This window comes from Anoplopoma fimbria, chromosome 17 (genome assembly GCF_027596085.1).
Source record: "Anoplopoma fimbria isolate UVic2021 breed Golden Eagle Sablefish chromosome 17, Afim_UVic_2022, whole genome shotgun sequence".
Taxonomy (NCBI): domain Eukaryota; kingdom Metazoa; phylum Chordata; class Actinopteri; order Perciformes; family Anoplopomatidae; genus Anoplopoma; species Anoplopoma fimbria.
The window spans coordinates 10,334,020-10,478,198 of NC_072465.1; the positions used below are offsets into that span (position 1 = coordinate 10,334,020).

At 41.0% G+C, this 144,179-nt stretch overlaps 1 protein-coding gene across 3 annotated transcripts; it reads left to right on the forward strand.

The window, feature by feature from the left end:
* The first annotated feature begins 25,271 nt into the window (after positions 1 to 25,271).
* fbln2 (fibulin 2) lies at positions 25,272 to 91,501 on the forward strand. 3 transcript variants are annotated; one of them, XM_054616752.1, is made up of 17 exons: positions 25,272 to 25,355; positions 27,890 to 29,825; positions 55,478 to 55,601; positions 56,396 to 56,525; positions 57,492 to 57,681; positions 62,001 to 62,210; positions 64,158 to 64,271; positions 67,790 to 67,891; positions 74,164 to 74,298; positions 76,933 to 77,070; positions 79,320 to 79,463; positions 81,895 to 82,023; positions 84,140 to 84,265; positions 85,527 to 85,643; positions 88,113 to 88,241; positions 88,818 to 88,941; positions 90,328 to 91,501. In XM_054616752.1, exons 2-17 carry the CDS (start codon positions 27,998 to 28,000, stop codon positions 90,686 to 90,688), a joined length of 4,101 nt encoding a protein of 1,366 aa, XP_054472727.1. In that variant the 5' UTR covers positions 25,272 to 25,355; positions 27,890 to 27,997; the 3' UTR covers positions 90,689 to 91,501. The 3 variants fall into 3 exon arrangements, with proteins under 3 accessions (XP_054472727.1, XP_054472728.1, XP_054472729.1); XM_054616753.1 differs by lacking the exon at positions 85,527 to 85,643; XM_054616754.1 differs by lacking the exon at positions 81,895 to 82,023.
* Positions 91,502 to 144,179: the final 52,678 nt, after the last annotated feature.

Below are 144,179 nucleotides of genomic sequence, written 5' to 3' on the forward strand. Positions count from 1 at the left end.
AGTTTGCCAAACGTTACTGGGACTTTCAATGGGACCGAGTTATATGATCAGATGAGACCAAAATAGAGCTTTTTGGCAACAAACATCAAAGTTGGGTTTGGCGTAGACAGAAAGATAGCCATACAGAAAAGCACCTCATACCCACTGTGAAGTATGGTGGCGGATTTTTGATGTTGTGGGGCTGTTTTTCTTCCAAAGGCCCTGGACATCTTGTTAGGATACATGGTATCATGGACTCCATCAAATACCAGCAGATATTAAATGAAAACCTAACAGCCTCTGCCAGGAAGGTTAAAATGGGCCGTGGTTGGACCTTCATGCAGGACAATGATCCGAAGCACACCTCAAAATCTACACAAAAATGGTTCACTGACCACAGAATAAAGGTTTTGCCATGGCCATCACAGTCCCCTGACCTAAACCCCATAGAGAATCTGTGGGATGAGCTGAAGAGGAGAGTCCACAAGCGTCGACCTTGGAATCTGAAGGATCTGGAGAGATTCTGCATGGAGGAATGGTCTCAGATCCAGTGCCATGTGTTTACCAACCTCATCACGCATTATAGGAGAAGACTCAGAACTGTTATCTTGGCAAAGGGAGGCTGCGCAAAATATTAAATGAAGGGGTGCCAATAATTGTGGCACATATATTTTTGAGAAAAATATTTGTTTCATGATTAGAATTTAATGTTTCTTTCAATTATGTTTCTTCAGTTAAAGGTTACATTTTTGTGAATATTTTGAATGGAAGATCATGAGGATAAACAATAAAGATTTTTTTTCGCATCTCATTTTTCTCATTTTTACTAAAGGGTGCCAATAATTCTGGAGGGCACTGTATGCCAACGGCAAAGGGCAGGAAGTTTGATCATCTTAAATAACTACAACTTGTGATTACAAAAGGATTTGTTACATTTTAGAGTCCTGCCATGGTTTGAGATTATTCAAGCTGTGTGGTTACAGCGATATATTTTTCCTACAGTAAAGCTACTCTTGTGAGCCTCCTCTATCCTCGAGAAGCATTTTAGGGCATATAGACGTCCATAAAGATGGAGCACTAAGCGAGGAGATGAGGAACCACAAAAAAAAAAATCGTGAAATGAAAAGAGCCCAAGTAAACACTAGGAAAACCTGTAAGGCTCTGGCCGTGACCTTAACCGCAAGTGTTAGCTGTTTATATGTCTGTCTTTCTGTGGACAAATTTTGCTCCAACAGCTTACGACAGTAGCCCCCACCCTTCACTTCCCTGGTCGTATTTGGTGTGTGGCCAGTGTGATCACATCGCCATAGGCCATTTAGTTTAGGCTGTTGTTGATACATTTTTATATTGTGAAGTATATATTTTTTCACATTATCTTTTTTCTTAAGCGGCACAATTCCCCACTGGGATTAAGAATGTTATATATCTATTTATCCTTTTACATAAAACTGAACTTTATAAGTAAAATCAATATTTGTGAATGGCGGGAAACCTTTTTAAATGTTTTCATTCATCACAGGATACAACCTCGGATCAGCTCTGGCTATGAATAAGCCATTTATATACAAACCTAACTGTCCTAGGGGAAAATCAATGGACAAAAAGGCGTAAGGATCCAATGGAACCTTCCAGCTCAAAGATCCCAGCGCATCATTAAAAGACCATTACCAAGAAACATGTGACACAGTCAGCTCCTGGCTGCGCTGTCAGAGTAAATGGTCCAAACCTGCCAAATGGGGAAGCGATCTTATCTGGATGGAAATTTGATCAGACAGTTGTGTTAGAATTTGCATCAGGTGTTTAAAGGAACTCATCAATTACTGGTGCACTTAGCATAATGTGAGGTCTGGATTTGTTTCCGACCGAAGGCTGTATGGATAATGTATTCACTGGCAAACTGTTTCAAAGCGCCGCCGTTTATGCCAATGCTTCATCAGGAAATTCACAATACTCCTTATTGTTTTCCAAAATCTGCATGTGCTGACCTCGCCGGTCTCAAGGAAATCTGATCTGTAAAGAAAACACACAGCTGATGGTATTGACTCGCCGTCTGATTTGTGAAGTGCCAGTTAAGCCTCAGGCATATAACAAAGTCCTCCTCTACAAAGATGGCTTCAACTGTTTCAAGCTGGAAATCAAAGGGCTTTTAGAACTAATTCTACATGGGAAGTGCCTCTTTTTAATTTTTATTTTTAGGGTTATCGGCCAGACGTTGACTAAACATCTGTAGACCGTAGAGCTTTCGTTCTTTGGTCAAGCTGGATGTGAGAGAGACGTTGGAGGAGATTCAAAGTGACTCATGCTCACTTAGTCACTTAAAGCAGGAATTAAACCAGCCTCTCTCTCAACACGGCCCTCCCGCCTCTGGTAAGTGGCAAGTGTGGTGTGTGGGGAATAACTAAACTGTAAGCAGAGCTGTTTTTGTGCTGTTTTGACAGTTGGAGCCAGTGTCTTAGGAGACGGAGGCTACAGCACACAGTCTGACTTACAACTAATGCAAAGAGGAATTTTGGACCCTGACAGTTTTGCCAAAGGGGTGGGGTGGGTGTGAAGCACTAACAACTGATTTGCATTCTCAAATAAATATCAGCACTACTCTGCTTCTTGTTTAGATGAACTCTTTTAAGTGTAGTACCAAATGGATAATCTTTCAACTGTAATATAATATCTTTCCAACGATAATGTAAAAAACAAAATGACTGCAGCAAAAGGTTTACTTCTAGCTGCCAAGACTGCATCTCAGTATACAAACTTGATTTAGACCACTAACGGATGGATTTGGGTATTGAGTGAAAATTATTTGTTGTCAGTGTGACATTGCTGTGAGAGGCAGCTGTGACAGGCTAGTTTCATGTTTTCACATCGCTGAAATAACACATCTGACAGCAAAATCTAGACAAATCTAGTTTTTCATAACACCCCCTGCCCTCCATGCTAATTAGCGTTGTGTGATTCTGATGACTTTGAGATTTGAGCCCGGTGACAGTGAGATATTCCTATGCATGCAGACAGACCTCCTGGGGTGACCAATGGGGATTTATGTCTTCATTGTTTTCCTCCAGTTCAGCGAATGCCTCACAGTGGAATTGTTTACAACCTAATGTATGATAGATTATGCAATTTCTCCCCTGCAATGCAGCTGGAATATTAAGTTGTTTCACTCACCTTGTTAGATTCATGTTGCAAGAAGGCTGCCTACACACTGCTGGATATCGTTTTATTTGTTCCTCCCAGTGGGTTTCAATACAATCAGAGGGACTTAGCAGCATCCTTCGAAGACATTGGGTGGATCATTTCTTTCTATTAAAGAGCTGGGAGTCTATCGGACTATCAGCGGGTAGTTTAGTATGCTTCATGTAACCAAACTCAGCTCCAGGTGAATCCTACTGCAGCTGCAGATGGATGGATAGATGGATGGATGTATAGATAGATGACGGATGGATGGATGGATGGATGGATGATAAATATATAGATGGATAGATATATAGATAGATAGATAGATAGATAGATAGATAGATAGATAGATAGATAGATAGATAGATAGATAGATAGATAGATAGATAGATAGATAGATAGATAGATAGATGAGACGATCTATTATTAACCTTAACACTCTCAGTTCTGTTTGTTAAAATGAGTGATACCACTTGATAACTTTAGGGTTGACATCCAAGCAAACTATAATGGGTCTAATTTTTTTTATTAATGTCAGCTTTCAACATAGACACCAGACTGTAGTAGGGGTGCACTTACCTAACTATAATGGCTGACATAGTAGCGATACACTCACCACTCTCATACTCCTAGTTTCTTCTTTTCATAGAAATGCTGTTTTCATTCACTGTTTTACTGTATTTTAACTTCAGTTTATGTTGTGAAGATGCTGTCAGAGAAACCTGATTCTTCTTTTTTCACAAAAAAATAAGTTCAGTTAAGTTATTAAATGTTTTAATTATAGATTTATTCATTTTAGCTTGAAAGGGATTCTAAAATGTCAAAATAGAAACGATCAATCAATGGAAACAGCATTTCTGTCAAAGAAGAGACACTCTCATCAGCAGAGTTGTGAGTATGACATGACTCTGTTATTAGTGTTGTGGAAATGTACACTTTAATGAATTCATCAAGACAAGGGACAAATTGGTCATATGGGTTAAAAATTAGTAGTTTGTAAAATAGAAGGAACCTTTATCATTCTCTTCAATAAATTATGAGAATTTACACTACAAACAAACACGTGTATTACACATACAGTGGGGCAAAAAGGTATTTAGTCAGCCACCATTTGTGCAAGTTCTCCCACTTAAAAAGATGAGAGAGGCCTGTAATTTTCATCATAGGTATACCTAAACTATGAGAGACAAAATGAGAAAAAAAATCCTGAAAATCACATTGTCTGATTTTTAAAGAATATATTTGCAAATTATGGTGGAAAATAAGTATTTGGTCAATAACAAAAGTTCATCTCAATACTTTGTTATATACCCTTTGTTGGCAATGACAGAGGTCAAACGTTTTCTGTAAGTCTTCACAAGCTTTTCACACACTGTTGCTGGTATTTTGGCCCATTCCTCCATGCAGATCTCCTCTAGAGCAGTGATGTTTTGGGGCTGTCGCTGGGCAACACAGACTTTCAACTCCCTCCACAGATTTTCTATGGGGTTGAGATCTGGAGACTGGCTAGGCCACTCCAGGACCTTGAAATGCTTCTTACGAAGCCACTCCTTCGTTGCCCGGGCGGTGTGTTTGGGATCATTGTCATGCTGAAAGACCCAGCCACGTTTCATCTTCAATGCCCTTGCTGATGGAAGGAGGCTTTCACTCAAAATCTCACGATACATGGCCCCATTCATTCTTTCCTTTACACGGATCAGTCGTCCTGGTCCCCTTGCAGAAAAACAGCCCCAAAGCATGATGTTTCCACCCCCATGCTTCACAGTAGGTATGGTGTTCTTTGGATGCAACTTGGCATTCTTTCTCCTCCAAACACGACGAGTTGAGTTTTTACCAAAAAGTTCTATTTTGGTTTCATCTGACCATATGACATTCTCCCAATCCTCTTCTGGATCATCCAAATGCTCTCTAGCAAACTTCAGACGGGCCTGGACATGTACTGGCTTAAGCAGGGGACACGTCTGGCACTGCAGGATTTGAGTCCCTGGCGGCGTAGTGTGTTACTGATGGTAGCCTTTGTTACTTTGGTCCCAGCTCTCTGCAGGTCATTCACTAGGTCCCCCGTGTGGTTCTGGGATTTTTGTTCACCGTTCTTGTGATCATTTTGGCCCCACGGGGTGAGATCTTGCGTGGAGCTCCAGATCGAGGGAGATTATCAGTGGTCTTGTATGTCTTCCATTTTCTAATAATTGCTCCCACAGTTGATTTCTTCACACCAAGCTGCTTACCTATTGCAGATTCAGTCTTCCCAGCCTGGTGCAGGTCTACAATTTTGTTTCTGGTGTCCTTTGACAGCTCTTTGGTCTTGGCCATAGTGGAGTTTGGAGTGTGACTGTTTGAGGTTGTGGACAGGTGTCTTTTATACTGATAACAAGTTCAAACAGGTGCCATTAATACAGGTAACGAGTGGAGGACAGAGGAGCCTCTTAAAGAAGAAGTTACAGGTCTGTGAGAGCCAGAAATCTTGCTTGTTTGTAGGTGACCAAATACTTATTTTACCGAGGAATTTACCAATTAATTCATTAAAAATCCTACAATGTGATTTCCTGGATTCTTTCCCCCCATTCTGTCTCTCATAGTTGAAGTGTACCTATGATGAAAATTACAGGCATCTCTCATCTTTTTAAGTGGGAGAACTTGCACAATTGGTGGCTGACTAAATACTTTTTTGCCCCACTGTACTTTTAGACTTAACATGTTTAAAGTGGCTAGCTAAAAGAAGTGGGAGCTTTATAATGTTTAATCTCAAAAATAAGCCCTGTCTCCTTCAAACCAGTGAGAAGTACAGGAATCTCTCGTGTGAAATTCCCCAAACTGTTCAAACTCTGTCAGGAAATAAAGTGTTTGGACAGCATCCTCAAAGCCTTTAACTCACTGTGTATCACTTCATGTTGACTTAATGCTTTCTCTGAACAGATTGCAAAAAGAAGTCTGATTTTATGGAAGTCTATGAGAAAATGAATCTACTTATCACTTAATTTATTCCCTCAGTAAACATGAGTTTATGGTCTCAAGCTCTAGTTTCAAATCTTCTTCAATAAAGCATGATGTTCATTTAGTAATTATGGTCCCGTTTAGAGTTATATAGACCTTGTCTTGTTCTGACGTTTCCACCCTACAGATGTCCGTTAATTATTCATTTCTAAAAGGTTGTAATTCTGCACCCTTACCAGCAGGTGGCCCAATCAAGCGGGTAAGTACTGCATATACAATGACTATAAAAAGTATTCACCCCCTTGGATGTTTCACCCTTTTGTTGCTTTTATACATGAAATCATGGTCAATATAATTTGGCTTTTTTGACAAGAATTTGCAAAAAAAAAAAAATCTTTAATATCAAAGTGAAAACAGATTTTTACAAAAAAATGTCAATTAATTAAAAATATATAAGGTAAACTAAATGATTGCATAAATATTCACCCCCCTTCAGGTCAGTATTTAGTAGATGCACCTTTGGTCTGTGTGGATATGTCTCAATCGGGCTGGCACATCTGGACACTGCAATTTTTCTCCAAAACAGCTCAAGCTCTGTCAGGTTGCTCGGGGATCAGGCGTTAACAGCTCTTTTCAAGTCCAGCCACAAATTCTCGATGGATTGAGATCTGGGCTTTGACTTGGCCACTCCAGAACATTCACCTTGTTGTCTTTGAACCATTTCTGTGTAGCTTTTGCTGTATGCTTGGGGTCGTTGTCTTGCTGGAAAATAAATCTTCTCCCAAGTCATAGTTCTCTTGCAGACTGAGTCAGATTATCCTCCAGGATTTGGTGACATTTATCTGCATTCATGTTCCCCTCTACCTTTACAAGCCTTCCAGGGCCTGCTGCTGAGAAGCATCCCCAGAGCATGATGCTGCCACCACCATGCTTCACGGTGGAGATGGTGTGTTTGTGGTGATGTGCAGTGTTTGGTGTTCACCAAACATAGCGTCTAGTCTGATGGCCAAAAAGCTACATTTTTGTCTCATCAGACCAAAGAACCTTCTTCCAATTGACCTTGGAGTCTCCCACATGCCTTTGAGCAAATTCCAGGCGAGATTTCATATGAGCTTTTTTGAACAGTGGCGTTCTCTTTGCCACTCTCCCATACAGCTTCGACTGGTGAAGAATTGTTGTATGTACAGTCTCTCCCATCTGAGCCACTGAAGCTTTTAACTCCTTCAGAGTGGTCGTAGGTGTCTTGGTGGCCTCCCTCACCAGTCTTCTTCTTGCCCGGTCACTCAGTTTGTGAGGACGGCCAGCAGATTTAAACAAGTGACATCCTCCTTCCATTTCTTAATGATGGATTTAATTAACTCTTTGGGATGTCCAGTGGGTTGGAAATCTTTTTGTAGCCATCTCCTGACTTAGACTTTTCAATGATCTTGTCTCTGAGTTGCTTGGAGTGTTCTTTTGTCTTCATGCTGCAATTGTAGCAGGAATACTGATGAACCAGAGACTGGACCTCCCAGACACAGGTGTTTTTATACTACAATCACTTGACACACATCAACTGCACTCAGGTGATCTCCATTTCACTAATTGTGACACTGCTGGCATCAACTAGCTGGACCTCTATTGAATTAGGTTAGTCACTTTAAAGGGGGTGAATATTTATGCAAACACTTATTTTACACTATATATTTTTAATTAATTGACATTAGTTTGCAAAAATCTGTTTTCATTTTGAAATGAAAGCTTTTTTTGCAAATTCTTGTCAAAAAAGCCAAATTATATTGACCATGATTTCATGTATAAAAGCAACAAAATGGGAAAACATCCAAGGGGGGTGAATACTTTTTATAGGCATTGTATAGCTGCTCAGAACAGGCATCTCAATATGTTAAAAATATTTGGGAGAACAGCCATGAAAATGAGACTTCCTTACTTTTTAGATATGTAGTGTTCTGACCAACAGAAGGCAACACTAACACAGGCAGGACGTATGAATAATGGATTACCTTCCCACAACACAAACACTACATAGCAATTAAGCCTCTTCACTTCTGCTAACTGGTGAAACCCTCATTTGTTAACAGTGATCATTAAACACACTTTCTCTAAAAAGTTCCCTTTATGTCTGCGGCAGAAGCGTGAAATTTCTTTTTCCAAACTAAACTGGGAATCACATCTTCCCTGCACCATGATGTCATGTCAGTCAAAGAAAAGGACAATGTATGAAAACAGCAGAGTTAACTTATGTACTCTCTGGGACAACAAAGTTGCCACTCATGACAATAGAACACTTGTTGTTGTTTATTTACAGTATTACTTTGTCAAGCTTGTTTTGTAACGTTAGACACAAACTGGTAACCTGTCACTCATATATTTTAAACATCATCCGTCGTATAGTAACCTGTACTAGTACTAGCAGTGGCGGCCGGTCAATAGGGGCGCTAGGCGCCGCCCCATCAAAATTTCAGGAAAAAAAGTATAGACACAGTAAACATAAATTACATAATAAAAAGTAATTACCACGTCTGTTCAGTGTTCACTCATACAATGGGTTTTACTTTTAAATTTTTATGCCTTTCCATTCAATATTGGGTTTATTCTGGGTTGTTTCATGCATTTCAATAGCGAGGGGCGCCGGCCAAATGAGTGTGTATGTGGCCTCTTAAACTTTTGGCTTCCATGTGACTTCATGCTGGTCTCTAATTGGTCACTTCAAGATTCTCCTCCGGGCGCAGCTCTCTGCGCCCCTGGCCAATCAGCGTGCTTGGGCTCATTTTTCATCCAGTCTGATTGATTCATGATACCTGTCAGTCAAAGTCACTCCCCTGGCAACGGAGCCGTGCCTGTCACTCAAAGAGCGACAGACACGCCCACGCGCACACGGAGCAGACAGAAAAAAACAACAACGAGAAGACAGGAGGAGACATATTCGGTTGTTTCGTTACGCAGTAATCCTTTCTCGAGGCGTTCGGTGGAGGAAAAATGGAAGCAAACTGAAGACAGAGCTCAGTCTCATCTACAGCAAAGTAGAGTTCAGAGCCTGTTGTGGTGCAGTGGACCTGTTCCAGCTGTTCATGGAAAACAATCTTGAAGATGTCTTTTCAGAAACTGTCACTCTCTTAAAGATCCTCATCACCACACCCATGACCACAGCTGAAGCAGAGAGGTGCTTCTCAACCTTGAAAAGAGTGAAAACCTTCCTCAGAAACACCATGACCCAGGAGAGGCTGAATGCACTGGCCATGCTCTCCATGGAAAAGAGACTTGTTTGTGAAATGACAGATTTCAATCAGAAAGTCATTGAAAAATTTGCTGGCCTGAAGGAGAGGAGAGCAAAATTTATGTTCAAGTAGTTTATTGTTGTGTTGTAATCCCCGCCCGCCAGTGCGCCCCCAGATTTTTTTAGCACCAGCCGCCACTGAGTACTAGTCATTCATTTCACACATCGTCTTTCATACAGTAACCAGTATTAATACTAGTTACTCATTTCATACATCCTACTTCATACAGTAACCTATACTAGTACCAGTTATTCATTTAAACATCATCGTTCTTAAATAACCTGTACTAGTACTAGTCATTCATTTCATACACATTCGCGATTGTGACCTTGATGCCGTTATATAATGGGAATTCTATGAGAACAATGGTACTGTTGTCTTTGCAGCCATGAGCCTTTGGCTATGGTTAGCAGATGGCTAAACTATTAACAATAATTTCTCTCCATCTCTGGAACGATTCGCTAGTGAGGACTATCTTCTTGATAATCCTGACTATCCTTTTTGGGTTTCTTTGCACTGTGGGCAGTTGTTGCCAATGCTGGATTGGCAACTGTTTTTCAACATTGAATTAGGCTTTCAGTACCTAAAGGGACAAGCATGCGTATCAACATTTGTAGAACCAGCGTTGGGAATACCCTTACTCTGAAATGACCTTTGATTGACAAAAGTCTCCTGTCACATTTATGATTTTCTAATACCTGAGAACGGAGCCAAGAGGAGATGCAAAGTTACAATATGCTGAAAGGTCATTATAGAGTTTTTACACAATGACTCCAAAAAACCCTGCCTACCAGCTTTAAGGGATCATGGAAGATGAATTACAATTCATCAGGGGGGCATAAGTGGCAATACCAGATTCCACTACAATCCTTACAATAGTTGCTTGACTGATCAACATTGCCATTTGCAGAAACACGACAACATTTCAGGTTTTGAAAAATATATAGTTGTTAATAAGGCTATACTTATAACAATGTCCTTGGTTTGGCAACAGCATGATCCAAATAGACTACTGAAAGAGAGAGAAAACGAGACAGCTGCTCATGGGATGATGTTTTTTCTCAAGTCCAGTTCACAGCCTGAGTATAAATTTTCCTCAGGGCTTAGATGATTGTAATGTAAAAATCCAAAGTTATATCCAAACATTCCTTGATCCTCTTCTGTGATTATTGGCGCTGGTGCACAGTAAGTGGCCTGCTTTCCAAGGCTACAAATTAAGGAGAGACAATGTACTGCAAAAAGATTCCTCTAAGTGTCTGGAATTCAACCCATTTCTAAAATATCCTTGTGCAGGGTTACTGTTTCGTATTCCCACCCTTTATGACGTGAAAATAAAGACTTAGACTTCAGGAAGATGTACAGTATATAGGTGTGTTCAAGGAGGAGGCTGCCAAAGCGGGGGCCTCCGGAGGTTTAGGACCACACAGGGCTCCAGACTGAGATTTCATAATTCAATCCACCAACAGCCGCAGAGACGTGGCCCTCTGCCTGGATGCAAACCGAACGATATTCAATCAAGCTGTTGACTTAACGTGCCAAGACACACTGCAGTCTTTGGGTGTCTAGAGAAAGTAATTATTCTGTGTTGGCTGTACCAATGTTATCAGTGAATCTGTTATGTATTTGAGACTTTAAAGGTGTATGCCTCAAAACAGCGGTGAGAAGTGTTCTGAACATCAGTACCCTGAAGTCATGCAATGTGATGATTTTATACAAAAGCATTAAAAGCCATGAGGCCCTGTTGAGTCCAGTTTTCTTTGGCTGGAGCACAAACTTCGGCCAACACTTTGGGAAATTGTTGACATGCTGTTTTCCCGAAAAAGTCGAAGAGAAGCTCAATAATGTCAACTCCATGTATGAGGGTTAAATGAGATAGCTCCGTGATTTGTTTAGCCTATTAGTTTATCCTCAGTACAATGACTAGAAGCAGGGGGAAACAGCAAGCTTGCGTCAGGTCAAAACTAAAAAACAGGATTTCATAAACTGATACTTTATGTTCTATCTCCTTAGCAAGCTAATTAGTTACAATACATCCTTGTGTCACTTGGGTACCAGACTCCTGAAGTGCTAGCAATTGTTAGTCTGCTAGCTGTGGCTGTAAGCTAACAGCTGCTAAAACTGTCTTTCCTACATGCTAGATACATATGACAAGCCACCTGTGTCAGTGGTCTTGTGCATAAACATGAAGGCGGGTTACCAAACACAAAGTATTGTTGTTTGGATGGTGTGGCATGAGACTAATGTCCTAACATTAGGGTGTTTACATCTTCAAATCGAAAGAGCGAGACCAGCTGTTCCCAAATTATTTAGGATACGCAACCCCTCCTACATCAGGTTGACGCACCCTCATACCCTCAAACCTAAAGGCAGTTTAATCCTGCACAAATAATCAGAACACATGTGTTAACCATTCCTGCTTCAGCTTCCATACTGTAGTCGGGAAGCCTAACAGGAGGAACTTTGTTTTGCCTCCAGGGCAAAAGTTGATGCTCAGTTCAGGTCTAACCCCCTTCACTTTAGCCAGAGTTTGAGAAACAAGAGACAGGAAGTTTACTAGTGTCTTGAGACGCTGCCCTGTCTATTCATGGACAAACTGAAACCTACACAGTACTTTTACTATCACTTGACAACTTAATTGCTAATTTCTTCTCTGCTCCAGTCACCAACACTTATTCTTCTTCCACTCGCTTCCTGCTACTTGCTGGCTCCCGTAGGGATTGAGATTTAAATTCAGGCTATATTTGTTCAGGAAATATATGTAAATATGTGAAAGTATATGGTAGCTTACCAACTATGTTGACTGTTGAAAGGGTTAAAAAGCCCATGGAATTTTCCTGTGTATGGTTTAGGTTGATGCATTGCAGCTTAACCTTAACCATTCAAGGTCAATGCCTAACCTTCAACGTTCACCATTGGAGGACAGTACCTAACCTTAACTATAATATTACAGTGTCTAACCTTAACCATTGGAGGACAGTACCTAACCTTAACCATAATATTACAGTGTCTAACCTTAACCATTGGAGGACGGTGCCTAACCTTAACCATTGGATGACAGTACCTAACCTTAACCATTGGATGTCAGTACCTAACCTTAACCATTGGATGACTGTACCTAACCTTCACCATTGGAGGACAGAGCCTAACCTTAACCATTGGAGGACAGTACCTAACCTTAACCATTGGAGGACAGTGCCTAACCTTAACCATTGGATGACAGTGCCTAACCTTAACCATTGGAGGACAGTACCTAACCTTAACCATAATATTACAGTGTCTAACCTTAACCATTGGAGGACGGTGCCTAACCTTAACCATTGGATGACAGTACCTAACCTTAACCATTGGATGTCAGTACCTAACCTTAACCATTGGATGTCAGTACCTAACCTTAACCATTGGAGGACAGGACCTAACCTTAACCATTGGATGACAGTACCTAACCATTGGAGACCAATGCCTAATGTTTACAATTTGAGGTTAATGCCTTTTGTTAACCATAACTATTCAAGGTCAAAGCCTAACCTTCATATTTCGATGTCAAAGCCTAACCTTAACCTTTGGAGGTCAATGCCGAACCTTAACCGAAGAACAATGCCTAACCTTAACCATTTCAGGTTAATGATTGATCTTAACCATTCCAGTTCAATGCCTAACTTTTACCATTAGAGGTTAATGGCTTATCTTAACCATAAATATTAAAGGTCAATTCCTTCCCTCAACCATTCAAGGTCAATGCCCAACCATAACCAGCTTGGGAGATTTTCGCAAACTGTGGGGTACCACACAACATATTTTAGCTTGTTGGGAATTTTTTTCATATCAGGTTGAAAAAAAGAAATAGTTTTCTGTATATTTTCCTCTTGCTAATTCCTTAATTCTGGCTGCACTGATCTGATGAGACCATTGCTTCTCAATCAGATGCTGTTGAGCACAACACCAGACACTTTAAACACCGAACAAATAGACGTACATAGTCAGTGATTTTGTTTTTCATATTCATATCTGAATTTCTAGAACTTCAAAAAAATGCTGAAAAGAAGAAAGAATGTAGCAGAGTGAGAATGGTGTTGTTTTGTTGCTCTTGCTGTGTGGATGCTAAAGAAGTCATGTTCTAGCCCTTATTTGATCAGACTGCTGATCTGAGGGGCCTCGGAGGGGAGCCAGGCATTTTATTCATCCGCCTCAGACAAATCTGTCAGGGAAACCACCACAAGCGAGTGGAGAAACAGCTGTCAAGCTGCCACAGTCAACTTGGACCAAAGAATTAAGAAAACAATAGGTCTTTTATAACAAGGCAGAGTTTGTATAGTCTTCCGAACTTTGCCCAATGAAATTGCAAAATTTGTATCAATGCATTACTTTAGGGTGCGGAGCAAATTGTAGTTTATTTCATATTCATACACTGTAATCTGCCAGAGTGGAATTTCATTTTGATTTATGGGCATACCTGAAAAACTTAATGTTATATCTACAACAGTCCTTGATTGATGAATAATCCAACCACATTGTTCTCTGAAGTTTTTCTACAGGGCAGACGCTGTGTGTTCCACTTTCATTGTTTTTCTGTATTCAAAATAGCTGAGCATCTGCTCTCACAATGTTAGGGATTTAGTTTGATTGATTCACATATTAGCATGAAAGAAAAAGAAATGGGATGTTATTCTTACAGTAAAACCTTTTCGATACAGTGATGTCATGAGCCAAACCCACCAGATGCTGCAGCCTGGGGTCCCATCGGCACTCCTGCTGGCGCTCACGACTCTCATCTCACAACACAAATCTAAGGAATTTTGGCAAGACAAAACAGAAACACCTGATTGAGAAAACCCCATGAGGAATTAAAGCTACACAATGTCAAGACTTTCAAATGCTGGTTCAGGATTGAATGTACTTTTACGTTTATAGTTGAATAGATACTGACAATTGGGGGATTATGTGAATTTCTCAAGGATCTAAATCAAATGGAGGCATGCATTAAACCTACACAAAATGTCAATGTGCTTACTAAAGTTTAATGTCTTGGATCAAGGTTGGCTAGTATTGGACTTCAGGAAGATGTTGGAACTTCTAAAACTCAATCTGGAGTCATTGAGGAGAGCCTGAATTTATCTTGCAGAAGATGTTTAATAGATCGCTGCATGGGATGAGGTTTTGTAGTAGGCCATTCCCAGAAGTGAGCGTGACTTTTTTTTCTTCAGCAAGATTCACAAATCTTCACAAATGAACACCGCTTTTATGATTTAAGTGTGAATATAATTGCAGAAGTAAAAAGCTAAAGTTGCTGACATCATTTGACCTTACACACTGTAGGATGTCAAAAGAGAAATAAAGGGTAAAACTGTCAACACGATACTTTTTCAAAACCTAGACAACAAGTCCTCCAAATTAAACAAAAAGTACATTATATGTAACTGACCTCCAGAATAAAACATTTAAGCACTCTCTGATCCGCTACAATCAGGGCAACATCATTCGTCACCTTCTAAGACCCTCACAAAATACCATTGCAAAAAAAAACCTGACATGACCACTATGGTTAAGATTCGATTAGGTTTAAAAACAAAAGTGTCTCGATCAGAGTAGGGCAAAGATAAAAAATAACTACTTGGTTAAGGTTGGGGGATGATTATAGTCACTGTCATTGTCTACTGTAAAATATATCTGTGAAAAACATTCTTTTTTTTCTCTCTCTCTTTTTGGTATTTTTAAGTAAAGAAAATGAGTTGCCTGCCATTCTTGTAGCTATGAAAATATATAAATCTTCCTTTATCTACCTTCCATATGATATTGAGGACAGGATTAAACAACAGAAGCGATGTGCTTCTGACTCAGCTGCCACACTGTCCCTCCCAAGAAAACCATCAAAGCAGCACATGCACCCTGCTGTTCCTGCCATCTTTGAAAAATCCCTTATATTGGCTGGAATAAAGGGACAGTCAGGGACTTTAACAAGGGTTATCAAAGTCAGTGCTGATGCCGGAATACCTTAGAGGAAGAGATCAAGAAAATGAATGCTTCAAGCACTTTTTTCATTCCCTTCCCTTTGTGCATTACTTTGTCCCTGACGCATCAGTTTTTACCTAGAAAGAGGAGAGGTGAAAGATCTTTAAAGTTTTAGTTGCATAAAAGGTTGCAGATTGCCTGTGTATTGTCGTAGAAGAAGCATATGTCATCCGGGAGGAAAAAAGAGGCATTACTGTAGGGACAATAGCACGGTAAAAATAGACTACAGACTTCCTGCATATCTCTGCTTTCAACTAAAAAGTGAGGAAAGGAAAGCACTCGGTCTATAGAGTGCAGGAAGTTGTTGGATGCTGATTAGCTGCTGCGACAGATGGAGTTAGCTTGTGTTTCCAGTGAAATCTTGCAGACTGCCCACAACTTCAGGTCCCAGGGGCCTCCACAGGGCCCTGGATCACATACGATGTACCCTGAGAACAAGGTTCCCTTACTTCCACAACCGGTACTGGACCACCTTTAGTGTCTTTACAAACATATCTCTCCTGTTCCATACTTTGGAAGTTAAGTGAATGTATTTAATTGCCAAATGTTTAATCCATAGCTTCGAAGTCGAATCAAGCACATACTGTACTGCTCATACTGGATTCCTTCTACATATGTTTTGCCACCGTTAACCAGTCCGATGTGTGCACGGAACCTTATCCACTGTGGAATCAACCCCGTACAGAGAAATGTATTTGTTGGCAGCCGAGCCCGTGCAGATAAGGAAAGGCCCCACGCCCAGATGGCATCCAGGCATGGATGCTTAAGCTCTGTGCCATGGAGCTCAATTAGGACTGCTTCAGTACAAAAAAAAGGCCTTGAGGAATTACCATGTACCTGCATCATAATCCCTCAAGAGGATTATTTATCCAAATGGGATTACATATTCAAACTGGTCTGGGAGAAGAACATCTGGGCTACCTTGCTCAGCCTGCTCCCACTGTGACCGACCATGCTGTAAGCATAGAAGACTCGTTAGATAGTTACAGTGTTCAAATGTGTGGCAACATTTTTTAATTCACATTTACCACTAACCTTTCTTGAATGTACTTATGATAGGATGGCCTACGGGATCGGTCAGGCAGAACCATAGACTATGTAAGCAGTGGGCGTAGTCATCGTGACGTCACCTATTGGTTTGAGGACCTGCGGTTTTGAAACCTCGAGTTTGGCATTTTGGCCGTAACCATCTTGTCTTTTTGCAACCAGTGAACAGAAGTGATGTAGTGACGCAGCATACGGCTCTGGTTGGGACTTGTCAATTAAAAGGTAGCCACGCTCTAAAGCATACCCTGCTTTATGGTCTTTTTGACTCTAAATGGACCATCATTTATTAAATGAACATGAAACTAGTGATTTAGACCATAAACTGATGTTTACAAAGTTTACTGAGAGAATCAATGAAGTGAGAAGTAGGGTCATTTTTCTAATAGACTTCCAAACAATCAGAGTGCTTTATGCAACTTTAGGATTCGCCCACTGATGGCCAGTTGAAGAATGCAAGTTTAAGGCATTCCCTCATTGGCTTCCCTTTACAGAACTGGAGGTTGCTGCCTACGTATGACCAATCAGGCCAAGTAGGTTCCCTCCTAAGACTGAAATCTTTACACCACCCATTCCAAAGGAGGTTGAAAGAACGACAAGTACATACTTCTTTTGGGGGTGGTGTTGTGCTGGCTGAAAAAAAAGTAATACAAGATGATCGCCACATGCTGAGTCTCGACGCTAACAGCAGCAGCTTTAAGGAGATATGTTACAGTTCCTCCCTGTGGTTCCTGGATGCTGTCTGGCAGACAGAGGTGAAGCACTCAAGGCCGGCTCACGTGGATCCTCTGCCCATATGGGAAGAGATTTTTTGTCCCATTTCAATCACATCACTTTGGGGCTGCATAAAACAATGGTGCATTGTCGACATACGGCGCGACCGCTGATTGGGTTGACATTTGCCGAGTTCAAGGGCTACTCATTTAAATAGCTGTTATAATTAAATGATTTGAGAGAAAAACACACAGAAAGTTAAGTTAATCTGAAGGCGTTAACAACTTTTTTAGCAAATAAATATTACTACGTAATGCTTTGATGATTATTGAGTGTATCTATAAAGTATAGATTTAAAGGGGACTTGTCTTGCTAATTTTCAGTGTCATACGTGTATTTTTGACTTTCTATTAGAATATGTTTATATGCTTTAACATTAAAAAAAACCATAATCTATTCCTATACTGTCCGTCTGAATATTCCTGTATTCACCCTCTGTCTGAAACACTCTTTTTTGTCTCCTGTCTCTAATTGTAATGGACCTGTATGTGACATCGGACATATCACATATTTTCTGCTCCAGGCAGCATACAAAAACGTTTCTCATATTTCACAGCTCCATATGTGCACAAGCACTGATAAAAGTAAGTTTTTCCACGTTATGTCCATTTAAAATAATTGGATAAAGATTTTGAAAACCGTGGGGAGAAATTTCCTAAAGCTGACAGGATAATATCTGACATTTTCAGAGCTTGCCCGACAGCAATAACTATTTTACTGATCTTTCTTTTAACTCAAGTAAGTATTTTGACGTGAAATACTGTTGCACATACTGCAACAGTATTTGTGTTGCTTTTCTGAAGCCAGTTACCTCACTGAGACAAGGAACAGCTGACTACTTCTACTACCAATCTAGGTGTAGGTTTTATTTTTCGTTCTGTTTAAAGGCTGGCTTTGTCCACCGGGCTTGGTGTTGGCTTCCATCAGAACAAAGGGAGATGACAACAGAGGCCATGGATGTTCACTTTACTTGAAGGTCCATTCATCAGCTCACGGCAGGAATGCGTCTTCCTGTCACCAAAGGGGTTTGAATCAGCGCAGCTGCAGCCGGAGGGGTTCAAACGGCAGCGGGAGAATTTGAGGCGATGCGTGGGTCTTGATTCAAGAGTTTCACAGTCTGAAACTTTTGAGGTGTATTGCCACGACTGAGTTTTTTTTGCTGCAAGGTAGAGGGCTGTAGACACAGGGAGCCAATTTGGAGCAATGCATAATTTGGATGCCTCCTCCGTATCGAGCAACATCCCCTGGAAACCAAAAGCTCCCTGCCGAGTGCCTGCTGGTAGCCCATGCATATTTCATGAAATCAGAAGCTGATGAGCTGAATGGGTGCGGGTAGTTGCATTCAACTAAACAATCACCATTATAAAGAAAAATTCTCTTTTTTAAATTTAAATATAAAATCCAGGTGGAAGTTCTACAGCTACATAGGAAGTGACCATACACTTCTGCCTTCCATACATGCAAAATGCCTTGTTTTATAATCTAAGGCAGAGATAAATGTTGATTGAGACATGTCAGCTTCAACAATTCAAAATAAAAGCCCCTCTAGTAGTTGCTATTATTATTGCAATCTAGGGAAAGAGCCTCCACGTAATGACAGTAATTGCATCATGTAGAAATTATATCAGAGATATAAGCTAGTACTATCTGTTCTTTTACTTGATTTTTTTAAATGCAAATATTGATGTAAGAAATTGAATGTAGCATATGATACAAATAGATGTATCTTAAATTTAAGATCATGTAAAAACTATAACATAGAATACATCTAAACTTCAACTGCAAATGCTAAATAATGCATTCAAGCTAATTAAACCCATGATCACGTTTCCAGCTATTGGGACAACTTCACCTTCTTCTTACACGTTTAAAGGGCCGCTGTGTAGCATTTACAGGAACCTATTAGCAAAAATGGATTATAATAATCATAATCATGTTTTAGTTTGTATATAATCACCTGAAACTAAGAATCGTTGTGTTTTTGTTCGCTTACAGCAAGTCGTTTATATCCCCATGGGGAGACGGTCCCTGTTCATGGAGTCTGCCATGTTTATAAAGTAGCCCAGAAAGGACAAACCAAATGCTTAAGGGACTCTAGAGAGGGCACATTTATGTTACCTGAAGGCAACCGTAGTTCTCTGACAAACTATGAAAAAGAGAAGCGGAGGGTAGTTGGTTGGTTGCAATCTGCAACCACACCACCAGATGCCACTAAACCACACACACTGCTCCTTTAAAGCTGCACTTAACTACATTTTCTTCATATTAACAATGGATCAACTGTGTAATGGGAAAGGGGTCACAGATGGAAAGAAAAGACCAATTAATATAGCTTCAAAATAGCACTTATCTTTTTTTCCCACTTTGGGAGAAGAGGTCCACAACACACTACATAGACTTTATTTAGCTTCCTATTTACACTCCCAAAAGACAAGCAGCAGCATTAGCACCGTCACAGTTCTATCAAGTCCAGTCCAGTTTTAATTCCGGACCCGAACGCTGAATTCCCCTCTCACTTGTTTATTCCTCAGTAGTCAATAACAAGCTGTTATTCTCAGTCAGAGCATGGAGGATACAAGTCCCCAGCATCCTGTTGACTGGCACAGGCAGCAGTGAGGGCATACATCTGTCAATGCCCCGCTCTTTGCTCACTCTGCTTGTTCCAAACGCACTGTGCTGCCAAACAAGACGGGTCTGCCAGTAACTACGAAAAGCTGACACACATCGACAAACACAGAAAAGCTTTATGACCCTCGTTTGCCCAATTTGTTTCATTCAAGCCCAAAAATGTCTGTATTTGGTTTGCGTTTCACTGTTTTTGGTTAAAGTTGCTGTGAGGAACTTTGAACTGGTTGTGAAACTGTTTCAAAGCAATAATGACGACTCTATATGACCTACATAAGTAAACGGGACCATCAGCGATAAGATTGGCTACTTCTATTTCCCTATTCTTAAAGCTTGACACCGGATCCATCAGGTCGGATTCCGCACAAAATCAGATGAAGTCATGCAGGTTCACCAGAAACTCCTTCAGCTCAGACTCCAGCGGGGCCTCTGGCAGCCACCAGCCCCCCCTAAATGGACCAAGATCCGGGGAGGCACCGGAGAACCAGAACCAGGACTGAGGACCCCTGCAGCGGTAAAATGAGAGGTTTTCTAAAGGGACTCTGGTGCTCGGAAACATTACCGCTTTAGTTCACAGGGACCGCCAAAATCAACAAAAAAAAATGCAAGTTCCTTGTACTAGCTTTATCTTTGGTACAAAACCCCAGCCTGATGGAAAAAAGGTGGTTTTGTTTATCTGCCTACGTAATGCTTTTGGGTTTAACATGGGCCTTAATGCGTGTGCATGTGGAGCCCATTCTCAGATAGAGATGAAATTTGTGAGGCAAATACAGATGGAACACAGCATGGTTCTGTCCGTGTAGGGTCCACCTGAGTCTTGTAAAGTCTTGATTTCAGCACTTATTATTCTTATAAAACAGTCCGCTGACTGAGAATCAGTGACGCGGGGCAGGGCTGCTCTGTCCCCCACAGTGCCTTGCTAATGGAGATTCCAGATTGCGACACCACCCACTTCCCCTCTCTCTCCAGAGTTCACTTTTGTCCTTCAAAATCACTGCTCTGTATCCTTCAGATAACCCGTCTGACTGAGGCCAAAGTGAAGATCACTTCTCTTTAAGTAGTAGTAGGAATGTTTCTGTGATCCAGTGATGCTGCATTAATGCTTTGACCAGGTATTCCTATCTCCTGTATATCATTAACAACAGACCTCGGCGTGCTGAGTTCTGCAGGGAATAAGATTTTGCAGTTTAGCCGGTGCCAGAAGTTAATTGCAACATGCTGCACGTATCATCGCCGTTCGCTGAGAGGCAGATATTTCCAAACCATTTTTAGTCTCCCAGTCAGTTAGAGATGAGAAAAAAATCATTCCCCAAAAATTCTATTCATACTTTCAATGCAAATCACCGTCTGAATATAGTTAGCCTGGAAGTAATTTCATGCATTTATTCGCCGAAACGTTTTAGCCAGCAACACACACTGACTGAATCAAGAACATTCCAGGAATAAAATATCTTCATTGTGTTTCACTGTAACTTCTCTCCCCCCCTCGCAATTAAATAGTGCCATTCAAGGATAGACCAAAGGTTGACACATCAGCAGCAACAGAGTTGTGCATTGCATTATTATTCCGTTACCTAACCTAGCTCATTATAAACAGTGTCCTATATTTAAAAGACAAAGTTGATAGACATGTAAAATTCAGGATGTGCAGATTATTTGCATGAAAATCGTTTGCAGTTGCAGCCAAACAAGCCATCGGTGACCTGCGTGTTTACTGCTCAGCAGATGGAGTCGTATGTTGTATGTCAGGCTGTTCTCCTATGTACATAGTTATACCTTCAAACAGTAATGCACTATAATTCGTATATAACCCACTTAATCAATTTGTATTTAGGAAATTAAATCTGCGTGGGGAGAAGGTCAGGGTGGATGGGCCTGGCACAACCTCTGAAAGTTGTTCCTCCAAAGCTATACCGCTTGTGTACTTCCATAACGTTCTACCTAGGAGATAACATTCATTGCAGCTGCTCAAATGAAATTAGTTAATAATCTTCAAGTGCATCTAGAACATATAAAACATGATCTCACTTTCCTCAAGCTCCAGCTGTGACAGCGATAGCGATCTAAAACCCGGCCAAACTGAAAACAATACTTATCTTAATACTGTTCAATTTTCTTGTAGACTTGAATTTTCCTATGATTGTTTTGGACCTATACCGATGTACAGTATTGAGACATAACTTGCAGCCAATTTCTGAGTGGAACTCATTTGTTTGAGGCTGCTGCCAAGCCTCTCTTCAATAGACCATATAGGCAGGACACCAGTGAGTCCTGAACCAGATGCTCCCCGGTGACCCCACACATGAAGCCTGACTCCCCAAGGCCTCCCGGGCTATTTCAAAGCCTTGTCTGCGTCTGGCAGCTCACCCCGGAGATCACACTGGGATTCCACAAATCTCACCCATGCGTTGACGAGTCCCACTCTGTGTTTTACAGCAGGGCTGATCCTGATCCTGTTATGCGCATGCAAAAAAATCCAAGTTTGTTCACTCCATTATGGCAACCCCTCTGTGATCTTGTTATCCTACACTGTGTCATCTGTGCGACTTCAGACAAAAAACGAGTTAACTCAAGGGAGCCGTTCTGTCACAGCCAAGTCTCTTCTTATGTGTGAAAAATAAGGCACTTGGCCCCGTAGTTGAATAAAAAATGTCAGCCTAAAAGCAAGTTTGGACGTGTCCTTCCACTGTCCCAGTCCTTTACACTCTGAATGCCAGTACTTTCTATTGTTTTAACTCATCTTTCATCTCTAGTTGAAAGCTGGACCACTCCCCTGGCAGCGGTCTTATCTGCGATCAGAGCCGATCTGTTTATCACAGCAGCGACCGGCCCTTCACCCCAGGCCCTGACAGCTCCTCATTAGGACCCCTATACGAGCTGCTGGGAGGGGTACAGACTGCCGATCGGGTCGACACGATGAGCGTCTAGCAAGCCACAATTTATCCCAAAACAAGTGCTCACACTCTCTACACCCTTTGAACTCAGACGTCCTCAGGAGGTGCCGAATTTACGACTCCCCTCCAAAACGGGCCGCCTCAAATAAAGCAGGGAGTGTCTTGAAAGTGTGGAGCAAAATCGGTCTCAAGTCGTAAAGTTACTTACCCTCCTGGCGATTGCCGTTGCGGGGTCATGCTCCCTCCAATATATATGATAGGATGAATTATTTCTCTACCAGGTGCGAATTCAGGGACATGGTCTGTTGAATGACCTGCTTCTTTACCCCCTCCAGGGAGTAGGGCCCAACAGGTAATTAAAAACAGGCCTGTTTTTGAAGAAGATTTGCTCCTTTGTGAGTAGTTGAGATAGCCTTTGGCCTTGCATCATACATGAACTGCAACTGGCAGGAGACAGACAGCAGCATGAGTAATGGCGTGAGTTTGCGGCTCTTGTTTAGCCAAGGTTACAGCCTTACTTTTAAGAGGTACATGCAAGATCCTTGAAAATGCAGCGGTGGACAGCGGCTGAAGTTTACCCTGGGGGCCCACAACATGGCTCTAAAGGAATTATAAGAGAGTGCAGCAGCACAGTAACTCTGCTCATGCAGTATGACTTTATGCTATAAGCTAAATATGAGAGGACAAATAGAGTGGAGTAGTAGTAACTTTAACCAGCTTATTTTTTTCCTTTTGGGCTGGTAACTTATGTGAATTTTAAGTAGTTTGCCACAGTGTTGTATGTGGAATTTAAGAAGAAAAAAGCTGATTTGTTCACACAAAAGTCAGGCATTACGCTCGCTTATTTCTTTAAAGGAATGGTTTAACCTTTTGTTGTTGCTTGTGCAAAGCTAGAGCTGGGAACCAACTAAACTATCTTGGTATAAATACTGAGAGCAGGGGAAAACCCTTGTCAAAAGTAAACAAAATATGCCTACCAGAAACTCTAAAGTTCCCTTTTATGACGTATCTCATTTGTTGTACACAAACAGTAATGAAAAAAATGTTAAAGGGAGTTGATGAGCAAAGGCGAGATAAAAACCAATCCATTTTGGTCTGAATTTGTCATGTTGGCATTGGTGAATGACATGTGTTAAAGCGCTTTGAGTGATCGGAAGACTAGAAAAGGGCTCTACAAATACAAGGCCATTTACCATTTACATGCTTACGTTGATAAGTTACCTTGTAACACAACTTTTCATATTTAAAAGAACCAAACAGCTGCGGAAGCGTGTCAATAAGTGAGCTTTAAAGGTGCTCAATGTGAAAATGAGGAGCAAAGGCATATCTATGATATAGGGATTGACTCTACACTGAGACCAACATGGCGACGGCTGACCGTCAGTGGCTAGCAGCCAATGGTGCTTAACAGTGGAAACAGTGCGGACAGTGAAGGGGAGTGGGCACCGGAGGGTGGCCGCTACGCTTCTGTGACAACGCCGTGGGTCGGGGCGCGTTATCAGCGGTAACCTGAAAAAAATGGACAGTTCAATTACGTACAAACCAAACCGGGGGCTTGTTGAATTTAAGTAAATCCAGGCCTGCTGGTGCCAAAGATTTTACAATGAAATGATCTGAACATAAGCCTACTTGACCATTTACTATTTCATGTGTAAAACCAGTGTTATGGCTATATAGGAATATCATCAGTTGAAATACATTAAACTATTTGTTACGTTTTTCTTCTCCCTAATGTGTGACTGAAACTTTGACCCAAAAACAAACATACAACTTGGAACCGGGGGCTTGATGAACCGTTGCACAGCTACAGCAGTGAGGCCAGCCCGTCCATGCAAACGAAGAACAGATAGAAACGAGATTAGCCTACAAGAGGGAGAGCGAATTCATTCTCTACTGAGGTAGCCACTACTCTTCTGCATTGCAAATATTTTTTTGCTGCTCTATTAATGCTCTGAATTCCATATATAAAACCTTTAAGGCACAGGTTTAAGCATAGTGTTAAGACAGAAACAGCCTATGAGCTAATTACTTCCTGGTCTTTACTTACTTACCTCAATTAACATAGTTGGTGTGGCTGTATTAATATTTTATACGGCAAGAAAGTAACGTTAATAACGTTACATATTCCTCCAATTTGCTGCAAACAACACTGACTGCAATGTTTCATAAATAACTATTCTCAAGGACAATTCTGGCTGTTTTTGTGGCCTTTGTTAGACAGCATTGTTTAGGATATATTTATCATTTTGTGTGGCACTAATAGCTTTTTTCCCGCCTATACCTTTTAACATTTCATTAGCCTACATGTCATCTGTATTAATGTTCAACGTCTCTCCATGGCCAAGTCAAATACATGCCCCCCGTCTGTAGGACCACATAGTACCTGCTGTGTACAATGTGTGGGCCGGGCCAGCCGGCAGAGAGCCTGCTCCTCATTACCGAGTCGAGATGGGATCTCCTCCGGACTTCTCCAGAAGTAGGGGAGGAAAACTTTTCGTACCTCCCCCCTCCCTCCCTCCCTCCCTTCCTCCCTCCGCCTGCCCGGTCCCAGCAGCGCTGCGACGGTCAAAGGATTCCAACTCGCGGTGCTCAGACGACCGGCAGCCGGCGGCGGTTCTCTCCAGCCCATCAGTCCTTCCGCGACAAGGTAACACAGCCCGCTGTTTTACTGGTTAAACTTTGTACCGAGGCTCCGGTTCGCCCGCTTAAAACATGCAGTTTAACCCGTTGGAGAAACTTTTATGTGTCGCTCAACAAGGAGCAGCCCTACTTTTTTTTTTTTTTTTTGTTAAACTTAACTTTGATTGGGGAATTGTACTTATTGTTGACTGCATCCCTGTAAACAGTGTTCTTCATTTGGGTGAGTTTACCCAGTTATCAGGTGGAAAACGATGACAGGTGTCTCTATTTAGTGTCTATGGTGGAAATATTCGTTATTTTAAAGGCTGAAAAGTCTCTCATGCTGCTAATTGCATGTGACAGATAGATAACTTCATAGACTTCTTTAAAGTTGTGTGTGACATTGGTGTTGTTACACAATCTCGAGTTTAAAGTGATTATAAGTCATTTGATGGTGTGTTTCATATATATCACTGTATACATGAATCTCCCTGTGTGTATTCCACAATGAGATATAAAGTTCTTTGTGCCTTACAAAAGTGCACCCGCAACCGTCAGAGAACTGTAGCAGCTATTTTTCATATGTGAAGATTTGAAAGAATCCTTTTTTTTTTTTTTTATCCATGTTGGCAGAGCTGCACGACATCAGGGATCGTTCAGGAATCAGTGTTTGTGTGTGTGTGTGTGTGTGTGTGTGTGTGTTTGTGTTTGTGTGTGTATGTCAGTGTGTGTATGTGTGTGCAGGGAGACAGAAAACAGAGGAATCCCCCATCCCGCACTACTCAGGGAAACACCATTCCAACATTGGATACTCGGTTTGCTTTTACTCTTGCAGCCTTGCCAACTCCTATTATGTGCGGTACAGTTGTGGGCGAATCACTTGCACAGACGGGCTGCAGTGATCTTCACTTCTCAGGCTAGAAAACTCAGTTTGGTGACAGAAGGCCCCCGAAGGACGGGCTGGGGGGGCCCTCTTTCAGTGGAAAGATGAGGGCAAGAAATGCCAGTTCTTTACCTATTCCTCTTTTCTCTGCTTTGTCCATAGCATTTTGTGGTTAAACCTGTTTAGCGTTTACACTGCAAAATATAAGTCTTGATGAATTAAACCAAATGGGGGCCTGGTTTAACAACTGTGAAACTATATCAACATTTCTGTTTACTCAAAGTCTTATGCCCACTTCTTCCTAAACACATGTATCCTTCCATTAACTGGAAATTCAAATATAGTTTTCTATTGTTAAATGCTGCCCCCATTGTTTTTTTAATTCGTAGAGGCATGCAAGAGGTTTTCCAAGAATTTAAGGTTACAGAGGGAGAGTGACTGATACATAAGTAGTCATCCTGGGGGTGAAGTTTTCCTTTAATGGCTAAACTCAATTGTTTTACAGTCCAGTTTGCTGCTTTTGAGAACCTAGTACATAAAAAGACTGATAGCAAACAAAGCCATCCTTTGAAATAAAAATAAATACTACATACATGCAACATTTTAGCCACCATATCACTGTGTCCCAGCATTCTCTTGTTTCAAGTCGTTCATGTGTTTGAATCCCTCTGTGTTACATAAAGCATGGCCAAGCTAACAAAAGCAGTTTTGAATACTTCTGAGTGAAACGTGTGAACTTTTCCCAAGCTGTTAAGGTCATCCTGTGGTTCCCTCTTTATGTGCAGCTCATGACTCGGATCACAGATGACGATGTGCTTATTTAGAGCAGATTAACTGCCTTCTGACGGGCACCATTTGTGACGAATCAGTGTTGAATTCAGCACATCATAGATACTTCATGAATATGAGCAGTTTGAGTTTGTAGTGGGGGTCTGTGTTTACTTGTGGAGATGGCCTGCAGGCTGGCCAGCATCGATTGCCATGGGAAAGTATGCAGAGTGTCTTTGATGATGTATTTGATCTGCCTTAAAAAAACATTTTGGCAAAGAGAATAATGTGTTGTTTTTGTGATTATGTTTGAGGGGCTGTGATTCTTTTGTTGATTCTATTTCGTGAGTTCATGATTCCATATATTAGTGATTAGCTTTTTCTGCATTTCACAGAAATGAACTAATGGACCGACTCCAGAATGGATGGAGCTGTGTGAAACCCCGTCACTTTGAGTTTGCAGCTGCAACTCTTATTTAACACATCATTTAGAACAAGAATCCTGGGGGGGGGGGGGGGGGCTGTGCCCTTTGGTCTTTACTTACTGATTACTTCAGAGAATTTCCATAAAGTGTACTTTCCAACAAACTCAACTGCTAAATCATTATGAAGTGTTCAGCACTTACACTTTAGGGTTGATTGCAACCGGGATTGTTGTGGCAATCGTATAGAGATAATCAGGGACGCGGTAGAAATGAAAGTACTTGGGACGGTTCCAAGTTGACAGCCTACATAATGATGTAAAACACTATACTGCAGCTGTTAATGAGGAGCACATAGTCTTCATGTTAGGACAACTAGTATGCCATAATAATTGGACTCGTGAGCTCAACTACAGAGCCAGATGTTGGTCTGCTTTCATTTTGTGAAATAAGTCTCTGTCTTTCTCTCTTTCTGCTGTTTTTTTGCAGAGTAGAGATGGTTCACAGGGGCGGACTGCGCCAGAATCCTTGAACATAATCTAAAGGCCCTGGGGCGATACCTGATCTCTTTGGATATTTGTGCGCACACCTGGTACCATGTCTGGTCTAAAAGCTGAAGTGACGCTGCTGTGGTGTGCATTCCTCTTTCTCTACGTGAGTGTGTGCTTGTGCCAGCGCGACTGCACCGGCGTGGACTGTCCCCAGCTGGACAACTGCATCGAAGAAGTGCTGGAGAGTGGCGGCTGTTGCGCCTCATGCCTGCAAAAGGGCTGCTCGTGCGAAGGTTACCAGTACTATGATTGCATCAACGCAGGATTCGAAAACGGAAAAGTGGCCGAGGGGGAGTCGTACTTCGTTGACTACGGCAGCACGGAGTGCTCCTGCCCCGTGGGAGGGGGCCGGATCAGCTGCAGCTTCATCAGCTGCCCCGATATGCCGCCAAACTGCATTGAGTTTTTGGAGCCGGCAGATGGTTGCATGCAGTGCGAGCGCGTCGGGTGCGTCCATGACGAGCAAAAGTACGAGGCCGGGGACTCCTTCCACAGCGACCCCTGTCGGGTCTGCCACTGCCCCAACAAGGGCGGGCAGCTAATGTGCTACCCTGTGCCAGACTGTGACCCACACCAGGTCCAAGAACCAAGGTTATCTGCACCAACAGCGGAGGACACAGCCAGCAGGCGCAACAGTTACCCCTACAGGCTTGACCAATTGGATCAATTCCCCCCACCGCAACACCTTCCTCCCAATGGGAATCTTCCTCTCTTCAAACCGCCACCTTTGAATAAGGAGGAACCAGAAGAGTATGATTACGATTCTACAGACCTCCCAGAGAACTACCCTCAATCTCTAGTCTTCCCTACCCAGTCCTACCCCTCAAAGAAGGTCATCTCTGTGTCCCGGGGCTCTGACAGACCCGACAGAACCTCTGCCCTCCAGAGCTATAACAGGCAAAGCAAGCTGGAGCTAAGAGAGCGACACGGAGTTCATGACCATCCTCCTGACAGACAGGAAGTGACAGAAAGCCCCCAGAGAGCAGAGCAGAATACCACGAGGCCACATGTGCTCAAGGACACCACTACTTCCTGGCAGCCCTCGCAGGGTCTGACCAGTGCGCCAAGTGCCTCGTTCAGTGATGTGACAACACAGACAGATTTGGAGAATTCATTGCACGCACTCAATTCACATAGTTTCATATTTCCACTGAACCGAGGATCAGGGGGTGAAAAACACACAGAGTATCCACATACGAGTCCAGAGAGTGCAGTTCATCATCAGATAATCTCTGAGACAAAGACACACCACCAAAATGCATCTGATAGTGTAACAACCAGCGGCTCAAAGAGTCGGATCAACGTTAGTCATCCAGTGAGAGGTGTGGACAGTCAAACCAATCAGCAGATACCATCAGATACAGTGAATTTTCTGCCGTACATGCCAAAAAGCCCAGAGAGCCCAATCCATCCCCAGGCAAGTTCAAACAGTGAAAAAGATTTACAGGGGACGGTCACAGCAAACAGTGAGGAAGGAATGGAGGTAGAAAAAATGGGTGAGGAGGAGGAAGATATAGTAACATTTCATGGTGTCACTGGGCCCGAAGGTGGGGATGTTTTCTACAAGACAGAGTCAGCACAACAGGAGATAAGCCATGCGGAGTCAGAGAGCAGCGATCCGACCAGCAGCTACCAAAAGACCACACCCGAGCCCAGCACCAGCTCCCCGAGGAGGCCCGAGTACCTGACAACCCCCATTGCACATTACATTGCCACTTCCCAGCCCCAAGCGAGGGTCAAGCTGAATGAGAGCGAGCCCAGCAGACAGCCAGTTCAGAGGCTGTTTAACCTTCACAGTGAAGACCAGGAGGAGGTGACGGAGACAGAGGAGGAGAGGAACGACCGGCCCGTTTTGCTCGTCAAACCTGCTGGAGGTAAGTCAAGTTTTTTAGAAGAAGACGATTTCTATTTCCGAATGTTATCAATATCAGTTACCTGCATGAACTGACTACAGATTAGTTCACACATTGTCTGTTTACCAGTGTAAAGTACTTCAGTGTGAACCCCCCCCCCCCACACACACACACACACACACACACACACACAAAATCTTAACAAATCAAAGTTGGCAATAAACCTCTACATTACAGTACCTTCTACTGCCCAAAAAATTAGGAATAACTATTTATTAATAATAATGATTATAAGAGCAGGGGTGTCGGTGAGTGCTTAACCCCAACATGTTTTACTTTTAATCAGAGCTTGACTGATATGTTGATTGAAATTGCAGTATTGAATAGCACAACAAGGTTTGAGGTCATTCTGAAACACTGTCACTACTGCAATGTTGTCCGACTTGACTCGCCAGATCTGATCAGTTGAATTTTTTGCACTGTAAAACGTCCCACTTTTAGGATGTAAAAATGACCCGAGATTGTTTATTTATATGGGTTTATAGGATTATGATCCCTGGTAAGGACATGTTCTTTAGTTGGTGTTGTTGTTCTGCCTGGGATGTTTGCCTCATATGTCTTCTTGTCAGAGAGAAGCTGGGCTCTGTTAAGATGTAGGAAGATAGGTAAGGCAGTTGTGCAGTAAATTACATTTTGAAATACTTGGTGTGCTTCGTGGAATGGATGGGTGCCCATAGATAGATTGAGATGTCAGCAGTAACTTAGATATCTTGCGTTACTGATTGTTAATTAATCTGTGTGATTTTGATGCTTGTTCTGTTCACCGTATACTTACCTGGAAAGGTTCCAGTTAGGTGAGGCTGAGAGAGTGAAATTCCATTCACTAGAGTTTAGGGGCCAAATGAGGTTGCAGCTTCCTGTGAGGCTACAGCTTTCATTAGTTTTGGTGATAGAGTTATAATGATTGATTTTTTTTGTCTTTTTCCAATTTGCGATTTTTTGGACCAGCCGGTTCTTATTGTCGCGGATTCCGATATCCTTTCTACGGATTATAATTTACAGAATCACATTTTTGTTCATTTTCTTTGATGGAAGATCTACATTCAATTGTGTATATTCATAATTAAACATCAACCATTAAGTAACAATTTCTCCAAGACTGCTTCAAGTGTCAGGCACCCTCCCTCAAGTAAATCTAAAAAGATACGGGCCCTAGGTTACTGGACAAATACAACTGAAAATGAATTGCAGAAAATCAATCAACAATCTTCTACTTTCCCTAAGAAAAAAGTTACAACGTCTCGGTTTAATAACACACCTAATGTCATTTAAATCAAAACGTTCCCACTGTGATGCAGGGGTGAGGAATTTTTAATACCCGCACCCAGCTGACCTGTTCCGAGAGCCAATCTGCAAAGTATGCATTTATCAACCACCCGGACGTGACCCGCATACAACCTTACAACCCGCTGACAACCAGCCGATCGGTGCATCTCTATTAAGTGTACTTTGGCTTGTTTTTAAATTTGCTACATAAGTAACATAAGTAGCTGTTAATGCTATGATACTGGGATGGTAAAATGGTTAAAACCGGTCTCCAAATACTTGTGTGGAATGCTGTAGCCCTTTATATATCTTAATTATATCGCTTAAGCTCTGAGAAATGATTTCTGCACCCCATTTCTGACTACTAAACTAAATCATATTAAACGTGGTGCTCCTAATGTTTAGCTATACACCATCGGCTCACGGAACAATGCTCCCTTTCTCTGTCCGGGTTCTAAATACCAAGCCAGGCTATATGTCATGAGCGCATAGGAGGAGACGGAGACGCCCGGCGGTCCCCAGGTATCTGAACCGGAACATAAATAGAGAGCCCAGCGTTCGTCTGGAGCAGGGAGTCAAACGTGTCCTCCCGTGGTGAACGTCCTCTCACACCAGTCACCACCATCCCTCACTCAGCACACAGGGCCTCGCTGCTGTTTTACTGCACGTTGCCTTAACCCTCCCCGGAGGAGTCAGACACGGGAGCTCGAGGATCTGGATGCGGTTATAAATCCTCTCTGGCCTCCGGCCTTCTAGATGGTTCTATTTTAGAAGTGGGTCATAGATTTAAACGTTTTCATTTCAACGATTTGAGAAACTAAGTGTTAGCATCCCGACGTTAGAGGTGTCCACCAAACGGCGTGGTCGGTACCCCGACGTCTACCTCTTGGACTCTCTGTATGGAAAAAATAAACTCCAGTTTCCATAGGTGCCGCCTTTTTTTTTTCCAGTCATACAGTATAGGGGCCATCCCTGCTCATGCCAAACACACAGTTCTTCTATTTACTTCAAAGACAGTGGAAAAGTGAAACACATCTGTTCCTGCACAACAGCAAATGTTAAATATTGACTTGCAGATGTGTAAAAACTGACGCTATAGTGGAGCATAAAGGACATTTATTCAGTTGAAAACATCAGGGACTGCTAGTGTAGCAGGTCATGCACTTGATAGGGGATAGCTAAGTTATTTGATCCGTTTCTGATGCATATGAAATGGCTTTAAAAGGTGTAGTTTGAAGCACGAGGCAGTAGCAGATCCAGATGTTGGTGCCCTGGAGGGTATAGATGTACAGAGGTAGACTCTACACTGTAGACTAATACAGCAAGCACATTAACAGCAATATCTGTATACTGTGATGCAATACAATAATCATCCAACAAACACTGCATAGGTGCATATATTGTATGCATGAATACGATTTCCCCCCAAAAAGTTGTTTTTGGGGATATAATATGAAAGACATTTTTATAGTGGAGTTTATTAGTTGATTGATAGATTTGTAAACCAACAGAAAATAATCACTGTTAGATAAATTCTTTAATTTTGAAAAATGAATTCAGTCAAAATACTTAACATCTGTTGCTGATTGTTACATTGTGTTAGATATGATTTGCTGCTTTGCTCTGTTTCATATTATGCGTCTGCACAGATGACTGCCGTGGCCTGAGGCATTACTTTTGGGGTCGTCTGTCCGGTCCAATCTCGAGAACGTGATGTCTCAGGAACGCCCAGAGGGAGTTTCTTCAAGTTTGGCACAAACGTCGAGTAGATTTTAGGGATCAGAGGTCAAAGGTGACCTCTACCTCACAAAGTACGTTTTTGGCCATAAATCAAGAATTCATAGGCTAATTATGAATCTCACACCAATTTCTAATAGGATAAGATGAAGGAGTGATGACATTTTGGACAGACATCGATGTAAATTGGAGGTCACAGTGACCTTTGACCTCTGAGCACTAAAATCTTGTTTTGAAATTTGAAAATTTGAAGAGATTCCTATATCACGTTCTCGAAAATGGTCTTGACGAAGGACAGACAACCCTTAAAAAAGAATGCCTCCAGCAAAGCAATGTAACAGCAAAACATACTTTGGACACCTAAAAGATAGGCTGACCTAAAACAACTGTATATCAGCTTGAGTGTAGGCTATATTTAGAGTTTTTAAGCCAGTTTTCTTTGCCATAAGACAGCTAAACGGTCTTTGTTCCCAATAGGAAACTTAAACCATTATCTATGCTCTCACCGAAGCCACCAGGCTCCATTGGAAAAAAAAACAACTATATTATTTACTTGCAGAACAGGGGAGTTGCTGTCCTACCTCTGCCTTGGTCAGTTAGCTTGTTTGAGTTAATGTGTGAGACTTTGGTGAATCTGAACTTACCTAAGCCCTACACACATTTCTTAGTTCTGTAGGAAATACACTGACTATGGATAAGTACCTCATATGACCCCACTTTAAAGCACCTTATCCCTTTAAGAACCTCAGCCTAATACATGTAGGATGTATTGCAGGACTGTTGTACTATATCGTACTAGATTATACAGCTGTTGCTTTGCAGTGTGTAAAGCTCTCCATTAAAGTGACACCATGTGAGACCTATACACTCAACACATTTAATCAAATGGCTCTTTAAATAGAGCACGTAGATGATAAAATGATCCAGTTCTCCATCCATTAGGAGGCTGGTCGTAATCGATTAGTCTTTTGATGAGATAATGTAATTACATAATCACTGTGTGTCACATTAGATTTATTCTCACATTGATTCATAGTGCTAACGAGGCCAGTGGACTGGCTGGTGGATCACTACCTGGGGCCTCATTACAGAAACTTACAAAGTCTGAAATTCCATCCTATTTCAGTTCAGGATGTCGGATTTTAGGTATTACAGAAACAACATGTTTCCTAACTGGATTCAAGAAAAAAACACTATCTTATCATTGGATAGGAATTGAGCTATGAAAGAACCCTCCTAAATTAAGCAATTACCAAGTTAGGCATCCTAAATTGTGATTGCATAGACCTTGTTCTATTTTAACAATAAGTGCCAAACGGCTGCAGGTCTGAATGACGAAACCAATGAAGATGGCGAACAACTTGAACACTGAAATCACTGATTGAAAGGCTACTCAAACCATATGAAGACGCTTTTAGTTTCCAGCTCCATGTAATAATTAATGGGTACAGGCAATTCATTTTGAATTTGAACGATGCGCTACGTTCGGCTCTACAGAGGCCTACAAAGAGGCATGGGGCTCTGTTTCTTTTTTGCTACAGGTAACTTCCAGCCTGGGGTTGCAGATCTGTCTTTAACATCACAGCCTTGTGTCTCACGCACCCCCACAGAGGTCACCAATTCCACCTGTACCATTGATGTTTAAAGAGAACTGGATACAGCGGTCGGGGGCGGTGCCCCGTTCATTCCTATTAAAGATGCTCAGTGGCGCATAAGGCAAAAAAAAGAAAAAGTTCAACTTCAGGGTTTAGAATTCAGATGAAAATACCTAGATATTATGCATTATGGGGCACACGGAGCATGCAAAAGTTTTCTTCAACCCCTCCTCCTGGCCCTCGGTCCACCCTCGTTCTTATTCAAAGGAGAATACATCTGGATATGACTAATAGTGCATTTTTACAACTTTTAGGACACTATAATTTCAACAAAGGTCAGACATGTGTTTGTACTGGGAAGTGATTTACCTAAAAAAAAAAAAAGAATCCTCTGATTTACAAATGTCGGTTCCCCAATGTAAGTCTATAGGAAAAAGTCTTGACAGACCTTGAAATTGTAATGCCACCGTCAGGCCTGAATGTCAAATGCCTTCAAAGGCCACCATATATACGTTTCCTACAACTCTGAACATAGATACAAGCACGATAAGATGATGATGATTAAGTATAATAAGGAACATGCAACAACATTTGATCTGATTTGTATAACGTCTTGAAATCTGTTACAGACACACTTTGGGCAAGTATCCAAAAGCAAAACTTTTTTAGATGACATGGAAAATAAAACTTAGTCAAAGTTAGGATTTGAACAAAGTTAGGTAGTTTGAAACTACACAGAGCACACAGTATTGATCATACATTATGTAGTCTTTGGGCACATGGGTCTACCGTTTCTTCCTAGAATATATATGAAATATATAGAAAAAAAATAGTTGTCCATTGTGCCCAAAGACTAGATATAATATAATAAGAAAAACTCACTTTTCAGCCCAAATTGTCTTCAGTTTTGGGCTTAGGCAGAGAACACTTCCCCAAAAGGAAATTCAAAATTTTAGTTGCGGGCACAATTAGGTTAAGATACAATTGGAACTCTGAGATAAAGGAATTGCCTCAGTAATAGAAAGAAAGGATTTTTCCTATCTTTGAAACTTACGTTTAGATAGGACAAGCAGTTTGGACTTTTTCCTGTAATGATGCCCCTGATCCCAAAGTTTCTTCCCTTAAAAACAGACACTTGGCTGTGTCCTCTGTAGCATATGCAGGAGGATAAACTGAGGAGGAATAATCTGTCGCGGTGGCAGGGTGCTCTTATCCAGATAAACTGCTGTTTCTCCAGATAGCGTAGAGTGCTGACAGGTGGCTGCTCACAATCTTAGAGTGGAGATAGAGGGGAGGCCAGGTAGGGCCTTACTCCAAGCTGCTGATAAAGAAGTTTATCAGTTCTGATGACACATCGCCTCAGGAAAGCACCAGCAAAGCATGCAGGAATAGGCAACTCTTAAACATATGAAACAAGTGGCTCAGTTTTTTCATAAATAGATATATATTTATAAATGATATGTTTATAAATATATATTTATACATCTGTTGAAGATATATAAGATTAGGAAAGGTTTGTCTTAAACTTTATCTGCTAGAAATACATCTCGTTATGTTTTGGCATGCTCAGTGTATTATAAAATACTCCACTTTGACTCCTCCTCGATCATAATTTAATTACTTTAACATATTGAACTGGGAAATCATTAAACCAGACACCTCCATCCCACCTCTCAGTTTCTCTGCCTGAGTGATATCAAATTGGTTTTCACTAAAGCTGCGATGACAAGTCAATTAATCGGCAACTTTTTGATTAGCAGTTCATTGTTAAAGTAATTTTTAAGCCAATCATTTGACGGTTCCAGCTTCTCAATTGGGATAATTGAATGCTTTTCCTCATCTTCCATTATAATAAATAAAATCTTGTTTTGTACTGTACTGTTTGATGACATCTCCTGGCCTTTTATCAGTTTTCTGTTTTGGAGCCCTACATTACCTTTGTTTCCTGTATCAAAATAAGGAGGCAAGGTTTAAGGGTTCATGCACAAGCTTCTGCTCGTTACACGTTACACTCAGTGTATTTTCAAAATAATTTCTATTGAATGTTAACTAAAGTATTATGGTTTGTGTTAAAATAACTCAATTTATTAGGTAAAATAACTATGCATGTTATTTGACATAGCCAAACTATGGTAAATAGCCTACTGCATTCACATGGAATCATGTGAATTTTGTTGGGAGACAAAAATCTCCCAACAAAAGCCAGCCGCAACGTACTCGGCCAAGTCGCCAAACTCCTACTTATTAGTCATAACGCCTAACCATACATCCTCCGGTACACAGTGAGTGTGTTTAAGACCTTACTGGGGCTTTTCCTAACATAACCAAAAAATAATGCAGTGCATTAATAACCCTGCTTTATAGCTACTCCTATAGATAGTAAGCCAACCATAGAATACAGTTTAATCGAGCCCTGAAACATATGTTCTTGTGTCTTTGGATATGGAAAGGCACCACCCTCTAAACGTTTTGTATAAACTGCAATGCTAATGATGGCAATGCATTTTTATACAATGCATTTAAGTATATTACCATAAAAAGTGGAATAAAAACACAGATATTTCACTCCCTGCATCCTTTTCAGAAAGGTTTTGCAATACAGGTAGTTGCAGGGTGCGTTTTGACAAGTTTATAGCAGGGGACTATTTGTTTTAATAGACAATGCAATGTGGAACGTGTGTAAAAAGGCTTGAAGTAATTGTAGGGTCACTGGTATCGATAAAAACCTGGTCAACAGCCCCCAGATTTATCATGGTCATCTGCTACAGAGCTGTAAAACATTAGTTATTGCACCCACAAGAGTAAGATACACAACTGAGGAAATAACCGGCTGTAATTCTCCATTGCAGAAAACACGTGTTTTCCTTAAATCAAGCCCCCCCTCCCCAACTGGATCCAGTGTTCCCGTCGTGTGTGATCCAGATTCAAGGCCCTAGACAGTCTCCCCCGAGAAAAATGCTGCAATCAAAATGCCAGTCACACTCCCGGGCCCCGACAGATAGGATGGTCATGGGATATGCCTCACACAATCTGGACGGCTCATGGCTGTCCGCACTGCTGCGCCCGCAAAGAAACAAAACAGTTCTCACATCATCATTCCCACAGATTCTCTCTCAGCTCTCTGAACGGAGCTAATCTAGCAGAGGCTCTGTGTCGAGGCACGGCGCCGCGCACGTGTTCCATGAACGCGAGACAAAGGTTTCCATCTGTTCACCTATAATCACACTGCTTCCTCTGGGATATATAATAACAAACACTGGGGCTTATGCACTTCATGAAAAAGAATGCGACTTTGATCTGGAATCTGGAATGTGTCCAAACAGCAGAGTATGTCCACAAAGCTTAAAAGACAAATGTTTTTGTCTGGATTAGTGGCAGAGATGATTAACCTCTTCTGAAGAATTACCCTACAAACAGTTCAAACTGAGCTATGAGTTACATATGCTGTTGGCTGAGGTGACTGCGTCTGGATTTCCTCTCTGAGAGGACATTTATCTTACTTTCTTCTCGTTCTAATGTTTGCCACGGCAGTTCTCCAACACACGGTAGAAGTTTCAGTTGGTTGCAATCTGCAACCTCACCGCTAGTGGGCGCCAAATCCAACACACTGCACTTTTTAATGGATTCAGACCACGTGGAGAGCATGGATCCACTGCGATGTGTTTACGCGTTATTCATTCCATTGGCAGAAAAAGGGTTTTCCCCGCAGTAACACCTATTCTGGTACCGAACCTCCCGTTTGTGTCCGTTAAGACTGCAAGTGTCTGGAGGGCAGTGTTGCCATTTTAGCACTCTAGCTGGATGTCGATTGTTAAGACCTCATTAACAACTTTTTTAAGTTTGAAAAAGTGCCCAAATACAAATCTAGTTCCATATTGACCTTAACTCCCTTAATGATATGAAACATTTACGCTTTAAAAAGTCTAGAACTAACTAGATCTATGTTACATATTTTCTCGAGTTGTGTACTTTCATTATCCCTAATGTTTCCAACAACATTTTTTTCATAACTGGAAACATCCGCACTATAATTTAAATCAACGTACTTGCGCGTCATTTGGTCACCCTTCAAAGGTGTCATAGAACTCTTTGTGCATTCGTCACCATTGTGGTTGTCTGCGGTCGTCACAGGACGTCTGGATCATAAGTTATCAGAGCAACAAGATAAGCAAACGTTAACACCCAGTTTCCGCAGAACAGCATCAAAGAAACATCAGACAAAGTTCAACTATTACTATTACTTCAGCGATTACAAGACTTTCCTCAAGTAGGAAACTCATGAGTACACACCTTTGTAAGAGTTGAACCAAGAATCCAGGCTTTAAATGCTATACATTGTATGTATACATTGTCGTTTGTTTATCAGAGTACCTTCATCACCTGCTTCATCAGCTCAGCTGTGCTTCATCTCAGCGCGCAAATACAACCGTCAAGGCAAAACCAAAGAGTTAATCAGCGCGATCGATCTTATAGAGACCTGATTGTTTTTATGGCTCAGCTCCATGTCATCAAGGCGAACCCATCCTGTCTATTACTCCCCTGTCCCAGCACGGCTCTGCCACCTGGATCTGTGCACCTCCGATCCAGTTTCTAATTACATAGATATTCTAATTATCCCGCGAAGGTCACCCCTCAAAATCTTGCAAAGGACTATTTTTACATTACAGAAATAAACAGAGGAGTTAAGAGTCACTAAAGCTGTTTGCAGTTTGTCCTGCTGCCTGCGATTAAAGCCAAAGCTGTTTTTTATCACCCAAACACTTTCTCCAACACCTGATTAGGGGGATTCAAATTTGAGTATTTATAATGGCTTCCTCAAAATGGCAAATTAATTATAGTTGAAGGTTGAGAGGGAGAATGGTATTTTTGGTCCATGGATAGTATTATTAATGGTTTATTCAGAGGCAATTAAAGCATTTTTTTCTACACCTGAAGGTCAGTTTTCTCTAATTTCTATCATTATTCATGTAAACAATGGTTAGTCAACCAATGTTTTCTGTTCTGAACCCTCGCTGTGAGTTGGGTCTTCATGTTTTTCTTACATGCCAAAAAAGACAAAAACTTTAAAAAATAACTTTATTCTCATCTGGATGGAAAAAAAACTGGGAAATAAAGGGAATAGATAGTTGAATACAGGCATTTAGTGGAAAAACAGCAGTGTCTGCCTGTTGCAGTGATACATACCAGGAATAGTCAAAAAACACAGTGTGGCAGGCCCATCCAAAAAACAAACACACCATCAGTTTCTTCCAGATGGTCGCGTTTTGTCTCACATTATGTGAAATGATTTCAACACAGCGTTTTGTTTTGCATTTTGAGATTATTCAGCCACTCCTTATGCACTCTCAAGCGAGGCAGTTTCCTTGTTTTCAGCCTATGTATCTTCAGATGACTTGAATGATTTTCAGTTGTAGGATTATGTGCTTTTTGGGGTTAAGGATGCTCCACAAAATCATGGGTCTAAGAAATCAAATCATTCAAATGGGATTCAAAGTAACTAGTAACTCAATGCAATATTTCAAGTTAGACATTTTTGGGTTCTGTTTGCTAAACTGTGTTAGTCAGGTTAACCCTGGATGTAGTGTTGTCAGTATAGGAAATGTTGGAGGAGCCTTGGATGTCATTTAGATCTATTGTTTGGGAGCATCACGGTTTCCCGGTACGTTACAGCATCACTAGACAGAGTGGTGAAAGGATTGGAAATGTTATTCAACCAATGTTGGGTATATCGCTGGAAAATGAAAGTTGCCAAACCATGTTGCAACAGTATCGCCTCAATGTAGAGGTTTTCAAAGATACTGCTGAGGTGAAAGGGACAGGTTTGGTACTTGGGAAGTTGGCATGTTATTGTAGTATGGCTATGACACACAGCTCCTAAATATTAAGCCACTTTAAAATCATCCTTCTTGAATTCATGACTCAGTCAAATTTTAATTCACAGAAAGTTAGCGCAGCTGGCTGGAGGGTTTGCTCAATGGGACCGTAAGAATTTCATAAGTAAATTTTTCAAAATGCATGACATAAAATGTCTTCCAGGTTTCTGTTGTTTTTCCTCGCTGAACCAAAAACAGACCACAATTGAATTGTGAATTTTGTGTTCTATTGGCGGCTTTGTATAATTTACTAGCATTAAAAAATAAAAAGCTGGTGACCTTTAGCTGGTGACCTTTAGCTTGAGACGATCTTGGGCCTGTGGAAAAAGATGTTATTCACCTTATGCTGCCCCGCCCATTTTTTCATGGCCGGTTCTAGCGTAATTTTAGTCGTTCTTCTGATTTAGCGCTAGCATTGTGCTATTCAGAAGCTACATTGCAGTGATTGAAGGCCTTGCAGTACCACATCCATCAGCTCTCAGTGACTGGGTGGACGATAAACTGAAATCACACATGAGGGCATTTATAGTGTTTGTTGGTGTAGATAACTCCGCTTTGAAGAACTACAAAAGTTCCAAAGCTTTTCAGTACAAAAGCAACATTCACACTGCCAGAAGGGTAGACAAAAGTCCAAACCAGAGAGTCAAAATGATGAATAGTTGTAGCTGCAGGCTAAACAGCGCTCAAACAGAAGCAGCTGTTTTTCCATTGAAAAATTCAAAAAATGAGTTGTTACTCAAACTTAACGCCAGGTATGCACAGAAATGAATGCTACAAATTATGAATCAATTAAATTCAATAAGGATTTATTGGCATCATAGATTCAAAACCAATATTTCCAAAGCATCAAAATACAAAAGTACACAATAACATCAATTTGAATGTTAGCACAACATTAACCCTCCCAATGTTGCCTAAATCATGTAGCCTAAATGGTTAATCTGGAGACAGATTGAAACTAACCCATCCATCATCCATCCATCATCAAACCTACCACCCACATATCCATCCATCCATCTACCCACCACCAACCTATCCATCCATCATCATTCATTTTGTCCATCCATCTTCTATCATCCATCCATCCATCCATCCAACCACCCACCCACCTATCTATCCATCCAACTATCCATCCATCTCCACCCACTCATTTCATCAACGGACAAGGTCAATAAACTGCTAAAAACACAAATGTTAAATCTTTATCACCCCCCACCCCTCCCCCTCTAGACACAGGGAGTGAACCACATAGCATACTAGTGATAAAGGTTGTAGTTTTGGATTAAAATAAATGTACATAGTTGCAAATATCAGTGTAATTTAAAAATAGTTCCTGCTTCTGAATCAACACCTGGAAGCTTTCACGGGTTCTACTCTCCCTAGATTAACCGTAGCCAGATCAAGCTGTTGAGGTCAAGAGTCAAGGGGAAAAACCTTTAAATGAAGTCAGCCAGATTCCGCAGCAGGCACAAATCTTCAAGCTCTCTATTAGTGTAGCAGACAGTATTGACTTGACTGAAGGAGGGGCGTCAGTAACTCGAAGGCAAACAGACCAAGGGGACACAATCCCAGTTATTTACGATGTCAGTGGAAGCTCAGTCTGATTATCGGCACCAAGATGGACGACCCTCAGGTGTCCTAATCCCCCGATTTAGCACATCTTCAAGCGCCCTGAGGTATTTTCTTTCTTCTTTTTTTCTTATTGAAGACTGGCTGTGAAGACAACGTTAAAAATGATGGATGGGAGGGTTTTGTTATTGCCTTGGGGAGTCAGTTCAAACCCCTCAAGCCTCATAACTTCTTGCCTCCCAATGTCTCTGGATAATCCCGACCCACTGTATGACCCCAGTTACCAAAACAATGCACTTCTGCAGCTAAGCATATCGACTGCACAGATGACTACCAACATGGTGTTTTATTGCTTGTTGCACAAGTCAAAAGGTTGTGCCAATGTTGTCATGGTGGCTCAGAAAGAAACACTGATCCAAACATGGATTGATCACGTTTGTATCATTGTATCCAACTTTCTGAGCAGAATCTAAGACACAAAAATAACAAGTATTTTCTTTATTTCCATTGCCCCCGGCATATTTCCTCCGCTCTTCATTGAATAATGCTCAGCCCTGGGTGGAAATCACAGATAGGCTCTTTTTTATTTTTTTATTGCTATTGTTATTCCTAGAGAGTGTCCTTTAAGATGTCAGCATTAAGAGCAACTGGCCTAGATATCGTGAATAATGGATGATATTGATTCCCATCTCCTGTTATATTTCTTGCATATAACTCAGCTTGATGGCTTCTTTTTTACATATCTTAAGTGGATCTGTGAACGCCCTCGCCACTCGGCGCGCTATCTCCCGCTATGTTCTCGGCCAGTGACAGGGCCATTTTGCTCGGGGGCTCGTCGGCGGGGGGTGAACCGCCTGCGTAAAGCAGATGACGGTGTAGAGCGTGGTCCCCGATCTGTCAGCGGGGTCGTTCTCCTTATCTCCCAGCTGGGAGAAACGGCTGGGCCGGGAGCGCTGGCTGCTTATTTTATGCTACGACCCCGGTCACGTCGTTTTCCATGCTGCCTGCCAGCCGTAAAGTGGAACATCGAGCAGCTAATCATGCACAAACTTATTTTGTTTTGTTCTGTTTGTAGGACAGGCATGAGGCAGAGCAACAAACACTTGGATCTGTTCTCGAGTACAAAAAAAAGTGAGTGAGGAGTGGAGCTAATTAGGGGAACAGAAAATAATCAAGGCAGCAAGCTCTCTTGTGATGTAGAGCATTTGGAGCAATTGGAAGTTGAGACTTAAGAACCGGAGCACCGCATTGTGCTGCCAAAGAACTGAAGAGGGAACCGATATGAGCAGCCTGATCTCACAGAAATACATGGATTGACCACAACTTGTTAACGGTGCATTAGCTCCTTGTCTGCTAATTTCATTTTTGATAGCAGTGTCGATAGTTTTGCTCTCAAACCTACCATGTTTGACGCAAGACACAAAAGTTATGTAACAAACATAGTTATTTTAACCCAAACCATGATTGTTTTTTTTCCTAAGCCTAGTGTTAAATTGTTATATAGGTTGTGGTCTTTTTATTTATTTCTGTGTGGTCATGTTGGTACGAGACTTCCTGTCTTGTTTTACAAACAATCTCTTATATTGCATCTTTAAAAGGTTCAATTCACCCAAATTACATAATAAAAAATTATATCTAGTGGTATGTTGCCATGCAAATAGTTTTGGTTTTGTTTGGTCTTTTGCATTTAACTGTGTTCACATTATTCAGAATAATCCAGTGAGAATTTTTCATAGGGAGTATTTATTTAGTATAACCTCGTTACAAGGGACAAAGGTTCACAGCAAGATGGTCTGTGAACTTTCCAAAGGCCTTCTTCCTTCACAATATATTGAGGCTGTGGGAATCTCAGGCAGCATCCACACTAATACATTTTAACATCTCTGACTGGTTTACTCCCAATGTTTTGTTGCCTATTCTCACTGGCTCATAGCTGGAGAAAAACAAACCTAGCATAGATACTTAAAAGGACATATTTCAGCTTGCGTGCATGAAGCATTCCTTTTTTGTATTTATCTTATTTTGTGTGGTTTCATTTGCATTAAATTAATTTGCGCTTAATCAGGTCATTGTATTGTGTGTTATTGCCTTGAACAAAAAGTTCACGTTCGGTGTGAAGACACATAAGTCAACTATATTTCAAGCTTAGTGGGGTGTCTGGAGTCTACTCCTTCATTCGATTGGCAATCAAACCTTGTTAGCAGCCAGTTTCCCCAAACAAGTCTTTCCCATTTCACTGTCTTTCTTACCCTCTCTTAAGGTACTAAACGTAGACACTATTACCTGTTTATCAGGAGAAGGGTCTTGCTAGAATATTCGGCCATTGACTGCTGAAATGTTTTGCCTTTTTACCTGTTGGAAAAACATTCAAATTGGGTTCATTTCACCATTGGGAACAAACCTCTCCATAGTGGGGCTGCTCTCACTGGCAAATGTGAGTGTTCATTTTAAAAAGTCCACAGCTCAGATCGAACCCAGACAGCTGCTGCTGCTGCTGCTGGTGGATTCCTACCAGCATGATCCGGACTGATGCTGGCTGCCCTGAGCTTAACGAAGTGTGGCAGAGGGAGGATGTCCTAGAATATAAAGGAAATGACTCATTAGCTCTCTTCTGGTGTGAATAAGTTCAGAGTTTAGAAACCATTCCAGCATGTTTATGAACTGCGTTAGCTGAAGCTAAATCACATTCAGACCTTATGAACCTGGAACAAAAAATCCCATGAGGCAGCTGGAGCCGGGCCCAGTGTGGACAGGCTGCTGTTGACGTGTGTCTACGACTGATAGGTTGCTAGGCATGAAAAGGGGCTGAATGGTGGTGGGAGGCCGGATGGGCACGCTGGGCATCGCAGGGGAGATAAGCATTTCTAGGCAAAGAGCAATACTCGCCGAGAGCAACAGCAAAGTGAATAGCTCTGTTGTTTCAGGTAACGGAAGGTAAAGGGTGAGTGGAGCAGACTGTAGTTCTGGCTTTGCCCCTGATGAACACAAGGCCAAAGACTAGCAGGCTCTGTACTGTACAGGCCTTTCTTCTTTGTTTTTCGTGGAACCACATATTTCAGGGGACGGCCCTGGACTCTGGGTAAGGACAGTGTTTCAAGCCCACAGTCCATTATGTTCCCATCTGCTCTACAGATGAGACCCCTGGGGGCTGAGTGAGAAAAAAAAAGTCAGAGACAATGTCACTCGCATATAGCTGTGCTTGTGTGAAAACCTCGTATGGATTTGTATGGACGGACCTTAAAAAGGTGTGACTAAAAACAAGGCGGTTATTCACTAGGTGACATGTAGAGACAGGAATTCCACCTGAGACAACAATACACACATTGACTGGAGAGTGAAATGCATGTTTGTGCGTGAACATACAGCTGAATTTATTTGGTCATGTGGCCAAACATTGACATTTGATTTATGCTGTAAGTTTCCCATGGCTAACTGATAGCATTCAAGGCTAATGCAAAGCTTTGGCTACACTGCATGCTATCCTTCTCTTATTTGCAACACATGACATCAGAGAGATAGAAAGAAAAATATATCAACCCCGAAAGGTATGTTTCAAATATGAAATACTCTTCTATAATATTAAATATACATGACTAAATAAGCAACAATCAAAAGTAAGAAGACATTTCCTAAGTATTGTTTATTAAGAGTTCACCTCTTAACACCCAGCTAAAGTGCTTTTTTAGGAATGGGAGAACTCTGATTCAGATGTTGCTGCTTCCTGATTGGTGCACAGATATGTTTTTTCTTATTTAGCACTGTCCACCTCCAACCAGGGATTGAGTGAAAATTAAATTGATGTTAAATGCCAGAATTCTATTATACAGCGGGTAAAATAAGTATTGAACACGTCACCATTTTTCTCAGTAAATATATTTCTAAACGTGCTATTGACATGAAATTTTCACCAGATGTCGGTAACAACCCAAGTAATCCATACATACAAAGAAAACAAAACAAATAAGTTCAGAAATTAAGTTATGTGTAATAAAATGGAATGACATAGGGAAAAAATATTGAACACGCTTACTGAAATTTATTTAATACTTCGTACAAAAGCCTTTGTTGGTAATGACAGCTTCAAGACACCTCCTGTATGGAGAAACTAGTCTCATGCATTGCTCAGGTGTGATTTTGGCCCATTCTTCCACACAAACAGTCTTCAAATCTTGACGGTTCCGTGGGCCTCTTCTATATAATAATAATAATAATAATAATAATAATAATTAAGCCTTTATTAGTCCCACAATGGGGAAATTACAATTCTCTGCATTTAACCCATCTGCTAAGAAGCGCCCGGGGAGCAACTTGGGGTTAGGTGTCTCGCTCAAGGACACCTTGGCATATTGACTGTAGAGGGGTTCGAACCACCAACCTTGTGGTTATGGGACGAGCGCTCTACCTCGTGGCAGCAGATTTCTATCAAGAACGTCTCGGTACATTTTTCCATTCATCCTTCCTTCAATTATATGAAGTTTGCCAGTGCCGTATGCTGAAAAACAGCCCCACACCATGATGTTCCCACCTCCAAACTTCACTGTTGGTATGGTGTTTTTGGGGTGATGTGCAGTGCCATTTGACCTCCAAACATGACGTGTATTATGGCATCCAAAGAGTTCAATTTTGGTCTCATCTGACCAGACTATATTCTCCCAGTATTTCACAGGCTTGTCTAAATGTTGTGCAGCAAACTTTAAACAAGCTTCAACATGCTTTTTCTTCAGCAATGGAGTCTTGCATGGTGAGCGTGCATACAGGCCACGGCGGTTGAATGCATTACTTATTGTTTTCTTTGAAACAATTGTACCTGCTAATTCCAGGTCTTTCTGGTGCTCTCCACAAGTGGTCCTTGGCTCTTGGACAACTCTTCTTGGGACTGAACCAGCTGATATTAATTTGCACTGACAAGGGGCAGGATTACTTTCTAATTACTGATAGATTTCAGCTGGTGACTTGGCTTTCCATGCCTTTTTGCACCTCCCTTTCTTCATGTGTTCAATACTTTTCCCCTGTGTCATTCCATTTTATGACACATAACTCAATTTCTGAACTTATTTGTTTGGTTTTTGGATTACTTGTGTTGTTACCGACATCTGGTGAAAAGGTCATGTCAATAGCACGTTTAGAAATATATTTACTGAGAAAAATGGTGACGTGTACAATACTTATTTTACCCGCTGTATATAGCAGGAAGTTTGGCAACTAAGCTTTGCTTTTTGATGAAATTACTCTACTTCTCTCTGGATTTATTCCCTTAGTTAACATTGTAAACATGAGTTTATTCAATTCAATTCAGTTTATTTTGTATAGCCCAGAATCACAAATTACAAATTTGCCTCAGAGGGCTTTACAATCTGTGCACATGCGACATCCTCTGTCCTTCCCTCACATCGGCACAGGAAAAACTCCCCTAAAAACCCCCTTTAACAGGGAGAAAAAAGGAAGAAACCTATGGGAGAACGACAGAGGAGGGATCCTTCTCCCAGGATGGACAGAATGCAATAGATGTCATGTGTACAGAATGAACAGCATAACAGAGATACAACACATTCAATGTATATGACATAAATGATTCATATAATAAGACTACTTATAATAACAGCAGCAATTATTACAGTAGAATTATAGTTATGAAAATAGGGATAGTAATGTGATTAATAATAATAATCGAAGTAGCAGTGGGTGTCAGTCGGCTCACAGCAGGAGGCACGACTACGGTCCAGGTACCACAACGATTCATGGAAACCTGCAGAACGAGAAAGCAAAAGGGCTTCAGGGTGGAAGTAAAGCTAAAATGCTTAATGGTACAGGTAATAGTAATAGTAATGTGACTAGTAATAATAATGGTGGTAGCAGTTGGTGTCAGCAGGGCCGTAGCAGGATGCACGACCACGGTCCAGGTACAGCCACGATTTATAGAAGCCTGCGAAGCGAGAAAGCACAAAGACTCCAGGGTACAAGCAAGTCAATAAGCGTAATAGTACAGGCAATAATAATAGTAATGTGACTAATAATGATAGTGGTAGTAGTAGTGGGTGTCAGCAGGGCCTCAGTAGGTGGCACGATGACAGTCCAAATATAACCCTGATTCCTGGAACCTGCGAGGCGAGAAAGCACAAGAACTCCGGGGAAGAAGCAAAATCAGTAATTTGCATAAATAGGAGATTAATACATAAAGATGGAGGGAGAGAAGAGGAGAGAGGAGCTCAGCGTATCCTAGGTAGTCCCCCGGCTGTCTAGGCATATAGCAGCATATCTAGGGGCTGGACCAAGGCGAACCTGAACCAGCCCTAACTATAAGCACTATCAAAAAGGAAGGTCTTAAGCCTGCTCTTGAAAGTGGTGAGTGTGTCTGCCCCCCGGACTGAAACTGGAACCTGGTTCCACAGAAGAGGAGCCTGATAACTGAAGGCTCTGGCTCCCATCCTACTTTTATATACTCTAGGAACCACAAGTAACCCTGCATTGATTGAGCGCAACTCTCTAGTTGGGTAATATGGAACTATAAGTTCCTTAAGATAAGACGGTGCCTGGCCAGTTAGAGCTTTGTAGGTAAGTAAAATAATTGATAGACTTAACTGGGTATCATCTGCATAACAATGAAAGTTTACTGAGTGTTTTCTGATAATATTCCCCAAGGGAAGCATATATAAGGTAAATAAAATAGGTCCAAGAACAGACCCCTGTGGAACTCCGTGACTAACCCTGGTTTTCATCGAGCAATCTCTAGTTTCAAGTCTTCTTCAATACAGCATGATGTTCATTTAGTAAATTATGGTCCATTTAGAGTCAAAAAGACCATAAAGCAGAGTATGCTTTAGGGTGGGGCTACCTTGTGATTGACAGGTCGTTTGCGCAGCGTTGTCTGGTGTAGGAGTTATCTCAGTTTTTTTTTCTTAGAACATCTTGTGTCACTTCTGACTGCATAAAAAAGCCAATATGGCAACAGACAAAAACTGGTTGTCCACAAACCAGTGGGTAAAGTCACGGTGACTACGTCCACTTCTTCTATACAGTTGCATGCTTGAATATCAATAAATATAACAATATTAATATATAGATAAATGGTTACTTTTATTATTACTACTTCAAAACACACCGTTAACTGTCCAAGACAGCTTTTGCCTTCTTACCATGGAACTAATTTAAATATTTCTATAATTTAAACAATGCACAGGAAAGATGTCCGTCATTCATGTGGCTTAATTGCTATTTTATTTTAAGTGGCTGATTTAAGACGGTGTACATTATGGAACACTGAATTCATTGAGCAAAATAAATTCTGCTCCCTTACGCTTTGAAGACTTTTATGGCAAAGCTATAGCAGAGCAAGATTGAAATAGTAAACAAGTTTCCACTGAGGAGAGGCTCCCGAACTCATCCCACTGTGGTTTTACCGGACTGAAAAGGGTCAACTACTTACTCCTTGTGACTTATATTCCACTGACTTTTGAGGGATAGTCCTGCCAAGCTGCTGCATTGTAAGCGCCATATCATTTCCAAAGCCAACTCGTATAGCAGCGGAGAACGGGTGAGTCGGCTCCACTTTGTCAAGTTTATTTGTTCAGGAAGCATATTGATGAATGGCCGCCATTTAATGCGTGTGGGTGAAAGAAAAAGCTGGGGGACCAGGCCGGAGCCGTGGGAGCCAAGGCAGTTAGCCATCACTCTGCCCGGCCTACTTGTATTATTACGACGCTCCCTGAATGCCCTAAATGCCTCGTCAGTCCATTCATACTGCCTGCAAAAATAAACACATAGAAACGAAGAGCACCTAGAGGCTGGAGAGATAGAATCCATCAGGTTCTACGTCTGGGAGGAGCTCAACAGGAGAGATGGGTTGTGCGATGGCGCCGGCGTTGTTTTGTTTTGGTCCGGCTGGTATGTTTGCCAGGGTTGTTAGAACAAGCAATTCAACCTCACCATGCAACTGTTACGTCTCTCTATGTTGATCTTAGTTGTTCATCTCCCCCAGAGCTTTGTATTTCCCCAAATGTGAAGAAATCAGCTGAATTTTTGAAAGTCTTTGCAGATTAAGGCTTTTAGGCTGCACCAATCAATATTTTCACATTAGCAATTAATCGAATGACAACCTCTTAGTTTTGGCGTTATCGGCCACAATCTTACTGTTTGTCCACCTTGTTTTTGTCAGTAAAAAGCTTTTGTCAGTAAAAAAACATGATTAACTCACTGTACACTCTGCCAGAATTAAACTGTTTTTCTCAGGAGTTTGTGGAAACTAAAAGGAGAGTGAATATTCATTAGTTGGACAGAAATACGACTCCAAATAAATTATAATGTAACTCTGTAGCTGCATGATGTTTAAATTAGACTTTGTTAACTGTTTGCTAATGCATCACAATATCAACTTCAATGTTGTGTCTGCAGCTTGTTCTGCTGCCCATGGACCACAGAATACATCTGAACAGAGGGGGCATAATTTCTGACTGATAGGGCTTTTTTAATAACTTTAATTTATCTAACAATACTATAGCCTCGGAAAGGTTAAATAAAAACAATTAATTTATAAATCATAGCACTCATAAGAATGTCTAGCACTATCAAAGCGTCTCATAGATTTAGAATGTTCGAACGATTCTCTGTCAAAATCAGCAGGGGGAGACGCGTAGCGTATAGAAACTTCTGTTTGTAGCGTGTAGAAACATCTGTTTGTAGCGTGTAGAAACATCTGTTTGTAGCGTGTAGAAACAGCTGTTTGTACCATGTAGAAACAGCTGTTTGTAGCGTGTGGAAACAGCTGTTTGTAGCTGATAAAAAAACTTCTGCTTTTAGCGTGTAGCAACTTCTGTTTGTAGCATTTAGAAACAGCTGTTTTTAGCGTGTGGAAACAGCTGTTTGTAACTGATAAAAAACTTCTGCTTTTAGCGTGTAGCAACTTCTTTTTGTAGCATTTAGAAACAGCTGTTTGTAGCATATAGAAACAGCTGTTTTTAGCGTGTGGAAACAGCTGTTTGTAGTGTGTGGAAACATCTGTGTGTAGCATGTGGAAACAGCTGTTTGTAGCGTATATAAACAGCTGTGTGTAGCGTGTGGAAATAGCTGTTTGTAGCGTATAGAAACAGCTGTTTGTAGATTATAAAAAACTTCTGCTCTTAGCGTGTAGCAACTTATGTTTGTAGCATTTAGAAACAGCTGTTTGTAGCGTGTAGAAACAGCTGTTTGTAGCGTATAGAAATAGCTGTTTTTAGCATGTGGAAACAGCTGTTTGTAGTGTGTGGAAACATCTGTGTGTAGCATGTGGTACAGCTGTTTGTAGCATATAGAAACAGCTGTTTGAAGCGTGTGGAAACAGCTGGTTGTAGTGTGTAGAAACAGCTGTTTGTAGCGTGTGGAAACTTCTGTTTGTAGCATGTGGAAACAGCTGTTTGTAGCATATGGAAACAGCTGTTTGAAGTGTATAGAAACATTTGTTTGTATGTGGAGAAACATCTGAGCGTGTGTAGGAATAGCTTTTTGCATATTGTAGAAACAGCCATTTGAAGTGTGTAAAAACAGCTGTTTGACATGAATAAACAGTTGTTTGCCTTGTGTAAAAACAGCTGCTTGTAGAAACATCTGTTTGAACGTGTAGAAAAGCTGTTTGTAGTGTGTAGAAACATCTGTTTGAACGTGTAGATCAGCCGTTTGTAGTGTGTAGAAACATCTGTTTGAACGTGTAGAAACATCTGCAGCAGCGTATAGAAACATCCGTTTGAACGTGGAGTAATCGCTGTTGGTAGCGTTTAGAAACAGCTGTTAGACATGTACAAACAGTTGCTTATAGCTCGTAGAAACAGCCGCTTCTAGCGTGTAGAAACAGCTGTTTGAACGTTTTGAAACATCTGCACAGCCTGTTGAAACAGCTGTAGAAACAGCTGTATGTGGCTTGCGATACTTCCTGGGCTGGGGTAAATTACACGGGACTTTGTCACCATAAACAGCTTTATCTACAACAGCTTTTTCTATCCAACCATATATTTAATATTAGCAAAACACAAATATATGTTTATAAGTGAATACATATATACTGTGTTGAAGTGAATAATTGATAATACTAAAATACATGTTATCGGATAATTCAATTAATACTGTAGATACGTTTTGCAAAGGTGAAACAATCTCAATGCAGTTTTTAAGGCTGTTATTTCATTCAGAGAAGAAGCTCCATCATATCAGTAGTGTTCAACACTAATTGTCTCGTACTTTGGTACCAGCATGATGTATAAATGAATTAACATATCATCAGTTCAAGAGCATCCAAATAACAGAGACATTAGTGACTGCCCACGTCTCATTGTGTCACGTGCTGCAGTCTGATGTTGTTGTGCTAGCTCAGGCGGAGCAGATGTGTCTCAGTGTGGAGTGAGACAGGTCCCTGTTTGTCCAGACAGAGTAATGACGAGGAGAGCAGTGTGAGGCCTGGCTAATCAGTCCACACCAGCCCCACGGGAGCTCCTCAAGTGGACGGATGTCTCCTGGTGTTGGTCCGTCTGCTACATAACACGGGTCCAGGCAGCACTGCCACAATGTCGACTCTTTTAAACAATAGCTGCAAAAAAAAGTCTAAGATATAAACACACACGCCCATTTCTATTGTATCTCAGGGAATTAGTCGGCTGCTCCTGGGAGTTTAGCTGACCCCTTACGGCTGAACCTCGTGTTCGGCCCTTTGGGCGAGCTCTCCTTGAATTTTGCTTCACATAACGGTGGGAAATCACACTGCTTCCAGCTTTCCCATTTAGTGTCATATAAAGTGTTCCTCTGGAGAGAAAATACAGAGCAGGATGATGTTTTTACTCCTTGACAACATGCAGGAGATCTATGAAGATCAAACCGGTAGCTGTGTGAGCCATCATTCCCCGTTGTCTTTATTCATCCGTACTCAGAGAGGCCGTCAAAATGACAGGACACATACCTCTAACGTTGATGTGTCTCTTAGCCATGCTTAGACTCAACAGCCTCACACATTACTGTGATTGAGATGAAAGTCTGCCAGAATTCTAGAAGAACAATTTTTAGGGAGTGAAACAAATGTTTTTGGTGGTTAAAATAAGACGTTACTTTTACTTTCTTCTCTCGATTTGGCACTCTTTTCCCAAAGACGGTGCTTATGAATTATGCACACACTGCCTTTGCTTTAAACGATTGTTTGCTGAGCTATAAAAGGAGCCGGGACTGGGATGAAACCCAGTGCAGCGAAATGAAATAACTTTCAAAGTGAAGCTCAAAGCGGAGCTATTTAAGGCATTCCCAGCACTGGGGTACTTTTTTTTTTTTTCAGAATGTACAGTGTGCAGTACGGGATTAGCATACTTGAGACGTATTATACTTGGAGGTGAACACAATGGATATTACACGAAGGAAATAATGTACGCAGGAAACGGCTTAATCTGATCACAGCGCTTTATTCGACCCCCTGTGGGCCAATCCTCTGATATAGCTGTTTTTAATTACTAGGAATAAGCCTCATGTTTCAACAGGAATTCTCACAGTGAGGTGCAATGAACTATGCTATGTGTGTGTGTGCATTTTTTTTTTTAAGTTTCTATTTTGATATTGACATTAAATCAGGTTCATGTCTTCAAAGTTACAAAACTTAATTTCACGGCAGCGTGAATATGAAGAATATGCAAATTGTTCTGTACAGTAGCAAAACCGACGGAGGTTTATTGAATAGAAAAACAAAAGCCCTTTGTCTGTGGGTTTTTTTTTGTTTCATTTTGTTCAAAGGGCACGGAGAGAAGTTGCGTGAAGGTGTATGCGCTCGAGCGCTCATGCTAATGTGTGGATGAAAGCAGTAGGGGAGATGGATTTGTGGGGGGTGTACTGTGGTGGATGCCATGTCAGCGGCCTCTTTACGCAGGCATAGTTTGCTGCAACAACAGCTAATTGGAAGCAAATTTGGGTTTAGGCATTAACAGAAATGTGTGGTTCAGAAATATGAAGTGCATTCAATCAGTTATGGGGATTTAATTGGTTCCTTGTCCGACACATGTTTTATGCTCGTTTCCCTCAGTTGATGAAGTTGAAACGATGCCATTTCTCCTGATTAAGTGTTTGGCAAAGTGGAGATGGTTTTGAGGAAGCTTTGCAATGTTAGCCTTATTAAGGCCAGACACTACAGGGGGAAAAAAAATTTCTATGCACTGGTCAATTTTGAAATTGTAAGCTCTTTTTTTCAAACTATGGGAAAGTAAAAAACATCCGGAATACACATTTAGGTGTTAATTTTACTGCTTTGTGTATTTGCCTCTGTAGATTTGATCAAAATTTACAGTTTCATTCCTATCTATATTCTGAAGGTTTTAAAAGAGGGGTTTGTTCATATATCATTCATAACCTGATTTATACAACATTTCCCTCCTTAAAAACATGGCCAAGAATAAAATGTGATTTTTGAACCTGGCTGTATTTAATGTATATATACGTATATGTAGGTATGCAAGACTCCAGACTATAATGTCAATGTTATACAGCTCTGGTGCGACCTCAATCACAGTAGCCCCGCCCTAGAGCATACTCTGCTTTATGATCTATTTGACTCTAAACGGACCATCATTTACTAAATGAACATCATGCTGTATTGAAGAAGACTTGAAACTAGAGATTGAGACCATGAACTCATGTTTACAATGTTTACAGAGGGAATAAATCAAGAGAGAAGTAGAGTCATTTTCCCATAGAATTCTATACAACCAGAGGAGTCGCCCCCTGCTGGTCAGTAGAGAGAATGCTAGTTTTAAGACACTTTCATTATGTGGCTTCACTCGGCAGAACCGGAGCCCCACTTGGGCTCAACATTATCATGTCAAGTTTATTATTTGAGCATGTAAGCTAATGCTAGCATAAAGCACTGGGACCTCACAGAGCTGCTAATGTGGCGGTAGAATCTTGGACTAGAACCAAAATACCTTCTAATGCAGTCATTCATCTTTTGTACTGATGATTCAAAGAAGAAAGAGTTAGGGGTGCATCCAAGTCTTGGAAGCAGGAGTGTGGCACAAAATTCCGGGCCCTTTACATAAGCAGTCTCTGTGCCCTGGGTAGTCAGACTCACTTTTCCACTCCACACCCCTGCTTTGAAATGCTCCAGGCGCTCTGACCAGACATTGGGACGAATGAATTGGACTTTTCCTCGCCGTCAGTTTTTGCAGCCTATATGTTCATAAAGGCTGACTCTTTGCCAACCTGTCACACTTCTTGTTCACAACCTAATGTGTGGACTGGCGTTCTACTTATGAAAACTATTTATAGAATAAACCGTAACTTCTTCAGACCTGATTCGAAGTTTCCAATCATAAACTGGGGCTACTGTGTTCTGCTAACGGGACGGCTCCTCTTTAGTCAGCTGTGGAGATCCTAAAGGCGCCTTCGGGCCCCGGTTCAGTCTACCATATGTTTCTGTGCGACTGCTTGCCGTATTCACTTCCCTCCTCCAGGCTTCTGTCCGTTCCATTCAGTCTAGCTGTGCAGACACCGGGGGGATTTACTGCTCAACTGCTTTTTATTCCATCAGTCTCCTTGTGTGCGCTGCTGATATAGTATGCATTCCCCGCATGTCTCCGGGCTGCAGGTCCAGGTGCCTCTGCTGAAGACCTGCTGCAGAGCTGCTGCACTGCTGGCCAGAAATGGGCCACAGACAACCACCACTGCAACCACATGCCAGTGCTGAACCATGACGAGCACTCCATATGCAGGTAAGTGACCTGGCCTCGGTGGTCAGATTGTTGTGTTAGTTTAACAAATTCATTTTTTACGCTGCTTTTTGTTATTTAAGTTTATAGCCCTGATAAGCCTCTTTACTTACAGCTTAAAATACTTCACCTTTTTAAGGGATTCTCCACTAATTTGTACACACATTTGAGACTCAGAATGTTACAACAGTTTTAGTCTTCGGCGGCTTTCTCAGGTTAGTTTTACCTAGGTTTTTTTGTATTCATTATGATTTGAGGTTTGCCGTTCCATTGTCATAAATGCAAATGTCTTCAAATTTGGCACAAACGCCCGTTTGGACACAAGAATGAACTAATTTGAATTTGGTGGTGAAAGGTCAAAGGCCACTGTAACCTCACAAAGCAGTTTTTTTGCCATACCTCAAGAATGCAAATACTAATTCTAACAATAGGATGAAATGATGAATCCATGACATTTTGGATGGACATAGATGTAAACTGCAACTTGACTGGCAGCAGTGCCGCCAATTCATGTTTACCAGTTGACTACCTTTCTCTCAGGAAACCTTGGATGTTTGTCTCCACCCTCTCAAGCTTAAATGAGCCAGTCTGGCCTGTTTTCAGGACAAAAGAAAACAAAACATGTGTGCATAATTTTGTCTCTCCATGATTCTCTCTCATTCCGTTAAGTGTATGAATATGTTTCTGTGTGTGTGTGTGTGTGTGTGTGTGTGTGTGTGTGTGTGTGTGTGTGTGTGTGTGTGTGTGTGTGTGTGTGTGTGTGTGTGTGTGTGTGTGTGTGTGTGTGTGTGTGTCAGTGTTGCGTGGAAGCAGTGCTGCCTCGGCTCCGTAAAGGAGAGCCAGTGTGAATCGGGCATGACTTCAGCCAGAGGAGGGGACACCTGTGACGTGGAGAAGGAGGACCAGTGCACAGATGACTCCTACCAGGTAGACAACCGTCACACCACCATGACATCTCAAAGGATAGTGACAGCGAGGAAACAGCAAGAACATTGCTGAGTTGTGACTTAAAGACATAATGTCATGTGTGGATGGCGCACACATTTTCTCGTCACCCAAGTTCTCCATAAAACAAGCACTGAATTAAATTAAGATATAAGCGTATTCTTAGCATAGAATATTAACTATTTTGTGAGTCAAGTAAGGTGGGACTCAATAATTTAAAGAGTTCTAGACAACAAAACTGGGGCATGCAAATGTTTCAAACCACAGGCAGCGATCTAGAACTGAGAATTCCTTGAAACTGACACGATAAATTGGTGGGTTTTCCAGTGCATTTCAGACATTAAACTTGTTTAAACATCCACTGGAATGCACTGTTGTTTTTGTCTGAGTGAGATTTCAATTTCAGATACATGTGCCAGCAGAGAGGCTCTTGTAAAAGGTCAGACAGTTTATTTGTCTTTATTGGCAAACAGGTTGAATATATTGATAAAGAAGGGCCAAAAATCTCCCATTTCTGCATGCGTCCTTCAGACATGTGAATGCTTCCATATGGAGGTGGGAGTCATGCCTTTCTCTGACAGCATTCCCCGTTCCTCCAAGAGGAAACCCAGTGGTTTGGCCCCAGAGCCAGCTGTTCTTGTGTGGAGGCAGCTGAGCCAAACCGCTGTGCCAGGCCATTGTTTAAGAGGAAAGTATATTTTAAAAAAAAGGTGAAAGTCTGGTTTTCTTTGCATGACATGTGGTTCAGCCTGAGGCAGCGGCTGAAATCCTTTTGCGGTGCTTTCACAGGGATGAACCAGCCTGCTGGCCTGTTTAGCCCGTTATGTCTTACCCTCCTCTGCTGGTTACAAAAGCTGGACTAATGGCGGATGCGCCGTTAAGAGAGGTGGTGATTAGAAATGTGAAGGGAGCTCCTAATGGGCTCTGCTGCTGTGTCCGGATGGGCAGGTGTGCTGCAGCTGCTGTGCCCTCGGCTTGCGTGTGCGCAGTGAAGGACGGGGTTGCGATGCCCACCAGTACCTGGGCTACCCATGCGGGCACGTCTTCCTCAACTGCTGCGAAGGGGAGGAGGAGAGTCTGAGCCAGATCCAGCTGAGGAAGAAGCAGAAGCCAAGGCCGACATCCATGCCTAGAAAAGGTACCTGTTACCCGCTGCACAGCAGTGTTTCACCAACATGGAAAATACATTTATCCTGCACATTGGTGTGCAGGCCCCTTGTACAGCCCCTTGTAGTCTGAGCTGCTCTAGTGGAGACGGCAAGTGAAGAAGAAACTAATAAACCTGCTTCAGAATAGGTACAAGAACTGAATATCAGGTCTGTTATTACATCTGGAATATTTGGAATTAATTCACCAATTTCCCTCTATCAACAGAGTAAACTTCCATGATGACATAAGACTTAAGAATGAATGAATCATTGTTTCCATCGTGCTCTGAACCTCCTGTTCTAAAAAGTGAAGCCAATTCACAGGTGCCTTAAACTTACATTCTTTCTAATTGCCAGCAGGGGCGACTCCTCTGATTGTATAGAAGTCAATGAGAAAATGACTCTCCTTCTCACTTGATTTATTTCCTCAGTAAACATTGTAAACATGAGTTATGGTCTCAATCTCTAGTTTCAAGTCTTCTTCAATACAGCATGATGTTCATTTCAAATGATGGTCCATTTAGAGTCAAATAGACCATAAAGCAGAGTATGCTTTAGGGTGGGGCTACCTTGTGATTGACAGGTCGTTTGCGCAGCGTTGTCTGGTGTAGGAGTTATCTCAGTTTTTTTTTCTTAGAACATCTTGTGTCACTTCTGACTGCATAAAAAAGCCAATATATGCTTTAAGGCGTGGCTCCCTTTCTTATGTAAGGTTGCTACCAAGGCGTTGTCTGGTCCTGGAGTTGTCAGTGTTTTCCTGTTAGATCTTTACCCCTTACAAGGTGTGTTTTTGGTTAATTAAAGTTAATTAATTAATAATTGTAAGATTTTTGTAAGCTATAAATTACTTATTCAACGTTCGTTTGTACTTAAGTCCACCCTGTCGTGTCACTTCTGGTTGCAAAAAGCCCAAAAAGATTTTGACTGCCAAAAACCAATATTACAATGACCAAAATGCCAAAGTCAAGGATTCAAGAAACTGTCCACAAACCAATGCATGTTTGGAACAAGCCGAACTCTGATTTCTCTGATTTGCTACGTCAAATCAGAGAAAGAAAGCAAAATCTCCTTAAAATAATACCAAAAAAAGGAAAAGATTTAATACTCTGTTTTCCAATATCTTTCCTCAAGCTTTTTGTTTTTACCACAATTGGCAATTTGTTTAATGTTTTGCAGCTGTGAATAGCTTCTCCATTTTCTTTATGCATTTCAGAGTGTGACAATAGTTATTTTGTGTATACCTAATTCAGACTGTTTTTGAATGCAACAGAAAACCTAAATCCTGTTTAGAATTAGTGTGTAGTCCGGTGTCTTCAGAATAGATGTAACCTGGCTGCTAAACTTACAAGATCCTGAAAGCCATGTTGATTTGGACCCTGGTCATCCTTCTTTTTTGATAACTTATTTACAACACATTTTCACTCCCAACTCTTCTAATACCTACTCTTGGTCAGTAGCCCTGCACTCCAAACTGTGACACTCCAGGTTCCCCTCTATTGTCAGTTTTGCACATGTCATGGAAAGCATGTCAGTTTCGGCTCTTAACATGCAAAGTGTCTTTTCAAAATAAACTTCCAACATGGGTTTACTTAGTTTTTAGGTTCACTTATGCAACAAAACTACTCAGTTAGGTGTAAGAAACAAAATGACTTGGTCATGCATTAAGTAGCTAAGTTACCTTACAAAACTATGGTAAAATAAATAAAAGCTGAGTTGGTATCACATGGGACATAAAAAGTAGTTTCCTGGTTGAAAGTCCTGTGTTGGTGTGAATGTTCCGACCTTTGGACTTTTTCAGTCTTTATACTACATAAGTTGCTCTTCCTGTCAAAAGGAGAAAGCTGGGTTCACATTGGAATGAGCTGAAATCATGGGTGCGTCTCATACAGATGCTAAAGGGTGCCTCGGTACATTGGTATCAGACGCTGAGGGCTACTGACCAAGCGGTGAGATATGACAAGTTGGGAGAGAGAACTGGTTGCAGTTTCTACTTGGACAAACAAAACATTTAGCCCTCTTCTGCCTCCTCAACAGATCTGCCGGCGGAGTATATTTACTGTAACTACCTTCTCGAATATGGAATTATTGTTGGGTTGAGCCATAGCTAATTCATCCTCATTGAAGTAAATGTCAGACGTAGACTATTGGCCGAGTTTGATCTCCCAAAATAAGCCTAGATGCTCTAGCCTGATTGCTTGGGAGTCGCGTTACTATTCAAAGAAATGGGAAAAGATGTGTGCAAGCTGTGATAAATCAGGAACAGATGGCAGCACAGGCTGTTGTCTCTCTACCTCAAACTTTTCCTCTTTGGCCGACGCATCAAGTACATAATGCCAGTGACATTTACATCAATGAGTTTTCAAACAGCTGAGGTCCATGAAAAACACGCCTCAATGCAAACGTATCCCAAAACCCATTAGTATCTGTTTCTATCTACAAAAACGTGGTTGTTTAGTGAGCACCTCTGCATCTGTTCAGTGCACTCCCCTCTGAATATGTGAGCTGTGAGCCCCATTAGAAGGAATTTGTATGTTTTTTTATCAATGGCATCCAAGGTGTGATGGGTGAAATGAGACTTTAGGAAGATTACAGTATGACAACCCATCTGTTAGCGTGTTTGTCGGTCTTTGCTCTACTGTGCAATTAGATCATTTTAGAAAAGAGAGAGAGCGTTGTTCAGCTGTTTGGTTAACATTGGGACCAGGCAAGCAGCATGGGGTTCAATATAAGTGGCTGTCCGTTAACGGGAATAGTTGCGTGTGATGGTGAGGTAAGGTTGGTCTCCTCTTCTCACTGCCTCAGCCTGTTATTTCATTCACGACATCAATGGAATTCCTCCTCATCCCGCCCTTTAATGGGCCCCGCTCTAACCAGCGACTGCAGCTAATTTCCCTCAGCTTTAAAAGGGAAATTTGAATGATGTCATTCTGAAGTGGGAGTCAAATAACCCGCTGAAAGCTGTGAGAGGTTTAGGAGCAGCAAAAATTGTTCAAGCTCTCAGTCAGCATGTCTGTATAGCTCTCTTAAACACACTCTATCAGAATGCACGTAGGATGCCTTTACTTTGCCAGTGTTTAAGGGATGAAAATATGGATGAGATGCACTGTAATTATTTCCATTGGGGGATATGTTTTCAGTCTTATGACTCACTGCCTTTTAATTATAACAGGAAACATTTAATCGCTTTGCTCCTCCGGATTTAAAACCCAGGTAATGACTGTGAGAAATATGTACTGAAAACCCAAAACTGGGTCCATTAAGGCTGCAGTTTACTTTTGACCCTTGATGTAAAAGTGTGTCTATGATGAATTGACATTCATGCACAGCGCTGTTTGTTTTTTTGCGCAGTACAGTTAAGGCACTAAGCTCACCTTTCCATTATAACTGGTTGTTTGGGCAGCTGTGGCGTATTAGAGAGCAGGGTAGTTCTCCAATCAGAGGATTGGCGGTTCGATACCCGGCTTCTGCAGTCCAAGACACTTAAACCCAAGTTGCTCCCGAAGGCTTTGCCAATGGTCTATTTGACTCGAAATGGACCATAATTTACTAAATGAACATCATGCTGTATTGAAGAATACTTGAAACTAGAGATTTAAACCATAAACTCATGTTTACAATGTTTACTGAGGGAATAAATCAAGAGAGAAGTAGAGTCATTTTCTCATAGACTTCTATACAACCAGAGGAGTCGACATTAGAGAGAATGCAAGTTTAGGGCACTTCTGGATTGACTTCTCTTTTCAGAAACACAGGTTGCCGTCTGGTCTAAACACACAGTGGATGTTCCAGTCCTGAACAGGCCTTTTTCTAACTTGACCTTTAATCCCACTTAATCATACAGTTTAGTAATGGCATGCCGCTTGTCTTTAGAAGTAACACCAGATCAGCTACTGAAGGTAGAAAGCAAATACTGTTTTTAGAGATGGTCTCCACTTAAATAAAGCCTAAATACATTGGATCTGCACATTTTGCACTTATGACGTCATTTGGAGTCAGAGTCTGAGCAGTAGTGGAGTTTTTTTATCCAGGTTGCGCCCACTAGCACTTACCTGAGCTTAAGTTCCAGACCACGAGTACCAGGGAACTAAGGAAACCTTTTATGGGTCTCTTTGCATTCCCTCAGCAAAGGAGAAGGTACAAACTTAAGGTGTTCCGTGAATCTGGCTCCTGACCTTTGCTCTTGTTACCGGTGGTTTCTTGTAATGATTGTAATGTAGGAATTGAAACATTCTAAAAGGAGTAGTATGTGTTCGGGTTCATGAGATAAAGTGTAACAGGATAAACTGTTCACTCCTCTCACACCTTCCAGTCTCGGACAGCAAGTTCCACAAGGAGGCCTTCTCGATCGGCGCCAAGGATGAAGCCGCCAACGCAGTGGAGGAGCATGAGGACGTGGACGAGTGTCGGCTCTACCAGGGCCAGCTGTGCCAGCACACGTGCAGCAACGTGTGGGGCTCCTACCACTGTGGCTGCAACCGGGGCTACATCCTGCAGCAGGACGGACACTCCTGCACACCAGGTGCCGTAACTCATCCCGGAAGCGTAACTCACACATGAACAGCGAGCAGTCCTCTTCTTCACTGTTTTTATGGGATTCTGCACTCAATGATAGAATCCAGGCGGCTGCACATTTTAAACATTTCACTAATTAATCATTTAAGGGTACCCCAGGGATTTTGGATGGCACTTGCATAAAGTTGGGGGACTCCCAAGAGACAATTTCTTTTAAATTGATCAAAATTGAAGCAACAGAGGCTGAGATATCCTCCTATTTTCCTTAATGAAACTCAATATAACCCAGAACCCTGTCATTTAGTTTACATTTGACAGTATTTTACATTAACCTATTTCAAGATGATATAAACAATTTTGTCCAAACTAAACAGAAGAGAAAGTATAAAGAAACAGAGGTTTGATAAACAAGCTTTTTCCCTTTTAAGGACGTTTGTATAATGCACTTCTGCACTGATTGTAGAATTTTCACTATGCAGGACTGCATGAGGGTGTACTGATTACCAGGGTCTGGATGAACACCATGGATGTGCGGTCAGGCACAGTGGTACACCAGGAGAATCCATTTAGACTGATTTATTGTAGGTAGTTTGCAGGGCAGATGAGGCTGGCACAATCTTTGCTGGTTTTGTATATTTACTCAGGAACTGATTGAGTCCAGTAGAGAGCCCAGGGTTCTGCTGCATGTCGGGGCAAAAGGAAAAGGCTCACACCTGAACTTAATCCCCCTTTAAAGGCTCTAATCAAGCCAGGCCCCTCCCACTTCCTGCTCTTCCTCAGACAGCTCTGCCTCCAGATCTGCTGTTTACAACACTGATTACCTTATAGACTATGAGTAGTTAAGCTAGTGAAGCTACCAAAAAGAAGCCTACAAACGCTTTGACCGTCTCCTTCGGTCACATGACGATCACCTGCAGGTCAGGGCTTTGAAGCAAATTTAACATAGCGTCCAAACGTGAAATTTACAACTTCCAGGGCCGTCACTTGATGTTATGGGGAAAACATTGGAAAAAGGACGTCTGTAAATCAGCGGGTATGCTTTTGCAGTAGATCAACTTCCCAGTACGAACACTGAACAGAATCGATCTTATTTAAATTGTTAGGTCATAAAATTGGTAAAATGCACTAATGGCCTAATATAAAAGTTATTCTCTTTTCCAAGACCAATGCTAGTGTACTTGCTTCATGGGCCCCGTTGATCGGAAGCAGTGCAGAAGATCCTTGTAAATTCCTACTTGGAAGTCATACTTAATGCTTCATGCACCACTGAGCAACTTTCATAGGAAGGAACGAGGCCCTGTCTCCAACGCTGTATCAAGTTCTCTTTATAAACCATGCAAAATACACATTTCTAGTAGACAAACCCAACCATGATTGTGTTGCTATGAGGAAAAATAGGTCACATCACTTAGAGTTCCCACTAATTTTTACATGCTGTTCATGATGCCTCCTATTTGACCTTGTGTTCCTTAGGTTTTACTAACAATTCACACATGAGAATGAGGGAATGAACAATAAAATTTTAAGTATTTTACTTCCAATAAAAGATTAAAAACAGGAATCTGAACTTTTATGGTATGTGTATCCACGGCTGTTAATACTGTGATTACCCTGTGGTTAAACCAACAACAGATTTCCCCATCATACTTATGGCACTTGAGCAAAAGCCTCTTAAACAGGCTCATCAAAATTCTCCACAACCTCAAATGTGAGATAACTCATTCACAGACCTCTCCGTGCTCTATAAAAGAGTTTAATAGCAAAGACATACGGCCTGGGCCCAATTATGTCCTGTCATTAGGAAATAGATATCATGCGGTATATAACCCTTTTTAAAATTGGTTTCGTTCATTCGTTCCGCAATTCAATTAATTTGAAGACATGGAGTCATTTCCTTCATCTAGTTTAAGTTTAACCCTTCAGTGCTCTTCCTGGTCTCTGTTTCCCTGTGCAGTGAGTCCCGACGAGGACAACGGAGTCCCAGAGTACGGTCCCGCTGTGGTCCCAACACAAGCTGCTGCATCCGGTGCAACCACGGCCGGCCCCGCCCGCCTTGACCCATGCTCAGGTAACGCCCACATCACACATTCAAACTTTTCAGCATAGACTGCTCAAAGGCAATAAAGAGGAGACAATTGATTCTGTCATTGTAGCAAGCCAATGGGCGTCCTTGGATGCTCTGTTGCCCTTTTGTGCAGGTAAAAAAAAAACACACCTTATGTTCTTGGATGACTTCATAAATTGTCTTAGTTTCCCCTTCAAGCATTTCCTGTCTGACTTCATTCATGGTTATTTTCAATCAACTTCAATAAAGACCATCTTGTGTGAAATATTGCCTGATTATATTATTATATATTATAATATTATTATTATATTATTATTATTATTGATTATATGTAGTTCAATTAATAACTTTATTTGTTGCCCACCTTTACCAACTTATAAACCTATTCTAAAATATACCTACTATACTATACTACTTAGCTATAGTTACCAATCCAGATATTATAGTCAACTTGGAAACTTAAAGGCACTAGCCATGTATAAAAAAAAAAAAAAAAAATTCCAGTTTGTTATTTTCATGGCCTAGGGAAGTCCATCAATATATGTGGACATGAGCTACTCTCTCTCAAAACCAGAAACCAGTGAAGGAGGTCTCAAACAGGAGCTGCTTCAAAGACAATGAATGGGAGACAGATTTTGTCTAGTTCATTTCTTACACCCAAATGAGATATATTCTGTTGTGGTGTTGTCAGTTTTAAAACAGAAAATGCTGCACAGAACATTCCACCTGGGTGCTCTCAGTGTCAGAAGACATCAACATTTTTAACTTTCAGCACTCTAGTTTTTGGATTTGGGTGAGCGTCGATCATGTTCGCCTTGGTCAAGCCCTACACCCCTGCCCGACCACTTCGCTCTGCTGCCTCGGGGCGATTGGTGCCCCGTCGCTCAGAGGTCCCTGCGGCCGATCCACCCGGTCACAGCTTTTTTCTGTCCTGGCCCCTCAGTGGTGGAATGAACTCCCCACTGACGTCAGGACAGCAGAGTCGCTGCCCATCTTTAGGCGCAGGCTGAAAACTCACCTCTTCAAGAAGTACTACCCTGAGCCTTCCTCGTAGCACTTATTGCACTCGTATTAGTTGCTGCACTTACTGTATTCGTATCAGTTCGCTGCACTTATTGAATTTGTATTTGTTTACTGCACTTATCCTATTCGTAGTAGTTTGTAGCACTTACTATATTCGGATTAGTCTGTTGCAATTATTGTTTTCGTAGTAATCTGCCTCTGCACTATACTTTTGCTCTGGCTTATGCTTTGAGATGCTTGTTTACGAAAGGAGATGCACTTATGACTTCTGGTGACTAGTAGTTCTCTTGAATACCTATGTTGAATACACTTCCTGTAAGTCGCTTTGGATAAAAGCGTCTGCTAAATGACTGTAATGTAATGTAATGTAATGTTCACTGATTTTTTTTGGACTGTCTTAGACCATAGGAATAACAAGTACATTTTCCCCTTTAAAGGCTCTAAAATTGTTTAAAATATAAGAAATGGTCTGTCAAGCTTTTTATTTAGCCTGCATGGTTCATTTATAATGCTAATAATGCAAAATATTAAAATTGCAGATAAAAACAAACTTTAAACTTCAGGCTTTTTGATGACCCCCCCCCCAACATCAGGGCTCTTGGTACTTAGTTCCACTACTCCCCTCACTGCTATGCCTCTGATTAAATGTATTATTGTCACAGATGCAGTTTGATCTTGTATGAAAATTGCATGTCTAATCTCAGCTGGTATATTCAGATAAGATATCCAGCACAGTGTGCCTTCTAATGCCAGGTATGAATATATATCCCTGCAGTATACATGACTTTAAATTGTAAAATGTTAAAATGAGTGAATGTCCAATCCATGTTATTTGTCCTTATTGGAAATGATAGGCGGCTTCTTCATGAGCATATATGCAACAAAATTGCATTACCAGCTGTTTAAAGGTATCTGGAAGAAGAGAGGGGTTTCCTTAATACATTACTGTAGGAACATGACGCATGATTCTGGGCTCTGATATTCCCTTCCTGCTTTGGGACTCTTCTCCCCTCAGGCTGAACAGAGGCTCCAAATGAGGCAGAGGTGGTTCCATCCTGATCATGTGTTCACACCGTCATGGACCTTGTAGGGTCAATGTGCTGAATTGTGGCCAAATTGTTACCGAGATAGTCAGCAGTGTCCATACTGTGAATCCCTGGATATTGAACGTCATCTGTAGTGGTCCCAGTTATATTTGTGCCTAAAGTGTAATGACGTAGCATATCGCATGATGTGGTTGGCCTATGTTTCGGACTGAGAATATGACCACAGTTACTGATATCTTATGAAACAATTGGATTTGACTGCCAAAATATTATTTTTCACAAATGTCCATCTCCACCTGTTTTTGAAGCATTTCAAAATGAATTGATAAAATAATTGTATTTTAAGTAATCCCCTATCACACACTATAAAAAGCCACTTTCACAAGATAGCCTATCCTTTTTTTAATAATTGAATTTGATAATTTAAATTATTTGCGTTGATAAGTTTTCTTACTTGCCGGTTACGTTCTCAGCTTTCTGTTTGACCTTTTGTATTCAATAAAGAGGGAAAGGAGTTGATTCATACAAAAAAAAACACCATCTTTACATTTCAAAGGTGCAAACAGACACACACTGGAGTTGTAGTCTCAGTGCAAGAAGGCTTTCAGGCACACATGATCATAAACACCAGCTGACCATCTAAAGCTATATTATAGCGTCAACGCCATGTTCCATATCTTTTTATTATTATGTTTTTATTCAGTCTGGCTCCAGAGAGTGTTATATTTAAGGCAGTGAAGGGCTCAAGCAGTCTCTGGTGTCTCAGCCTCTAACCTCCTGTCCAGAGCCCAGTAATCAGGACGCATCTGCTTAAAGAATCAGCTCTGCTTTTCATTGAATCAATGAGACGGGCTGACGTGATGTGTGTCTCAAATGTCGCCGATTTCCCCCGAGGTGAATAACTCCCTTGTGAACAGAAGTAAAAAACGGGGCCAATTGCGTTCTCTTATAAAATACTCAGACACAGTTGATCTGCTGCAGCTTTGTGAGCCAAATCTTGATCGAGTCAGGAGGATATCAGCAGGCCAAACCCTTGAGTCTCTACTCCAGGCTCCAACCAAAAGCCCTGTTCCTCCTTCAAAGAGTCTCTGATTGTTAGTTTTAGAATATGCTGATCGATGTATCGAGCAGCCTTTTGACTCTCAAGCAGGGAATTTTGGTGAGAAATCGTTGGGGAACAGTTCCTTGCCAACGCCTCTTAGAGCTATTGGGCTGTTAAATAGTGAGAATTGATTCTGTTGGGTGGAATGCGGGGGCTCATAAGAGGCTCCTTCCTTCAGGGAGTGACGGGGGTGTGAAGGTGGGGTCCATTGGAATCTCCAGGGAGCAAGACATCACAGCAACGAATTACAAAGACAGCAGACCAACAGCTATGATTTTATGTCCTGTCCTGCATACAATCCAGACATGATTGCAATCATGCAGCTCACATTATTTTGCCCTGTCTTTCAGAAAACGGTCCCTGCAGTCAGCAGTGCACGGAGGAGGCAGGACGGGCCCACTGCTCCTGCTTCCCAGGCTTCTCGCTGAAGACGGACAGACGCACGTGTGAAGGTAAGGGCTGCTGCTCCTACTCCTCCTGGGATCATCCACAGTATTCAGAGCGCTGTATCCATTAGGCTGTTGTTTGTTGCCTTGTGTTAAGCCTGCCTGAAAGATGGAGCAAACCAAACCAACACTGTGAACAATACCACTCACTGCTGTGTAAATGAACAACACATACGGCCATGACAGCAGAAAGAAAGGTGCAATTGAGCAGTTAGTCCAGACACCTTTTAATTGGACGCACTCACTGATGAAGGAGGAGAATGAAAGTCCTGTGATTCTAAACAATGCATCGACTGATTGGGCTCCCACTTCCTGGTGGTGGAACACTGTTCCTTGGAGCATTATTCAACCATGAGCAATTACTCTGTGGCAGCTACACAGAGCATCTTACCTGCTAGCCTTCAATTCACAAAGTTCTGCACGAAAAAACTTGGCACAACAGTTGAGGGTCAGAATTAACAACTGCAGTTTGTTGTAATTTAAATGACCAAAATATGTAGCGTGCTCTTCCCGGTGCACAAGAAACAAATGGTAACACAATTATTTGTGTCATATCTGCTCATTATAAACCAACACTGTAATATAATGCCTAGAATATGGACATTGGCAGCGGCCTGTCAATCATAATAATCCCACCCTAAAACAAACTCCTACTCCAAACTCGAAATGTTTACTGAGGTAAAAAATTGAAAAATATAAAAATTCTGCAACCGGAGGAGTTGCTGACCAGCATTCTTTCTACTGACTGCTGGTCAGTGTTTTCTTTGTGATTTAAAAAAAAAGATGTATAGGCCAACTCTGGTATTTTACAGCGCGTTAAGTGTTGCTTGTGCAAATCCTTTCTTACACCATAAATGGACAGTTAGGGGGTGAGTGATATTAACATGAAAATAGTTACCATGAATACTTATTTTTTCTCCGATCATGTGCAGCTTAAACAGGCCCTATTATGCTATTTTCCGGGTGCATATTTTTATCTTTACAGTTACAACATGTTTACATGCGTTAATGCTCATAATCCGCCTTGTTTTTCTCATCCTGGCTGTCCTGCAGCGCCTCTTCTCACCCTCTCTATGAAACGTTCCGTTGTAGCGCTTGCTCCTCCCTCCAGAAAGCAAAGTCAGCCCTGATTGGTCAGCTAGCCCGCTCTGTTGTGATTGTTCAATGTTTCACATTTCAAAAAGCTCTTCCTCCGGAGCTTCAGCTCCGTCTCTCTCTTTTGTTGTTTGAGGGAGTGCCAAACTAGCAGGACGGAGTTTTACATCACTTCTGTAACATTGTGACCTCATAAAGTTACGGAAGTGTAGGAAAGAATTAAATTGAGCTGTTTCAGGCAGCTCAGGAGCTTCTGAGGGGGAGGGTAACTCCTTTTAGGTTTGGACTTCAGGTTTTTACACTCTACGGACCTTTTACATGTAAAAAAAATATATATAACACACTAAAGAAGAGGGAAAAAGTGGAAAAGCATAATAGGGCCACTTTAAATAATGAAGGCCTGCAATAGAAACTTGGATTTCCCCACACTTGTGATGGTGAACGTATACAGTGGAAGTGCAGCCCTGGCTGAGTTTATTTAATCTGTCTGTCAGGCAGCAGACGGTGCAGTACCTCTGGATGCATGAGCACCACATGAGAGTTAGTGCTTCCCCCTCCGATTTCACTCCATTCAGTGAGCGGAGTGAGGGCTCAAAGTGTTCCCACATGGTGAAGATGTGGGTGGGCAATTTTTGGTTTAGCCTGGAATTGAACAAAGCAAAAAGTACTGCGAGGTGTGGGATTGTATTTGAGGTTAAAAGAGATGTTAAGTACACTGAAGAAAACTATGGAGTACTTGTTTGAGTGTGAAACAATGTGAGGCATTAACACCTAGGATGTTTGCAGAAGAGTAATCTGACATCTGTTTAGTAAATGCAAGCACTTCTATCGAAATGTTGACGAGATTAATCCAATATCAAGACTGCGTGATATTTTAATCCACGTTTACAGGGTAAATAAAGACGCTTGTTTTTTCTTTCTATGGTGCGTTCAGCTGTCGATGCAGTTGTTCCCATAGAGATGCTTGCTGTGTGTCAACCTGGATGGGATGTGAGATGAGGGCTTTAAACACAAACTGAACTGGGGGGGGGGCTACCTTGTGATTGACAGGTTGCCAACAAACCAGTCAACCACTGTTGAATATGGTCACTTCCGTTCACTGGTTGCAAAAAAAACAAGATATCGTTGACCAAAATCCAAGATGGCGATGACCACTTCTTATATATAGTATATGTATGAGACCTTGCACTAGTCATCAAGGAATGAATCCTCTTTAGATCTACATGGCTGGGATTGCTGGAGGGTGATATCACTCTGCTCCACCAAACCTTGTGGAGGATATAAACACTGATCCACCACATAGCTCTCAGATTGGCGGACCCGCCAAAGCAAAACAAAGAGAAGCCCTGTGGTCTGATCCATTACCGAAAAACCCAAATGAAAACTAATTTACATTGATATCATCTCCCATATCTTATCAATGGAAAAATGTTTCAATAATGTGTCCTTTTAAAAGCTGTGATAATATCAAGCTCAGTGCTCTATATGCATAGAAACACAGACTATTGCAAGCAGCACTACTGCATGATTGTGTTTTTGCAACCTTGAAATGCTTTTGGATAGTTCGGTGGCCCTGTAAAACACACATGAGAACAGGTACATTTTTCAGCACAGCATCACTCAGTTGATTATGTTGGCACAAGGTTTTTGCATTGCATTCAGAAATATCCCAAGGCCTCTCTCAGCAGATGGAGGTGCTCAGTTGTTGATAAAAGTCTGAAAAAATATTGCCCACGTGTAGGGCTGGTTATCATCAAAACAACACCATACCAGTATCCTTAAAGTGATACAGATACCAAAAGAGAACTTCACTTGATACCTTTTTTTTCTATTTCATACGATGCTCATCATGTGAATGCCACCACGGCTGTATTTATTATCAGATGCCACAGGCCTGAAGTAGAGCCATACTTGCAAGCGAACTGCCAACTCTGTCAATTACACCTCCCTCGACTTAACCGCACCACACACTGCCTGGGTTGCAGCTGACACGGTAGCGGGCCATTAGTACGCTGCATTAATTATAGCGATGCACCAATCTGTCTTTTTCTGTCCCAATACTGATAGCTATACCTGGGCTTTGTGTATCTGCGGATCCCAAGTTTTGATCCAGTATCATCTATGATTAAATCAAAGAATACTTGTGGTGATTGACGCCCAGCAAAACCACATAAACAGTATTTCTTTTATAGACCTGGGTGCTAACAGAATCAGATGCAGATATCTTTTGACTGGAGAAGTTTTGACCCTACATGGCACTATATATGCCACCCTTTGTGTGATGATTCAGAATACCAATGGTCACAGCTTTTGCTCCTCACAGTTCCACCATCTGTCTAACCCTCCTGTCTAGAATCAAATCTGCAAACAAGCCAAGGCTGACTTCATCCACCTCAGCTTGAACTCTTAAAAAATCCCGTCGGCTGGGTCCAGTATGTGAGAACAACAGGGTCTGTGTTTGCCTCTGTGCCGTAATGGTCCTGCCTCTCGCAGCACAGCCTCCTCAGGTCTCGCCCTTGATGGAATCCTTCTAAAACTTCTATCCCTGCGCTCCGTTCAACTTAGCATTTTGGTTCCACAAAAAAAATACAGTATTTATTTCAACCATGTATTGGATCACTTCACTCCTCGCAACTGTGTAATGCGGCTGTCCTTGGGGACCCATTGGGGAAGGGAGAGACCTTGAGGCAATAGGCAATTTTTTTCCTTTTATTTCCTCCCTCTTCCAATGACGCAGTGGAACAAAAGCTGGCCACCAGAGTGGAAGGAAACGGTGACTTTCTGCACCACTGGCAATGCACAAACATTGGAAACGGTCATGTCAAAACCCAATGCAAGCAAGGCCCGTAGGACCAGGCGCTCAGTGTGATTTGCCCCCGGAATACTCTCCCGACGACAGGGGGACAACAGATGTCTCTCGGTTGGGAGCATTTGCAAAGGCAGCCCCAAAAACAGGAGCTTGTCGTCACAGCGCTGCCTGGATAGCACGAGTCCTGTAGACTCCACTGAGAGTTACACAATGTCAAAAGAGGAAATTGTTCATTTCAGCGGGTGAAGATGAATGTGTTGGCTGCAGCTCCACCGAGGCTTCATGTAATCCAGTAAACCATGTTTTGTGGTGTGGGAGGTGATGCTTGTGTAGTTTATTTTCTGAGACGAATAACCTTAAGGGAAAAGAGCCGCAGGATGTTATTCCCACACTTGCTGGAAACGTCAGATCGGTGTTTGTCTTCCTCCTGCTCCCCCATGGGAAAGGTGTTGCAAGGCGCACGGGTTCATTCGCTTCCCCCGTGGCAAAAGCTTTGAAAGTCAACAAAGGCGTTACAGTGACGGGCTGCAGACAGATCACAGGCGACACGGGAGAATTGGTTCTCCCTCTTGTTCCTGCCTTTTGTGTCAGAGCACCGGCTTCCCTCATGCAGATTTGTACAGAATTCAGCCAGCATCCCTGCAGAATGCAGCATTTTTGGGGGTTTTGATTTTCAAATCTAGATGACTGCCACACTCCCCCACAAACAAGCATACACATACACTCACACACACAATAAATCCCAGCCCAATGCTATCAGTGCACCCAGCTAATCGGCCGTGCACTGCGATGTGCGATAAGGGAACTCAGCAGTTTGTGAGCCGTAGCGGAGCGACGGGCCACCGTCTCACCGTCTCACCATTAGGCCGCCAGTGTCATAAATCAACAACTCCTGTTTGCTGGCTGCGGTCCTGTTTGACTGATGGAGATCCAAAAGGTTTCGCGACTGTGTGTTGTATTTCACACGAACAAGCATAACAAGCAAATTGGCACTTTGACATTGGGTATACAAAGCAGTCACTGTCCAAAGTTGATATGACGGCCTGCCAAAAAGCACTCGATTCTGTGAGCGTTATCTATCAGTCGGACTGAGAACAAATATTTACTTAGTCCAGCTAAAATGGAAATTGCCTTAATTTTTCTACTGCCGATGCATACATGTCAGCTATCTGAAAACCCTCTGCTATGTATTTTAAATTTGTTCACCTCCTGTCTGTGGATACACCAGCAAGAAATAACTTGTTTCTTTGCCCTTGTACTTAAAAGTAAACACATCTGAGCAAAGTGGTAATCATCATTGTTACTATCATTGAGCCATACTATACAGCCAGGGCTTGACATTGGCACTTGCCAAATGCCGGTGGAATTAGGCAGTTGTGGGTAATGCAGAGACACTTACTAGCCACTTTGGTGGTTGGCACATTCAATGAGGCGATACTTAACCGGCGTAAGGTAAACAGAGAAGAGACAACCTGGTGAAAATGAAAATGACTTACCTACTTAATTACTAACATGCCAACAACACACTGATGGCTAGTGCTAATGATCAGTGGCTAATAACTTTGAAAAACAACCAGCCACAGTGGCTGGTAAGCAAAAAGTTAATGTCAAGCCCTGAATACAACCCACAAACACTTTAAACCTAAACCTCATATTAGCTTTCTAGCTCATACCATGCTGAATGAACTATCAAACATGAATTACTAATGACAGGTTAGAGGTAATTACTAAATCGGCTGTAACGATTTGTACAGCTTAAATACAAAAATGTATCATAATGCCTTTTAGCTCTGTTTTGGTCTCCAATTATTTAGCGCTTAAGCTGCTAAATACTACGCTAAGTTCACCAGCTACTTTTTTTGTCAATTGTTTGGGCAGGTAGCAGTTGGTACCTCGGGTTTGTTAGTACTAAAAACAGCTGCCTGTTCCATCTGGATCAGAGATTGATGAGGGCACTGAAACATTGAAGTTATCCTGACAAAAAAACAACAACAAATGAGCTGAAAGAAGATATATAATGCTGCATAGAGAATCCCTAATAGAATTTGGGTGTTTTCAGTTAAATGTTAAAGCAAGTGTTTCAGTCTGAGACTATCCTATTTCCATGCAGGCGAAAGCAGAACATGTAATTTCCTGGTCTGCCTCATACTCCTGGATTTGAGAATGACTTCCTTTGTTAGTGTTTTTCGCTGACGTCCATCTGCCGCTGACTCATTGAGCCCCATCATGGTTACAATCAGGGCCAGCCGGTGATGTACAGGCCCTGTCCATCATGGACCTCTGAGAGTTGGCTTCACCTCCACCTCACAATCATCCAGCCTCTCCCCATCCTGTTATGTCACACACAGTCACCGTTGTCGTTCTTCTTCCGTAGACGATGACGAGTGTGCAACCGGGACCCACGGCTGCCGGCCCGGCGAGCGCTGCGTGAACACAGTGGGCTCATTTGTATGCCAGCCTCGGGCCGCTTGTCCTGCAGGCTACCAGCTGAGGAACGGTGTTTGCGAGGGTGAGTTTCATTGTTCTTGATGCTTTTCGTTAAGCCAATTTACCCAGTAGTCACTTTCCGAGCCACGAAAGTAGTCGCTGAAAACACTGATGATGTCTTGTTTAATATGCAGAACAGGGTTGTTCACCCCTTCTTTTTAGAAGAGAGCAGAAATAAGACAGAACGGACAGTAAAGCAGAACCTGCCTTCACCCAATGACAGCTGGGATCGGCTCCAGCCCCCTCCCGCGAACCGTAACAGGATAAGCGGCTAAAATTAATGAATGAACTGAATAGTCGAAATTTGGAAATGCACTTTCTTGCAGAGAGTTCCATAATAAGATTGATACCACTCCCATATTTGCTTTGTACATATGAAGCTGGAACCAGCAGCTAGCTTAGCTTAGCTTAGTAGTGGAACCAGCTAGCCTGGCTCTGTGCTAAGGTAACAAAATACTAGCACATCTTAAGCTCACTAATTAAGAAGTTATATCTTATTGGTTCAATCCATACAAAGACCAAAGTGTAAGATGTGGTTTTATGATACCTGTTTGTTCTGGACTATGTCCTAGTTGGGCAAATTTACTTGCTGGAGTATCTGCTGGTTGCCTGGCAAACATAGCAGGGATGATACCATTTTATTAGTGAGCTTTAGAGGTGTGCTGGTGGGCAGGTTGTGTGACCTTCAGACAGAGCGGCACGTTTTATCAAATTTGCAACATGCAAACTGGGACTACCATTATAAGTTTATTTTATCGCAAGTTAATTTGACAAGTTAAACGAATCAAATGAAACCCCAACATTGCAACCAATGCCTAAGCGTGCATGCTGTTTTCCATATTTACAGTAAAGGCATGAGAGTAGTATTGATCTTCTAATCTAAGGTATTTCCAAAAATGTTAAACTATTCCTTTAAATTCTAGCTTTCTTCACTATCTGTGCAGCTACAGTAGGTTTAAAGGTGCAATGAGTAAGATTAAGCCAGAATTATAGAAAATGAGCTGACATTATACAAAGAATGTGAAGAGGTCACAGTGATGATGTTATCTCAAAGATGTCTGTATATTGTGTTGCAAAGATATCTACTAAAATTAGCATGCTAACTAGCGGTCCTGCCTTCTTATAACACTTCAGTTACGGATTTGTAGCAACTGTAATTCCGATAGCGCAAACCTCAAGTTGTCTTTTTTAAAATAACTTATGAATGTTAACTTAGATTGTATGGACCCAGTTGTAGAAGTGAAACGCTGCCCCCTTGTTGTTTGGAGCATGAGGCTACATCTTACACATGGCACTTTTTTAAGGTTTGGCAATGATTGTATTTTAACCATGGTTACAAACCTAGAAATTATAACTAGTGATACTGGGTTGCTTTACATCTGGCTAAAAAACCCATAATACTCATTCATATGTAGTGACAGCCTTCGAGTTGTGAGCTTCTAAACATTACCATCAGTGTGTTTCCACTTCATAACTTGGCACTTGGTTTGGCCGAGTGCTCGTGTTTGTCGGAGCGTGTTACTCGGTGTTGCCTCAGCAATTTAAACCACCAGCGGCGCACAGGTCCAACACTCCTGACTCATACTGAGGCTGATTCTACTGCTCTTTCTAATTGTACATCTGAAAACCAAGCGATAATTTGTCCTTAAAGAGCCCCTTGAGCATGCACACATCCCTGAATAGACTGCAGTGTAGTACATCAGGAATTGTGTTGATACAATTTGGGGTTTCCCGGCTTTATTCATGGATAACAGTTCTTTTCAAATATGCTCTTTCACAGGACCAGGATATAATTAGACGCTTCATTTGCACCCCCCATCCCTGTTTAGAGGAATACAATCAACATTAGTGACAGAGGAGTCCACACAAATCCTCAGAGTGGTGTGTAGGAACAGAGTTATGTGGGTGGATTATTTAGAATCATTTACACTACAACCACACTGTGACAATTGCATGTCCGTGGTCATGAATTAAAATCAGCCCAGCGGGGCTTCATCAAGATTTATGCAACAGTGTTTTTCTTCCCCAGTGGCAATGCTGGTGCCGCCGTTCGGTACGTGACAAGATAATAACCCAGAGAGGAAGCGCTTTGAAGCTCCATGTCATCAGTTCTTGGCACCAGGGAGGACTAATCAATGTCGCTAGATAATTTAGGTAATATTTAGTCGGCCATCCAACAGGGGGGGAAACAAGTAATTAGCTGCATGAAAGCAACTGCATTGGAAAGACATCCCTATCTGACGATGAGTGGTGGGGGGAAAACCCAAATGAAGCCCGCCTGCCGCAGGACGGGTCTCAGAGGACCCCGACGTGACGGGAACTCCTGAAAAACAGGCTCACGGCGCAGAGGAACAAATCTCCCATTTAAACTTCATCCATCGCTCATGAGGTTCAATAACTGTCATTTAAGAAGTTTTGCTCAACTTCTGCTAATTGCAGAGTTGTGATACAGTATTTTTTTTATAGGAGAGTTTTGTTTTTTTCCTTGACTAAGGGAAAGTTTCTGGGATGCTGCACATGTTTGGTCTGTGCTTGAGCCACAGTGCCACCTGCTGTACTGTTGACAAGCTGAGAGAGAGCCGACAGCACATTTAAACTCTTAACATTTATATAAAGTTTTGTCTGTTGAATTGATCCTGTCTACTCTTTCTTCCAGACACTGATGAATGTGCTCTGCGGACTCATAACTGCGGTACGGGCTTTGCATGTGAGAACACCGCTGGGTCCTTCCTGTGTATTCCCAAAAACAAGTGCATCAGCGGCTTCACACAGGACTCCCATGGCAACTGTGTCGGTAAGAGACCGTCGGTCAGGCTCTCTGCTGGCCAACCCTCTACAGTGGTGTTACCATATGGCAGCAATTATATCTAATATTACTAAAATGCGGTTATATAAAATCCATGTTTTATAGTTTAGTTGTGATAAGGGGGGGTGTTCTACTTTTGATTAGACAAATAATTGATCACTTCACATGACAAGGAAATCCTGTTTGCACTTCCTTTTTCCTCATGGACATGTGACACTGAGAAGGTCGGTATCTGAGGGCTCCCAAAGTTGACTCATTGTTCAATATATTTAGGCAGAATATTGAACAAAATATTGAACAAAAACGTTCATCATTAAAACCAGATTAAATGTGATACTTTATTTTTAAATGGTAAAATTAATTTGTTGTCATATGGCAAATATATGCGAATGTGGAAGTGCATTCAACCTATTGGACTGTAATAGATGTACATAGGACTAGGCTACTGTTGATACTATGTTTACAGCTTTTGATCACATTTAAATGGGATAAATATATATTATATATATCGTCTTTTCAGACATTTTGTTACTGTAACATATGATCTGGAATAAAGATTAAACTTCTAAAAAAAAAATCATAGTTGTAACAGAAGGAACTGCATTGTTGTTCCACTTTTGTGTATATTTCAGTTGATGAGCAGAGTCAGGTGGCCTCCTGCTTATGAATGCCAGAACAATGTATCAAAGAATAAGACTAAATCTAAAATAGCTGCCAAAATGAACACTGCTCCTGAGGGAAATATGTCTTTTTAGCTGTTGAAAGCTCTACATTTTAAGAGCTTTTTCGCTGAAAACAACTGCCTGCTGGGTCATCACTACAAGGGAGCCCTTTACCATTGTCATTGTTTTCAAATCTTCAAAATGTCATTTGATGTAGTTTTATTTTAAAAGTATCAACTATTCATACTTTAAATCAATATTTCCAGGGGGCCTGGTTATCTAACGGTTAAGGTGCCAACTACAAGGTCAATATTTGAACCTTTGTTTAATATTTAAATTTATTAAAAAATGATTTGTCATTTTGGGAAATATGCTTACTTTCTTGTTTAAGTATTTGGATATATCTTTCAGGAGACGCTTAGCTTAGAATAAAAGCTTTAGGCAAGGGGAAACTAAAAACATAGTGTGAAAACTACAAGTCGTGGGCGACTTCTCTGGTTACAAGAAGAACTCTGATTGTATAGAACTACATGACTCTACTTCTCACTTGATTTATTACCTCAATAACCCTATATTTATATATAATATATTTAGACCTTTAAAAGTTAATGGTATGGTCACGTATGGTGCCATTATAACAAGATGGCCACAGCCTAAAACAAAGATGGTAAAAGTTCATAAACCAAGATGGCGACGGTAAAAACAAACAAACTCTAGGCTTCAATACCATAATCCACGTGATGTCACATTGAATACATTCATTTCTTAAATACAGTCCATGGCAAGGATCAAATACATCCTGCTCTCTTTTATATGGCTTACTTATTTGTTAAGCAGTGTGTAGGGAAACTTTATCATCTTGGAATGGGGGAATATCACCCAGGTCGCCATAATGTTCACCCCTGGGTGCTCCTGATGTCATAAAAAGTGTCTCATACACCCCGGCTGATACAGCCATGCAGAGCAAAGTAATCATCAAGCCTAATGACTCACAGCAGATGATCACACATACTTTACAGATCTATCACTGATGCTCGGAGGTTTCCTTTAGCTTTGTCAAATGTAAACTGTTTATTGGGATTTTTCACAATTGTGTTAATTCTGTGTCTCTGTTTCTTTGTTGGTCCCTTTAACGTACTTCATCAGTTCTCATTAAACGGACACAACTAATTACAGTTCAGTTTGATTGTCTTTTTGACAGTCATTCAGACAAAATCCTATTCCATGTTTATTATTTTAATCCACCACCCACTTCCACCTGACTACATGCATTAAATCTGCAATTCATAATCTGCTCCATCAACACTGCTCCCCGAGTATTAGACTACTATGTATTAAGAAGGCATGATTAACAGCAACAAGTAAATACACTGCTACATAATTGTTATGTTAAAATCACTGGGAGGAAGTAGACATCAGTAGGCCTGTCAATCAGGATTAAACCTCCGAACAATCACTCTCCTGTGTGTCATTTTTCTCAGCTGTTTTAAGGCGCGATTCTCTCTCTCTCTCTCTCTCTCTCTCTCTCTCTCTCTCTCTCTCTCTCTCTCTCTCTCGCTCTCTGTGTTTCTGCAGACATTAATGAGTGCAGCAGCCTGAGTGAGCCGTGCAGCCCAGGCTTTAACTGTATCAACACAGTGGGCTCCTACACGTGCCAGCAGAAGATCATAATGTGCAGCCACGGCTACCACGTCAGCACCAACGGAGCCAAGTGTGTCGGTGAGATGAGCCTCTTAAACATGACAGTGTGGACGAGGGAGGCTGGCGACTATGGAAACGTGAATGAAAGCATATTGTATTTGGCTAAGACACAAGCGCTCAAGTGCCTTGTTGTCAGAATGCCATAATGCTCCTGAATACCAGAAAATTAAACACGTTATACATTATAAAGACAATAGAAAATAATAGGTGATATTAATAAATACAGACGTAATATATATGTAAATACATGATTTGTGACATAACCATGAAGTAATGGAATACAGAAAACATCTCCTTATTATTATGGTTTCTTCACAATAAAAGAGTTTATTGCAGGCATTTTTTTTTTTCATGTCCTGCAGGTGGGGCAAAAGGCAAAGTGCTGAACAAAGTCTAACACTTCCAGTATGTTCTTACCATTACCATGCATCTGTATGTACGTTTGTCCATCCTGTCCATTCTCATGGACACGATACCTCAGGAACGCCTTGAGGGAAATTCTTCATATTTGGCACGGTACCGTCCACTTAGACCCAAGACTGAACGGATTAGATTTTGGTTGTCAAAGGTCAAGTTCACTGTGAACTCACGTCCGTCCCATTCTTATGACTGCAATATCTCTGGACGCCTTGAGGGAATTTATATTTGCAAATTTGCAAAGAACGTCCACTTGCCCTTTAGGCTGAACTGATATCAATTTGGTGGTCAAAGGTCAATGTGACCTCACAAACCACTTTTTTGGCCATAACTCAAGAATTCATATGCTAATTATGACAATTCCACAAAAATGTTTAATAGGATAAAAGTCATGATGAAGTGATGGCATTTTGGACTGACATGGATATTAACAGACAACAACGGAAACATAATTAGTAATTCTGGTTCTGAATTAGTATTATTATTAATGCTGTTACAGCAGGATTCCCGCTAATAACGCAGTTAATAAATAATCTGCACAGGCACCTCACCTCACCGATATCACTGATGATCTGTAGATGGTTACCAATGAGGTTTTTGGCCCTCCGGTCCTGGGCCGAACACCTACATTCTGATTTAGGTGTTATTTTCAAGACGTGTGATGGCAGTGAAGGGCAGTGGAGACAGAATCCTCTGTGAATCTGTTGGCTCTGTATGCAAACTGGTGAGGGTCCAGGCTGACTGGGATGTTGTTTTTGATGTGCTGGAGAACCAGTTTGTCAAAGCACTTCATTAGAAAGGTGACAGAATGGTAGTCGATTAAACTGGACACTGCATACTGTTTAGATACAAGGATGATGTAGGCTGTCTTGAAGTAGGTGGCAACACTCTCCTGTGACAGTGAAATGTTAAACATGTCACTGATGACATCATCTAGCTGGTTGGCACATGTTCTTAGTACAAGGCCAGGGATGTTATCAGGCCCAACTGCTTCGCGTACATTCGCTCTCAGAGGGGTTCCTCTACTTATTTGACAGATGGCTCTTTGTTGAGGGGATCAAAGCTAGCATAAAAGGTGTTAAGCTCATCGGGCAATGTGGCCTCACATATAATGGGGGGGGGGTCTGCTTTTGCAGCCTTGATTGTCTGAGGAATAGTCTTACCAAAAGGTCTGTTACTAACACTGCTGAAACAGAGTTTTTGGTGGAAACATTTGATCTTCACCAGCTGATGAAGTGGAAATTAAAAAATTCTGTGACAACTGGGCAAACTCCCACATCAAAAGCTTTTCAACAGCTACTAAAAGGTACTTGTTGTGAGATTGCTTTCTCAATCTGTTGATTTTTTTTAGCTCCACTAGCAGCATGGCTAATGCTTACTTTAGTCCAGACTGAAATATCCCAACAACTCATTAAACGTTGGTCCCCAAAGGATAAATGCTACTGACTTTTCCTCGAATGCCAACACAAGGTTGACATTTGTGTTTTTGTCCATACATTCACAATCCCCTTAGAATGAATCCAAATTACTAGGGTGACATATTAATCCCCACTTGGTTAATGACATTCCCATCATCCTCAGCTATACATTGTGCTTAGTACCAATGAGCAATTGATAGCATGCTAAGATGGTCAACAAGGTACAAGTTATACATTCAGCATGTTGAAATCGTTACTGTTAACATGTTAGCATATTGACGTCAGCATTTAGCTCAAAGCGCAGATGTGCAGCCTCACAGCGCTGCTAGCATGGCTGTAGACTCTTAGTCATGTTTAGATAGAAGCAATTATTTAGTTGATACAATGTTGAAAATGTCCATCACATTTCCCCTGAGCCCAAGGTGAAATTGGTTGTTTTGCCAACCGACAGCTCCAAACCAAAAAATTTCAAGTAGCTGATAACTGTTAGGCTTGTTAAATGATGAACAATTAATCAAAGATCAAAACTGTTAAGCTGTGTTTAAGTTTGACCCAAGACGGGTGCAGAGGGGGGTCATCGCTGACCTGCTTTATCTTTCTCTCTGCCTGTTAAGACATTGATGAGTGTCAGATGGGGACACACCGCTGCGGAGTGGGCCAGATCTGTCACAACCTCCCTGGCAGCTACCGCTGTGACTGTCAGACGGGCTACCAGTATGACGCCCTCCGCAAAGTCTGCACAGGTAGGTTTCGCTGTGTCAGGTCTGTGAGATGATGACGAGCAGATTGGAGTTTTAGTCTTCCAAACTGTTTTTAAACTAGACAATTACATTGGATTTGTTAGAACTCATGTCCTGATTGTCTGGCTACCTGACATTTTCTCTCTCATTGTGCAGCAGCGATTATAACCGATTATATGACTTATTCCCCATCTGTCTTTCTGAAAATAGCATAAACGTATTTATCAAAACAACAAGAAATACCATTTCGAGACTGTTTTTTTTTACATAATTTGATGACATTTCTTAGTCATAATTAAGGATAATTGGTCAAACCTCCATCACTGTATGAAGTGTGTTTGCAGGAGGAAAAGTTGGTTTGAAGTTGTTTTTTTCAAAATAAATGTAATGACAGAGAGACTATATATTAACTTAATATATATTAAACTGCAGCAGGAAAGTAGTGAATGACAATAATTCAATATCCCAAGAAGGACACTGTTAGCTCCGAGTGCATTATTAGAAATTAGCATGTAGCGATCTACTCATTAAAATAAGGTGGTGGGTAGTTTGGCAACGAAACTGTTGAGAAGGAAACATGAGTTTAAGGTGAGATGGAGAGATGTTGACAGACTGATTGCTTTAGATGTAAATAACATAACAACATAACAACAGGTTTGCAGTATCTTTTCATGATTGATGATTCCCCCACAGCTGACCAGTAATCTTGTATTGACACACGTTCTGAGTGCAGCCATTAGCACATAAATAAGACATTGGACATACAAGTCATGTCTGGTATGTTTTCATTTCAAACTTGACTTGGTGTCTAAATGCTAATGTTGCTAGTGTAAGTGGGGATTTCATTCTCTCACAAAGTATGTGTATAATTTTTTTATAAGCATAATGCACTTGAGAGAAAAAATATTTGCCCTGGTTTCTAAAAATTTGTGAGAATATTATCTTTTTAATTTCATTAAAAAAATTCTGCTCTGCATGAAGCTCCCACCTTCAAGGAGAGCGGTTTGTTACTGCTGATTAGCTTCACCCTTCACCAGTGCTATTTGATTTAAGTACGGGATTAACACAGGCAGCTATCTAAGGCTTGATTTCAGATGCATCATCTTATGTTCGTGAAGCACGCCATACCGACTCAACTAATCCAGAAGAAACACCGTCATGTCCAGCAGAGATTAGAATGGGCTTTACATCTGATTGACTGCAAAGTCTTGAGGTGTCCACGCAGAGTCGTCAAACTAAAGACAGGGGTCTTTAGTAATATCAAAACCAAAATAAAACTGGATGAAACTAAACAGGCGGGACACGGTTGCTTTCAGGAAATCGCACACATCGTCAAGTTAATTAGAACTTTTCTCGGGATTTTGAGGTGTCTCTTTCAGAAGAAAAACAGCAGTAAAAAACTTTTCTCTGAATTGCCGACACAATTATCTCATCAAAGGCATGGCTGGTAATCCTGAGAAAACCAGCATTGGAAGCGCTAGATTTTTAAAATTTACGAACCGAAAAAATGCCAGTGTTGCCAGTTGTTTTCCAATGAAAGGTGCTAGCATCACTAGCAACAAAAGTTGCTAAATCAAGCCAGCAAGTTGCCAGGTCGATCCTTTCAGACCTCCCTCCATAGACACTTATCATAATGAACATAAAACAACAAACATATCTATTGTTAGCACTTGCAGCTTGTGGAAGACTCGGGCAGAGTACACGCAGGCAGGCAGCTGAAATGATTGGACGGGTTTATTACAGTCCTGCTACAGCCACAGATACCGGATTCGTTTATTTTTTGTCAGAGAATTTGATGTATTGATTGCTATCATGATGTATTGAGTATTACTTTTTTTTTTTAATTAGCAACCCTGACTTTATTCAGAAAAAACAGGGAATTTTTTTTATCAAGTGAATACATTACACTTTTGTAATTTCCCACTGCCTGTAAGAGCTCACCATACTAGTGTGATGGAGTTTCTGTGATATGAACTTGAGCGGCAGGAGAAAACAGCAGGAGATTCATGTGAAAAAAGTCACCCTCCACATCACTGGGTGTCTGAATGAGACCGGTATTGAGTCCTCAGTGTCATGGAGGTATCTGTCTGCTGCCTAATAGCCTGTATCCTCCTGACAGATGTAAATGAGTGCTGGCGCTACCCGGGCAGGCTGTGTGCCCAGACCTGTGAAAACACCCCAGGCTCCTACCACTGCTCATGCACAGCCGGCTTCTCCCTAGCATACGATGGCAAGAACTGTGAAGGTAAGCTAGTCTGTTTTTTTCCCTCTCCGTCTCTCTCTCTCTCTCTCTCTCTCTCTCTCTCTCTCTCTCTCTCTCTCTCTCTCTCTCTCTAAAATGGAGAATTTAAGGAGAAAGCCTAATGCAGCCTTTGGAGATTATTGAAAGAGAACTCTTTATGAGTCCTTTGTAAGTCTTTGTTATCGGTAAAAACGGTTTTATGTTGGGATTCAATTTAGTCTCCGTCTCCGTGATATGGAGGTGTGTGACATAACGGTCTCCTGGTTCAGGGACTGTCAGTCAAGTGTGTTGAAGATGAGGTTGTGCTTCAACGAAGCTGACCAGGGGTGCGGTTCATATTACATTTAGGTTGTCACAGCCATCATTCAGGGAACTTATTAAAGTTGTGATGGTTCCGTTCATAACCCAAAGGGTTTGCATGTTATAAGGGTTTTTCTTTTCTTTTAAAGGTTGTGCGAGTGACATAATTAGATTTTGATGAGTGCTTTTCAGACTAATTCGTTCCAGATACTTGAAGCTCCTCTTTCTTTGGACAGCAGTGAAATAACAAATTTTGTCTTTTTTCTTCTGATGCTGCTTCTGTAGATGGTGCTAATTTCTTTGCCAGTTGAAATGTTATTTAATTATTACATCAAAGGATGAGGCTGGCAGTATTTTATACTTTCATAGTAGTCAACAAATCCTATGAAATGACCTTAAACCAACAATGAATATTTTCTACTAACATGTATTGTGTTTGTATCAAAGTCGAATTTATCTTCTTGCTCTGTGCCACAGAGTTCCAATGTTGTCCAAAATCTGTTAATAACGCATCAATGAGCCTCGCTGTTGTTCCTTCATTGTCACTGTCGTTTACTTTGGCTCAATCCCTATCTAACGTCCTGCTACCTGAAATACTGAGTAAAGCACCAAATGTGTATTATTCCACATCTGAAAATAGCCCCCCGACATATGCACAACTCCCTCCTGTTTGAGTAACATCTGCCTTAAAACTACAGTGGCCTGCAGTTTTAGAAAATTACTGGAACTTTAAAACAAATTAAACTCAACATTGGTGACTCATTTACAGTTTTACGTCTTCAGTAATCAACGGGCTCAGAGCAATCAGCAATCAGTCTATAAGATAAATCATTTTCAAATCAATTCATGTCTTTTAATAGGATTGGTTGACAATAAGAAAAACTCAGACAAGGTCAGCCATATCCTTTAAAAAAATGAAAAACAGGAAGGGTTCTAATCTTGTCTTTTCCTTCTCTGTGCTTAGATGTAAACGAGTGTGACCAAACCCCCTGTAGCCAGGAGTGTGCCAACATCTACAGCTCATATCAGTGCTACTGTCGCCAAGGCTACTACCTGAAAGAGGACGGACACTCCTGTGAAGGTATTGCCTACAAGAAGTCAGCCATCAGTTCTACCTTTCTACAAAGATAATAATGCTCATTTATGATTGACATTGTCAAAGAGGTATTTTTTTACCAGAGACTCTATATGTAAGTGGATGTAGTCACCAGGACTGTTTGGATTGTTGGTAGACTACGGGTTTATAGCAGTGTGGCGTTTTGGCCGTTGCCATCCTTGTTTTTTGGAACCATAAATTACCATATTTGGATGAGAGGGTGGAGCTGAAGAAGAGGAAAGCGTGGCAGGGCCAGGTATCGTTAGCAGCTAACGAAAGTGGTAGCTTGGCTAGCAAGGTGCATCCTTAATTCAACTTAACTGTGATATAAATTGGGATGCTAATTTTGGCTGGCAAAAAAACAGACTTGGAAAAAATGAACATGAACTATTAAGAGGGTCTTTTAGTACAACCGAACACTGAACAATGTCGTGGTAGCAACCTATCACTCAGAAGCGGCCACGCCCTTAATTATGCCTCAATTTTAGCCTTGATATAAACGCTTGAGTTATATAAAAATCCACCCTGTACTTCCGGGATAGGGAAATTAGCAATAGTGACGAAAATAACTTTTTTGTAGTAGTAGTAGTCTTTAAACATGTTTATATCTGCTGTAAAGCTAGGCATTTAAACATTGGGGTTCTGAAGAGACTGACACGTTTTTACAGTCAGCCTCAAGTGGACATTTGAGGAAACTACAGTTTTTGGCACTTCTGCGTTGTCTTCATTTTTCAGACCCAGAGGTCTTGGCCTATAATTAACCTGTATGTTTATTATTGAGGTTGTTTCCTAAGCTGCTGTTTAACTGGACTACGTTGTACTGAGATGCATTTCTAATGTTTTGCCGACTCCATTAAACATTTTTAGAAACACATTTTAATGGAATGAAGTCCATGACAGCACCACCACTAACTACGAACTCAAGGATAACCAGAGCTGGCCATTATAAGCTTTGTATAGATAGACAATGTGACAGAGCTGTTGTACTAGATTGTAGTAGATGGTATAGGTGTATCTATCCTATCTCCAGGCCATGGTCAAGCCCTACACCCCCGCCCGACCACTTCGCTCTGCTGCCTCGGGGCGATTGGTGCCCCGTCGCTCAGAGGTCCCTGCGGCCGATCCACCCGGTCACAGCTTTTTTCTGTCCTGGCCCCTCAGTGGTGGAATGAACTCCCCACTGACGTCAGGACAGCAGAGTCGCTGCCCATCTTTCGGCGCAGGCTGAAAACTCACCTCTTCAAGAAGTACTACCCTGAGCCTTCCGCTTAGCACTTATTGTATTCGTATTAGTTTGTTGCACTTATTGTATTCGTATTAGTTTGTTGCACTTATTGTATTCGTATTAGTTTGTTTCTGCACTGTACTTTTGCTCTGGTTTATGCTTAGATGCTTGTTTAAGAAAGGAGATGCACTTATGACTTCTGGTGACTAGTAGTTCTCTTGAATACCTATGTTGAATACACTTATTGTAAGTCGCTTTGGATAAAAGCGTCTGCTAAATGACTGTAATGTGATGTAATCTAATAAAGTGGCCAGGGAGTGGATGTGTTTTTCACTTACTGTGAAGTTGTACTGCCACCAGGTGTCCAAAAAACAAAGGGCAGTTTCAAGCATCGGTCCTCCCTTGTGGTTGTGTGGTGGATCCAATCTAGTGAATTATTTGTTAGAAATAGATGCAACAGATAAACAGAAGTGACCATATTTGTACTGAGGAGGAGTGATGTAACGACGATATATATATATATATATATATATATATATATATATATATATAGTACCAGTCAAAAATTTGGACACACCTTCTCATTCAATGGTTATTCTTTATTTTAATTTTTTTCTACATTGTAGATGAATATTAAAGACATCCAAACTATGAAGGAACACATATGGAATTATGTGATAAACAAACAAATGCTCAACCAACCAGAATATGTTTTATATTTTAGATTCTTCAAAGTAGTTGAATGAGAAGGTGTGTCCAAACTTTTGACTGGTACTGTATATCTGGTATCAGCAGCAACCTGTCAATCACAGTAAGCCCGCCTTAAAGCATACCCTGCTTTATGTTCTATTTGACTCTAAATGGACCATCACCTTTTTGTTTTGTTTGTCTTCGCCCTATGTAAAGCGTCTTTGGGTATCTAGAAAAGCGCTATATAAAATTAAAGTATTATTATTATTATTATTATTATTATTATTTATTATTATTATTTCATTTATATAAGAAGACTTGAAACTAGAGATTGAGACCATAAACTCATGTTTACAATGTTTACTGAGGAAATAAATCAAGTGAGAAGTAGAGTCATTTTCTCATAGACTTCTATACAATCTGACTTCTTTTTGCAACCAGAGGAGTTGCCCCACTCAGCAGAACTGGAGGTTTCCGCCTGCTTACCATACACAGCTCTAATCTGAATGATAAAATGTGTGTGTGTTTTTTTTTTACAGACATCGACGAGTGCTCCCAAAGCATCGGGAACCTTTGTACCTTCCAGTGTGTTAACGTTGCTGGCAGCTACCAGTGCGCCTGTCCTCCTCATGGATACGTCTTGTCCGCCAATGGACGCACCTGCAAAGGTGAATTTTCTGGTCCAGCTGTAAGATCACAGCACGGAAGCTCCAAGGGGAATCAATTAAAAGAAAGGAGTGTTATTGAGCAGAAGTTGATTTAGTTTAACAAATGTAATAAAATATTATAAAGAGACACTACAGGTGAATAGGGTCAAAACGTTAGCTACTAAATAATACCATGAAACTTCCCTAGTTGATTACAAACAGAAAGACAATTGTTTTTTGTATAACAAGTTTTCAGAAATGTAATTTTTAGATATGCAAATTATTTTAAAGTTGCTAATTTTCATACATTTCCAGAAAAGAAATGTGCACACTAGATAAAGCCAAATATTTTTACAGAGGGAATTTTAGTTATCTATTTGTATTACTATAGATATTATCCTCATATCCTCCAGCCACTTAAATTGAAAGCCCTGAAAACATCTAGTTCGACCTTGAATTGGCGATTGTCTTGTCACACTGCGACACTTTACGTTCAAAATGATATGATTTAATTTCTACCAAAAAAGGATACTCTTCAAAATCCAACTGCTCTACTCTGTCAGTGGGGTAATCATTTTTATTTATTGTCTTTTTCAGATATCGATGAATGCACAACGGGCGCCCACAACTGTTCTTTTGGACAGACCTGCCATAACCTCCAGGGAGGCTTCAGATGTCTCTCCTTTGACTGTCCTCACAACTACAAGAAAGTGTCGGACACGTGAGTAGATAAAAAGATTTTCTGTGTTTTATTGGTAAACAGGGCATGTATAGTTCCTTCTTTCAGATAAACTAATGTTCAAGGTTTACTTATTATCATTCTAGAACACAGGATTGCAAAACAAAATGCAAGTTCTAGTCCCTTTATCTTACATATATATATATATATATATATATATATATATATATATATATATATCTTTTAATTGTATCATGTAGTCGGAGGATGAGTTGATGAGTCTTTTAACATTTACAAAATTCTAAATCAGGTAAACACAACTTTGACTAGGTTTGAGCACTAAGCCTCATTCTGTTGTTGCCGAACAGCGCCTGTCAAGTGCAGCTTGATCCGGGGGTGATGTGATGCAGACAGGTCTCAGATTTCCCATTGCTGGGTTCGCCTGAGTGTCAATTCATTCATTTTATTTTCCTGTGACTTGACATTAGCCAGGAGCATGCTGGGTAATGGAACAGCCCAGGGTCCAAGATGGGTTAGGTTAGTTAGCTTCCCCTCTCTTCCCGAAGCCGTTGCACTGCTTATGGAGGCGTTTGGTGGGGCTGGTCTGGATGGGTTGGTAGGAAGATGTTTCAGGCAGTGATGGTCTCATTCGAGCCAATCCCTGCTCTTCCTTTTCTAATGCTAATGACTGAATTTCTGTCAAAGGCCTTACGTGCTTGAGAAATAAAGGCAAACACATAACAAATTAAAACAAAAAAGATGTATAATTCACGGAGGAAATACTATTTGCATGCCAAATGAAATAAAATGTAAAGTATGGTTATTTGCAATATTGTGGGCATTTAAAACCAGACAAACTGCCCCTTAAGGAATTATATGTTTGAGAATTGTTGTTAAAATACGTTTTCAGAAGGGATTTTGAAGAGATTCTGATTTTACCACTTTATCAGGCAGGTCCTTCCATACCCGAGGTACCCTAACAATAATACTCTGTACCTTTTAGTCTTGGACCTTGACGTGGGAACAGCCAACTGACCATATACTGTATATATAGATAGACAACACGTCCCCCCACTGTACAAAAGTATGAACAAAATATACCAAATATTAAAGAGTCAGTAACACGGTGGTGATGGGGGGGTGGAGCTTCGGTATGGAGGTCCCTCCCACACACCTGGCCAGGCCAATCCTGCATGAACCCGCAAAAACTATTTCACACCGATATTGTGAACGCAGATGTGTAGCCACACTGTGAACAAATGTTGGTAGCAAGATTTACAACCAAGCTCAACAGGAGGAAGATACCGCATATTATTTGTTTTTTACCAATTAAGCATATTTAATGTTCCACCTAGTCCCAAGCCACCAAAAACCGTCATGCTCATCCACCCACTTCCTTTCCCTCTCTATTTCTATAATCCTCTTCAGCCGCTGTGAGCGGACCAGCTGTCCCAGTAACACTGTAGACTGTCAGAAGTCTCCCGTCCGCATCACGTACTACCAGCTCAGCTTCCAGACCAACATCATCATCCCCGCCCAGATCTTCAGAATCGGACCGTCCCCGGCTTACTCCGGAGACCACATTGTCATCGGCGTCGTCAAAGGCAACGAGGAGGGCTACTTCAGCACCCGAAAGCTGAACAGCTACACGGGCGGCGTCTACCTGCAGAGAAAAGTCCTCCAGCCCAAAGACTTCCTGATAGATGTGGAGATGAAGCTGCTGAGGCAGGGGACATTCACCTCGTTCCTCGCCAGGATCTACGTCTTCATCACGTCCAGCGCTATGTAACCCTATGAGACAAGAGGGAGAGGGACTGGAAATCTCATATGGTGCTAGTGTTTTTATATATGCAGACTCTTTGTAATGCCTCCCTACAATCAAGCATATTCTAAAACCTTTTCAACTGTTGCCAAAGACTGTTTCCTTGTCTTGTCTTTAGAAGGATATCTTCATTACATCTTCAGATTTTCTATGACAGTCATATTTCCCTGAGAACCCTTGTATTTTTATTTACCAAAGTATTTTTCAGTTTGACTCCTGCTAGTGTAATTCAGTGTTAATGCACCACTATTTTTAGGGTCTACTCCAGCTGTAGGTTCTTACAGAAGGTGACAAGGTGCTGCACAGTTCACTGCACAAGTCTGGGTCGGTGTTTAGTGCTCCGCTCTACTCTCCTTTAGGAGGTTTAAGAGTTGATCTTTAACCTCTCTATGTAAATGTTAATTATCATGTGAGTTATTCATGAAAGTTTGAAGAAAGTAATGAACCTTTGCAGCGCTAGAAGTTAGAGGCAATTGTCAGCTGAATGTGCAAGAAACTTTTGAGACCAGTCAAAAACAAACCTGAATAAATTAATAAGTTAAAAATGAAGAGTAAAACGAATAATAATTATGTTTGTAAATTATGTTTTCTTTTAATGCTCTCCATTAGTTGGTAAGAAAAAGCGAAAGCTTTTTTGCATCATAATTGTATCACCAATCAGTTGATAGAATTAATTAAAACTTAGCTTAGCTTTTTTCAACTCCTTACTGTTCATATTTTTTAAATTCTTAGCAGAAATTGTATCTTTATCTTTTTTTATACTTACCTCACACGTTTCCTTTTTCCCCTCATGCTTATGAGAGTGTGTGTGTGTGTGTGTGTGTGTGTGTGTGTGTGTGTGTGTGTGTGTGTGTGTGTGTGTGTGTGTGTACAAAAAATACCTCTGGCTATTGTTGTGCACTCAGTCGTATCAGCAGATCTCATCTTATCTCTCTCTCTGCAATAGAGCTGTGTAGCAGGCATGTGTGTGTGTGTGTGTGTGTGTGTGTGTGTGTGTGTGTGTGTGTGTGTGTGTGTGTGTGTGTGTGTGTGTGTGTGTGTGTGTGTGTGTGTGTGTGTGTTTAATACAGGAGTCCAATAAAAAGAAGAGTGCAAAGAGTTACATTTTTATATAAATTTAATCTTGATTTGATATATTTTACCAACTGATTGGTGTTATATTTCTATTTTCACAACATGTAAATTAATCAACAAACTATCATAAATGAATGTATTCAGTTATATTTTTGATTTACTTTTGGCACTTTTTGGCCTCTGTAGCCACCACTCAAATTTGTTAATGTGGTTATAAAAAAGTAGCAGATCCTTCAAATAGAGTTCGTTCAGCATTTGGTGTGTACGATTTTTTTAAAGATGTAATCTGGATGAAATGGAAATGTAATTCAGTGCAGTCCACATTAGAAAACAACCGTAAACCAGTCATGTATGGTAAAAAATATTAATGCAGCGTAACTGTTGATCATTTTATTGTTAGGTGTCATATTATTTCCGTTATTACTGGATGTATCTCTCTGTTACTGTGTTATAATTATCTCAGGGTTAACATCATACAGTCATGTATACATTAGACAGACTGGCCTCACACAGCTGGTGCTCACACGACATTTGTATCTATAAACCATCAATAAATGATGATCAAACCGTGTCATTTGCTCAATAACAGCACAGATCAAATTCCAGAGTGTCAGCATCACATCATTTTTTCTTTAACCTACATCGTTGCTGATAAATTCCATCGTAAACATTGAGCCAACATCCCCATCTATTGGTGAAAGAGTCAAAAGTATGAGGACACTTTATTTCTAAAGCACCTCAACAACAAGGCAATTCAAAGATAATATTTGAATGTTTTTTGTCACCGATCCCACTGCTCCACAAGGAACATTTAGTTTGTGTTACACCCTCCCAACATTCCCACCCGGAAAGTGTGTGTGTGTTTTGCTAACACCCAATAGATAGCCTCTCTAATGGAAAGTATGGAGGCTGACCTCTGACAGGTCTCCACTGTAGTCTGATACAAAGGTTTTAGAAGACAATATCATCACAGATGTTTTGGGGTGAAGCTATTGGGTGATAGATTAATGGACAAACCAACATAAAGAGTCCTGTTCCACCACCATGAGCCTCCTGAGTAGCTTCAAAACTCCTCTGCGAGGCGTAGATTATTCTACTGGCGGGATGAACAGCATTCCTACAGAAGATACTCCCACATTACAGAGTTTTGATGATGACGGTGGAGATCGCTGGTTTCTAAATCTCCTGCAGGTGTTCGGTTCGGTTAATATCTGGAGACCGTGAACGAAATAGACAAACGCATCCCCCCCTTCTGGAGTAACTTTGCAGGTAATATCTGCAAAACGTTACACCTTATTCACAACCTATTTTAGCTGAGCATCAGTTTTGGTGCTTTGTTTTCTCAGCTTTGTATTGTTTTTTTCCATACAGTCTCTTGTGTGGCTGTAGCCCAGTTAAGCCTTATTTTCCCTTCAGACATGTCTTGTGTTATTCTTGTTTGCTCTGCCCCTGTGTTTCCTCCCACACCCTCGTTGATTCCAGTTAGCCAATCGTGGTGTTTTCCCTCCTCATGCCAGCACCTTCCTACTCAAGCTGTGTCTTGTTCTCGTGATTAGTTTCTCCGTTTATACATATATACCTGTGTATTTTTAAAAGTTCCTTGTCAGTTCATGGTCAATGTATCCAAATATATATATTTTTTTTTTGCAGCTCCTTTTGTTCCCACTCTGGAGATAAATGATTGTATTTCCTTGGTTCCTGTTACGCCTGTATGTGGTCCACCTGCCTTTAATAACCATGACAACGAGCAGTGTCCTGACAGTTCAACTTCCCGCTGGTTTACTGTGCAGTGCTTGCTAAGTAATGAGTGAAAATGTTGGACCTGTCAATCAGACCAAACTGCCCTTTTAATACCTGCTGAATAAGTCCAGTAAAGCAGCATGTGACGGCCTCTGTGTACTTCAGCTCAGCCCATGTTATTGGCTATGATCTACTTTGAATATTTGATGACTGGAGGTTTTGCTCCATTGTTGCCTTTTTCTTTATATAGTCTCTGCTTACAGTTGTACTGTATGTTATTTTGCATTCTTCTGGGCTTTTAAAAGCAGACACACTGCCTCTTTAAGAGTTGTATCTGGGGGTTTTTTTTCACTTGGTTTCCACTTAGTTCCTCACTGCCTGTGCTCCTCTAACGAGAAGCGCTGTACGTCCATGTCCTTGCAGGGCATTGTGCTGCACAGACGGGCCTTGTTAGCTGTGAAACCTGTGGCAGCTGTGGAGGCTGGACTGGTAACCCAACATGAGTCAGACTGAGTCAGATGGCTTTGATGAGCTCGGTGCTTCCCGGGGCCGTCTCTGCAGCTTCTCCCTGCTCTGCGCTCCAGTGGACAGAAACGGCACACACACACACACACACACCCTCCGCTCAGCCCACAGGAGGAGTCTTATCAAGGTTCTGTAGAGATGCCTTATTAACCTCAGTGTGACGTCGGCATCGGTGAGATGCCTTTTGTTCACGGATGGACTTGGCGGCCTCGGACACACAGCTGAGATTAAAACGTCTCTGTGGTCTGCCTTTAGTTCCACCCTGTTATTTATCGGAGCACGTTCCATCACATCCTTGTTTTGGCTCGAGCTGTGCTAATTTAACAGAGCACTACATCAAGTTCTGATGTGTGAAGGATCAGCAATTACACAGAGCATCAGAATACAGACTGGAGAAGCCCTTAAAGGGGCCACTGGAGGACGTCTGCTTTCTCCACTGGCACCGTATTACTGTGCTGTTCTTTGCCCACTTCTGTTTTCATTGAATCTTCACAGCAGGGAGCAGTGATGGGGAATATCAATGCTAGCAGTGTAACTACATTTCCAAGCCAACAGTCTGATATGATCATTTAAGTGTTCAATAGCAAGCATTTTTTTTCCATGGAGTAGCGTGGTATTCCTACATAATATCTGTGCTTCACCAAAGAAATTTGAATCAACTAACAGACAAAATTAGTAAATTTAATCAACAGTTCTGTAAAACTGTGTTTCTTACCAAAGGATAGCACAACAACACTACTTTAAATCCAGTAGTTTCCAGAGATGTTTTTATAACTTTCTTTTTATTAGTCATACAGCGTAAAAAGAAAAGTTAATCGACTAAAGAAATCTTTGACTAAGACCAAAACGACCCATTAGTCAACTCATGGACTCAGAGGAAGCATCCCTATACGTTTCTACAAACCACAGGATTCGTTCAGTGTCGCAGTTCTGAACCAAAAGATCGCTTTAATAAATATGTTTCATATCATCACTCTTGCAGAAATGCAAAATGCCACGTGGTGAAACAGTTGGTCTGGTTTAGGCATCACAGCTGCTAAGGTTAAGGTTAGAAAAAACATCATGATCACGATCAGCGCTCTCCACCGTCATCATCAAAACGCAAAATGAGGAGTTTTGAAGCTGCTCAGGAGGCTCATGGTGATGGAACAACACTTTATGTTGGTTCGTCTATTAATATACGGAGCACCACCCGATAGCTCCAACCTAAAAATATCTATGATAATTCCTTTCTGTAACCCTTTGTATCGGTTAGACTGTATTGTTTATTTATATGGTGACCTGTGAGAGATCCAACCTCCCTACTTTCCATTAGAGAGGCTATCTGTTGGGTGGTAGCAAAGCACACACACTTTCCGGGTGGGAATGTTGGGAGGGTGTAACATACTAAATGTAGCCGTAGAATAGGTGATAAAATCTGTTAAGATAAGGGCCGCTCAGTCTTACTGTGAAGGAAAAACAACATCTAAATAAAAATGCTACTATACTGAGAGTAATATGAATGGGTATTCATAGATTTTAATATTTATGTATTTCACAATGTCTTTCTGTCTTATGTAAAGCACGTAGAATAGCCTTTTTGTTGAAAGGTGCTTAAGAAGTAAACTTGCCTGTGTGGTGATGCCTTGGTCTGGTGACACTTTCACCAATAGATGGGGATGTTGGCTCACTGTTCACACACAGTGGAAATGATAACACAGCACCAGTGAACAGCATTGATATGGAAAAAAAACTGATGTGACCCTGACACTACAGTTTGATCCAAGCTATTTTTGAGCAAATGACAAACTAAAACTTAAAAACTGTACCTTCCATGAATACGCACAGAATCCCGCTCAGGACCAGTCTTTGGCCTGGACATGTCATATATGCTTGGGGTAAATAGGAAATATTCCGTGGGGAAAATAAAATTAGTTAATTAAAAGAAAGATTTTACTTGTCTGATGGATGTTTAGCACATGCAGTTTCACATTTACATAGGGAGGTTAAAGTATTCCTAAGAGAGTTGATCAGCACACTAAACACCGACCCAGACTTTTGCAGTGAACTGTGCAGCACCTTGCCACCTTCTGTAAGAACCAACAGCTTGAGTAGACCCTAACAATAGTGGTGCATTAACACTGAATTACACTAGCAGGAGTCAAACTAATAAAATACTTTAAATACTGTAAAAAGAAATACAAAATTTGTTTGAAAAAAGTCTGAAACAAACACAGGACTTTCACCATGGAGACCGCTGTTGGTGTCCCTGTGTGTAACCAAAAGTCAACACTTAATTTACAACCCAACCACAATGTTTCACTAAATCTGACCAAGTGTTCGTTTTTTTTCCATTTTCAAAGTTAACCAAATGTTTAAAATATACATTGCTATTGAAATGTCATTCAGAATGCAGTTTAGTATTATGGGAACATTTTATAGGAGACAGGATAACTTGTTCACAGACCTAGCAGACACAGGGCAACATGCACTCTTCTTTTAGCTCAACTGTGGTCTCCCAAGAAGTAATAAAATGGTCCACTGTGTTTTATGTGATTGGATGGTTTGTTAAGGAAACCACTAAGTCAGTACAGCAGTGACACTGGTCTGCACTGGGTGGCCTCTTTCCTCTCTGCTGAAGCCGAAACACATCCGGTCATGGAGGTGGCGCCCCACGCATGTTTGGGCGGGATCTCTGCTTTATCTGACTCAACTTCAAAGGGTTATCAAGACAACTAAATATATGAGATGAGGTCCCACCATGTTACTGAAACATGACAACAACCAGGCCTCTAGTCACATTGTTCTGCTAACGCCTCAAAGCTAACCTGTTTTCACCATATCTGGTTTTACCAGAGTTTCACAGGAAAGTACAAACACTTGCAACCTTAGGATATTTTTAATCAGTCATGTATAATGGTTTCAAGCTTTCTGTGTTATTTAAAAACTATCATTACGATCCGGTAAAGAGGTATCAGGTAACCACGGGTGATTAATACCCAGCTGATTGTTTAACTGTTCGTAAGATCGACACATACATTCAACACCCAATACTGTCAACAGTCATGTAAGCAACTTAAATTTTGTTGAAGCCTTTTAGACCACTGGTCATATATGGCGTTCCCTTTGTGTCAAAATTGCGTATGAATTCATTTCAAATGGACCCTATACACTTCCTTGGTCCTGGTACTGTTCATGCTGGATCCCTGTCACTGTTACTGGAACAATTAATGGAACTGAGACTTTGATAATGAAATCCGTGTCCCCCGTGCTTTCCTTCTATGACAAGTACTTCACTATTATTGAATGTGTAATTTTTACTTCTAACGGAGTATTTTTACATTCTACATTGTTAAATTGCTACCCTTACTTCAGTTGTTCAGTTCATTGTTTACCGTCTGATTAGAACCTTGAGATGCAGGACTGAAGTTGGAGATGAGAGAAGACCACCAGATAGTTTCCGGCGAGTATCCAGATTTAATGCTGCCAATGTGTTCCACTTATTTTGCTATCCCCACGAACTGTTAACCTGCATTCAACCAAAGTCAGATCAAACTTGATCATTTAAAACTACCTGGACCAGGAATGGAATCCAGAAATCTCCTGATACTAACATCTAGTCCTGTTGCCTACAGATTCTGCTTACAGAAATTTGTTCAACACTGATAACAAGCAACGACATTTAATTTGGTTTATTTATTACAAACTTATCAAGACAGCTATCAAAAGAGCATAAATCGGTAAAATTCCAATAAAAGCACATCAGAGCCAAGGCAATGAAATGAAAGTGATCAGTGCCCCAGACGTTGAGCAGTCGGGCTGACCGGCTTTGATCTTAGATGGAGATGTGAAGAGTGGAGCTCGGCTCTTACTGGTAGATGAAGCGCTGGTAGCTGAGGAGGAGTGAGCGCTGTGTTGTTGGGACATTCAGCGGGTTTTACTCCAAAAAGCTTTTGGCTGCAGGAATCACAAGAACTCCAACTACATGCTTCACTTCTTCAAGCTGTATGCTAACCAATACCTGCTGGAGTTACCATTATACCACCCACATGGATGGTCCTACATAATGGGATAGTTAGTATGTGAGTTAGGTACAGCAGGTTATGTGTTAAATGGAGCGTGTTGTTATCGTGTTGTTTCACAGTCTGGTGCCTCCATGGCTCGGTGCAGAGCTGCTGACAACATGCTAACTGTGTTGCCCATTTGCTGGTTCTGTATGACTGAATCCTCTTACAAGACTACAGGTCAACCCACACAGCTGTTGGCTGATATATAATGAGGCTGAACATTCAGTGGGTCCCAAACATTATTAGAAATATCAATGTGATATCATGAAGGAGCAGAATGGAGAAGGTTACTTAAAACAAAATGGAGCCTATATATCATATACTGTATAGTTGTGACTAGGTGTCACTTTTACATCCAGTTTTACTGTTTTATTTCTCATGGGATAACTTTAAGGTCAGAAGAATTATCAGAATTTCCGACTATCATATGTAAGTTGTATCAGCTTGTTCATCTGTATCATATGATATGATGTAATCAGTGCACTGAGTGATATATTCAAACAAAAGACTCTGCTTCATGGGGACACCTTCCCTTTAGATGGAATTCTTCTAGATATATTGGGCATAACTTTAGATCCATTTCATCAAATAGCCTCTCCACTTGAATTGAAATAGGCCTATAACATTCTGTGGTTTGAGACAAAGTTCAGTAGGAAAGCATATGTTTGTAATGACTGGTCCACTGGCAAGTTCATGAATCCATATATTTGTAATCCACAATATTAGACTCTTCACTCAAGATGTTTTCATCCTTAAAACAGTTTGCCAATGTTTGAACAATCAATTTTTACTTTTTATTTAATAGGAGCAGATACTTTGACGTTCATAGCAGGACAGGTCTACGTGGAGCTAATAACGAGGGCAAAGTGACAACATACGTGGCGTCTCAAAACGGTATTATTGGCAGCGCCGCTGTCGCAGAGACAACTGGAACGCTCAGTTTTCCTCAGAGTTACCAACAAAATGGGACACACTGCATTTCCAAACAAACCCAACAGCCGCTAACAGCCTGGCTATCATCTAAAGCAAGAGAAAAACGTAATTTGAACTAGAATCCCTGATCTCAGGCTATGATAAGGGCAGAGGTATATTGTAAGTATTAATAATAAGGTCGGTTTTTTCTAGCTTTGAAGAAAGAACGGTTTCTATCTACTATTTAGCATGGTAGTATTACCACAGTTAACGTTAACATTACTCCGGTTGTTGCACTTCCGCCATTTACCTGGATCGCTACTGTGAGCTAGTAAACCTCTTATCAAGTGGCTCTCTGGTAAGCAGTCCTGTGTATGTAAGAACTGAAGGAGTGTAGCAGAAATAATCCATGGCCGTTGACAATGGGGGATCAATTAAAAGTATGCTGTCTTGGTTTATACCACAGGGGCCTCCATGTTACTATTTTATTACCTTCATAAGCGCAGGTGCAACTTAAGTGTTAAGTGTTAAGTCCTTAAATTATATGTCAACATTTCTTCAGTGAAAAGACTGAATGTATTAAGAAGCTGGAATCTGGTTAAAGAAGCCCACAAATAAATATTAATTTGGCCCATAGTATATACTTCATCAATCTATGTATTGCAGCTTTGCCAAAACCTGAACCTTGGAATTTCATTAGATTATTACTTCCATGTCTGAAGGGATGTCTAGAACATCAGGGCCCACGAAGGGCTCCCAAACGTTCCTTGTGGTAACCTCAGTGAGCCGCAGGTGGACAACAGAGGGAAGCAGACTGTACCAATCCAACAACCTCACTGTGTTGCTGAAAGAATGTTCACTTGCACAACACGCTTGCGTAACCTGTCTGAGCGTCAGCACATCAAATGCATGCCTACATTTTCCGTTCCAGCACATGTGAGCACAGAAACATTCCCGTCCCTCTCTTGCGGGGCAGCTTCCTCACCAAAGCGCCTCTGGTTCCATGTCACTGCTGTGTGTTTGATCACATTCCCACCCCAATATTGCGTCTGTTTGACCTATTGGTGGGTGGTTATCATGCAGGCTCTGCGTGAAATCATGAGTCAGCTTTTCTATGGATAGATGTGATGTGATTCTTCCAAATTTCACAATGCAGTACCAGTCTGTGAGGCCTGTGTGTGCCAAACAAAAACTAACCGAGTGATCAAAGAGCTTCTGTTTGCTCAAGATCCTCGTTTTGTTCACCACCTGCAGAACTAGCTATTGACGGCACACTCACCATTAGTCATACTTACCTGAGTCTTCCAAGGTTTAATGTGTTTTTCTTTGATGAAACGTCTCATTTTGATTAATTTGTCTTTGGCATAACTGCAATCATGATGAAATGCTATTTTAGTGGATAGACTATTTTTCTTGGATAGACGCCGTAGAACATTTTCCATAATTGCTCCCAATGCCTCTCTTAACTATATAATTAATGTGAAAATGTACACAGTTTGAAAGAAATGCAGTTATATGAACAGTAACATGAAAGATAGGAGTTGCTTTTCTGCTGCATGTGTAATATTCACTGGGTGGAAAATCTGATGAGTCAGATTCATCGGGTTGAATATAGGGTGGGACATGGAATTTTTTGGAACAAGCATGATAAGGTTTCATTTTGCTGACTATCATATTATCAGATAACAAAAGCATCCGGAGATGAAAACAGACATTTCAAACTTTCTCAGGTGATTCATGCTAGCATGAAATGCTAAAGTAACCCTACATTCTTAAAAAACTAGCACGAGCAACCCTGTCTTCTACAGAACGACAATCCCATTCAACTAAACTGCATACTCAGTTACATTTAGAGGGAAATGTATTTTAAACTGGATTATGGCCGCAGTTTGTAACACATCTTTCGTTTTGTTAATTGCAACCAAACAAATTGAAAACGCAAAAAACAATCTTGGTTAATTTAGGCTACGGACGTAAATTAAAATAGGTCAGCGTTGACTTATGGTTTCACTCAGGACACAAACAGTGGCCTCCTGGGTGAAAGTCCTGTGTCCAATTCATCCATCCCGACCTCCCTACACAGACTTCCATGGACTATGATTAATATTGTATCTGTAATACGTAAAAAATGTCCAGGAGAAAATACCATTCCCTCAAAACGTAAGTGACAATGTAATTTCATTTGAGGGGGAACATCGTTTGTATGAGATGTGGGTGCAATGACAAGAGCAATGCTGTGGTAAACCATTGCTTTTGCACAACCTCAAAACATGAACTTTTGAACATTAAGTAGCCTTTGAAAAGGTAACAAACTTGCATTCACTTTTATTTAGGTTAAAGCAGCTATAATCAGAATTCTTAACACAACAATGTATCCAATGCCAATGTGAGAGGGTTCCTTTCGTTTCGACAAAGCAACCAGTTCTCATTCCCAACTGGTCACATATGGATCCTTGGTCAGGACCCCATTGGCATCACTGAGGTTAATTTACTTGGTTAGGTTTAGCAAAGATTGTAGTTTGGGTTGAAATAAGTATTTATTAGGTGACTTTACAGAACATACTTGGGTACCTTAAAATAAGTCCACATTAGGCCTCATGCCATAAGCTTTCCCATATGCAGGGATTTGTTCTTATGTGCTTTGTACAAGTAATTTAGGAGAACTTTCTCGTATTTAGAATTTTCTCTTAGGTAAGAAAACAATTTGAGATGGTCCAGACCTGTCAAAAGAGTCATATTACATTAGTCTGTTGTTATCTAAACCTAAGCTTTCACTAATGGATTTTATATTTCGTTACTTTGAAGCAATCTTGAGTTAGAAAATCCAATATTGATTACATTTCATAATTATGTTGACATTATCCTGTTTGACACTGCAATTCGTATTATAATATAATACAAAACTTGCTAATGTGTAACAATACAATATCAACATGAACATCTCAAGCTGCGAAAACAACTTAAATTGTGCATTAAGTGAAGGTTAATTTGTCTCTGAACATAATAAAGTCAGTGAGAAGTGTAACCTAGAGCTAACTTACATCTTTTGAATGCCTTAGTCAGGGCCTTGGGAGCCATCGTGTCTTTAGTCAGCGTACTGATTGTGTCAAAGACAGATGGATGGTTCTTCACATGCAGGTTTATGCAAGTGGCTGTCCAGGGAAAACTCCTTTGTTGCAATGCCTGGCAGAGCAACATCACATATTATAGCACGTATTCCTTCATCCATCTTGGTGATGGAGAATTAACCTTGACTTTTGGTTTCACATGGGACACGAATGGAGGCCTCCTGAGAGAAAAGTCCAGTTTTTAGCCCGACCCCCCTCCGCAGACTTTGTCGCCCTAGATACTACGTCACCTGAGTGTCTAATCTCATACAGACAATACATGTATGTAGGTATCAGACTATGAGGGCAAATTATATTGAAATAATACTGAGTGCTTCAAACTTCAAACTTTCTGAAGTCTTTGTGCTCCATGAACTTTCCATGCTGAACGAGTGGAACATGTAAAACCCTGTCTGTGAACTGATTTGCTATTGTGTGAACCTAAAAGGATCTGAGTGCCAGTTGGTTATGTACATGGATATATGACCAGAGGAAGAGGGAGACTTTCCCTGACATACCAGGCTCTGATTCTCCCTACGGCACTGACAGTAAAAACAGGGCAAAAGACTTGAAAGCTCACTTCATCATTCCTTAACATACTTGTTTCCGGCCTTCAGGGAACGTGACTGACATGTAGCTTATCACTGTTTGGTTCTTTCTTTTTTTCTCTACATGTGCTAGATTGCTCAAAGGCACTGTCTAGCATAAAACTTTCCATATAGATTTGATACAGTATTCTAAAAAATAAAAATAAATACAACCCAGACAAATTGGTAAAATATGTATCTTTATCCTAATTATGATTACAATTTTTCATTCAGGGCTTCGTTTTATGATTTGATTAATCCTTCACCAAACTGCAAACAGACAAAGTTAGCAACAACGCTGGTGAACAAGTGGAGCGCTAAGTGGCTAAAGAGCCAATTATTTCTTGTAGAGACAAAAACAGACTGAAAAGAACTGTTAGTATTGGACTGAAATTAAGCAGGTGGGCGGAAACACCACTCCAGATGAATGCTAATGTTGCTGTGTGTCAGCTGAGTTTGCTACATGCAACTGTTAGCTAACACGTCCGCCACAACGACTTAAAAAAACAACTATTGCTGCTTTAAAAGTTTACAACAACTAAACTAGTAAAATGCTAAAGCTAACCTTATCTTGGTAGAATGCTTGTAGTTCTTTTAGACAGATGAAGAGTTAAATTGATCCTATATTTGCTTTACACTGTAACCAGTCAAGAAAAAAAGTATCTTCTGCTTTTCATCATATTGCAGTAATTTTAAGGATTGTGTCAGCAACATTGGTATCCAACCGAAAGATCTAGCCCAGTATTTTAAAATATTTTCCTAACAAAGTACCTAGCAGCACTAGCTCTTAAAGTCGCTAAATATAGCGAAAAAAGTTGTCAAGTCAACAACACTGATTCATCATATATGAATGTAAATATATCTTCACACCTTTTTTTTATCAGAGCATTTGATCTAATGATTGTTGTCAGGGTGTAAAGAGAATTTCAACAAAAATTTCAGAAAAAGGTTTCTAAAGTATATTGTCTGCCATAGCTTTAATATTGTGTCTGTGGGGGTCATGTGTTGTAGCGAAAGGAATTGGAAACGTGCATTCCACTGATAGATTTTAGTGGCTGGACATTTTCAGACCCCCATGCAGCTTCACACAGCCCCGCGCTGCTCCCCTTGGGTAAGTGAGAAAAATCACCTTCCTCCAAGTCTGAAATGTTTTGCTTCCCAGGTTCAATGAAGAGTAACCACCTCTACGAGCTGCTGTAACAGAAACATTAGGAAGCTAGCTCCCCCATTGATGTCCACAGTGGTGTGTGATGAGGACAGTTTCTATGTCAAATTACTTTTTTAAGAGCTATATCATTTTTTTTCGACAGATCTCATTTGAATTGTGTCGTACTGTACACGCGTTGCAGTGATGTAAGGTGACAGACCGGAGCCTGACCGTGAAGAACCAAACCTGCACTGTGCCCATATAGGTCAATGCATTGCATCAAACGAAAACGTCTGGAAGAAAAGACGAATCTCTCTCTTTCATGTGAGGTAATGAAGTTCAGAGCCGAGTGCCGGTGTTTGAAGTTGTCCAGCAGTGTGTTCTGTCGAGGCCAGGTGGGTTCACATCTCAGTCAGGCTCGGGTGCTGCAGGTCAGCCACACGGAGGGTCGGCCTGACAGCACAGGGCCTTTGTACTCTCACAAGGGATGCTCGCACAGGTAGGCAGCGCTGCTTTGATCCTCGGGTCAGCTGAATCACCCCAAAGGGTCACATCCAGAGCTGTGATTATGAAGCTCAAAGCCGCACTTGAACAACAGAGGCGCTACATCTGCAAAGAAGTTGTCTAATTGTGTATAATAAGCCTATTTGATATCCCTAACTGATTTATTCTTTCCACATTGATTGATTTTTACCAGTCACAAGGGGGCATAAGGATTCATTATCAAGCTGAAAAACACACCTCGGACATATTATTGCCAAATAAAGATGTTTTGGCTTTGGTACTAGCAATCAGTGCAGGTACACATTCTGAAGAGGCACAACTTATTTCTAGTACAACCAAAACAATGAGTTACCAGAGGCTTAAAAACCTCCATAGAGCTTTAGTGTTGCCTGTTAAATACTTGTGGTTTGTCACTGTGAGTGACAATTACACAAAGTCATTTGATCCATTGTCAGAGTTAGAAAAAACGATTAGAGCATCTTTAAAGGTATTTAATCTCAGTTTCATAGCCTGAGCTGTGCAACCTCTGTAGCAATTTTCCATTTATTTGTCCGACATGAGGAGACCAATCTACAGTGCTCGATTTTACGACAGACGGTGGAAAAAATAGTTCCTCACTTGACCTTCAGAGCCAGTCACATTTTTTTTACATGGCAGCAAGAAACTACAGGTAGCTTTTTAATTACTCACTGCATGCCATGATGAGTGCAGCGCAGCTATTATCGGCTCTGTCTCAGCGCCCCGAGGCTCCGTGGTAATTCCTTCTGCTCTCCTTCCAAAAGCTCTTAGTTTACAGGACGTGCACATGATGAGTTTGCCGTGGCGATAACTGCAGGGATTTTCTTTATCTGTACATCTTGTCAGTCCTTTAAGGTTTCCGTGCGATTATTACCAATGGCGTTTTTAAGTTTAAATAAATAAATTATGGGGCATCAACTACTTGGGACAGATGCAAGACCAGAAAATAATACAATGTCGATTAGGTCAAATCTAACATAAAATAAGACACTTCAGATCATAGTACACAACCAAAGTCAACACGTTAAATACTGAATTGAGCAGTTGTTAGAGAACACAAACACAAAATGCAGTTTCTCCAACTGCTTTGATGATTGATCTATTTTTTTACTTGTCCTTATTGTGTGTTAATATCAAGCACTGTCCATTAATGCAAATAGATAGCTGATAGAATTGAGAATGACAGACCATTACTGTACTGCTCAGTGAAGTGACAGATTTCTATCGGTCATGCCACAGTGCTTTATGTGACGACTGGGCATGATGAATTGAGGATTTGTTTATTCAGTGGAACTAGTTTGCAGATTAATAATAAAGTTTCAGTGGTTCACGGCATTGAGATCTAAGACGCTGGCATTTCTGATAAATGATGTTTAAAAAAAAAAAAAGGATTTCAGGAAGACAAACAAATGTGTTGTTTTCACTGGTGGAAGGTAGTTGGTTGCTTTTAAAGAAAAATGTGAGGTTGAAGGTAAACTCTATGAGGATTTATGCGTAATGACTGACTCAGATCATCTCTAATCAGAGACTTAAAATATATCAACATGTTGCCTTCACATGGCTGCAGGGAATTAATGAGATAAAGGAGAAGCTCCTCTGGTTGTATAGAAGAAAATGACTCTACTTCTCACTTGATTTATTCCCTCAGTAAACATTGTAAACATGAGTTTATGGTCTCAATCTCTAGTTTCAAGTCTTCTTCAATACAGCATGATGTTCATTTAGAGTCAAATAGACCATGGTTCCAAAAACACAAGATGGCGGCGGTAAAAATGTCAAACTCAAGGTTTCAAAGTAGTTAACAATCCTAGGTGACGTCTCGATGACAATGTCTTATACACAGTCTATGATCATCATTAATGTGGAGCCATGTTTGTGTCCACCTGATGAATATAAGTCTAATGTTTGTTTTGGTCTCCACCAACTTCTACAATAGCTGGCTCTTCAGCTGCTAAATGCTCCACTATGTTCACCAGCAAGTGGCTGAATGTATCTGTCCGCTGTTTAAGAAGGTAAGTGTACAGTGGGTTTATCATTGGTCGACTGCTGAAACCAGCTGCGTGCTGAGGCTGGAAAGAGTTGGACAGGAAAGCAAAAAAAAAGACCTGAAAGAGGTTCATTAAGATATTGGATTTAAGGTTTGACAGAGATTTTCGCTATAGATATTTAAGTGGACTTGGAGCAGGAGACAGGACACGTTTGAAACAATTCCTGCACTAGAAAATACATTTCCATCGGTTGTAGGGTATTCTGATCTGTGTTGCTGACTCACCATACACTGAAAAAAATACATGGAATGCACACATTACATCCAGATACTTTACCTCTGGCTTTTGTTGTGCACTCAGTCGTATCAGCAGATCTCATCTTATCTCTCTCTCTGCAATAGAGCTGTGTAGCAGGCATGAATGTCTGGGTGTGTGTGTGCGTGTGTGTGTGTGTGTGTGTGTGTGTGTGTGTGTGTGTGTGTGTGTGTGTGTGTGTGTGTGTGTGTGTGTGTGTGTGTGTGTGTGTGTGTGTGTGTGTGTGCATTAGTGTGTGTGCACATATGGGTGCTAGCTACCACCTTTTCTACATCAACAATATGTGGGAAAGACTTGATTTGCGATGAAACTGTCAATTTTAGTTCATAGCCTAACCTGTGAGCAGCCTTTATAAAAAGTAATTTCCATCGGGCTTTTTTGCCATCTTTATTTAAGAGCGTGGGATTTCCATCCGAGAGCTTGACTCATTGATTTCACGTTCAGATTTCAATGCTTTCCCTCAAAACTCCATTGTAATCAAATAGCCCCTTCTTGTGCTTGGATTTGCTCTGGTAAGTCACACTTTTTAGTGAGGCAGGAAGAAACGTCAAGGATCTCAAGGAAAGAGATGGAAGGTGGATGGTTTTGTCCTTCGTTGTAACACTAGTTTGCGATAACAGTTATAGCCAATAAAAAGGTCATTCATCAGGTAGAGATTCTGTCCAACTGACTGACTTGTTATTATTCTACATTCTTAAGTGGTAGTAAAATACTGTGCAAGTGAGTCGCCTCGAGACACAAAGATAGGGGTCCCGTCGGGAAAGAATCTCTGCTGTGTGATGAACAGTTTTTGTGCGGCAGACCAAAGAGAAACGTTGCTTGATGTTGATTCTTATAGTAAGCATTGCCCAGTGCTGAAGCATATGGGAATTCCCGGCGCTCATGGTTGCGTTGATGTGAAGCACACAGTAGACGAGATGCTGTAGATCGCTATCTTGAGGTTCAGGCAAGATGATTTATGTCAGCCTGGGCTCGTGCTTGTGCATGTTGGTGTCAGTATGAAATAGGATCTCACTAGCATTTGGAAAACTTATTATGGAAAAAACAATTTGGATCTGTCATGTGTTGCAAATAAACTTGATTGGAATTTTTAAGTTATTACCCACAATGTCTGGAGGGTGGCTTCAATAAAGTCGTCCACTTCTCAGCAGACCGCGGAAATATCTCCAACTCATAATTGCAATGAGTTGGCTGGTGAGAAGAGCTCACTGACTTATGTTCTGAATGATATAAGGCTAGTTAACTTAAGTACAGTACTACCAATACACTTTATTTTTGGGCTAATGTAACAACAATTGGTCAAGCCCTCTGTATTTCTTTTCGGAGAATTTAGGGGTTTTAGTATTGTAAGAGGGGGTTACATAATACAATCAAAGACTTACATATGATAGACTGTTTTCAGAGCTAAATAATAATCTCTGCAAACATGCTGACATGTAATTTGTTAATGTTGCTTAGGATACCATCTGCAGTTAGCATGATAGCTTGCTTTGTTTGCAATAATCTCCAAATACAGCTCAGGGTAATGGGAATGGAAATGAAATGCAATTGATCCAAATGATGCAAAGATATTTCCCTAAAAACCAAAGTGTTAGACTCACATGCAGAGTGCACTAGTTTGGTTAAAAACTGGATCCAAAGAGTCATTAAGCTTCAGCCACATTAACCAGATATTTAGTGACTGCGGACGTTCTGAGCGGCTGCTCCTCTTCAATCATCTCAGTGTGAGAAACCTAGGACCTTGAAACAAATTAACATTTCATTTTACCATTCCGTCACTTGTCTAGAGACAATGCTTGAAGCAGCTGTAATCACCCACATTATGTTGGAAACAGCTCATTTTCTGGGTGTATGCGATCATCATTTGCTTTTACGAGTCTGCAGAGCTAACATCCATTATGAAACATCACAGGGAGACTTCTTCAGCACCAGCAGCACTACAGGGAATTCCCACTTTCCCCATTTGCAACACCTCAGCCTGCTGGTCATGCAGTGTTTGTCTGATCCTGCATGTCCTCAGCAGGTGAGGCAATTGTCGGCACCATTAAGCTGCAGTCCTCCGGCAATGTAGAGATAATCACTGTGGGGGAATACACAGACAGGAGACAAGTCATGATTGACAATTGCCACAGGAGACAGCACTGTCAGATTTACAGAAATACATGTACTCTATGTATCCTCAACGCAATACTAGAATGACCAATTATGTATCGTGTTGTTTGTACTTTTTTTTCCTTTGTTTCTCATTTCTCGTCTAACAACCTTACTGCACTTTGAAGATCTTCCCGCAGGATAATAATACTGGAATTGATCCAAGACAGGTTTTCCATGTCCCATAGGAGGGCAACTTACAATTAGAAGACTAACACATGAAGGGTATTTTAATTTACTATTGTGGAGAGCCGCACTACGCCTCTGCCTGGCTATTTTTGGCGTTGAAACTTACCTGTTGAGTATCTTGGTGAACAAACAAAAGTTGATTTACTGACAAAAAACAGGCTATTCTCATTCACTCTTAATTTGAGAAACTGAGTGTCGTATGTAACCCACATTAACTTGAGCCAAGACATGCAGGGCCCCAAGGAAGTTTGTTAAGGATGTAATGTGACGTAGTATAAAGAATGACAAAGTCTGAGAAGGGAAGTCAAACAAACACAACACTTTCACCCAGGAGACCATTGTTTGTGTCACGTGTAAAACCAAAGGTCAATACTGTCTTCAGGATAGCAAACCAATAGTAAAAACATGGTGTCTGGTGTCAAAAACTCCTCAAGGAGAGCATCTTTTAAAAAGAACAGCTTACCAAAGCTAACCAAAAAATCATGAATCTAGTTTACTATCTTGCCATGCAGATAATTTGACATAAGTTGCACAGCTTTGAGAGATATCTGTCTTGAGATTTCTGGCCCCAACACACACGTCACTGTCAAAGGTTTTTTGAAAGAGGAAAAATTAGAATACGACACTCAATAAAAGATTAAAATATTGAACCTTAAACAATAAAGTGTGCAGGAATTAACCTTTTATTTAAGTTATCAAATGTAAAGTTGCTAAGGTAAAAGCTTCCTCTGCCGGATGATGGAGTCCAAATATTACAGATTTTTTATTGTAAAAAAAACAAAAAAACACAAAATAGTGAATATCTCCAGCTGTCCACATGGATGGTGTGTGTGTGTGTGTGTGTGTGTGTGTGTGTGTGTGTGTGTGTGTGTGTGTGTGTGTGTGTGTGTGTGTGTGTGTGTGTGTGTGTGTGTGTGTGTGTGTGTGTGTGTGTGTGTGAAAGCTCCAGCTTACACCTGGGGTCAGAGGAGAGAGGACACCTGACCGGCCAACAAAGCACAGCTCTGCTTCCGTTCCATCAGTTGTCTTTCGACACGCGTCTCTGTGTTTGCTGTTGATTCCCACTTTCAAGAACGGCCAGACGGTTTCTCCCCTTCTGAAGTGGCAGATATTTTACCAAGCTCTCTGTTTGATAAACAAAAAAGAGTTCAAGGGTGCGTTTCATCCGCTCAACATATACACATCAGAGGTGATAATGAATTTAGAGGTTTAGCTTGTGCACAGACGGTTCAAACACTTTACTTCAGGAAGAAAGAGGGCTTTAGAAAAGTCATGTTTGGCCGTTCTGAAAGCTGAAATATGTCAGTTTTAAGCATCAAACATGATTTGACCTTTCAAGTGTTAAATGGATTTTTGCAGAAGCTGAAAGCATTTTTCCCCTTAGTATATTAAAACCTACTGAATAAACTGTGCCTCAATGTAAAGAGGACTCGTTTCGACTGATCCATGGACCAGCATTCTGGAAAAACTCCAAGAAGAGGATTCGTGACAAGCCCACAGCTGAGGACCTGAAACGCTAGTCGTGACGTGGCAGACTTAAAAGAGGAAACGTTGAAATATGAAATTATGAAATATTATGTCAAATGTGTGTTTGATAAAAAGAGCAAAACTTTTACACTCCAGTAGGACGACAGGTGCGTAGGAGAATACCTTAGGTAGACAATATAGAACAAAAACTCCCGCACACTGGCGTTTGTACGTAGACCTTCATCAGGTTATTTTACGAAAAAATAACCTGATGAAGGTCTACGTACCGAAACGTTGTGACTAAAATACATTTATACGCAAGTGAAGAAGCCAGTGTGCGGGAGTTTTTGTTCTATACATGTGTATTTGATAAAATAAAGCCAGAGCACGCCAGCAAAATGTCATAAACTGACGTGTAAAGTTCTGCCCGTAGGCCAGTAGTAAATGTACTCACGTCTCAACGTACAAACGTTTGAGAGCCGGAGAGTCTAAAATTAAGGAAGCTAATGTGTCACCATTAGAGGTCCAATCAAAAATCCCTTTTCTAAAACTAAGCGGTTGCATCACTGTTGAAATGCACCTCAGTGCGTTACTACAGTCAGTGAACGCATCACTGTTAATATACCTTCCCGAAGATCAGTTCTGATTCTCACTCATCAGATCAGTACAAAACTAGCCTCTACAGGCAGTGCACATTAGGCCAACAGCTTAGCAGCCTGTTATTGACAACTTAGATATAAGATAATGATTATTGTTTGTTTGTTGCATTTTAATAAGCTTTAACCAAAAAGTAACACGCTGTAATTGTTTTATTTTATACTCTTATGTGAGAGTATAAACTGCTCCACGAAAGACACATGGTTTACAGACAGTATTTATGAAAATGATATATATTATATATATATATAAGAGAAAAAACTAAGACAGACTAAGACTTCTGTAGTGGATGGAGTGATGAACGATAGAACAAAGTGTCACATTAGGAAATAGCTTGTTACAAGGGAAAAAAATTGAGAAGCTAGGAGAGACATTTTGACCTTCTGACTTTTAATAGCATGTTAGCCTTTAGCTTACGAGCTACAGTAGTCCCCTGAGCCTCTGCACTTCCTCCTCATCTCCTGATGAAGACCACAGTGTGCTGCTTAAAGCTCCAGTTAAAGCTAGTAAGTAGACATTGAGTAAGAAATTGATGTCTATTCATGTAATCCTGTTTAGTTTTTAGCAGGGTTGCCAACTGTATCACTTTTGGCATGAGATCGTTCTCTAGCTGCCCAAACCAATCTCATGCCGTGTAAAAGGAACCGAGAAGCCCTGCACCCACCTTGACTCATGTTGTGCATCATCGTTAAGATCATTCATTACTAACATCTCCCGGCACTATCGGTTAAGATCTAAGAGTTGATAATGATAGCATATAACATACAGATTATCATTTTATACCTTGATGTTTTTTGGAAGCCCATCACAGCTGCAGGGACATTTTTATTATAAGTAAAAGGCTAAACTCTGTTATCCCTAACGGTCCAAAATATTGTTTTTTGGTCATGTCTTGTTTATCCCAGGGAGTTTTCAGTTTTGCTGCTTAAAGTTGCAGTTGGTAACTTTTATAAAAATATATTTTTTGCTCATATTTGCTCAACTGTCACTATATCCTGAACGTAGTACATGAGACAGATAATCTGTGAAAAAAAAGAATCCTCTGCCTCCTTCCTGATGGCCTGATTTGTCCAGAGGGAAACAGCCAATCAAAGACAAGGAGACAGAGCGGTGTCTTTGTTACCTGGCAACCATGTTGAAAAGAGCCAATACCAAGCACCAAACTTTTCCCCAAAGACCTTTTTTTCCTTTTATTATTAATTATAATGATAATAATAATAAAAACATCTTCAGTTGGACTTTAAGTAAAATTGGCTTTGTGAATGTCTATCGTGAAAGAAAATAGTTAGTGAAAATAAGAAATTAAAAATAAGACTGGATGCTTTTCCTATAATTAAGGAAAAACATCACGTCTATTTCTTTTGCCTTAAGGATTCACACAATGCTTTGCAGTAAAACACTCAATGTAAATATAACTTTTTGTGAGTGTATGTGTTTATGTGCAGCTCCTCTTCAAATTGACTAAGGCCTTTACAGAATAATAGGACTTGCCACTGTAAAACTGATGAATAGGAACCGGTGTAAACCCTTACCACCATACAACTGGAAGTAAAAAAAAAGAAACAGAATTTTACAAAGTACAAATCGAGACAATTTATTAAATGTAACCAATGGGTAATGAACTTGTGCTTTTCAAACATTTTACGTCCCATCAAGCCAAATCAATTTGTGGATTTGAGAAAGCAGAGAGCTTTTTTTGTCAGCCGAGTGCACTTTAACCTGAACTTTCATCGCCTGACGTAGGTGGGCCCGGTTACAACAAAGGATAATGGTTCTGATGACGGATCCCAGCGCTGTCTCCCTGTGTGGCATGCAGTCTGCTTCTGTGCTGCTGCTGTGACACACTCTCTCACACACACACACACACACACACACACACACACACACACACACACACACACACACACACACACACACACACAAGCAGGCAGCGACATTACTTTATGCCTCAATCAAAGCTACTTGTCGGGCTCAGCTCCATTTCAAAGGTGATTTATTTATGCTGTGAAAAGACTTCCACCAGACTCCACAGGATACAAGGGAATCACGCTCGCAGGGTTTTTAGCAAGTGCTTACGCCCACTAGAAAAAATAAATGCAAGCAATGGCAAGCAGGGTTAGTCATTGTCCCAGAATGCTTTTTTGGGGCATTTGAATCATGAAACAGGAATGTCAATGTGATTTGCCATGGTTTTCATTGTACTTGCCAACATTTTTGCTGAAATCTGGGAAAGCGGCAACGTCGCTACAAGCCATGAGCTGTCTGTTGGTTTAAAACAAGCCGGCAGGTTATCTAAACCACTTTGTATGCGAGTAAGTGAGTGCACCCAAAATTTCGGGAGTAATGCCTGGTTGGACAGGACAGTTTACTGAGCACTATGAGTACGGTTGAACCAGGAAGTTAGTCTGTAAACTGATGTTTACAATGGACAGTTTTGCTAAAAGCCTTGTCACACCAACATTTAAAACGGCTAATAATTTGTGGCAATTTCCAGTGTAGCAAGCGGACTTCCTTTTCCATGCGCTGCTCATTGTTCACAGTGCGATTATCAACTTCAAATGCAAGAGGTTGGTGTTGAGGGACAATGTGTATGACCGAAATTAAATAATTTCACAAGCTCATTTTTAGCCTATAAAAAAACAAGTCATCGTCAGGGTTCCAAGATTGTATTTCAGGCCTCTGGTGTTCTCTACACGGACTGCTTGCCTGTATTAAACCAAAGCCTGCTTAAACATGATGGCCAATACTGTTTGGAATACAAACGGTAGCCTCCATACCAAAATGATGTCCTGCCTAAAGAATCTGCATGTGAATGCAGAATCGGTTTATAGAGACTACTTAACAAGTGAATTCGCAATTGTGATCAGGACGAGTAGGACCTTCCCTGCTAGCATGTTAGCAGTTAGCTCATCAGCTACAACAGTTCACTGACTTGCTCGCAGGTAGTCACTGCTTCACCAAGTTTCCATCAAACTTTTGCCCTTCTCTGGTATGGCCAGGGCTAAAAAATAATGTAACCCATCACATTTGTTTTCTATTTCAAATAAATTCGAGGATTTGTTTAAAACCTCTCTGAGCGACTCACTGGTCTCTTTTTAGGAATGTCTCTACTCTACCAGATCTCTCATATAGCATACAATACAGATTCAATGTTAGTATTACCTATAGAAATAATGGCCATTGAAGTACCACCACTCGTCCTTCCTCCCTCTCTATCTGTATCCCTATCTCCCTCTCAGCGGGCCATTCCTCTATGCTTTCTAGTGAGTTGTTGTTGCCCTGAGTAACAAATCAGCTCAGGAATGTGTGTTGTCTTTTTGCAAATGGATATGGAGCCAATAAATTTGCCCAAGCCAAGTAATGGACAGCCCTTGGTAATGGCGAAGAGTTGGGCCTTGCCTTGAGAGAAACAATGTTTCTGGAGTGTCGAGTTCTCTTGGAGTATTTGTTATTACAAAAGGCCTTTTCCCTCTTCAGTGTGGAATCCTCTCTGGGTCTCAGCTTGTGCTGAGCCCCTGACTCCCTATGAGTTAGAGCAGGAAGCCCCCACTGTGATTTACTCCTCACACCTCCCGGCGACAGTGCGGCAGACAGAAGCCTGTAGAGCAACAGGTACTGTAGGCTAAATGTAGTCTGACCCGGCGCTGAGCGGTAGGATTCTGCCCGCTGGTGGTCGACCCCGCCCACAAAGGCCAGACGCCCTTGGCTTTCAGATTTGAAATAGCCCCCCATCCTCGGCTGATGAACGTCCTTTTAGTGGGTGACAAATTGGAGGAAGACAAAACGCGTGTCGGGTCGTCATAAAGTATTCTGCCACGGAGCAGTGGCGAGCGGTGCCCGTGGCTGTGGGGGAATGGGAATCCGCTCTGTTGTGCGGCAGTGAGGCGGACAAAGAGCGGGCCGAGGCAGTCAGCGACTTGCGGGACACACTAAGCATCTGGTGACAGATCCGTCGGGATGCATGACCACTTTACACTGGGCTGCCTGTGTGTGGGAGCACCGCGTAGACACATGGAGTGTTTTTACTGCAGACTTAGTGAACACCTCAGGAATTCCGGCGAGGTCCTGTCCTCACTAGTAAAACCTGCTTGTGTGCTCTACTCTAAAACAGCCATGTGTTTAATTGTCTGTGGTAGGGGCCTGCAGAAGCACAAGTGCCTTTCCTTTTTCTCCACTTGTCACATGAACACGCCGCTGGTTTTTTCCTCCTCGGGCTGAATAAATCAGGACAAAAGGCAGTGCCCTGCTGAATTCATGCAACCGCTGGGGTTGTTTATGAGACTCTGGAGGCTTCGCCGACAGAGTTTGATGATTCAGTGCTGATGATTCAGCAGAGTGATAATGTTGCTTCTTAAAGGTCAGAGTAAGTAGGAAGAGCATTTATTTCAGAGATGAGATAGTGTTGTAGTTGAGAACAGGTAAATGTTCTATCATCTGTGAGGATTATTCCAATAACATGTGCATAGTAAAAAAACATAATGCTGGCTTGGTCTCCTGTTCGTTCTCATGCCACCCTGTCTGGCGAAATATAATGAACCCTGTCACTGTGTGTTTGGCATGGTGGGTAGCGGTGTCACAATTGTAACCCTACACTTTGTGGTCTCAGACAGTCCTGAGCAATCTAAACCTGTACAATCGTGTAACAGTGGATGCATGTGAAAGACTGCTTATGTGAGTGCCAAGAATGTTAGGTAGAACTGTGTGTGGACTGAGAAGTGTGCACTATTTCCATTTGGCATGTTTTGTTCATTGTAAATTGTCAGTCAGATCATGTCTAGATATTCTCATACATAGTTCATTAAACTTTATGTATGTCTCATACAGTTTAGCAATGTTATCTTGTAAGCATTGATGGTCTTTAAACACCATTTAACATTATCATTGAAGTTGTTTATACATGAAATATCCTTTCAATAATAATTCTAAAAGTCAAAGATGTATTTAATAAAAGGACTTAGAGGATCCACGTGTAAACTACTTCAAAGATGTCTTTAAGTTGTTAAGCAAACACGTGGCTATTCCTTCAGGCAATGTTGACATAAAATGGACTGAATGTGTACTATAATGAATATGATCTATAGTCTAAGATATATATATATATGCCTGTTGGTTGGCTAGCTGGCACTGTGCTAAAGGAGGATGCTTTAGAATGTATAAATATATCCTCGTTTCAACTTTGCCTCCTCCACCGAAATACCCAGATTTCAAGAGCAGCACGGGGCACACACATGGAAATATTCATTGACATAAACATAGAAGAAACTGTAAAATAATTGGTTAGTATATCTGTGAATCATCGTTGTCTTATTTTCATAGGTTATGATAACATATGTGCAACCAATGTGATAAATCAGAACTATCCTTTATTTTGCAGAGCGCAGTAAATTGGCCCAATGGCAGTCTGGTTTCTCTTCGTCCGGATTCCAACACACAAGGCCCCCTTTAGCATCTGTATGAGACGTGACAGACATTCGACAATCTCTAATGTAAACCCATTTGCATCATTCTAAGACGTTCGGGGCAACGGACGTCATATAAAGAGGGAGATAGTCTGCTAAGGGAGTTGTGATGGATGAAACAAACAAACACAGGACTTTAACACAGGACTTTAACCCAGGGGACCGGCGCTCATGTTATTTTTACTGACTACATTATGTTATGCAACGTTTTGACGCCTGGTCACTGAGTCACATGACGTCATGACCGTAGTGTTTTTAAGCCAATACAATTATTTTTTCTCTGTTACAATATTAACCAGAGAGCACGCGACGGAATCTCAACGGCTGTTTTCTCCAAAGTCGAATTAAGTAAAAGGTTGCTCCCGACATCATTTTTAGTGTGTTCTGCCCAGGCTGAAAAATATAAAGAACAGGGATGAGAGAGCATTGTCAACAGTGCTGTCACTAGTTCACAAAGTCAAGTTTGAATTCTAACGTGGAATTTGTCTTAACTAATTCTATTTTAACTCATATGATAATGCAGCACCCAGCAATGTCCATCAATCAGTTCTCAGAGTGTCTTACCCTCCAATAGACAAAATATTTTTCTGTGTGGTGTCAAACAACTGTCATAGCTATAGTGGGTGTGACCTGAAATTGTAAGTTGTGGCCCCAGTTCTGTCATTGTACTGAAAAACTTTTTTTTTAACCCACACTTACGGTATTGGTAAGTGCCACATTGGATATATTGGAGCTGTCAGATAAATTACAAGTGTAATTAAGATATTTACAGGTTGGAAACTTCATTACGTCATTACAATTTAATTGATATATATGATACGTGGCATAGATGTGGAATGAAAAAGTTTGGAAATGTATTGTCTCCAAGCCTGAACTGAGATAAGCATTGATGACATCACTATTACAGCATCAGGGGTTATTTTCAGACTCAGCAAAGCACCTCCAGAGCCACAGGAAACATTATGCAGCTGTCTCTACAACATCGGTAGTGCTTACCAGGAGTGAGTTAACTGATCTTGATGTGTAAATGATGGTAACTGGCACAAATAGCTGCCACATATCTCCACACTATAAAAGAAGAGCTCAGCTGCCAAAGTCTGACCAATCCTCAGATACCTCCACCTCGTTTGCCAAACAGCTGCTCGACTGGAATCCCTCTTCTGCAGTCCTGCAACATCACACCACATCCTGCTAGTCCTCTGCTCGTAGTTTTCTTCCCATATCAGCCTTACACACTGCAAAGCTCAGTATAGACATATTATAGACACAAATTATCCCCAGATAAAATGTCCAGGCGTGTACGGGCCTTATTGTAAACTCTGTAAACAGACGTGTTTAGATGTTTGTCTGAACTTTAGGTGACATTCCATTCCTGAATCCTGATCAGAAAAAGATCAGGTAAACTGGTGTTCATGGGTCTCAGAGTTGGCAGACACTGGGCTAATCTTGTCTTGTTCTTATAATGCTGATTGTAACTTGATGTATTGCTCATTTTTGCTATGGATATCTGAAAGTGTGCCAAGCAGAAAACCTTTTGATGCAAAATATGTGAGGGCTCTTACTGTATATGAAAAAAAGTCATGTTAGATTGTTGTGGTGTAAATCTTGGTTGTCTGTAATATATGTTGTACATTTTATTTAAAAAAAACAGCTAAGATGAGTGATTTGTTGTTGTGTAAAACAGCACAAGACTGCAAATATTTCAGCAAGCTGAATTCGTCCTTCAAAGTAAAACCATGTACATCTTTAAGCAGGGAAATGTTCTGACATTCTGCTACATGATCTTTTCCTAGATATGGGCTGCAGCAGAGGAACAAATCCTCCGTCTCTCTATTAGACGCTCCATGTAAAAACACATTAAGGCTATGTGCGGTGGAAGTAATGAGCCTCGGGGCATGAACCTGGAATCCACCAGTTTGTTTAGCGGATAAGAGAGCACTGCCGGTGCTGCCGGCTGCAACAGGAGGTGGTGCAGAGTTCAGCTGCAGGTAAGACTTACCTGACAGACTGACCTGGAGCCATCTGACTGCTGGGAAAAGGCTGGGGGAGGGGGAGTGGCGGGGAGCGGACAAATGATCACAGGAGGGGACACATAAAGGGAACATTGTTCAAAAAACAGGCCACCTCTGAATAACTATACTCATCATAACTCAAATTATACATCTGTGTTCACAAATCAACTGGTGACTGTAAAAATACAGCTGAATGTGTAGAACAAGTAATATTATTTCTCTCTGAAAGAAGCAGAAATCCCAAATCCCAAATCTGAATTATCCAACACAGATATTGTTGGAACAGGCCACACATGCCAAGGGCTTCAAATTCCTCAACACACCTATAAACTCTCAGGCACACATATAAAAAATAGTACTTCCACTGCACCACAGCAGTATTCAGGCTTGCTTCCGTGCGTGTTCTTCCAAACCGAAGCAACTGTGTGTTTAACAAATTAACAAAGCGTTCACTTTGGGTTCACCAGGGCTGTTGACATGAAGATATCAGCTCAATCTGCGGGGGCTGGTGCTTATCCATCTACCAGAAGATTGGGATCTCACTTCAAAAGAGAAGCCCAGTGCTTCCTATCATTACTGGTGAGTTATAAACCCGCAATTGAGTCCAAATTATGTCTATTAATAACCGGCATGGGAGAGGTTGAGAACTTAATGACTTAATATGGAGGTAGGATCAGTGGGGGGGACGTCTATGAAGACGTGATAATTTGAGGAGACAGCCTGCATGCTGCTCACCGTGACAGTCAGCAACCCCGACCAGGTGTTTAACTTCCTGAATGCAGATATTCAGCGTGCTTGAGAAAGGGCTGACACCCTCCCTCTCTTTACCCACAAATACCTCCTCCAGGTTACCCTGTCCAGCCAAATCAAAAGCTGTGACTGCAACTACAAATGCTTGCTTCAAGCTGCAATAAACAGTCTTTCTAAAGCATAAAAATCTAAAATCCATATGCCCCTATTTACACTAGTCATTTCAAGTGTCCCATATTTGGACAAAATCCAGATAAAACTACATATACTTTTGTTTGCACTTGGACACATACACTTGTCTACAAGTGCTGGCCAGAAATTAAGGAACAATGTTTTTTTCAGTTTTATTAGTAAGGTCTAGACTGGTACTAATACATCCAGGAAATAGACAAATGTAAAGTCTGACAATAACACAAGCTCTCGCCTTCTAACCAGCTCAGGTTTCATATTCAATTCAATTCAATTCAGTTTATTTTGTATAGCCCAAAATCACAAATTACAAATTTGCCTCAGAGGGCTTTACAATCTGTACACATGCGACATCCTCTGTCCCGGAACTCTCACATCGGCACAGGAAAAACTCCCCTAAAAAACCCCTTTAACAGGGAGAAAAAAGGAAGAAACCTATGAGAGCAACAGAGGGATCTTTCTCCCAGGATGGACAGAATGCAATAGATGTCATGTGTACAGAATGAACAACATAACAGAGTTACAACACATTCAATGTATATGACATAAATGATTCATATAATCACAGTAGTAAGCAGAATAACGAAGGAGAAAATTAAGACTACTTATAATAAAAGCAGCAATGACTATAGTAGAATTAAAATAATAATATAGGGAATAGTATTAGTAATGTGACTAATAATAATAATAATAATAATAATAATAATAATAATAATAATGATAATAATAATAATAAAAGTAACAGTGGGTGTCAGCCAGGTCACAGCAGGAGGCACGACCATGGTCCAGGTACCACAACGATTCATGGAAACCTGCGAGACGAGAAAGCAAAAAGGGCTTCAGGGTAGAAGCAAAGCCAATTAGTGTAATGGTACAGGGAATAGTAATACTAATGTGACTAATAACAATGGTAGTAGCAGTAGGTGTCAGCAGGGCCACAGCAGGAGGCACGACCACAGTCCAGGTACAGCCACGATTTATGGAAACCTGCAATAGAGAAAGCACAAAGACTCCAGGGTAGAAGCAAAGCCAATAAGCGTAATAATACAGGGAATAATAATAGTAATGTGAATAATAATAATAATAATAATAATAATAATAATAATAATATTAATAGTGGTAGTAGCAGTGGGTGTCAGCAGGGCCACAGCAGGAGGCACGATCACAGTCCAGATATAACCCAGATTCATGGAAACCTGCGAGGCGAGAAAGCACAAGGACTCCAGGGAAGAAGCAAAATCAGTAATGTGCATAAATAGGAGATTAATACATAAAGATGGAGGGAGAGAAGAGGAGAGAGGAGCTCAGTGTATCCTAGGTAATCCCCGGCTGTCTAGGCATATAGCAGCATGTCTAGGGGCTGGACCAAGGTGAACCTGAACCAGCCCTAACTATAAGCACTTTCAAAAAGGAAGGTCTTAAACCTACTCTTAAAAGTGGTGAGTGTGTCTGCCCCCCGGGCTGAAACTGGAACCTGGTTCCACAGAAGAGGAGCCTGATAACTGAAGGCTCTGGCTCCCATCCTACTTTTATATACTCTAGGAACCACAAGTAACCCTGCATTGATGGAGCGCAGCTCTCTAGTTGGGTAATATGGAACTATAAGTTCCTTAAGACAAGACGGTGCCTGGCCAGTACTTCTTTGTAGGTGAGTAGAAGAATTTTTAATTATTTTCTTGATTTAACAGGGAGCCAGTGCAGAGAAGCTAATACCGGAGTGATATGATCTCTTTTCTTAGTTTTTGTTAGAACACGTGCTGCAGCATTCTTGATCAACTGTAGAGATTTAAGAGACTTATTAGAGCAGCCTGATAATAACGAATTGCAGTAATCTAGTCTAGAGGTAACAAATGCATGAACTACTTTTTCTGCATCGCTTTGAGACAGGATTTGCCTGATTTTCGAAATTTTACGTAAATTAAAAAAGGCTGTCCTTGAGATTTGTTTTATATAAGAGTTAAAAGACAGATCCTGATCAAAGATAATTCCGAGGTTCTTAACGGTAGTGCTGGATGCCAGAGCAATGCCATCTAGAGAAACTATATCATTAGATAATTGATTTCGAAGATGATCTGGGCCTAGTAGAATAACTTCAGTTTTGTCGGAGTTTAATATCAAGAAGTTGCAGGTCATCCAGGTTTTTATGTCCTTAAGACATGCTTGAAGTTTAGAGAACTGGTTAGTTTAGTCTGGCTTAATCGATAGATATAACTGGGTATCATCTGCATAACAATGAAAGTTTATTGAGTGTTTTCTGATAATATTCCCTAAAGGAAGCATATATAAGGTGAATAAAATTGGTCCAAGAACAGACCCTTGTGGAACTCCGTGACTGACCTTGGTTTTCATCGAGGTTTCATCATTTACATATACAAACTGAAATTGGTCTGATAAATACGACTTAAACCAGCCAAGTGTGGTTCCTTTAATGCCTATTAGATGCTCCAGTCTCTTTAATAAGATTTGATAGTCAATGGTGTAGAACGCAGCACTAAGGTCTAACAATACAAGTACAAAGACAAGTCCTTTGTCTGATGCAATTAGAAGGTCATTGGTAATTTTCACCAGTGCTGTCTCTGTGCGATGGCTCAAACTAAATCCTGACTGAAAATCCTCAAATAAACTATTGTTATGCAGAAAGTCAAATTGACAGATTGATAATTTCTAATAAAGAATTGCTAACTAAAGGTAAAACTTCCTTAAGCAGCCTAGTCGGAATCGGGTCTAAGAGACAGGTTGAAGCTTTAGACTTAGAAATAGTTAAAGTCAATTGTTGAATGTCGATGGGTGAAAAGCCATCTAAATATATTTCAGGTTCTACAGCTGTTTCTAAGGTTACTGTATTTGAGGATCAATCGATACTGGTTGAGGGCAGGAGATTATTAACTTTGTCTCTAATAGTTAGAATCTTATCATTAAAGAAGTTCATGAAGTCACTACTACTGAGTTTTATAGGAATACACGGCTTAACGGAGCTGTGACTCTCTGTCAGCCTGGCTAGAGTGCTGAAGAGAACCCTGGGGTTGTTCTTATTTTTCTCTATTAATGCTGAATAATAGGCTGCTCTAGCATTACGGAGTGCCTTCTTATATATTTTAAGACTGTCTCGCCAGACTAACCGCGCTTCTTCCACATTAGTCGAACGCCATATCCTTTCAAGTTTTCGCGATGTTTGCTTTAATTTGCGGGTTTGAGGGTTATACCATGGAGCAAACCTCCTTTCTTTTATTTTTAGAGGAGCTATAGAGTCTAGTGTCATTCGCAGTGAGCATGCAGCACTATCGACAAGATGGTCAATTTTGGACGGACTAAAATTAGCGGAGGAGTCCTCTGTTATATTGAGCAATGGTAATGAATTAAACGCTAATGAAATTGCTTCTTTAAATTTAGCTACAGCACTATCAGATAGACATCTAGTGTAGAAACTGTTGCCTAATGGCGTACACTCTGGTAGTAAAAATTCAAAAGTTATTAGATAATGGTCTGATAAAAGAGAGTTCTGTTGAGAGACAATTACATTTTCTATTTCAATCCCATATACCAGAACAAGGTCGAGGGTGTGGTTAAAACAGTGAGTCGGTTTATGTATACACTGACAGAAGCCAATCGAATCTAATAATGAAATAAACGTAGTACTAAGGCTATCATTATTGACATCCACATGAATATTAAAATCTCCTACAATAATAACTTTATCTGTTTTCAGGACTAAACTTGATAAGAACTCTGAAAATTTAGATAGGAATTTAGAATACGGACCTGGTGCGCGGTACACTATAAAAAATAGAATTGGCTGTAATGCTTTCCAGGTTGGGTTTGAAAGACTAAGAACAAGGCTTTCAAATTAGTTATAATTTAATTTACATTTAGGGTTTATTAATAGGCTTGAGTCAAAGAAAGCTGCTACTCGACCTCCTCGGCCTGTGCCTCGAGGAATATGAGTAATAATATGACTTGGAGGAGTTGATTCATTTAGGCTAACATATTCTTCATGACAGAGCCAGGTTTCAGTAAGACAAAATAAATCGATATGATTATCTGATAATAAATAATTTACTAGTACAGCCTTAGATGACAGAGTCCACATTTAATTTTCCTGTTTTGTTGCACTGTTGCGTTGGTTGCCTTAAATTTTATTAGGTTATTTTGTATAACTCCTCTTCTGTTGACTTTTGATTTAAATAATTGAAGTGGCCGTGGGGCAGACACATTCTCTATAGGGTTTTGGGTGGGTAACTGGGTGGGTAACTGCTCTAATGGATCTGCTTCCTGGTCTGAGCTCTGGGTTGTCATGGATTAGGTCCACTAATAAATTGGGTCAGATTTCTAGATATGAGATCCGCTCCATCCAAAGTGGGATGAATGCCGTCTCTCCTAATCAGACCAGGTTTTCCCCAGAAAGTCTACCAATTGTCTACGAAGCCCACATTGTTTGCTGGACACCACCTCAACAGCCAGCTGTGGAATGATGACATGCGGCTATACATTTCATCATTGACCAGGTTAGGGAGAGGGCCAGAGAAAACTACGGAGTCCGACATTGTCTTTGCGTATGAACACACCAATTCCTCATTAACCTCCGCGCGACGTAATCGCTTGTCATTACCGGCGACGTGAATAACAATCTTACTGTATTTACGTTTACCCTTAGCCAGCAGTTTTAAGTGGGATTCAATGTTGCCCGCTCTGGCCCCGGGGATGCAAGTAACTATGGCCCCTGTCTTCGCTAACTTCACGTTTCTCACAATGGAGCCGCCGATAACCAGAGTTGGTTTCTCAGCGGGTGTGTCGCTGAATGGGGAGAACCGGTTAGAAACGTGAAGTGGTTGGTGGTGAGCTGTGTGCTTCGACATAGAGTTATGCTTCCTTCGGACAGTCACCCAACCTCCCGGCTGCTCGGGGGTTGCCGGGGGACGGCTAGCAGAAGCTACGTCTGGTTGGCCCGCACCGGCTACGGGTGTGGGCTGGCTAACTACAGCAGCTAACAACTGAGCTTCAATGGTGCAGAGCCGTGCTTCTAACTCACTGAGCCTCGCCTCCAACCTAGCAAATAAACTACACTTATTACATGTACCCTTATCAGTAAGGGAGGCAGAGGAATGGCTAAACATGAGACACACTGAGCAAAAGAGAGCAGGAGAGAGGGAAGCCATTGCTAGCTGTTAGCTGTTAAGCTAAATGAGGGTAGCTGACGTTAGCAGAACTGAACAACGTGTAAACAGCTGTTGGATTAAGCGAAAAGTCGCTGAATTAGTGAGCTATGAGTGTTCAAATGTTTAAATGTAAAGCAGGTAATAAGCCGCTATAATAAAGTTGACTAGTTTTCGCTGGAGCTGCGAAAAGTACGCTCGCAAAGATACACTTGTAGCAGGAACAGGAAGTGAGGCTTTGCGCTTTAGCACGTCAGCACGTCCATGTATCACCAAACTAACTGCCAGCTATAATGTAAAAACTGATGCCTTCTTTATGATCCGCATCAGTAAACAAGACCATCAGGTTGAAGATTGGCTTTTCCTATATTGTTATTATTCATGCATTGGTGACACGGGGTCAGGTAACGGCGATATCAGAAGAAATCATTTTGGTCCCTCCGGAGCTTTTGCCACACTGCTCCGCCATTCACCACTGGTAGATAACAACGACACCACGCTTGTGGAGGTCCAGGCCATATTGCTGTGACCCACTGGCGGGAAGGACGGCATTGGAGAACAAGAACCAGGTCCGCACCATGCAGACAGTCAGACCCTGCTGCAGTAACATTCTGTGTTTTCGTGGTGGACCCATTCTATTAATGCATCTACGTGACTATGCAAAGGTCAGATGGAGGTAATGATGTAGAATTAAATATCAAGAGAGACCCATTTTGGTGAGCAGGAGGGTAGGTGGATGGGTCTAATGAACCCAGAACATTCAACCACGAGACTGGTGTGGCGACATCGCGCTTCAAAACGTGTTGTTGTGGTTTTGGTGCCTTAACATATTGTTCAAGGCGATTTTTGCTAAACCTAATTACAAGGTTTTGTTGCCTAGGCCTAACTTTCGTTTCGTACGTGATGTCAGCCTGAGAAAAAGTTGATCTAAGCCACACAAAAAGAAACGACAACTTCAAACCAACAGATTATATTTCGTAACTTTTCTGAATGAGAGGTTTTTTTAAGGGACTCTGGTGCTTGGAAACACTACCGCTTTGGTTAACATGGACCACCAAAATCAACTCAAAATGAAAGTTCCTTGTAGTAACTCTAAATAGTTTTAAACTCATGTGAGTAGCGTGTGTGACACACTTTAGCATGCTGAGAGCCCCTCATCAGTAGAGACTGTCAGAACTGGAGTTGGGAACAAAAAAGGCTTGTGCTACAAAAAAACAGGACAGAACCTACAGACTCAGCAAGGATGGAATCTAGACAACAATGCACATGCTCGGCGTGTGTCTGGTTGCTTATGAGTGATGAGGCACAACAAGATGTGCATTCTTATAGCCTCAGAGGGCCAGAAATTCAGATGGCAGATGGTCAGTTAGAAAAGGTGTTACAGGGATACAGAAAGCCCAGGAGGGTGCTGAAAGGGGAATACCCTGAAGTGGCAGAATCAAAGGTTTCAAAGTAACTCAGCCAGCCTCAGGGCTGAGACTTTGACTGCTTTCACAAGTTTGCTATGAACTTCTAAAGACATGTACTGAGGCTATGTCAGTAAAAATATAAAATAAAAACAGATGTAATATAACACTATAGTTCTTGTTAGCCAGGTACTGATATCATTCGCTACATTGTGATATAATTCATTTAGCTGACACTTTTGTTCAAAGCAACCAATAGATAAGTGACTGTGTTTTTAGCTGATAAGATCCAAGCACTGCCATATTTTCAATGTTACATTTTGCTAATTTCATTAAGTGTTATAATGTTAGTCTTCTCCTTAAATATACATCCTAAATAACCAGGTTCTTATAAGGTGTTCTGCGATATGGTGTGCTGCTGCGGGGAACCGTATGGTTGCTTAGTTCTGTTCAGTTTAACATCTGTATTGTCCCACAACAGGAAAAACAAAAACATGAAACATAAACGCAATAAAAACACTATGAGACAAATGAGGACAATAAAGGCTGTTTGATAAAAGCAAGAAAAACAGCAACACAAAAGAATAAAGAAAATGAAAACTTCAGCAACAATGGTCTGAGAGTGTGGAAGTAATGTTTTTGTGATGATGATATTAAATAAATTGGCAAATACTCCTAATTACCTTTACTTTGACAACCTTTCCCGTGGTGCGGGTTATTAACATATGCCGGTACTGCATAATATGCTAATAAGAGGTTGCGGACATTTCCAAGTATTTTTGTAAAATCTGGCTTTTTCGAGTTAGCACAAACTATAGACAGCCACGTATTACCACTGGCCCTTTTTCTTCTCTCCCATTGTGATCTGAAACTTAAAACAAACAGTGTTGTTGGTTTCAGCGCCTCACAGCAGAAACACACCTGTACCTGTTTTGATGCTGATTTGTGGTGAACCTCTGCTTGATGTAAGGCCAAGCGGGTATTCCACCCATGTTAATTATTGGTCGTCTAAGTTTTCTCAATAGTAATCCTGTTTTCATGTCTGCCTGCTGTTGAAAGCACCTCAACCTGCCTCTAAATATCGGTACGATGATGGAGATCAGCCCTTCATCCCCTGAGTAGTGTGTGTGAACTGCAGCACAGCTGTGATGTGTGACTGGGTACCATCAGGCTCTATCTTGCTGTCTTTGTTAACACTTATCTCTCAGCCACTGTGCTACCAGAGGCTTCAGGAAAGTGACAGTTCTTTCATCGGCCCCTCTGAGAGGAAACGGGAGGAGGACCTGTGCTTCACGTCTATCTTAGTTGGATGTAGCGCTCCTCCCTTTGACTGATGGGGACAGCCCGGTAATTTCCTGCTCTCCGAGTCATCAGAGGATTTGAAGACATAATTGGCTTCATTGCTTTAGGACGAACGGGAAGCATTGGTTTAACACTTATTCTCAACAAAACTTTTAACTTTTTAACTTAAGGAGACTTAAAAAGGTAACTTCAGCATTTTTCTACCTGGACCCTATTTTCAAATGTTTTTTTGTCTAAGTGACTAATGGGGACAACAAGTTTTGAAACTGGTCCAGTGTTGAACGCTGTCAGTCCTCTAAAAGTGTTAGTTTTTTCCGATGACAGGTTGTGATTGTTATAATAAGTCTTCCAACAGAGAAATAAATATTTATCTTTACATTTCATCATCTAAACCGGTCTTTTTGTTAATTTGTGTCTTGCCCGGTTTGTCCTTTTTTGAAATCTCCTGTCACATCCACATTGTATAAATCATCAAAATATTCAGCCATGACATTAAAAATCTCTTAGCTAACACTAAGCTACACTTTTTGTACTCCAACACACCAAAAACTCGGACAACACAATCACTCTTCTATCCAACTCTCACTCAGGTTTCCGACCTTGTCCTCTGGCAACATGTCACATGACAATAACAGTATGGGAAAGATCATTTTAAAAAAAAAATATTTCCCTGTAGGGCTCTTTCCATAATGTTGCCAGACACTATCTGAGCCTGTCAGTGGCAAAAAACAGCACTTTTAGTGGCCGTACATTAACGGTGAGGAGCTGCCACAAGAGATTACTCTGTGCTTGCAGTGTTCTCCCTCAATACTGGACCAGTTTCCAAAAATGTTATTCTCATTGGTCACTTAGAACCAAAAACATGGGAAAATAAGGTACAGGTTAATGCTGAAGTTACCCCTAAACAATTATCTTTGAAAAGGTGTGGAGGCAAACCTCTTTGATGTAGATTAGATGATTGGAAGAACCCTATCCAGTGTGTTCACCTGCAAGGTTCCTTCTCTCAGCACATTCAATATAAAGACATTAATTTAGCTCAAAGTTCAGCTATATGCAGGTGATGATAGAACAGATAAAACATTGGCCCTATGATTCAGATGATTCATGCCAGAAAGGCCACCAGGTGCAGATATGAACTGTGACCTTGATCTCTATGAAAAGAGTCCTCTACCAACCTCACTCTCATCCCTGTTCCTTAACAATTTGATTTGTATCCACGAACATGTTTGCACTAGATCAGGGATGCTAAATTTCAGGGGCCACTTATGCAAAATGACTGCTAATAAACACATAACCGACATCCGGGGCTTTGAGGAGATCCAACCCCTGGCACTTTTTTTGGAGAACAATGGACAACACTGTTTACTGTGAGTAGGTGTGACTCTGTCAATAGTACTTGAACAGAGCGGAGGAGATCGATAGACAGACTGAACAAGGTTTCTTAGCCTGCTTGCTTTTTGTGGTTGTAAATAGACCCTTCAGCCATAATTCTATTTACCCACCATTGTTGAAAACCACAAACTGAAGGAAACAACAGGAAAGTAAAGGGACAGTCAACGAGAGAGACAGAGAGAAGGTTTTTTTTTTAACTTGTTATTGTTCTAAGGAAAAACAATGAATGGTGTGAGATCACACATGTAAGGTTATCCCTTTGGTTTTCATAACAAATGTGAATCATATAAAGGGTTGAGTTCTCTAATTAATGCAAAATCCATGAATACAATATAGCGTTCCAGACCGGAATAAGAGATACGGGCATTATTTTGTTGATGTAGGCTGGGGGCTTTGCTGCTGGTGCCGACTGGAGATTATTGCAAGGGGAGCAGTTCTGAAGGCTCTTAAGCCATGTAGAAAATGTAGGTGTAGGAAACAAGGGAGTCATGAAGGTTGTAAGAAAGTGGATATCTAAAAAGAAATTAGGAAGCACAAGTGATTTAGTATATTTCTGTGCATGCTTGAAATACATTGTTACAAATTCAAGTCCTAATTTTCTCAATTGAGTTAAAAATGACAGTCTTCCTCTGATGCTAATAAAAACCTGCAGTTTATATTATTTACTGTACTTATTGATATTCTGATTGTGAATTCAATATTTGTTAACCCATGATCATAGTGCCTTGAAAACTGGGAATTATGTATTATGTCATTTTATATGGCATACTGTACTATGGCTTTTTAATGAGATTTGAATGACATACTTTAATATGAATTGTTATACATTTTTTATACCATGCCATCCTATGCCTTTTTAATGACTTTTTCGGACACACTATATACTATGGCTTTTTATGGCATGATATACCATGACACATATATGTCTGTCTTCGATGACCTACTACCTTTTCCATATTTAATTTCCCTGTGAAGCATCATCAAATTAACAAACTCATAATAAATTCCCTTAGTTGGCTGAACATAACTTAATTTGATTTGACATTAGAACTGTGAGTACAACTGACTGAACCAGACTGATCGCATATATCAGACTTAAACACTTTAATAGTATAAATGAAAAATATTGTCTTGAAATATGCTGTTTTTGTCTGATTGTAACTATTTCAAATTAGCATCCTCTTCAAATTCCCAAATTAAGGACTAGTTTGTTAATTAATTACAGCTGAAGAGCTAATCAGTGCAACATCCAGTGAATGTGTCTGCCTTTAGTCTTTAAGATTCAGTAAAACAACATAGAATCAGCCATATAGCAACTTTTTTTGTAAATCAGGGCATGTGACTGTGTGAATGAATACATTGCTGAGTGAGCCCTCTGAATAATAATTTAATTCAGCCATCAGACAGAGTGAACCTGCAGATGGCGCCCCAGTTCCTGAGCCCTCTGAAAATCAACCATATATGGGACATATTAAGGGAACACAGAGCTACGATTGAGACATATTCAATCAGTCATCTAAGAAGACAGTTTGATCATATTTTTTGTTGATGGTCATTAAATGCACCCTGAAATTCTTGCCGTCCTTCAGTCCTTAGGTCTTAAAATCATTACCTCCGGTACAAATATATTCATCACATTATAGTAATGAAAAAAAAGAAGAACAATCATCAACATGTGGTGATGTGAACTTGTGTCCTGTAGCATGTAAATGGAACTGTGTTTGCTTGTTTTCAAATAGAAGCATCCTGTGTCTTGCAGTGGATTAAGCCAAAGTCAACAGAGAGCTGAGCTTTAAACAAACTGTGCTTTAGGGACGGTCAACTGGTTGTAATCTGGGGCCAACAACCATAGAGTAAGGGTCTACTGGAAAATAAACACTTCAATGCAGCATGGCATAAAAATAGAATATACATATGTGTGTATGTATATATGTATGTTTATATATATATATATATATATATATATATATATATATATATATATATATATATATATATATATATATATATTTATTTATTTTTAAATACATATCAAGATTCTTACGAAGATACTCAGGGTAAAATTTGGCTTAAAAAGTGTTGTTTTTCTGTAGTGCAAGAAATGAATTCAATTGACACTTCTATCAGCTATTGATTATGGTGATATTTTCTGTTTGCATGCAAATTCATTTTCTTTGAAAATTATTAATTCATCCTGCTTCGTTAAAATCTGTCTCTGATTCACTTTCCTTCACAAATTGTTGCAGTTTGTTTGAGAAAGTTGGTTTATCCTCCTTATACATCAGAATGGATCACTTATACATGTTATTTCAGTTTAAGGCGATATATATAATGCCTAGACAGCCGGGGACTACCTAGGATACGCTGAGCTCCTCTCTCCTCTTCTCTCCCTCCTTCTTTATGTATTAATCTCCTATTTATGCACATTACTGATTTTGCTTCTTCCCCGGAGTTCTTGTGCTTTCAAATCGCGATGAATATCTTTTGACGCAGGTTCCCAGGAATCTGGGTTATATTTGGACTGTCATCGTGCCACCTACTGAGGCCCTGCTGACACCCACTACTACTATCACTATCATTATTAGTCACATTACTATTATTATTATTGCCTGTACTATTACGCTTATTGACTTGCTTGTACCCTGGAGTCTTTGTGCTTTCTCGCTTCGCAGGCTTCTATAAATCGTGGCTGTACCTGGACCGTGGTCGTGCATCCTGCTACGGCCCTGCTGACACCGACTGCTACCACCATTATTATTACTAGTCACATTACTATTACTATTACCTGTACCATTAAGCATTTTAGCTTTACTTCCACTCTGAAGCCCTTATTTTGCTTTCTCCTTTGCAGGTTTCTATGAATCGTTGTGGTACCTGGACCGTAGTCGTGCCTCCTGCTGTGAGCCGACTGACACCCACTGCTACTTCGATTATTATTATTAATCACATTACTATCCCTATTTTCATAATTATAATTCTACTGTAATAATTGCTGCTGTTATTATAAGTAGTCTTATTATATGAATCATTTATGTCATATACATTAAATGTGTTGTATCTCTGTTATGCTGTTCATTCTGTACACATGACATCTATTGCATTCTGTCCATCCTGGGAGAAGGATCCCTCCTCTGTCGTTCTCCCATAGGTTTCTTCCTTTTTTCTCCCTGTTAAAGGGGTTTTTAGGGGAGTTTTTCCTGTGCCGATGTGAGGGAAGGACAGAGGATGTCGCATGTGTACAGATTGTAAAGCCCTCTGAGGCAAATTTGTGATTCTGGGCTATACAAAATAAACTGAATTGAATTGAATTGAAAAGTTAACCATCAAGGCTAGCTAGCCATCCAGCCAAGTCATTGTCCCCAAACTATATCAATATATTCACAAAATCTTGATTAGCACAATGCTAACGTAAGATTCTAAGTCAATAACATTGTGTACGTTTGACAAGCAGTAAATGAGGCACCGAGGGACTACATTCATTGTTGTAAATAAGATATTCCTTTTTTTCCCCAGCCAACACATTAATTTAGAATGGTGAACAGACAGTTTAACTGGACCTACTAAGTAGGTGACTATTATAAGGAATTAATGGTCAACCTGCAGCCAATCAGCTTTGAGTATTCACTTAGATCAATTCTATTTAATTGCACCTGGATCTGAGGAGGCTCCATTTACCAGATCTGGTGTCTCCAGTCAAATATTGATTTCCACTCTGCCATAAGTTTTGTTGTACATGATGGGATCCTATAGTAATTCTTACACATCAGGTAATATATTTTCACTCTAGCATATACGTTGGAAGCTTTAGACTTTTCATTCAGATTCACAGCAGAACATAAAAACAACAACCTATAATTACACTGGCTATATCTTTGCTGAAAATTAAACCCCACGTTATTGCAGTCAAACCTCAGCAGAGCTGGGGAGGGTTCGCACCCTGGCATGAGGAGGAGATTGCACTGAATGACTAACCTTGTCTGTGAGCGGGTCACCATGGCTGGCTAGCTGCCATTTGGGAACACTGGAAGTGTGAAAGGGAAAGCAAATTCCCTCAATTGGCTTCCAAAGCTGAGCTTAGTGAGGCCTCTTTTCTTCCTCGGTGTGACTAGCTGCCGAGGCAGGATCCCCGAGAAGCCTTGTCACTTTGACCTAATCCGTTTTCAGCCCAGCTGTGGGGGGGTTGGGGGGTGGAGGGGAGTCACCTCTTAGTTTTATCACATTTGAATGCAAACAAGGCCGGAAGGGTTCTCCCTGTCTGAGGGCCCGAGGGCTCCCTCTGAAAGGGAGCCCCTGTAGTCAGGGAGAAAAATGTGACAGGCAGCTCTATCATCGCTCACCGGCCAGACAATTTGAAAAATATTGCCTCTTTTCAAGGCACACTGTCCTCCTTTTGGGGGCCTAACCCAACACACCAGGCTGTTTAGCATCGCGGCAGCCATGAGGTTGCTCCTGATAGCCACAATATGGAGCCTCATTGTCAGTGGTTAACATTGCGTTGAAACTAAGAGGATTAACTTTAACAATCCAGCAGTCAACAGGCACATACATTCATTCATATGGAACCCTTTAGTCATAAATCACTGAACTGGCTCATATGAGAGAGAAAAATCTGACTTATAAACTCTTTTTTTAACATTCTGTGAAATTTTAAGATTACGTTAAAATAGCTTGATTTGCCTTGTCTTTCTACATCTTTGCGTCGCCATGGGTTTTAACTTAATGCACGTGGTTGTTCCACTGACATCAATGTGTAAGCCTCGCAGCAGCTTGGTCTGACTTAATTATAAAGGAAAGCATGAGTTTGTTATTCGGACAACGACCATGTGCCCATCGACCTGCCAAAGACGTGACAAAGATGAGGTCAGTTAACTGGGATGTGTTTATGGTCCAGATGTGGGGGCTCAGAAGTAGATTGTGATGCAATGGGCCAATATCATGTGTTTTCCCTGTTATTGTAGAGATAAAATGTTCTAAATTAGGCTTGATACCTAAATAACTTCATTATTACTGTATTGTGTATATTACAAAACATTGAAATATACATCCAACCTTCAGCCCTTCCTGCTTCAAACAGTAGTGGTTTCAGGTGGCTTTAATACAGTAGTTTTTATACAGTTTCATGTATGAGAGCAGGTTATTAGCATAATGAATACCCAACATAAAAATCACCCAACATATCAACAAATGCGGATCGCTCCAAACCACACACCGCGTTCGTGCCATCCTCCAGCTACTGCACCACAGCGATGACAGTCTGCGCCGGGTAAAAATGATGAATGGGTTTAATAAGTGTGTAGCTCACGGTTACACCACAGGCAGATGAGACAAAACAAACCTGTGTGTTTCTGTGTGTTTTAAGGAGCATGTAAAAAACACACATGTACAGACTGGCTTTAAGGCCCTCTGGCACCCTGTCTTGTGGACTACTGACGGATACTCAAGTCTGTGCACAGAGAAACAAGCTGATGAAGTCAAGAGACTGAAACTTTTCCACAAGAAGTCCTTTTGACGCACGTGTTGGCATGGTGGCTACTTCTGTCATTAGCATAAACAATCGAAAGCCACCAAAATGAGCAATTACGCAGCACAAAAACTCAAACTATATCAACAGGTAGCTGATTGAAAATAAGTCTGAATGACGGTTGATTTCAGGGAAGCACTTTGCAGCAAACATACAAGATGAAAAAGTTAAATTTACACCAAATTTGGTCGTGGATTCTTTTGGTATTTGTAAATTGACTATTTTCTCCTGTTTGACACATGAAGGACTTTGACTGGGGACAAGCCTTTGTTGTACCCGCACCTGTAACCAGAGAATCATTGGACCTCAGGAACTGCAATTTACGGCGGTCGTGATCGCACAAGTATCGGCTGTCAGTGCCTTTGCCACATTTCATTTCAAAGAAGTACTGTAGCTGTGTCAATGGCTACTGGTAATAATAGTATAGCTTTCCCCTCTGGGAGACAACGTGAATGCAATCTTGCCACACCATCTCTCTGCTTTTAAGCCTTGCGCACACTGCTGACATATCGGCACAAATGCTTCTTTTATTACCTGGCAGTGATTGTTTGCTGAATGGATGGGGGAATGGCCTCCAGGAACCCGCTGAGCATTCCACAGGAGCGCTACATTATTCCGGGGGGGGGCAGCGGCCATTGTGTCTCTGCTGGCCCGACCTATCATGTGGCCCAGAAGTTAAGGACGAGTTTGTAAATAGAGTGCAAGACGTTAACATATAAATGAAAGTCCATTACATTCAAGCGCTCGCCAAACAAGTTCATATAATGCTGATTAAGTCTCTCGCCGCCAAGGGAAGCTCTCTGTATTTCGCAGTATAGCAGCCTCCGGTTGACTGGTGTTCGTGGCGACTTTACTTCACCGGCACATGTTTAATTTTTCTTGGACGCTTCTTTGGAATTTTTCGCCACAACTTCTACAATACTCCTAACTGCGGCTCCGTCTCTATTGGCTCTCAGATACGGTATTTACCCATCACTGCCAGAAGAGGGGACAAAAGTTCCCCACTCCAGTTTAAATTCAGGTGCACAATTTCTTAGAAGTTTTTAAGAATATTATTTTATAAACCTGCAGGCTGCACTTCTTGTGTGTTTATAGGGAAACTTAGAGGACAACCTTTAATTATTTAGCATTGCTGCAGCAGTATTGCTTGGTCAGTGGCCCTACGCCTCAAAGTATGACACTCCATGTGGCCGTAGTTATTGCAGGAATAATGGCGGACTGCAGGTAACATAGTGTGAATAACGATAAAGTCTTTGTAGGGAGCAGGTCAGGGTGGATGGATAGAAAAACACTGGACTTTCACCCAGGAGACCGGTGTTGGTGTCCCTTGTGAAACCAAAAGTCGACATTGGTTGGAATTATGTATATAAGTTATGCAATGTTACATTAGGATACGTAATGTAGCCAACTTAACTGCGTAACAAACATAATTATTTCAACCCAAAGCAGAATATTTTCCTAAACCTAAACACACAGAAGTTTATTTTGAAGAAAAATGCTATGAATGTGGAAATTGACACTTGCCAGATTGGCGCTAGAGAGTTACATAGTTTGAAGCGTAAATGGCCAAGTTTCTGTACTTGAAGAGTTAGGATTGAAAACGTGTTGCAATATATCACTACATGAGAATACTGTATATGTTGTGTACCCTTTGAACCAAATCCTCTAAAGACTAAAGCTGCTCTAGTCATATTTCTAGACATTTCTAACATACGCTACCTGCCCAGCACCAACCGAAGAAATACAAGCTAGTTAGTCCTCAAGAACCCCCCAAAAAGTTTCTTGTTCTAGAATTAGGAGAACTAGCAATTTAATGAGAGAATTACATCTTGACTTGACATCATTCCTTTTGGTAATAAAAACATTCCACTCCAGTTAATTGCTGGAAGCTGAAAAAAATAATCAGACTTTTCCTCATTTGGAAGATAAATCGATAGTGAACAACATCTCATTACTTTGGTACAAATGTGCAATGTTATTAAAACCGATAGAGATGATAGCAAAAACATGAATTATTCTTTAAAAGACTAAAGTGACGATGTTTTGGGAGCGAATAATAATGAAACTGCATTTACATAATTCATAATCCATCCATTAGTTTTGATGCCCCAATAACCAATGCACTGCAGTATTGTTATTGTACATTACTTTGTGTCCCTACACCGTGTTAGCTCCATGTCAATCAGTATGGCCGGCATCAGTTATTTAATTATCATCCTCCGTCCTGACATCACTGATCCGGCCAGCTGTGTTTTTCTGGGCGGAGGATGACACCGACACACACCTCTGACCTCATACTGAACTACCCTCTCAGCCAATCAGGCAGCAGGGGGGATCTTCTCCTGAAGTTAGCTATCACTGGAACACACTCAAGGGCTAAATAGAGATGGAACATCTTTCCAGATCAATTGGAAAAAAAGAGGATCACTGAGAGGAGCTCTGTGGAAAATGTGTGTTAGTGGAGCGTTTGGTGATCCAGCCTGCCAGCGCTTGTGGGATACAAAAGACGCAGAGGAAATCCTCACCTGTTCAATCTGAGAGCCGTTGTCTGAACCTGTCCGTTGTTTCCCCCAAAAGTATGAATAAAAAGATTGTATCAGTGGCAGGACGCCCGATCCCGGGCAAAAGCTCCTCCTGCTTACGGTCAGTCGGAAAGCCTCAGCATAAATATCAACTTTCCCTTCTCAAGGAGGCCTCAAGCTGTCTAAACAATGACAGAGGGGGGACAGCAACAAGCAACATGGAGCAGCCATGGGAAAGCAGAATGCACATCTCAGGGAGCAGAGGGAAGAAATAGCCTTTATTTTCTTATTCTGAGAAATATGAGCTTGGATCCCACATGTGTTTGTTTTACTTTTTACATTCACCAGGTGGTGCAGAGCCATTCTACATCGTGTTATTATTGAAACCCACATTAAGATTACCATATTGACAGAGGCCAGGTTAGACAGAAACTATTTGTGCATTTCAAGGTTTAAAAGAGACAATTAGCATATTTAACTTAATAATAAATTAGATGACCGCTGCACGGGCTGCAAGGGCTGCAAGAGGGTACCGGGTTCGATTCATGTTCTCCCCGTGTCAGCGTGGGTTTTCTCTGGGTTCTCCGGTCTATCCAACGGTCCGTAGACATGCAGCTTAGGTTTATTGTGTACTCTAGATTGCCCGTAGGTGTGGATGTGAGCATGAATGGTTGTCTGTCTCTATGTGTCAGCCCTGTGATAGTGAACCCTGCCTTCGCCCAATGTTAGCTGGGATTGGCTCCCAATTCCAACTTTGTCCAATTTCTGCTCTGGGAAACTACAGTTTGGTGAAAGTTATAGAGAGACCATGGTTATGGCAAGGAATAGTTCAACATTTTGTGAAATAGGCTTGTTTGCGTTCTGCCAAAGAGCTGGATTTAAATTTAAGTCTGCAGCTAGCAGTCACTTTCATTCACTTAGTTTAGCATAAAGACAGGAAATGGAGGGAAACGGCTAGCCTGGTTCTGTCCAACGGTAACAAAATCACATGGTACATCTCCTTAATGGTTAATTCCCACAAAAACATGAATTGCAAAAAAACAACAATTTACTTTTTTTCTCTATGCTAAGCTAAACTAATGGGCTGCTGACTCTAGCCTTTAAATTCTTCATGCAGACAGGAGAACGGTATTGTCTTTTTTCAACTTACTCTCTGCTAGAAGGAGAATACAGTGAGCATACTTCCTAAAATAGCATACTTTTGCTTTAAGATAAGGCAAAGATAGTAGTAAGAGTTAATAAAAATGTAGCTCTGTGGCACCCTGTGGGATGTATGATGTACTTATAATAATAAATAATAATAAAATCTATAAAATAAACAAGTGTTTCTCTGCAAAACATTGAATAAAAATGTCTGTAAATGAACTGTTTCTGACATTGATATGAATTAGAATTTATTTATTTGTTTGTAGCCACTGCTACCAGTCATTTTTATACAGTCATCTATCGCTGCACCATACTTTGTAGGTCGCTTCTTTCCATCACTGTGACTTTCAGAATTGTCCAACTTGAACGGAATTCTTTACTAAGGCAAATAGTGAGCGTGCCTTGGCTTCCTGCTCTTCTCAAAAGATTTATGTAATTGCTCTTTAAACAATAACAAGCAGTTGACCCATTCCAAAAGTAGTAGTCACAGTTTTCAAGGACAACAAAGTACAAGGGAATCTCTTTCAAGCAGAAAGAAAAAAAAGAGTTGCAGAGTATAATTGCATTATAGCTCTTCAGAGGGTTTGATCTCCGTCTCCCTTTCTACCTCTGCCAGACTTTGTCTGAACATCAGAGGCTGCAGCGAGATGAAAGGTCACCAAACCCACAGGTACAGTAATGTTGTCGCTATTGTTTTCTCTGCAGTATCATTATCCTGACAGCTGACATGCAATCTGGCTTTTAATATGTCACAGAGACCCACAAAGGATCTACATCACAGGCAGCGATCAGCAAGGGCCGCCTCGGCTTCCAGAGTATGACGCTTGGCACAGACGTGAGCTGAAGTCTTTTTTTCCCCTTTAGAATCAATGTCTTGTCACTTGTTAAAACTCGTTTTGGAGTGTAGAGCGCACCAATCCAACCCTTGGCTAATGTTGCCAGAATGAATGACTAAGCCTTGCAGTCATCATTATTGTACTAATCTCCTAGTTTCCACTGTTTATAAATCTGTGCCATGGTAGTGACCTCACTGTGAACCTCAAAACTGAAAAATCAAAATACTTTTTTTGTGCAATGTGGAAAAAATGTATAAATAAAGTTTGCTTCTGCATTCATCCTCTGGAACTACCTTTCCACTGTGATTAGGAGCTCTAGCACAGAGGCGGTTGAAGCATGCCGTTTTGGTGCAAACTCCAGACTCGTGCACATTTACACTATGAGTGTGTCTTATCTCAGTAATTACTCATGAAGCTCATAAAGATATGGGCTTGATGAATGCAAGCAGAATAGTTTTCTAGCTGAAGCAATGCATAGGTATAAAACAGACAGGGGATCGGACGTAAAGATAACAAGTGTGCGAGGTCCTGCACAGGTAGAACAAAGCACACCCAGACCTCAGAGGAAAAACAAAGCTCCTCGGGTTTCCTGTCTGCAGGACAGGGCGTTAGAGTGGTGAGTGTTTGATCGGTTGCATGTAAGTCTGGTCTGGCAGACCGAGTCTGGTCCGGCTGAAAATGAAAACACTTTCAACTTTGGTGGCCTCAGAAACAAATTTGGCAAAACAATGTTGGAACGCCTTGTAAGATCTTTGACTTAAAAATAAAAGATGACAGAACTAGTTGAGAAAGTCTTTCAAACTGTCCCATCAGAAAGAAATTATGGAGAAAAAAAATAAAAAATTAGTCCACACAAGTTTTTGTTTTGTTGTTTGGTTTTGGTCTGCTTGGATAAGAAACGTTTGATTCTAGGGATGAACCACCGCTGCTTCCACAAACTGCAAACTTTGATCACCGTCAAGATCATCAATAGATGTAAGATGGAGAATCTACAATATTTTATAAGAATACATTTTTTGTTGATGTCTTTCAAAGCTGCTATAATAAATATTCTTGTAATAAAAATGTAACAAATACTTTAGAAAGTAACCCGCTGTAAACTACCTGCTCAGCTCCAAATGGCAGACAGACACAGTTAGAGAATAGCTGGTGAACATAGTAGATTGTTTAGCAGCTAGAGAGAAAGATATGTCCCTCACAGAGACCAAAACAGAGCTAAAAGAGATTGAATCTTGGACTTTTATTCATCAGGTGGACACAAATTCAACTCTGTCTGCTTGATGTGTAAATTATCAACTCTTTGCTATCAACTTAGATGCTGATAATTTACATTACATTACATTACAGTCATTTAGCAGACGTTTTTATCCAAAGCGACTTACAATCAGTAGTATATTACATATCATTCACCCATTCACACACTGATGACAGGCTACCATGCAAGGTGCCACCATCAGACTCTAACTAACATTCATGCAACATCCAGTCCACACCGATGGCAAGCCTTCGGGAGCAACTCGGGGTTAAGTGTCTTGCCCAAGGACACATCGACTGCTGAAGCCGGGTATCGAACCACCGACCCTCTGATTGGAGAACTACCTTGCTTTCCACTACGCCACAGCCGCTCCACTTTGTCTATGTTGTGTTGACAGCTTGCATCCGCTGGCCCAGAGTGGCCCAAAAAATTGAAAGTAACATCAGGTCAAATTTTTTCATATAGCCCAAAATCACAAGCTTGTCTCAGAGGGTTTTTTAATGTGTACACCGTATGATATCATTGACACAACACTGTTCACCTTATAAAATTTGTATGGTATAACAGTTGCCTGTTATCCAACAGATGTGGAGAGTCGGTATTTGACGCTTTGGGATTGAGAACGGGATGTGAAAACAGTTGGTGACAATTCTTTGCTTGTTTCTTGTCACTACGTGTAGTCTTTTTTTTTTATCGTTAATCTTAATGTAGCTTTAAGTAATTGAAAATCAAAGTATTATTTGAACATCAATTGTTATATTGTGTAAATATTGTATGTAACAATGTAAAAGTTTCAGGCCAAGTGTAAAAGTGTCTATCAAATGTCAAATCATGTACCTTTTTCTTTGAATGAAGTTTAAAGGTTTCTGTTTTTTTCTTTATCACTGCAAATGGCAAATTTCAATATCATTGATTTATTTTAGCAACGAATCTCTGTAGGTGTGCGAGTCCTTTGCGTATCTCAAAGCCGTCCATCTGATTTATCTCACACTTGGTGGTTGAATTGCTCTGGATCCAAGGACGTGCTGTCTGTAAGTTGGTGCAATTTGGACACGGGAGACATTCAATATCAATAAACTTTGAATAAGAAAGCCAACGGCACTCTGTGCAGCATCGGGCGGCGGGGCTTCGGAGTTGTCGTCTGCGGCACCTCTTGGGGGCCAAGCGATCAGCCTATTCCGAACAGCCAAGCTCGGAACGGGCATGCCCCCCCTTACAATGCTGCAAGCAGCAATACCAGGAGCCAAGCAAACGGTCCATTCTGAATGGGAACTGCCATTGTCAACTGAAAGGCAGAATCCGTATTATATCCGAAAAATATCACTGGTTATTGCTTTAAGTTCCTATAAATGCTTCATCATTCATCATTCAAAGCATTTGAAGAGGGCACAACTGTGTTGAAGGTATTGATATAGCATTAGTCTGTCATCAGGCTGTTCATTACTCAAATCTATTTTAGCATGACTGTCACAACTGTTTCCAGGTTCCTCCAGCTGCCCCCTCTGCTGCCGGGATGATCCACCACATTCCTCGGCCTTAATCAACTGTGAATGGTGAGAGGTGATGAAACCATCAAGAATGAGCAAATTCTACACAGGAATTTAAAGCGTCACTTAAAGCGTATACCTGCTCCCTTTGTAACGAGTGATCCATGACGTTGATTGCAGTAAACTAAAAGGATTTGTATTAGCGGTTGATTCTACTTTCTCTGCAGACGCTCCCTTTCGGGCTTCAGACATCAAAGTCTCTCCTCACATAACGCCTGAATATGCTTGGAGTTTTTTTACATCCTATTTTTTTTGGGGGGGGAATTATAGCTTGCTGGGCATGGAGCAGGAAGTCGTTTGTGTAGTTGATGCTCGCTTATTTGGTTTTTATTTCAGCATGGCCACAGGGACAAACCTCCTATGTTCTGTCAGTACTGCGGTTCATACGGTGCACACCACGTGTCATTATTACATTCCTCACACATTTTTACAGTCAAAAGAGCAGAGGGTGTAGTGCCTGATGTAAACCTTTGCAAGGGACAACTCATAATTTAGTTCCTCTGCTCTGTAAGCTCTAATAACAGCATGACACTCTTCTTTATACGCTCCACAAATTGGTCTGAGGTGCATGCTAACACAAGCACGAGAATCATTGCTAAGCCTTTTCATACGTGGAGTGTAATTTCATATACCCGCCACACATGTGGTAGAAAGGCCTGCAGGAGGAAGAAAAAGGGTAATTAAATGCATCTTGATGTTATTTCCTTTGGCTTCTCTGGGATTAAGCTGCCTGTCAATCAGAGCAGGAAACAAAGGGGGCCTGGGACCTCCTGCATGGCTTCAGGTCTCAATGCGTAACCACAGCACAACTGCATGGTGCCTCAGTGCCGATGGCAGAAGATCTCTACCTGCTCAGTGCACTGATCTCTGTTTGGAATGAGATGGGGTGAAAAAAGCAGGTAGTTGGCATGACTGCAACACTAGAAACCCATGTAATCCTTTAAATATAGAGTTCTGTGGGGGTTTTTTTACAAAATGTTTTAAGTCACGAATGTCATGAGAGGATTGCGTCCACATTTATTACACCTTTACTCAGGTAAGATCAGCAGCAAAAATATAACAAGTGGAAATGGATCTCATTCAGGTCACTAGATAGGGTTGGATTTCTTTTCAACAGAGCGCTGAACAAAGCATTCCAACTAGTTCTCATAACTCCTCACATACTGACGCTTGGTCAGGCCCGTTGGTGTCACTTTGTAACGCATTGGGTAGCCCAGTGCGTTAAACTGTGATGCTCCACTACAGTCGCAGTAGACACATTTAGTTAATGTTGTGAATTCACACTACGTTTGGGCAACAAAACCAATTAGTTAGGTTCAGGAAAAACATCGTGGTTGGGCTTAAAGTAAGTATGTATTAAGTAAAAAGTAAATACAGAAAACTAGTCTCAAACATCACTAACGCAACTTCAAAATAACTCAACAAAACTTTGGAACAAAAACAGAGGTAGTACTGTGTTTGTTTGACCAACTACATTATCACACTCCCAGAGCATTTTCCCTCAGTGTCTAATAATAACACTGATTGATTTACATTGAAGTTACTTGTAAGCCTGGTGCGTCTCATACAGATGCTACAGTGTTCCTTGTGCGTCAGTATTTGATGCCCTGGGAATGAGAAGTTGCATTTTTAGGCTACCCGAATATGACAATTCAATTTAATGAACTGAAATTTAATTGTAACATTAGGGTATGCAGGTTTAAGGCACTTCCACATTTGCTTCATTTTTGAAGTCTGCGTAGCGCTGGAAGGGGACGGTTGGTAGATTGGTTCTAACAATCACAAGACTTTCACTAAGGAGACCTCTGTTCATGTACTGTGTGAAACCAAGTCAACGTTGACTTCTTTTATCAAAGTTTTGTTAAGTAGCTTCCTTACTTTGCCAACGGCAATTACATAACTCAAACCAAGATCTTTTCCTAAGCCTATGCCGGTAGTTTTGTTGCCGAAATAAACCTAAAAGCTAAGTAAACCTATTTGTAAATTAATTATCGAACGAGCAGAAACTGACATGTCATCCCTGCAAAACTGATGAAAGAGGGGAACCATAGTTTGAAGCTTAAAGCCACTGACCAAGCGGTAGTATTTGACCATTTAGGAGTGAGAATGTGTAACCTCTTCATACTAGCCAAGTAACTGTGCCATTGCTCAACTCTACTGTAAAAGATGAACGAAATCCACATGCAAAATGCATTCCAATGATGAGCCAAGGCTAATATGAGTCTCAGTTAACAAAATCACATTGGTATTTTCCTTGAGCTGCAGCAGAAGAATACTTCCTGTTAGCCCATTAACCCATTTAAAATAAAGCAATGAAACTACTTTCTACAACCTGGGAAATTAGTCTGAAAAGAGTTTTATAAATGTTACATGTTTTAATGCTGTTACCTCCATAAATAAGATCTCATTCACTTCCATTGTTTTGGGGTGGAGGAAGCAAATATTAATAAAGGATATCTCAAAAGCTGATCAAACAAAAACAGAACCATCTGCATGGCTAAAAGCCACAAGATGTAGGTGTTAAGTTTTTTTTTTCTTTAATGA

Coding starts and splice junctions, on each gene's coding strand:
- fbln2 (XM_054616752.1), top strand. CDS start 27,998: ATGTCTGGTCTAAAAGCTGAAGTGACGCTGCTGTGGTGTGCATTCCTC. Junction 29,826..55,477: donor GCTCGTCAAACCTGCTGGAG/GTAAGTCAAGTT, acceptor TCCGGGCTGCAG/GTCCAGGTGCCTCTGCTGAA. Junction 56,526..57,491: donor GCACAGATGACTCCTACCAG/GTAGACAACCGT, acceptor CCGGATGGGCAG/GTGTGCTGCAGCTGCTGTGC.